Here is a 144,179-nt window from a genome sequence, read left to right as displayed (position 1 = left end):
CTTGCTTTGCAGGTAAACAAGGCCTCGGCCACTATCGAAGGTGATTCTCTTCTTGTCATAAAATGCTTCAAGGTAGTTTGAGGATCCCATGGAACTGCAAAGTGTTGATGGAAGACTGCTGGATGCTTGCTCGTCAATCTTCTACGAGGATCGCATACAATCACACTAAAAGAGAAGAGGATTCCATCATACTAGATCTCCCATGGGAGTTTAATTTTAGGGTAAATTATAGATAGGTATCCTGTACTTTGGGGTAGTGATAAATAGGTATCTTGAACTTTTAATTACAACACCTGAGTACCCTGAATTTTCAAAAATACACTTGGGTCCATCTATTAGTATTCCATCGGTTAACCATTACATAATATCAAAAATACCCTTCTTATATATTTTTGAGATCATTCTACGAAATAAAATCATCACCAAAGAATACTATCGCCAAAAAATTTGAATCTATTATTTGCTCTCCATGTGAGAACGTCACCATGAAGGATATTTTTAACATTATGTAATGTTTAACTGATGGAATACTAACAGACAGATCTAAGTATCTATTTTTAAGAGTTTAGGGTACCTATCTATAAGAGTGTCAATGGACCGGTTTTGGATTGGACCTCGTCCAGTCCAAAATCAATTTGGATGGATTGGATGGACCAACAAGTCATATTGGATTGGACCAATCCGGTCCAAAATATTTATTAGGTTAGATTGGACCTGGTCTATCCATAAAAAATTTATATTAGATTGGATTGGATTAAGCCAATATTTGGTCCATTGATATAAGATAAGAATATATATGTCAATGGACCGGGTTTGGGTTGAAACCAATCTAAATCAAAATGAATTTGAACAGACTGGATGGTCCAGACATTGAATTGGACCAATCCAAATTAGTCCAATACATTCATTGGATTGGATTGGACCTGGTCCATTTATAATGGACTCACATTGGACTGGATCGGATTGAACCAAATCCAGTCCAATTGACACCCCTACCTATCTGTCATTACCCCCAAAGTACAGGTACCTATCTGTAATTTACCCTTAATTTTATTGTTTTTTTAGATGCGGCTGGCAAAGCCCTTCCCTTCTGGTGCTAATTTATCTCCTTTGTATCAAGGAAAAAAAATAGAACAGGTTGCATGCAAACACAACAATCTCCATAGATGCTACTACAGGGTAATGGATGTTTAACACACATTATTTTTACAGTAAACTCGATCGCAGGTTATGATCACCAAAATTTGGCAAAAATCTTTAATAGAACTTTATCAAATAAAACGGAATCAAAGGTTTATAATCATTTAAAAATTCTTGGGTGGCAATAATCAATAACTTGGAGTTGGTACATCCAGATTAATCAAACAATTTCAACTACAGAGCTGCTTGGAGAATACAGGTGCACATTTGCGGCCTAAATCAGACTCAAATGTCCAACACTCATGTTGAGTAATTGCATCATATGATCTAATTGCCATCCGTTAACATCCTCAATTCAGATTATACTATAGTAACACAAAATTACACTGGAAGCAACTGATCCCATAACCATGGATACCTTGTAAAGAGAAATAAGCATCTGCAGAAACCATCAGAATACCACAAGAGGTTGGAAATTAAATGATTGGCTTGCGTTTCCTATCTCCGCATGACACGTTGCCTTTCTCGCTTGCGGAACCGCTCGAGCATGAACTCATCTGTAGCAGCTTGCCTCCGCCCTGCTGAGTCTGCACTAGCAGAATCTGCTGGTTTGGAGCCTGTGCCATTATCCTGCACACCTCTATCCTTGTATAGTTCCGGATGCTCTGCAGGCATTGAATTTATGATTCAAAATTCAAAAACATACAAATAAAACTATGAAAATATAAAATTAAATACCATAAAACTTCTTTGGGTCTACAGGCATCAGGGAGGATGGGACCACGACTTTTGAGAAGAGTCACTAGATCTAAATAGTAAAGATTAGTCTCAGCATTGACTTGCGAACTTTGGTCCCAGAGCATGGTAACCTAAACGTTTTCTAGAGATGTGGCATTCAAGTATTTTCTGGACAAAAGATTAAAATGTCTTATCATATCACATGACCAACAATAATTTCAAAAACAGTAAACAACCTCTCCTAAGTTTTTCTGCATAGTCTTTGCCACGTTGAAAATAATCTGCACTGTAACTTGAAGGGATGCCCAACTCGGTCTTAGTCCGACCAGCAAGCCTTTTATCCTGAAGAAGCTTTTTGGCAGCTTCTGTTTCTTCAATATTTCTCAACTTGTATCTGCAATAGTTAAACAACATGAAGCAAATAATTAAAGTAAATAACCTCTTGAAAGACAAGTGAACCAGAAGAAGCAACCCATAATCATCCACGAAAATAACTTCCTGCTCCTTTTCCTTTTTCCCCCTTTTCCCTTTTTTCCTCTTTTGGGTGAACAAATGGCAGTGACCTCATAACTTCAGTCACAATAACAATGTGAACAAGTAGAATTACAAGCAAGAATAAGGTCACCCATTTTTCCTTTTCAGATGCAACTAGTCATAACATTAAAATCACCAGATACATTCACATTGGTTGATGTTCAGACAGATAAATGGAAACAGAATGTTCCATGTATAACAGAAAAAATAAGTAGGAAATAACATACTCAATGGGGAGTTGCACCTCAGCAATCCCAGTAGTCCATTGAGTGGAACTTTCTTCTGAGTTCCTTCTTTTCACCTAGAATGAAACATGGAAAAAGTTCATAAATGGAAAACTAAAAACAAGGAAAAGGAAAAGGTACTGATAATGGAACACAGTCTGTGTATGTGCATGAATGTTGTGCATAAACATATGTAGATTGTAGAAATAGGGTGGTTAGATGTAACTGTGCCAAGACATAGAATTTAACAACGATGCACAAGGTGCATCCTGCACCCAAAATCAGGACACTAAAGTCAAATGCAATGTGAAAGCCCTTATGATCATATGAACATGAAGCCTGCATATCCCTTTTAAAGACACTGTGCTACCATTCATGTTAGCACCCATCATTAGGGCTGTACACGGGTCGGGTTGGGTCGGTTTACTGGGGTTTTCCCAACCGACCCGACCTGGTCGGGTTACCTGAGGTGGAAACCGAAACCGACCCACTGGTCAGTTTTGCTCCTGTAGTCAAACCTTATTTCTGAAACTTGTCTCACCTTTGGTCCAGTGTCAACCTTACTAACCCCTATTCCACTCAAAAAGCTTTTGTATTCAACAAGACAAAAGACAAAACTGTTTTATAGAAGACAAAAGTTATCAATATTCAATATTCAATAAGACAAAAGTTAGAAGACAAAAGACAAAAGTTATCAATATTCAATAAGACAATAAAATAGAAAGTCAAACTGTTTTATAGAAAGAAGGCTGAAACATTTATATTTAAAGAAACTTTCTAAATTCTAATCTAGGTAAAAGAGGACACCTAATTCTAATTGTAATTGCCTAATGGGTTGCCTATTTGGTGTAAAAGACTAGAAACTAGGATAGTAATTGCCTAATGGGTTGCCTATTTGGTGTAAAAGACTAGAAACTAGGATAGATATAATTTAGTTAAGTAGGAACTAGAAGATAGGGTTGTTCTAGTTCTAGTAGAAAATTAGTTAAGTAGGAAACTAGGAACTACCGAACTAATAGAAGACTAGTTAAGTAGGAAGACTAGTTTGGTACGGTTTCGGGTCGGTTTCGGTTTTTACACAAGAAAACCGAAACCGACCCGATATTTCGGTTTATAAATTTGCCCAACCCGAAACCGACCGGTGCTGATGAAAACCCGGCCGACTCGGGTTGGGTCGGTCTGGGTTGGTCAATTTGGTCGGGTTGGGTCGGTCTGGGTTGGTCAATTTGGTCGGGTTGGGCCTTCTTATGAACAGCCCTACCCATCATCACCACATGACCTACTATTGCTAACCTTGCTTGCTCACTAAAGAGTAAAATAAAATATCAGGACCCTATTAAAAATGTATCACTAAAACTCATCTTTTACGTTTAGATGGAGAAAAAACTCAAATAGAATTGTAGGGCCCACCAACATCTGCCATTAAGCATCACATAATGATTTAGATATCTTTTGATACCGTTCTTAAATTTCAAATAAGGATCTTTTTTAAGAAAAACAAAATTACAAAATCATATGCCAACTCACTTTAAGATGATCTGGAATAATGTATAACTCATCCTCCGCACGCTTTAAATCATTCTCAGCTTGATTGGTTGCATCAATTTTTTTACCCCTTTTCTTTGCCAACTCTTGTTCAACATACTTCAACCTGTTAAATAATGAATAGAGTCAAAAATAGAATCTAAACAACCATCCATAGTTGTCAAGGTGATACCTAGGCAGGCACCTACTTCTACTACTACTTTTATTTTCTTCTTTTCCTATAACAACCACCAATACTTTTTATTTTCTTCTTTTCCTATAACAAAAATAAGGGTTCAGCCCCTATATTTTTTGAATTTTATTTTCCTTCTTCCTTTTCTTCTCATGAATATATTGATTTTCTATACTTTAATATGAAATTTATACTATGAAAATCATGAATAATTATTAAAGAAATATGGTTATGGTACCTAGGGAACTACCCTAGGATCTATATTTTTAACATAAAAAAATCCATCGCCTAGGCGACTAGGCAACAAGGCACCCCCCAGTCGCTTAGCCTCGCCTTGGCACCTTGAAAACTATGCAACCAGCATATCCATCAAAAAAGCAACCTCAACGAGGATGAACATACAAATTATTTTTTCATAGAAAAACTTATAAAAATATTGCTTCCAGAGCATCTCAAGCAGTACTCTCTTAAAATTAGTTCTTGCTTTTCTTTTAGACCAGAAACCTGTCAATGAAACATTTTGTTTCCTTTAAAAAACAAAAAAAAAAATGAAAGAAAATAATCCTTAACTGTCCCTCTATAAAGTCAAGAAGCAATAATAAAAGTGCAAACATCAGAAATGAACAGATATATATCAAACGAATTATGAACATAACCTCTAAATTCTTTCCAGGTAAAATGCTCTTCCTGAACAATAAAGCCACCTTGGGAGACAATGATACATTCGCAATTACTATAATCATGGCCCCCAAGTCAATAACTTGGTCCATTTTCAGTCATTACCATAAAAAGAGACCCTCTAAATTACAACCAGCTGGACACACAAATTGTAATACAACTGAAATGGATCGGGTGATTGAACAATTCAAATTGTCATCTTGCTTCCTTTATATAATGATGAACAGAGCAAAATGGTGGGACAGGATTCATGTAGATGACCCCAAATAGTTGAGATCACATCTGCGCCCCACATGCACATCTCAGCGTGCATTGGGAACATCTCCCAAAGTTGGCAGTGGGAGATGTTCCCAATACACGGTTAGGGTATGCTGTGGGGCATTTGTGGGGCACAGATGTGAATTCCAAATAGTTGGGATTAAGACCAAGTCAAGTTGAATTAGATAGATAAGAAAAATTTTATTGATAACTAAAAAGAACCAAATCCAAGACATCAGACTGAGATACAAGAATGGTAAGGAAGAACAAACAAAGAAAACCCCTGACAAGGGAGATAAAAAAAACAGAAATCATATAATTAGAGCCCCTATATTTATATAAAAGTACCCCAGAGCAAAGAAGGCTAGCTACCCTCCACAGTAAATATGTCAGCAATGGAATTGACAGATGTTGGACAATTTGAAACAAGGAGTTCAGCCTTAATGGCAGTTTACCTCTGTAATAACATGGCTCAATTTCCAAGGATCCATAAAGGGGTCAAGCATCCATCTCATGACAACCTTGGAGCTGCCCACCACCATGAACCCCACAACATCCATAGATTATGACAATCTGTAATATGAAGGAGAGACAGAATCTCCCACCTGAGTCTCCTTTCCAAATAGAGCCTAAATAAGCAATAGCCACCACCCCTCTAGTTCCTAAAAGCCAGTATTGCATGGACTCTCAAAATGGATGAAGCATCTGTGTTAGAGTCAGATACTTAATGGATTCCTGAGGGGCACCTTTACATAACATTTTCCTTTGTGCACTTGCTTATTTGACATAATATTTAATACACAATAAATGCCATTTTTAATAAAAAAAAGTAACAAATATAACTTATAAACCTTTTTTCCATAGGTGTAAAGTGTCAGAATTCAAAAAAAAAAAAAATCTAGGGCATTATAATAGTGATGCTTTTTTGTAGATGTTAACAGTATATGTTACCATGATTCCTTGTCCTTTTGTCTTACCGAGTCAGACTCCTGGAAACACATCAGATTCTGATTTTTGTGTCATGTCCATGCAACACTTCTGAAAATATCTTCAGTACATGAAACTAAAAACTTGTCATGAGAACAACCACCAAAGTTAAGTTTGAATGGGTTCTTCTAGGGGAGGAAGGGGGGAAGTAGGTGCATCCAGGACCTATGATAGGGAAATTTGACAAATTTCCGTTCCCTCCACAAGGAATAATAGAAGCACCTAAAAAACTGTAATTTGCCATGTTAAATTTCATTTGAACTTATTAAGGTTTTGAAAGTGAATGTATTAGTAGGCTGATTATTGAGACAGATTTGAAAACTGTGGTTAAGTGGCTTGGTAAGGGGGAGGGGGTGGCTTACATTTGAGGAATGATTTCAGGAAATTTAAATGGCTGTCACAGGATATGTCAATCCGAGTGAGATGGGTGAGGAGAACTGCTAACAGCTTGGCAGATAGCCTAGCCAAGCAAGGGGTGCATAGAGCACATATGTTTTGGGCTCAAATGTAAATTGTATTGGGACAGCTCCTAAATGTGGTTCTTTCACAACTTCTTGTTGTAATCCTGATTTCTTTAATTTAATGAAATCTTTTTCCGTGTTGCTGATCAAAATAAAAAAGGTTTTGAAAGTGAAGGGACTCTGAAAAAATGACAAGCTTTGACAAAATCAGAAGAAAAAGGAGCATGAACACATGCAAAAATCTTGAGCTTTTTTTTTCTAGAAATTTGGCAAAGATGAGTTTGAAATTTTCCTACATTTGTTTTTGTTTTTGTTTTGTTTCCCCATTTTGTTCTTTTTATCGACCAACTTGTACACAAAAACAGTTTTCTTTTTATCAATTACACAAACAGTTTACCTCCAGGGGAAATAATGATCATTGCCACTATTGGGGATCCAAGCCAAGTATGCCACAGACTAAGCATAAATGTTGTTCATCAAATATCCAATTATCCATGAACTATGCTCATGGAGAAAATTTGTAATCATTCATGGAGAGAGAGAAAGAGAAGAGGAAGATATGATTGAGAGAAAAAGAAAACCTTCTTCTGGCTGCCGCCAGTTCATTATTTATATTAACTTAATATAAAAAGAATGGAAAATACAAGTATGCCCCCGGAGGCACTCCCTAGAAACAAACTAATAAGAAGGAAAGAAAATAACTAATTGACAGCATCTTAAGCGGACAACCCACTAACAGCAACTATAAAATAACAATTAAATAATCCTCACAACACTCCCCCTCAAGTTGGGTTGAATATGTCTATCATGCCCAGCTTGTCACATAACTCATTGTACCGCGAGTATGGAAGCCCTTTTGTGAGGACATCAGCGAGTTGTTCCTTGGAGTTGACATAAGGGATGCACATTTCCCTTTTTTCCAATTTTTCCCTTATGAAGTGTTTGTCCACCTCAATGTGCTTGGTCCTCTCATGTAGGACAGGGTTGCTGGCGATGTTTATGGCTGTCTTGTTGTCACAATAAAGAGACATAGGATTATGAGCAACTCCAAGCTCCCCTAGAAGATTTTTTAGCCAAAGGACTTCAGCCACCCCATGTGCCATAGCTCTATATTCAACTTCAGCACTTAACCTTGCTACCACACTTTGTTTCTTGCTTTTCCAGGTCACTAGGTTTCCTCCCACAATGTGCAATACCCACTCGTGGACTTTCTGTCATCCACGGCACCTGCCCAATCAGCATTTGTAAAGACTTCCACCTTTAGGTGATTATGTTTACTGAATAGTAGACCTGTTCCAGGATACTTTTTCAAGTATCTAAGAACTCTCTCTGCTGCCTCCATGTGTGGTTTCTTAGGAGAGTGCATGAATTGGCTTAGAACCCCAACTGAATAGGCAATGTCTGGATGGGTCATGGACAATTAAATTAGCATTCCCACTAACCTTTGGAACTGTTTCACATCTTTCAAAGGTTCACCATCACAGTCACCCAACTTGTAGTCAACATCCATGGGAGTATCTGCTGGCCTTGCACCTAATTTGCCTATGTCCTGTAATAGATCAAGGATGTATTTCCTTTGAGAAATGAAGATACCCTTTTTTCTAAGCGAGCGACTTCAATTCCAAGGAAATACTTCAGGGGACCTAAATCTTTCACTTCAAATTTAGATGCAAGGAATTGTTTCAATTTTTGTATTTTTGAACTCCAATTTCCTGTAATGATGATATCATCCACATACACTATCAATACAGCAACCTATTCCTGACATCTCTTCACAAAGAGTGTATGATTAGACTGACATTGTTTGAAGCTCACCTGCTGAACTGCCATGTGAAATTTACTGAACCAAGCTCTGGGAGATTGTTTTAAACCATAAAGAGACTTTCTCAGCTTGCACACCTTATTTTCACTTCCCTTGGCATAGAATCTAGGGGGTTGAACCATGTATACTTCCTCCTCTAAATCACCATTCAAAAAAGCATTATTTATGTCCAGTTGATGCAATTCCCAGTCAAAGTTAGCAGCTAATGATAGGAGACCCTAATTGAGTTCACCCTTTGATGCAATTCATAGTCAACCTCATACACTTGAATGTACCCTTTGGCTACTAATCTTGCTTTGTACCTTTTAACTGTTTCGTCTGCCTTGTGTTTAACTGTAAACACCCACTTACACCCCACGGGGTCTTTCCCCTTTAGAAGATCCACCAATTCCCAAGTTTGATTTTTATGAAGAGCATTAATCTCCTCCTTCATGACATCTGTCCATTCAGGGCATTTTAAGGCTTCTGCAACATTTCTGGGAACAGGGATGCAATAAACTGCAGATAGAAAGGCTCGGTATGAGGGGGAAATGTGATCATAGGAGACAAACTGGGTAATGGGATGTTTGGTAGTGCATGACCTGACTCCCTTTCTTTGAGCAATAGGAATGTCAAAGTCATCCACAGTAGGAGTAGGGGTATCAATAGGTGCAACAAGGATTGGACTTACCTCCTGGGAGTCTAATGGGGTCGGTTGCTCAATGTTTGGCTGCTCCACATCTCTATTACATTGCAGATCTCTACGACGTGTACGTTGGAAGAAACGAAAGGGAGCAAGGTCCGGAATAGAAGGAAGAGAGACTTGGCTCTCCCCCTGAGGAGAAGCAGGGAAGAATGGCTCAGACTCAAAGAAAGACACATCCATAGACACAAAAAACTTATGAGTAACGGGATCAAAGCACCGATACCCTTTTTGAGAGGAGGGATACCCCAGAAAGATACAAGGAATGGATCGAAGGTCTAACTTACCTCGAGACGGAGACAAATCATGGACAAAGGCACGACAACCAAAAACTCTCATGAGAATGGAAAATAAAGGGGACTGAGGGAACAACTGATGAGAGGCCATGTAGTTTAGCACTTTGGAGGGCATGCGATTGATGACATAAGCAGCTGCAAGTATAGCATCCATCCAAAACCTTTTTGGAACATTCATGTGTAACATCATCCCGCGAGCTACCTCAATGAGGTGTCTGTTTTTTCTTTCTGCAACACCATTTTGTTGTGGTGTTCTAGCGCATGAGTCCCTATGAATAGATCCGTGAGAGGCAAAGAACTCATTGAGCTCACCATGGAAGTATTCTTTTGCATTATCGAATTGGAAGATCTGTATTTCAACATGGAATTGCGTAAATACCATCCTCTGGAAGTCTTTCACAATCTTTGGAACTTCATCTCTACTACGCATAGGGAATACCCATGTATAGCGAGAGTAGTCATCGATCAATGTGATAAAGTACTTATATCCGCCCTCAAAGATTACAGTAGTAGGCCCCCATACATCAGAATACACAACATGAAAATGAACACTTGATCTTTTATTATTTGAGTGAAAAGTTGTTCTGCATTGTTTGCTCAACTGACACGTTTGACACTGGAACTCTGACACTGAACATGACTTAAATAAAACCGTAAACAAAGACTTTACTATTTCAAAAGAAACATGACCTAACCGACTATGCCACAAAAAAATTTGGCTCTTATTTGACTGACTATGTGACTCTGAGGATAACACCGAGAGACCAGCTTTGTTGTCGAGAATGTAGAGGCCATCCATTAGGATCCCTCTACCAATCGTCCTCCCAGAAGTTAGGTCCTGAAAAACACATGAACGAGGAAAAAAGGTTACACTACAGTTTAAAGAGCTTGTGATACTACTAATTGAAAGCAAATTTATAGAAAGTTGAGGGACATGCAATACACAATTCAGGTTAAGGCCATGGGGAAGAGATATTGATCATTGGCCTGCAATGGAGGAGAATGAGCCATCTACAAGCCTCACTTTATCCCTTCCTGACAAAAGGCTATAAGTCTGAAATAAGTTCGGCTTACCGGTCATGTGGTTAGAGGCCCCTGAGTCAATGATCCAAGGGAAAACCAGTGGGAGTGACATGGAATGCAGAAGTCGTATTACCTGATATAGATGCAAATGAAGTAGGAGTACCAGTGACTGAGCAATCCATCTGTCTCAAAGCCCTACCATATGACTCCAAGTGGTCTCTGAAGGAATTCATTATATCTTCCTTAGGGTCAGAATTATTAAGGTGGTCTCGGGTAGTACCGGCAACCTGAGTATCTTGGGTTGCCACATGTGCTGCATTATGTGTTGTGTTCATCTTCTTCTAACCTTGCCCTTTACCCTGTTCTTGGTTCTTCACTGCCCACTTGGGTTTCCTGTGAATGTCCCAACATGTGTCATGTGTATGCCGTGAGCGTCGACAGTGGGTACAAAACAACTTGTCTTTATCATCAGCCTTCTTGGTGTCACTTTTCTTCCCCATGTTATTACTCATTGCAGCCAAAGCAACTTGTTGCTCCCCCTCAGTTGTAACCATCACACTCTGCTTACTTTCTTCCGATTGAACAAGGGAATATACCTCGTGAACCGACGGCAACTCTTTGCTTCCTAAGATCTGAACTCTCAAGGGTTCATAGGCCGGGTTCAGTCCCAACAAGAAGGCAAACACACGCTGCTGAGGAACCAGCTTCCTGTAGGCCTTAGCATCGTCATCATGTTTCCACTTTATAGCCTGATAGTGATCCAATTCTTTCCATATGGAAGTAAGGGCTGAATAATAGGAAGACAAACTACGATTTCCCTGTTTACAGGTTGAGGATTCAGCTTGCAACTGGTAAACCTTGGCATAATGCCTTTGCTCAGAATAGGTAGTTTTGGCCTGTTCCCAAATCTCACTGCGGTGTTTGCCCATATAAAGTTCTTCACATCAGGTTCCATGGCTACAAGGAGCCAAGACATCACCATATTGTTTTCTTGGTCTCACCTATCATGTTCAACTGTCTCACTCTTGGGTTCTTTCACCCTTCCATTTATATAACCAGCTTTTCCCCTTGCCGTTACATAAAGTTTTACACTTTTAGCCCACTCCAGGTAGTTTAGACCATTTAAAGGGTAATGGGCATGGGAAACATCATGTTTTCACCTCCCATACCAGCTATGATGCGGGTCGGTGTAACCCCCGATGAAGTTGAATCATAGTTTGCCATAGATTACTGCTAAAATCAGTCCAAACCCCACACAACTACACAACTACACAACAGCCACAAACAAAATACCAACCCTCAAGAAATTTACTTCTAGGATGTGGAAAATAAAACAAAAAAACTGCTGAAATCAACTCTGTGATGGTTCAGTCATTAAACCAGCCCGGTAATCAGTCCAACACCAGCCAAGGCAAACATTAGAATAGTATACTATCAGTCTGACTACAGCCCATACAGTCTAACAATCCAGCATCCAAACGAATGTATAGAACCAAGGAATAAGGCATTCACACCATTGGCCAAAAACAAAAAAAACAAGAACACATACCCTATCCAGCACCTGTACGAAGGTGCCAACCAGAAACTGACTTCACAGCATCGAACAGAAAAGAAAGGGAGTCTCTTTCTGCATCGCCCTTCTTCGACTAGGGTTTCCTTAATATTACGACCAAGGAAGAACCCAAAGGAAGAGCCGCAAGTAGTTTGCTAGGGTTTATCTGTTCTCCACATCCAAGAAATCAAAGAAGGAAAAAAGGACGAAGCAGGTTCAAATAAGAGAGACCGAAATTCTTTTATAGCCCAAAACCTTGCTCTGATACCATGTAATCATTCATGGAGATAAAGAGAGAAAGAGAAGAAGAGGAAGATATGATTGAGAGAAAAAGAAAACCTTCTTCTGGCTGCCACCAGTTCATTATTTATATTAACTTAATATAAAAAGAATGGAAATTACAAGTATGCCCCTGGCGGCACTCCCTAGAAACAAACTAATAAGAAGGAAAGAAAATAACTAATTGACAGCATCTTAAGCGGACAACCCACTAACAGCAACTATAAAATAACAATTAAATAATCCTCACAACAAAATTAAAATTAAAACTTGGGACTTTCTGAAATCAACCAAGGTGAATAGCCAAATTAATTTATTAATTACCTGCTAAACTCCATGAACTTGTATTTTCATGATACTTGTTTTTACAGTTCATTGTACACAAACTTCTAATTCTGAAAGAATTTAAGTTATGTGATGAAAGAAATACAGAAACTATTAACAGTCTTAAAAAGGAACACAAAAAGAGAAAGAGAAAAGAATTACATATTTGGATCTTCAACCATAACAGCGGTTTCTTGAGCAAAAGTGTCTTGTAACACCAACTCATCCTTCTCTCCATCTCCTTCATTCTTCTCACTTGATTTTGGAACAATACCAACCTTTTGTATGTTTGGAATTGCAGGGATCCCTGACTTTCTCTCCCTTTGTTTCTGAAGGAATTTCACTTCCTCCAATGTCAATCTGAATACAAGTTATACAGGGAAAAAGATAGCATTGTTAAAAATCTCTATCGGTACAAATAATAAAACAGAAGAGCAAGTTTTCCTATGATTAAAACTTTAACAGTGGTTAAAAGGCACAAGATTTTTCAAGTTCAGTTAATACAAAAAGACTAAACTAAATAACCCATTTTTCTTTCTTTTCCTGTAACTTATATTGCTCAAATAATCCTAGTAACTGAGCAAATCATTGATTTGACCATATAACATTTTGCAAAAAACTAAGAAAAAAATGGAGTAGTTGATAAATCAATGGTCTAGAAGACCTCCTTTCTTCTTCATCTTCTAATTCCACGCTTTCCTCTTCTTCAAGATTTCGTTTTCTGAAATTCTTTTCCCGCATTTGGTTTTCTTGAAACTGATTGACACACAATATATAAGCAATGGTCAATTCAAGCCATGATTAGTTAAATTAACGCATAAGCAATCCATATGCCCAATCAATACTCTTCTCTAGACTGAAGTTCCACTGTATAGTTATCCTTTTAACATGGGTTCTGCTGTATATATCCTTTAGAGTCCAATTATAATTTGCTTTCTAAAAGAAGATCTGTTTCCTGATAGTGATTTTTGGGTACTGTTTAATTTCCAACCTTGTATAAGGTAAAACCCAGTACCGTTTCATATATCTTTTACAAGAATAAAAGGGTACAGTTTGGTAATGATTATATAATACATTTATTTTTTATCTACCTTTGAATGCAAAACTTTATCCATTCAATATCAGATTCACAATTACTTGCACTCAATATTCCACCAAAGAAACTACAAAAAGTACGAAGCAGGGGACATCACATTCTGAAACAATAAGAAGCAGATAGATGAACAACATGTTGGAGATTGAGATGTCAATAACCATTGATCACAAATCAAGAGAAGAAACCAATGTGAATGTCAACACGAGATTCTCATTCTATCTAGAATCTGTGACCCATTTCAGGCCTCTTAGTCTATGTAATAGGCCAACACTTTAGCTAACAGACTTAAGCCAACTCTAGAGAGGATCATTCCAATCACTCAAAGTGTATTTATTCCAAGCAGACCCATAAGTGATAACATCTCCCTTGCTCATGAAATCATGCATATTAAACATACTGAGGCAAAAAAACAAAGGTTCATGGTTATCAAATTAAATATAAGCAAGACTTATAATAGAGTTGAGTGAACGTTTCTGCAATTGACAATGGAAAAGAATGGGATTTAGGAAAAAATGGATTAATTGGGTCGTGACTTGTGTTCACTCAGTCCCATACCAAATCCTCATAAATGGATCTCATTCAAAGAAGACAAGGCCTTAGAGGGGGATTAGCCAAGGGGACCTTTTCCTGTATCTTTTCCTCCTTCTCTCTAATGTATTCTTTGCCATCCCACATAATTTGGTTGAAAGAAAAGTTCTTTTTGACATTAGAATTTGTATAGTGCCCTAGTAAGTTCTTTGCAAATATAGTTACGCATTTTCAAAAGCTGATCCCTAAGAAGCAGATGTGATCTTGGATGCTCAATCTATGAGAAAACTTCAGGTCAGCAAGTGAACTACAGTAAATGCTCACTGCAATGCCCACCTATTTCATGTCCTGTTTTCTAGTCCCAAAAAGAATTTGTGGTAATTTTGTCAAACTCCAAAAAGTTTTGGTGGAGGGACACTGAAGATAAGAAGAAAATTATATGGACTCCTTGGAACCAAATCTGCAAAAACAAGTTAAATGTTGGATTGGGATTTGGGGTCAGAGATCCACAAGCCCTCAATCTTGCTCTCTTAGCAAAGTTGGTTTGGAGACTTTGTAGGGATTCATGTAGCCTGTCACTTATCAAAAAAAAATTCATGTAGCTTGTCGGCCAAAACCTTGAAACTGTGTTAAAACCTTGGAGGTCTACACCGGGAATGAGATTGGGAGACCATCAGTAGCACCAAAAAAAAAGGAAAATCAACTTAATCCTCTAACCTTAAGCACCCCTGACTGTAGACCCCAATTCTTCAAGATAATGCAATGATTTAAATTTAATATGATTATTTATCTTTGCTTGGCGATATAATATGTATAGAAGCATCTAATTCAGAATCAACAATGCAGATTTAATAATTTGTGAACATTAAAAGTTACAAAGTGAACGAAGTAATAACAAATAATCATCAATTATAAGCAAAGTACCGATTTCTCAAGCGTCTGAGGACTTTCAAAACTTTCATTCCACTAGTTGCTTGCATCAAAGCCCAAAAAGGTTAAGTTACACTAAAATATAACCAAGTTTATACAGAGTATAACAATATACCATAACACTGACTGCCCCAAGTAAAGAAAATAAATGGAAGAAAGAAGAAATGACGACCACTGAAGCATAGAGCGAAAACATGGGCAATAGAACCATTTAATTGAACAGAGAAACCTCAACTTTTCTCTAACATGTAACAAGGTGCAACTATGAGTAGGCAAAGAAGGGGAGAGAGAAAGAGAGTTTGAGGATGGGGCGAAGCCCCTTTTTTCGTTTACAAGAAGAAGACAGTCGACGGCCAGTTTTCGTTTCAGATGAAGAAGAAGAATGCGTAAGAAATAAAATACATACCTGATGTGAAAGAGTCTACAGAGGAGTTTCAGTTCAATCTTATTTTGCAGCAAATGGGCTTCAATCCGCAAATGATTTCCAATGAACTATTTCAATGGAGTTTGTTTTTGAATCCAGGTCGGTTTATGTGTCAATCTTCAACTCTTTTAACTTCCGATGATCGAAGTTATTAAAACTCGAAATATTAGGGTTTTGTTTTCTCTACCGAGATGGGACCCAAATTAAAGCGCTTTGGATCGTCTGCGTTTAGACTCTTACAATTTACAAATTCGTGAGCATTCGGTTTTGTTCTATTCAAAATCGAACCGAAACCGATATTTGTCCAAACCAAAACAACCGAACGGAAATTTCTGTTCGATTATTTGATTATTTCAGTTAAAATCGAACTTGCTCGTAAGAATTATAAATAATCGGGTTTGTTTTTTATCAAAATCAAAATAAGTAGGGGTTTTGATTGATCAAATCGTTAAAGCCTTTCCCGTATTATGTTTTAGTATTTCTTACTGTTTAGGTAAGTGCATGGGAATATAAATTTGGGTAAATTTCTTAAACTAATTTTATAGTTTAGCGAATTAATTAAATATATTCTTACTGTTTGAAAATTGACTAACACAACTCTTATTACTTTTTACAATTAACTAATACTTTCCTTACCATTAACATTTCTTAATTTTCCGTTAACAAATAGATAAAAAGACTATTTTACCCTTTAGATATATTTTTGCTTAACAATCATCTCCCTGAGCGGAATTGTTACGCCCGCTCTTTATCTTCCACCACTGTAAAGCCGGTAAACCCCTATTTCCCGTGGCTACAAAACTCTTATTTCTCTCTCTCTCCTTTTTTCCATCGTTATTGGGTTCATGGACAGAGTAGCAGAACATGAAAGCTTCAGCAACCGTGAAATGTTGCGGTGGTCACCGGCTTTCGAAGAATTTCAGCAAGACGAATAGGATAGATCCGTTGCTGCTCTCCGCCGCTTGGTCTGGCCAAAACACACAGGAAAAAGAGAAGGAGTGATGAAACAGAGAAGAGATAATGAAGAAGAGGAGGAGAGAGAGTGATAGAGTGAGAGATTAGCTTCTCTTTCGTCATTAGCAGAATAACACAACTATGAAGACTTGGATCCCGAGAACGAGCCATGGTTAGGATTCTTGCAACAAGAAAACCTCTCATTAGAGATATTTGACAATGGAAAATCTTAAACGAGTGGTTAGAATCTGCGTCTACGTGGACAGTCTTCAATCCCCGTCAATTGCGATAAAACGCTCGACTGCAGCTGCATCTGGGCTTTTCACGGTAGCTACATCTAGCATTGCTAAACACATAATCCCTGTCGATTGCGATAAGACGCTCGACTGCAGCTGCATCCGGGGCTTTTCACGGTAGCTACATCTAGCATTGCTAAACATACAATCCCCATCGATTGCGATAAAACGCTCAACTAGAGCTGCATCCGGGGCTTTTCACAGTAGCTACATCTAGCATTGCTAAACACACAATCCCCATCAATTGCAATAATGGTCTTCCAAATATAGATTTTCTCGTCGTCTGTGAGACTAAAATGGCGACAAGGGTAGACGGTAAAACACTATAACCAAGGAATTTCACGGTAGTTGCATCTGACGGAGACCCAGAGTCCTTGGTGGGGCTCAAGGCTCTATTTGGCAACTATAGCAACTTTGGTGAGCATGTTTTAGGTGTTGTTACCGGTGTAGAGCACGGGAGACGAGCTCTAATAAGAGTAAAGCGCGGATGACGAGCGGCCACTTCTGATAGCCACCGGTAACATGTCACTGAAGACGAGTGGAAAACCAACCCGTAGCTGAAGTCGTGGAAGAGATCCGAGCATAAAACCATCACTGAAGACAAGCGTCGCGCGCGTGGTGCCAGATATGGCAGGGATCTGTGAAGGGCTCGAAGGTGAGGGTGAGCTCTTTGATGCTTGAGATTCGTTGGTGAGATTCGCCGCTGCTCTTTGATGCCTGAGATGATGCTATCGTTTTCAGTTCATCGTCTTCCATCTCATATCAACTATTCATCTACGGAGGGCTCGGATGTCGGCGGATTAACTATTCATCATCTTCCGTTTCGGATCAACTGTTCAATTATCTCTCTCCCCAACAATTAATAAGTTTTTTGGTAAAATTTTGTTTTAAACATTACCCACAGATGGAGATTAACAAGTTGATCAATCTCCATTCGTCTATTGGTTTCTAGCGAAACTCATACTCAAACCACTGTATCTATCGTCTGTCCATAACGGAAAGGTTTTAGGATGGTATTTTAGGAACATATGTGGTATTTGTAGGAATAGAGGTGGGAAGGGTATTTTTGGAATTTTTGATAAATATATTAGTCACGTTAACAAACCTTAACCGTAAGGGTAGAGTTAGTCAATTGTAAAAAACAATAAGGGTAGCGTTAGTCAATTTTCAAACAGTAATGATACATTTAATCAATTAGCTAAAGCATAATAGGTAGTTTAAGAAATTTACCCTATAAATGTTGTATATTTAATTAACATAAAATATGGAGACAAATTACAAAAATAAATTTACAATAAAGAAAGAAGGGAATGGAACTCTCTTTAGTTCTTTTTCGATAACATGAACAACTTCTAATTAATGATCAAATTTGGTGAAGACAAGGGCCATTGGCGTGTTTTTCGTACTTCTTGTAGATTTCCTTGATTTTTGTGCTTCTAAAGATTTGACGTAGATTTCTTCACTCCAGACTTTATGCTTGATCAATTGTGAATGATGTTTTTCCAAGAAAGGTCTTTTTGCAATGGCTTAATCTTCTTGAAAAAATTTGTTCTTCTCTCTTGTTCTTGAAGTAATTAAAATTTGTAAGAATTTATGGTTGCTTGCAATCAAATGTTAGTGTGTATGAACTTCTTGTAATGTGATTGTAAAAAATAAAAAAATGAGCTCTTGCTTCCTAAGCAAACCTATTTATAATTTAAGATTGGGATTGCCCCATTTCTCTAACCAATTCATCTTCTGAGTGGGGTATTAAATTAGGGTTAACTTCCTAAATTCCATTATGTAAGAATTAATGGTCTTGCCAATGCGATCAATCTATGCTCAACTGTACATCACCTACAACCGATTGAAACTTTATAACTGTTAACAATATTTTTAAATAAAAATTTAATGGCTGCCAAAATGAATGGTTGTTTAAGTTTTGACACGGCTTTTCAGTTTTGACCGGGAAGTGTCGACCGGTCTCCGGGCAGATTAGAAGGTGAAGCTCGAGTAGGGCGTGGTGGAATTTCTTCAGGAAGTCGTCAGAGTCAAGCATGAATGAATCGGCCTCGTCGGGAAGTTGAGAGTAGCCCATGGATCGAGCGGCATCGACAAGAACCTTCCATTCGATCTTGGGGAATACGTTCCTTAGAAACTCTACACTAAAATCAACTTCTCCACAAATTTCTCGACCTCAAGACACAGATGGAAACCATTTGTGATGCCTTCGATGTTGCAAGAGAGCATGTTGTGTGCCAAAAGTCTGATTTCTCTCTCGGTCTGTCGACAACGGCCGGAGCTCGGGAGAGGAAAGCCCTACAAAAATAGACGGAAATCGCTGATAGAGGGAGGGAGATAGAGGGAGAGGGGCTTCTGTGACAAAGTACAACTCGTCGTGGTCGGAGTGATCTTCCTGCTTCTCTCCTGAATCCTGATTCAAAATCAAAGCAAAAAACTTGGCAAGGTGGGTGCCCATTGCCCAAAATGCAGGCTCATGCCTTCGCTTTCATCTTCTCTGTTGTCTCTCTCCTGCACTTGTTGTCTGCTTCTAGTGGTGCTCTGCTCCCCAATGACACGGACGCGCTCCTTCAGTTTCGCTCTCAGACCGACGCGCATGGCATCCTCCTCGACAAGAATGGCATAGCTTGCATCTTTGATTTCAGGTTGGCTCTACTTCTGAGCCCAGTTCACGCCATGGTGAGATTGGGAGGGTATAGCACGTCGGAGCAGGGGAGACGAAGAGGCTGTCTCAGAAGGCAAACGTGTACAATTTTGGGGTTTTACTGCCGGAGGTGTTGATGGGGAGGCTCTCGTTGCAGTATCGCTCCCCAATTTGACAACGGGGGGTGGAGGAGCAGGGAGTGGATCTTCCCAAGTGGGTGGTAAAGTTGGTCGTGAGGGATGAGTGGACGGCGGAGGTGTTTGACCCGGAGCTTCTGAGGTACAAGAACATAGAAGAGGAGATGATGGCGATGTTGTACATATGGGTGGCATGCGTGGCAGAGAAAGCGGAGAAGAGGCTGATGATGTCGGAGGTGGCGAAGATGACCGGAGGATATCAAGGTGGAGCAATCCCCTTCCCCCTTAGGTGAGGACCTGAACGAGTCACGCTACTCTCTCTAACCCTCCGTCGCCATAGCGTAACACAACCTCGCCAATTACAAATAATCCAGAAATATTATTAACAATCATAAAGTTTTAATCAGTTGCAGGTCATGGCTGGTTGAACTGACGTGTCAAAATTTTAATGGAATCTCTTTGAATCCAAACGCACCGGATCCGGAATGATCCATGGATGCTGATATTAACTTGGGAGGGCTATTATATAAATTAAGTTCATTTATTTGTTTTAAAAAAATGAACATGTCTGCATATATCCATATTCTTTTATTTTTCATATAAATAACATAATGACCATTTTAACCATAAAAAAGTCGTTATACGAGCAATATTGTCTCATCAAAGTGTTAGCAACTTACCCCTAGATGGGAAAATTAATTGCTCGCATGGGAGATGGGTATCATTTAACTTACCTAGGTAAGTAATAAGTACACAAGGAAAATAAATTTTTCATTAATCCATATAATAATTGAAAAAAAAAAACAAAGAGTATCTCGGTTAATGAAAACCAAAATCCCATTGACCAACTTTCTCCCCTCTCAAAATCCAATAAACAACAGGTACTTAAATATAACACATGGACATAATGAGTTAATAACATATACAAAACACAACATAAACTCTCTGTTGCCTCTTTTATCTATGTCAGATTCTCTCTCTCTCTCTGTGTGTGTCCTATAGTGCATCTTCCTTTCCCGTCGATGGCTGTGAATCAAGGATCAAGATGGGTCTAAAAGGTTACATCTTAAAGATTTCGAGTAGGGATGGAGAAGAAAAACAACCCTTTGAGAATAAATGATTGTTTAGAAAGTTGCAAAAAATCAAAAAAAATAGCAGAAATTAGAGTTCAAGAGGAGAGAAGAAGAAGAAGAAGAAGGTGGCGACAACTTGGGTTCAGAGAGAGGTTTTCTAACATAATCCATTCTCTTACTCCCTTAATTCTATTTCATTAAGTTAAACTTTAATAATTTACAGAGAAGCCCCTAGTTGGGCAAAAATTAAAAAAACATAACATAAGAAAGAATAAAGCCTAAATTAAGGCCCATTCAGCAAAGAACATAAAAGATAAAAAGGATAAATAGCCTATGGGCCATTCGGCTCATCTTCTCTACACTCCCCCTCAAGCTGAGCATAGATGTCAATCATGCCAAGCTTGCCAATATCATGCTAAAGTTTAGCCTTAGGAATGCCCTTGGTGAGGAAATCAACTAACTGTCCTTCAGAGGTGATGAAAGGTAAACACACTTCTCCAGAAGCCACTCTTTCTCGAATGAAGTGTCTGTCAACTTCAATATGCTTAGTTTTGTCATGTTTCACTGGGTTGTGAGCAATGTTGATGGCGGCCTAATTATCATAGTATAAAATCATTGGCTTATCATGCTCAATACCCAATTCCTTCATCAAGGATTTAAGCCACAATAGTTCAGAAACTCCATGAGCCATGGCTCTGTATTCTGCTTCGGCTGAAGATCGAGCAATAACCGATTGTTTCTTGCTTCTCCAAGAGACAATATTATCTGCCACCAAGCTACAGTACCCAGAGGTATATCTTCGGTGATCAATGTTTCTGGCCCAGTCAGCATCTGTGTAGGCTTCAAGGTTCATATGGCCATGCTTAGCAAATAGAATTCCCTTTCCAGGGGAGCCCTTCAAATAACACAGAATCCGCTCTGTTGCTGCCATGTGAGTATCCCTACGAGCATGCATGAACTGACTGATGCAACTGACAGCATATGCAATGTCTGGCCGAGGCATGCATAGATAAAGATGTTTTCCAAGTAGTCTCTATAAAACTCCCTTATCTTCTAACAATATTCCATCTGAAGCAGAGAGTTTATGACTCATATCAATAGGAGTAGCAATTGGTCTAGCACCCATCTTCTCTGTTTCAGAGAGCAAATCAAGAACATACTTTCTCTGAGAGATAAGAATCTCATCCTTGGATCTAGCAACTTATATGCCAACAAAGTATCTCAATTCCCCCAAATCTTTGATCTCAAACTCTGTAAGAATGAAAGATTTGATATCATTAATCCCTGAGACATCATTACTAGTCACAACAATATCATCAACATAAACAATCAGGTAAACGGCCAAGGATCCTCTCCTCTTCACAAAGAGGGTATGATCAGACTGTATCTATACAAAGCCAAAACTAACAAGGGCAGCCCTAAACCTTTCAAACCATGCTCTAGGGGACTGTTTGAGTCCATAAAGAGATTTCTTTAGCCTGTACACATTTCCTTTCATATTTGTTTCAGTCTGAGTGTGTAACCAAAGATAGTAGAACTCTCACATAAGTCATCTTGGCAACAAGGGCAAAGGTCTCCAGATAATCAATCCCATATGTCTGTGTACAGCCTTTTGCAACCAGCCTAGCCTTGTACCTTTCAATGGTGCCATCAGCATGATATTTGATAGTAAAAACCCACTTACAACCTACTGGATCCTTTCCTTCAAACAAATCAACCACTTATCAAGTGCCATTCTTGTGCAAGGCATCAATTTCTGTTCTCATTAGCATCCCTCCATTCTGGAATAGTAAGAGCTTCTGACATAGACCTGGGAATTGGGTTAGAAGCAATAGAAGAAATGTAGGCAAAATATGAAGGAGAAAGCAAACTATAAGAAAGGTGTTTGGAAATGCAATGTGCAGTACACTTCATTTTTCCTTTCCTAATAGAAATTGGGATATCAAGGTCTGGGAAGGATGGCTCCAAAGGGGCTATAACACTACCTGTTGTCTCATCTGTAACTGGAGCGCATGAGGCTCATGTGTTAGAGGGAAAATAATCTGCTCATTTTTGGTTCTCTGTCGTTGGTACAACCTGGGATTAAAAAGAGGGCGAGGAGGTAAAGGAGGAGGAATAGGAACACTTGAAGGATAATGAAGTGACTGATCCTCCTTTGACTCATTTGAAGGAGGAAGAGACTCAGCAAAAGACTCAACTGGGACAGGAAGAGGAAAAGCAAACACCTGTGACAAATCCTCCCCCTTTAGACAATGTCTCTCCAGAGAAAAACCATAAAAAGAAGAAAGCTCATCAAAGGTGACATCCATTGAGACATACCGAGTGCCAGTCTTCATATCAAAACAACAGTAACCCTTCTATGTGGGGGAATAACCAAGGAAGATACACTTATGGGCTTTTTGTTCAAATTTATGTCTTTGGACACTTGGCATATGTACATAACAAATGCAGCCAAAGACACGAAGAGGATTAGGAAAAAGATCATTGTCCGGATGAAGAAAGACTGAAGGAAGACTTAAACCCTAAAACCCTTGATGGCATACAATTTATAAGGTAGGTAGCAGTGAGAACAACATCACCCCAAAATTTTGTAGGAACATGTGAGGCAAATAGAATACTTCTTGTAATTTCAACAATATGTCTATTTTTTTCTTTCAGCAACTCCATTCTGTTATTGGGTCCTAACATAGGAGCTTTGATGAATAACCCCTAAATCAGTGAGATAACAGGTCAGTTTTTTCTCAAAATATTCTTTTGCATTGTCGAATTTGAAAATTTTAATTCTGGTATCAAATTGGGTTATGACAAATTCATGGAATTACCTCACAAATCTGGGAACTTCATCACAGGACTTCATAAAAAATATCCAAGCGAATCGAGAAAAGTCATCAATGAACAAGATAAAATATTTGTAGCCACCCATAGAAGGTAAGTGGTAAGACCCCCACACATCAGAGTGCACAGTATTAAAAGGAGAACAAGATCTTTTATTACTTAGAGGATAACTGTTTCTACAATGTTTTGACAGTTCACAAGACTCACAAGGAAGACTGGACGAACTAATTCCCTTAAACAGTTATGGGAATAAATGACTTAATGCAGAAAAAGAAAGATGACCCAAACAAAAATGACATAACATGACTCGAGTGATGGACTCTGTAGATGTAGACCCAAAAGCAGTTTTTCCAGGTTGTTCATGGCACTATCCAGGAGTATCCAACAGATATATTCCATTCGCCTCACGACCACTCCCAATCACCTTTTGAGACTCCTGATCCTGAAAAATACAATAGGAATGGAAGAAGGTTACACAACAGTTTAATGACTTAGTTAGGCTACTTACAGATAACAAGTTTGAATTTAGTCTGGGTACATGAAGAGTAGAAGGAAGAATCAAAGAATCTGTAGCCTTGATGGTTCCCTTGCTGGAGATAGGGGTAAGAGAGCCATCGGCTAGGGTGATTTTATCACGTCTAAGAAGTAAATCATATGAAACAAACAAAGTAGAAAGGCTGGTCATATGATCAGAAGCACCAGAATCAATAATTCAAGGGATCCTACGATTACCTGAAATGGTTGCATGATTGGCAGAAGCTCGTATACCTGAATGAGCAAATGCAAAAGAGGTTGAATTTCCTAGAGGGTTGGAAGAAGAGGTATCTGCTCACTAGCAGTAGCCGCCATCTATTCAGTTTGGTATCTGTCACTATCTGGACCAACAACAACATTGGCACTCCCTGCCTTTATATTATCAGACTTCTTCTGAAACTGAAGTGGTAAGAGCTCATGATGCAATTTCCAGCACTTGTCTTTAGTGTGTTTTGGCTTTTTATAGTACTCACAGATAATCTCTTTCTTCCCTGAGCTACTTGGAGTCCCTGCAACCCCCTTGGGTTTCACTCCCGTATTAGCAAAGTGATCATTTAGACCAGCCCCTTGGACCTGGACAAATTTTCTGCTTTCTTCACTACTTACCAAGGCATATGGTTGAGACAGTGAGGCACTATCATTGGATAAAATATTTTGCTTTGTAATGTCGTACTCTGAATTTAGCCCTGTCAAAAACTCAAACACCCTGTTTCTCTCAACCAGTTTTTTGTAGGTCTCAGCATCCTTAGTGGTGTCCCAAGCTACAACTTCTATCAAATCTATTTTTTGTCATAAAGACTTCAGTGTTGAGAAATATACAGCTAATGGTTTCTCCCCCTGTCTCAAATTCTTCACATCACTTCTCAACTTGTAAACCTTGGCCACATTTAATTTTTGGGAATATGTTTCAACAATACTATCTCAAATTTCCTTTGTTGAATTCATCCACAAATAGTGTTGACTAATCTGTGGTTGCATTGATTTCACATGCCATCCAATAACAGTATAATTTTATTGTATCCACTTTTCATATGATGGATCATCTTCTGGAGGAGACTTTTTGCTCCCGGAGATAAAACCCCATTTGCCTCTACTACAAATATAATTTTTTTACTGATTGTGACCAAGCCAGATAATTAGTTCCATCCAGCTTGATTGTGGTCACAGCCAATAGAGAGTCTATAGAGGCTCCCAGAACTTGTCCAAATTTAGCAACATGCTTGTTTTCAAAGTTTGAGGACTTCATCTTCTTAAATACTTCAAAAAATGACTTCAAACAACTTTGAATAACAACAAATGAAGATAGAACAAAAACTGTGTTGTGAGCCAACCTCTATGCAGTCGTACCAATAACCTGCGTCACACCCAGAAGCTAGGAGAAACAGAGAAAACTCATCCGCTCCTTGTAGATTTCATAGAACACCAATCCACTTGATTCGATCTTCAAGAAGAAGAATGAGAAGGCCTTCAGTTACTGAGCGCCCAGGTCAAACTCCCTATGGGACCCACAATCGGATTTCTCCAGAAAATTAGGGTTTTGGGCAACACACTTGAATCTGTCAAGAGGATGACAAAACCAGACCCCTTCTCTCCAGAAACCACTAATAACTGGGCTGAAATAGGTTTCTTTAACTATTCATACGATTTAGTTCTCCATACACACTGTGTATGGGAAAAAAATGTGAAAAAAGGGAAAAACGAGCCTGCTCTGATACCAAGAAGAAAAACAAACTTTTGAGAAGAAATAACTGTTTAGAAAGTTGCAAAAATTTAAAAGAAAGTAGCATAAATCAAAGTTCAAGAGGATAAAAGAAGAAGAAGAAGGTGGCGGCAACTTAGGTTCAGAGAGAGAGATTTTCTAACATAATCCCTTCTCTTACTCCCTTAATTTTATTTCATTAAGTTAAACTTTAGTAATTTACAGAGAAGCCCCTAGTTGGGCATAAATCAAAAAGCCCCCATTACAGCAAAGAACATTAAAGATAAAAAGGATAAATAGCCTATGGGCCATTCAGCCCATCTTCTCTACAGATGGCAATTTTCCTCATCCCAGTGGGAACCGACTTCCCCAACCCGATGGAGTCGGGGTTGGGGATTGTTTTGGCAGGGCGGGGACGGGGACAGGGATTAATAAGAATCCCCAATCGAGGTCGGGGTCGGGGATTGAGGTCCCCGCCTTGCCCCGCCCCCGATTATGTATATATATTATTATATTATTTATATTATTATATCAAAACATATTTAAAAAATTATTTATAATTTAAATTTTTTATTTATTTTAAGTAAATTTATTTTTCAAATAAATATTGTTACCTAAAAAATTCAGGGATTCAGGTCCCCACGGGGAACCCATCCCCGTCGGGGATCAGGGGACGGAGATGGGGGTTACTTTTACAATCGGGGTTGAGGACAGGGAATATGATCCCCATCCTGAACCTGCCCGTTGCCATTCCTAGTTTTGAGAAGGTTGTCAAATAGTATTCATATATGGTTCCTCAAGTGGCGACGACAACAACCCCCTCCACCTCTGGTCTCTCTCTGTTCTCCTCTACTACGACTACAACACCATATGCAAAACCCTTGTTGAGACCTTCCTCATTAGCTTCATTGTTATTATGTAGAGAGCAAAATCCTAACAACAACCACCATAAAACTGAAGGCAATTATGCTTCCTCCGGTTCCACCTACCCCACCGGTGAAGGCAACACCACCGCCACCACCACAACCACCACCATTACCAACAAGGGGCTGAAAACCGCAATAGCAAAGGTGAGACGAGTCTAGCCTATTTTCCAAAGGATGTGCTTCAAATCCTCCAAAGCTCTCCATTTCCATGCCTAAGATTGTCGGAACCTTGTGCTTTAGATCGGCTAAGAGAAAGAAAGAGGGGAGATTGAGAGAATGGGAAAAGATGCCGCTGTTGTTAGGAGTTGTAGCAGTGGTGGCATTGATGCAAAGAAGCAAAGGACGAGATAAAGAAGATAGAAGGAGGGAAGGAGAGATAGATAATTAGAGAGAGAGAGAGATTGCGATAGGATAGGAGTTGTAGTGGTGGGGCAGTGCCTTGTATTCGACCGTTGTAGATTTTCCTTCTTTCGTTCAAGATTTCCCAAATAAGCCCTACCTGTATCTGGTCATTCTTTCAAAACTTTTATGGCTAGTTAAAGAAGAACATAACAAAAAGCAAAAACAATCGGGCAAGAAGAAGAGAAGCAATAAACCAGTTGACTAGAAAAACCAGGCGACCCGAGTATGATTACTGTTAACTACCTACACAAGACAGACTTGGGATGCAATCTTTGTCAAATCTTATATATATATATATATATGGAAAGGGGTGGTTTTAAGATTCTTCATTGAAAATTCTCAAATTACAAGAAATAAATATAAGGAATCTTATATATTTTATCTACCACCGGTTTTCAGGTCAATAGTTTGACCATCCGGTTCAAACAGGCAGCCTGTTCTGACAACAAAAATTACAAGCAAAAAATTGAGTGTGTGAGGTCCATTAAGCAGTATCATACATGTTATGTCATTCAAGCGTGTGACTCATACGACCCAAAAGCGGAACCGTTATAGCCACTGATTTTCGGGTCGATGGTTCGACCGTCCAGTTCGAACAAGCGGCCCATTTTGACAATAAAAATTAAAAAAAAATAAAAACACGGCCAAAAACCATTGAACAGGTCGACCACTCGGGTCAATGAGTCGTTGACCAATTCAACTATTTTTGGCCAAGGATCAAGATTGGGATAAAACAGAATCGATTGCCTGGATGGTTCCCAATTAAAAATAAATAAAAAATGGCCAAAAACCATTGACTGGGTTAACGGGTCAATGGGTCGTTGACCAATTCAATGGTTTTTTGCCAGGGACTGGGATTGGGGTAAAATGGAACCGATTGCTTGGACAGTTTTCAGGCCGAAATGTTTGTCCGTTCGGGTCAATGACAGTCTGAAAACCATGTTTTTTTTATGCTTTTGGATTTTCACTATTCAAAGGTTTCTTCTACTGTGGGCTTTATTCAAGTGTGTGCGGTATGTTCCTTTTTTTTTCATTTCTGCTTTTTTTTTTATTTTTTGCGTTTGGTCTTCTTCTTCAATATCCTCCAAAATAGTCTAGGGCTTACCACCATTTTATTTCTTCCCTTTTGTTTTTTCTTTGGGTTTTTTTGTGCAATGGTTTTTTTTTATTTTCTTACAAGACAATCTGCTTTGCCTCTTTCTTTGACTGCATGTATGTTTAGCTCCGTCTCAAAGCGAAACTTTAGACTCGATTTTCTGATTTTTTTTCCTTGGTTTTTCTAGTTTGGTGGATTTACCACCAATTTTTTTCTATGTTTAAGGTCACTTTGGATTTATCTTTCAAGGTTTTGGAATCCCTTGCAATGTCCACCCTCCCCATGACTATGACTACAAAGTTATTTCGCCTAATTATTGACATCTACAAAAAAAATGATCCGAAAACAAAACCATTATCGTCACCGATTTCCAGGTCGATAGTTCGACCGTTCGGTTCGAACAGATGGCCCATTCTAACAACAAAAATTAAAAAAATAAAAATGGCCAAAAAATCGTTGAACGGGTCGACATTCGAGCGCCTAGGTCAATGGGTTGTTGATCGATTCAACGATTTTTGGCCAGGGACCGGGTTTGGGGTAAAGCAGAACATGTTGCCTGGACGGTTCCCGGGCCGAACGGTCCTATTGTCTGGGTCAATTAGGAATTCTCGATGTGAAACAAATGACAACTATGAAGTAGAACTCAAAACTATCACTGTATGATCATGTTCTTTTATATGAGATGCTTTGTTGAAGCAATATTTTAAAAACGAGCACATAATGATCTCTTTTAAGTCTTTATATGAGTTTCAAGGCTTGAGTACTTGTAATTGCAAGTTTCTTATTAAGAAACCATTGTCTTTTGTGATGTAGCAAATATCAATGTTATAATTCCAATCCAACCCCTACAAAGCAGGGGCCCCTCCGCTAGTAATACTCTTATTTGGGTTGAGCATTGTGAGAGGAGGTGAGGAGATGTATAGAATGAAGAAAAACCAAACATGGATGTAGTACGTCAGGAACCATTACAACATTCAGCATTTGTGCACCATTTAAAGGCGAGCTTTGAATGGAAATCCATTCAAAGTTAAAGGTCGCACGAGATGTAGTGATTCATATAGTGTGTACCAAAAAAGGCAATAGCATCGAAGATTATACATAGAAAGGAATGTGGGCTATGTTGTTCTATATCAACTATAAAGACTCGCTCATTCCTCAATACCTCAACAAGATCCTTCAATTGAGACTCCAAACATGAGAACCACTCATTTTTAAATTAAATCCATCAATAACAAAGGTTAACTCAACCCCTCAGATGAGCTTTGGAACCCTGCTTTCAGGCGAGATTTGGTTTTAGGTGAAGGGTAATATTGGGTTTTAAGAAAATTTATAAGTCACACAGTGTTACATATGTACGGATTTTAATGGAAGTTAACGATAAGGGTAAAATTAGTTTAATGTATTTTTCTAGAAAGAAATTGACTTTATGGGCAAAAAATTGTGGGCTTGTGTGAAGGCCCTTAAACACTTTCTCATTTCTCTTTTTTCATAAGAACTAGTAGAATGGCACGTGCGATGCACAGGATATTTGAACCAATGAATGATACCACAACCAGATATAGATCTTATCCAAGTTAGGTGTGGCCACTTGTTTGATTCTTCAATTGTGTTAGTGCCAATCTATTTGATTGTCTTAAAATAAAATCTTATTTCAATTACTTCATCCTAATTGAGTGTGAGTGGTAATGTTAAAGAAAACAAAGCTGACTTAAAACATGATTAAGGATTCCATTATACATATAATGTAATATGTGTATATAAGTACGCAAAAAGCTCTATATTACAAAATTAGCACAATGGCTTAGAGGACTATGGAACCAACCATAATGCTTTTGCCAAATATAAATTAAAATCCAATGACTGATCCTAGTTAGAATGGTGTGGCATAGATTCAGTTCAACTAAAGAGCCTAATAGTAGGGGGGTTTGCTCTCAACTTTCTAGTGTAGGATGTTGAAACCAAACATAGAGGATGCCAAAAGCAAACCAACACGAGGGTTTTGCTCTTAACTTGCAAGTGCAGGATGTTGAAAACAAACAACTTGGATCTTCATGTAGAACAAGCACTAAGTTTTGGTATTTTTATAGTGTCTTTCATTGATGGTTAAAAGAATTAGGTGTTTGAGAACTTACAAATTACAAAACACCAGAAAAATGCTTAGAAGTTACAAATACAAACTTGATTTGGGCAAATGTAAGCCTGCTAAAGACACAAGATTAAACACTGAGTTAAACCCAAAGACGAAAAGTGCTTGAAACTTATAAATCAAAACTTATTAAACCAAAACCCCAATTGCTTAAAATTAATTAAACGGAAATAATTATCAAAGAAACACAATTTTAAACTAAAGCATGATGTGAAATCAAAACTCCTATTGCATTTTCATAACTTGAAAGAGTGAAATAGATAATAAAACTTTGCAATTGTGATAAAGATGATATTGAGTACGATTTTGGCATATATTGCTGTTGAAACTTTTTGAGATGAAATGAAAAGGATTGAATATGATCGAAAATGAAGAGAAAAACACTTGAAACTCCATTATTTCCAAGTATCTAAAAGCTACATTATTTGTATTCACATATCTTTCAATCAACCACCTAGAGGTGTAAAATCGGGCCATGCTAGAAAAATATGACACAACCTGCATGCGACTCGTGCGAAGTGCAGGTCGTGATGTGTCAGCCTGCGGGACGAGTCAGGTCGTGCTTCCCTCTCCTAGGATATTTTGGGGGATCGATTCGGCACAACCCACGTCCCGAGCCCGCACTAGCCCAAGCCATGCCATTCTATAGGTCGTACCTTAGGCCAGGCCAAGTCATGTTTTTTAAAATTTTTGAAAAAATATTGAATATTTTAACATAAATTAAAAAATATATACAAAAATTAAAAAAGATCTTAAAATTTTATTTTATATGAATTTTGATGTATACAATTGTTTATATATGCAATAATATAATAAAATTATATATATTAATACATTATATAATTATTATAATATATATACATATTATATTATTATATATAAAATTTATATGGGTCATACTAGGCCGTGTTGCAAGCTGGGCCATGCCAACATGCGGGCTACAGGCGGCATGGCCCGCTCAATCGTGCTGTGTCAGGCAGGGCCGGCTCAAAGTCATGCCAAACCATATTGGGCCACAGGTGACATGGCCCGATTTACACCTCTACAACTACCCCTTATTGTTGGTTTTTAGGAAAATAAATTAATAAACATAATTACAAGAGTAAAGCATATAAATGATATAATAAATAATAAGGGTAATTTTGAAAATAAAAATCAGAATTTCCATAAAAAACTAATAAACTTTTAAACAATAGAAAATAAATAGAAATAATCATGAGGGGTAATTTTGGAAATTAAAATCAGGAATTTTGATGAATGGGACGATTACCATTCCCATTTTTATTGATGGTCAATAGAATAGATTAGAAGGCACGTAGTACTATAGTAGTTGTTTTTTCAATTAAAAAAAGTGAGAGTTCAAATGAACATTTTCCTTTAAGGCTTTACTCCATTTGCATACAAGGTCCCAGTTTGGGTCAAAAGAGCTTTGACCAATCAAAGCACCTCATGAATTTTGGTGATCACCTCTGTACCTTTTTTAATATTATAGTCAAACCATTTTATCAAAATTATTAGAACTATTTTTTATTTTTTAATCTTTCTTAACCAAACAAAAGATAAATATGAAACTAGGCGGATCAATAAAATGATAATGCATGACATGGCAAGCAATGATATGGACTCATTGGGATTTATCGGCAAGTCCAAGTGTGGACAATCCAAAGTGAAATTCAAGCAACTAACATTATAGTTGATACAAATGATGATACAGATGTTCTATCATTTTTTTTGTTGTTGTTGTTGACATTGAAGATGCTTTTGTTGATATTAAGGTGTAATGTATATAAGTCTAAAATAGAAGCTTACATTTTAGCTTTTGCGTTGTAATTTGTGTTGTGAAATGGCTTTGGCAAAGTATGTTTTTGTAGCATGTTTTTTAGAATAGAAAGCAAGAACATGCATTTAGAATGAATTTCAGGCTCTATTTGGAAAGAGTATAAATACAAATATATAGAGCGCAAAACCTTGTATTTTGTATTATTTTATATATATTTGTACAGTACATATTTTGCTCCTTCCAAACAGAGCCTCAAGAGAAATATACTTATAAGACATGATAATTAGGATGAAAGAAAATTCATCCTCAAAGAAGTACTATGCTTATTACTAATAAAAGACCATGCACATTCTTAATACTAACAAAAGAAATAACAAAAAAAAACTCAAATAAAGACTTGAATGAAAGAGGACTTACAAAGTTTCTTTCTCTATATTTATAGTGGTGGATAATCCATATTCAGGATATAAGAGCGAATAAATTCCTTGTTATTGGAATTTACTATTGATGATCGATAAATTTTACCATTAATTAATGATGGATATAGAGAGGAATCTCCTAATACTACTATCGCCCCAACATGGTTAACTTGTCTCTTCCAGTGGAGCCAAAAAAAAAAAAAAGCTTCATATTAACCATAACTAAATGAACAAACTATAAATATTAGACTATAATTAATGAACAATACTTAGGTTTACACCTCAGTACATTTATAGCTCAAGATAATACTAAAAAGATCAATAGGATGTTAAATCATTGACAAGATAAGTATATAATGTAATATACAAAAATATGTTTTTTATAATTTTAAAAATAACTATATAAAATTATATATTTAAATAAAAAAGTATTATGATATAATTGGATAAAGATTTTAATCAGATTGGATGGAGTTAAACCCAAATCTGATCTGATTACATAAACATTTCATTTGAATCTAATATAATTATATTGGATGTCAGATCAGGCCTCTGATTTTTCAGGTATCATTAACAGACCTAGGGACCAAATCAATTCTTCACATAGCACTCCTCACAATATGTCCCAACAACACATTGATACTTGTGTGTGTAGTGTGTTGTTATTGATGGCATATGTTCCCAATACGTGGTGGAACATGCCACAAGGTCATGTGAGGAGCAAATCTAGATTATAACATGTAGTAGCTTACTAAAATCCACATGTGGTTGGGTGAATTAATGTGTCATGCACTACTTGCTAGCTTTAAAGGCATTACTTAATTCCTCTCATAAAGTCTTGATCAATTTAGGGTATTAATTCCTAATCCTATAATTAAGATATTATTTTTTTCGTGCTTCAATATATTTAAGCTATTTTTCACCAATAAATTATATTAGTTATATATATATTCAATACTTTTAACGATATAAAGTAATTGTTTTTTAAAATTAACAAAAAACATAACCATTATTCAATTCTTCCATCCTTGTGGTGAATAAGCAATTCAATCATCTATGTCAAAATGGGGCAATACATGATGTCATAATTAAATAAAAGCTTTTAAAATAGAGTTAAATAATAAAATGTAAAAAAAGTCGGGCACATATCTAATGCTTTATATTAATCATATTAGAGAAAAATAAGTGTGCTAAATGATAATTATTCTTATTGATGTTGGAATCAAATATAAAATTAAAACCAATAAAAAAATAAAAATTATTTTCATAGTGGCGAGCCAACGATTCAATATTTTGAGTAAAATGTGTCAACCCTTTGTATCATAATTAAATAAAAAATAAAAAAGATAAAAACACTGTAATGATATATACATTTTGTAAAAACTATTTACTAATAAAAAGTTCGTAAAAATATTTATGCACTTATCTATCTTTTATATTAATCATATTAAAGAAAAATAAATGTGACAAATAACATTTGTTTTTTATTGATGTTGAAAATAAAATATAAAGTTTAAAATCAATCAAAAAATTTATTCTTTCTGGTGCTAGGTCAATGGTTCAACCTATTGTGTCATGTGTGTAAACCATTGATCTCATAATTAAATAATAAAAATACAACAAAATGAAAAAAATAAAACATTTGGACACATCTCTTAATACTTTATATTTCATGTTAAAAATTAAACATGATCAACAATAATTGTTTTTAACTTTTTATTAATGATGGAAATAAAATACAAAATTTAACCTTTTAAGTCAAATGTTTGGAGGTAGATAAACAATTCAACCTTTCAAGTCAAATGTATCAACCCATGAAGTCATAGTTAAATAATAAAAATTAAAAAAGATAGAAACTTAAAAATATAGAAATTATGTGAAAAAATATATTTGGGCATATATCTAATATTTTATATTAATTAACCATATTAAAGGAAAATAACCATGGCAAATTAAGAATAAGTGTTTTTATTGATGATAACAATAAAATACAAATTTGAAACCAACCCAAAAAATGACATTGTTTTCATGTTTAGTGGCAAGTAAACAATTCAATCTTTTGGGTCAGATATGTTAATCATCGATGTCATAATTAAATAATAATCAAAATTAAAAAGAAGATAAAAATACACAACAGTATACAAAATGCAAATAAAATTGAATATAACATTTATGCACACCTCTAATATCGTATATTCATCATATGAAACAAAAATATATGTAACAAATAATAATAATTTTTATATACATGAAAATATAAAAAATAGTACAAATTTTGAAAACATATTATTTATTGTCATGATCATTATCATAAAAAAAATCCACACGACATTGCTAGTGGTATGAAAACCTTTTTTACATTTTTCAAGACCACACATTTCCAAGCAAAGAATATAATTTTAACTAAATACACTAGAAACCATCCCTATGAAATGGGGCATATCGTATCGTATATTTGAAAAATAGATACGGGATACACATGAAAATTGAACATTTCGTCTTTTTTCATGCGTATTGGACCCGTATTGGGGGTGTATCAAGGGTGTATCGGGGCATATTGGTAGCATATCGACGAAAAAGATACGACCAATAACTAAAAAAAAATAAATGGGGAAAGCAAGCTTTTGTTCCCCGAAAGAAGCCTTCTTTCACCCCCAAATGACTCTAAAACTCCAAAATTCATTCCTAAAGTGCTAGATTTGCAAAAGTTTGCAAAAACAAGTGTGAATCATGATTTATTTAAAGATTTTTCAAATTTTGAAAAGATATACCAAAATAGGTATTTTTTCCATTCTTTTTTATAATATCTTATGATTTGTTTTTTTTTTCTTGTATGTTTAAATTTATGTTGATATGATGTACGTTTCTTACATTCAAAATCACATTTTTTTGTGTTATCAATAGATTTATGGAAATTTCATGAAGATATTTGGGGAAGATATAAGTTAACAAAAATAATTTGAAAATGTAATTTTTCTCTACCTATAAACACTAAATATGTTTTAGATCCATAGAGCAATTGAAATTTATTCTTGAATATATATATATATATATATATATATATATATATATATATTTTATATTTTTAGAATTAAAAAAAAATAAATAATAAATAATTATATTTTATCATTTGATCACAACAATTGAATATATTATAATTCTATGGATGATCTATCATATCCACTGACCAATTAAAATTTCTTCTTTAATAATTATTTTTTATTTTGTATTTTTATAATTAAAAAAATAAATAATTAATTAATTATATTTTATCATTTGATCACAATGATTGAATATATTATAATTCTATAGATGATCTATCATATCCACAAAGCAATTGGAATTTCTTGTTTAATAACTATTTTTTGAATATATTATATAATGTTTATTTATTTTTTATAATTTTTGGAAATGATTAACAAATAATAAAATAATTATTAATTATGTTTTCACATAGAAGTTGTGCCAATGCAAGTTTTATGGTTTGATAGGAGAGTAGGGTTTTTCTGTCCCATAAAACATTAAAACTTAAGAATTATAATTTATAAATTATCGTTAAGCATAGGATTTTTATTGAAATTATATTTAATTATAATATATTTCTTCATAAAACCATTAAAATATATTAATTTAATGTATATACACCTCATTGAGGCCTTATAGTTAGTGTTGTTGATGTATTTTTATGATTTATTAAAGTATTTATAGTGTTTTCAAGTGTATCTATGCATATCTTAGGTTTTCTCCATACGCATGCATATCCAAGGCGTATTCCAATAAGTCTTTTAAAATTGCATTTCCGATACACTTGGCATTTTCTGATACTTTGAACCTTGGCAACCCCCCTTCCAATTTACGAAATCTACCCTATCTCTTAAAAAATAGTCGTAATAGGTGTTTGGCATCAATGCCGTTGCTTTAGAGATGTTCTCTGAGAATACGGTGCTGTATGCATAAGGGTCTATTGCATCGTTTTCTCAAAAAAATGGCTATTTTTTTTTTGTTTGGCATCGATTTTGCCACATAGGCTGTTTTATGGGAAAACAACATTGGTTTTGTTTGGTGCCAATGTTATATAACCTTTTTTAGCATTTGTCTACATTGTCCAACACCCAAGGGGATGCTACATCATTGCACCGTTGGCAACAACAAGCTATTTTTTTGAAAAAACATTGTATTTGACATTTCTTTAGACCACACTTTACCGATTTTAAAGACATAGTATAGAACAATGCTTTTTTCCGGAAAAAACAATACTAAATAAAATGTCATTTTCTGAAGCACATTATTTTTCCCTAACGTGGCACCGATATAGTGCTGTTTTCTCAAATGCATCGATGTCAAACATCGCCTTAGGGGTGGCAACGAGCCAGCTCTTCACGAGCTACTCGAGCTTGTCTCATGAAAAGCTCGGCTCAGTTCAGTTTCGACCGAGCTTCGAGCCGAGTTCAAGCCCAATTCATAGGCTCGATTAAGAAATGAGCCGAGCTCGAACCTACTAGAGCCTGGCTCATGAGGCTCACGAGCCAACTCGAATATATATACATATATATATAATAAAATTATAGAAAATAATATATATATATATATATATAATAAAAATATTATAATTCTTAATTTTTTAAATATCAAATAAAAAATATTTATATATATATATTTTTATTTTAATAAAACATTTTTTCTTAGAAACCGAGCTAGTTTCGAGCCGAGCTCAAACTTACAAGTTTTTGACTCGAGGTGAGCTCAAGCTTACAAGTTTTTGACTCGAGCCGAGCTCAAGCTTATGAGTTTTTGGCTCGAGCCAAGCTCGAGCTTAAGGTTCTAGCTTGTTCTCAAAATCAAGCTCGAGCCTTATAGAAGAGTCTTGAGCTGAGCTCGAGCCTTGTACTATTTGGCTTGGTTTGGCTCGAATCGACCCCTAGCTTAATGGGCGGATTGGCAGGGGGGACCCAAGGGAGCCATGACTCCTATGGCTCAGAAAATCTTCATAGTAATACACAGTTTTTCATGTAAAATTTCCCTTCTCCCTATTGTCCACCTCAATGGTTGGCCCCCCATATGGGTCATCTATATTTCATTTAGGTTTTGCCCCCCTTATCAAAATTTTTGGCTCCACCCCTGCCAGTTGGCGTATCTTTCCAACAATCATCAACCGTAAACAGCTTTTAGCAATATTCTTGAATACTTGGATTAATCCCCTCGAATTAAGGTGATCCAAGATTTGATCCGATTACAAACCGATATTTTCACTTGAGATGCACATGTTGATTTATCGGATGGACTTCATTTTGGACTATCCAGTCCATCATCTGCCGCATTGTTAGTTCATAGGGAGTTCGGCTTCGGTCAGGGACTTGGGCTAAAGCCTGTTCGAGCATTTTATGTGTAATTTATTTGATGGGAAAATATTTCAAATGGAAGGTTGCAAAAGGCGGTTGGAACTTGGAACGGTATGGGCACGGGCTTGCCCTGACGGAATCCGATCTCGTTCATGGGTTGGAAGCTTGGATGGAAAATGTTTCTATACAAGAGAGTGGGGTGCAGCGTTGTCATTGTCATGGACCGTGAGGTGGGGGACCGGATCTGGATGGCTGATCATACGGCCCTGGAATCTTGACGGTTTCGGTACCTGATCGTTAGTGACTGTGCGGTGTGCCCCAGCGTAAGAATGAACAACGATCACGGAGCAAGTGTATCTGAATTCTGATCTGCAGTAGGACCATTCAACTTGATGCTTCACGCAATACTGTATCATTTCCCTGCCCTTTTGCTATGTATTCTTTCTTTCACTCGCCAAAGTTGCAGAGAAGTAAAAAGCGCGCGAAAAGATTGTTCACGACACCATGCCTGAGCTTCCAGAAGTAGAAGCAGCGAGGAGGGCAGTTGAGGAGAATTGTTTGGGCAAAACGATTAAAAGGTCGATTATTGCAGACGACACCAAGGTTATAGATGGCGTCTCTCCTTCCGACTTCCAAGCGTCTCTCCTTGGCAAGACCATCGTTGCTGCTCGGAGAAAGGGCAAAAACATGTGGCTTGAGCTTGATTCTCCTCCATTTCCTTCATTCCAGTTTGGTGGGTTTTAAGTGTAAACCTTAAAACATACTTTTGGACTGTTCCAGAGCGTTGGCTAGGGTTTAATGAAGAAAATGTTCCGTGGTGTTTCAGGAATGGCGGGTGCTATTTATATTAAGGGAGTAGCAGTTACTAAATACAAGAGGTAAGTGTCTAATAGGCGAAACCGATGTACCAGAAATACTATTTTGTGTTCGCCGGTTTTAAGATTTTGCTCTGTGCCTTACGACCACCAATAGAGATAGAGAGAGGGAGGGAGAGGCGCTGTATCATTTCAAGATAAATATGATTTTCACCTGTCTTTCACAGGCCGTTATTGTGAAGTTTCTAGACATTTGATCTCATTAGTTCTTAGGTACTGCGTGAGGAAACTGAATTATTAATAATTTGTGAAATCATGACAACCCTCAAATGTATTTCTTTGTGGCCCCGGTTCTCTTTTTGATCTCATTAGCAATTTGGTCTCATTAGTTCCCACTAATCACTACCTGAGCCCGGACCTCTTTTGTCCTCAAATGTATATATTTTTGCCATAATGGAATCATGATAAGTCTAACTGGACTGAAAGAGGCAATGGGCAAGACCCATCTGATTGTTTATGATTATGCATAGACATACTTGGATGTGTACCGCCAAAACAATTGCTATAACTTCTACATAGTTATGTTTGATACATAGTATAGCATTTCTGGAACACTTTTCTCTTTTAGGGTGAAACAATTGTAAATAGAAGGAGACTCTAAGGTGGAAGTTGACTGGCTGGCAAACCAAGACACTATTAATTGGACCTATAGAGAAGCTATTCAAAGATTCAAATGGCTAATATCCAATATGACTGTAAGGATTCAGTGGAAAAGGAGGCCAACTAATGTGATAGCTGACTACCTAGCTAAGCAAGGGGTGCATAGGCAGCATTTGTTTTGGGATTAATTGTAATCTGATTGAATCTGTGGCTGCATCTTGTGCCTTTTCTATAGAAGACTCATTGTATTATCTTATGATTTGATTTTAATAAAATTTTCTTCATCTATAAAAAAATGTAAATACATTATGTTGTAGGAGCTTTATTCTTCTGCTTTTAGTTCATCATGAACAACTGACAGAAATCATTGGTTATGCTTGTTTTAATTTTCTCATACTTTTTTTTTCACTCTTGACTATTAGTTGTCACAATGTAGCTCAATGGTTCTAACAGGTCTGCAGTGAGTGATTCCGATGAATGGCCTTCCAAATATTCCAAGTTCTTTATAGAAGTAAGAGTTACTACTATTTCAATGGTTTTTTAAATACCATTAATGTGTATTAATGGCCTCTTTGATGTAAGTTATTACACTTTCATGTAACTATCTTGGTTTGCTTGACAATTGACATGTTAGATTTTAAAGTGACCTATATATGCAAAATAGCTTAAACATTAAAGTGACATCAGTAGGACATTGAAGAGGAGACTCATAAACCAACTTAAATTAGTGTTTTAAAAGTGCAAGGCACAAGGGCCAATTTGCGCCTGAGGCGCAACGTGCAAGGTGAGTACAAAAAAAAAGCTAAAAAATAAAAAAAGTCAGAAAATTCAAAAAAAGCCAAAAAATTAAAAAAAATGCAAAAAATTCAAAAAATATTAAACATAATGTTAATAAAAAATATAAACATAAGTTTTAAAATAAATGTTTTAAAAAACCTATCATCTAAAATTAAAATACATAAACATAACATGTAAAGCGTATTCAAATGAACATTTAAAAATAAAAGCAAACATATAAAGCATTTTCAAGCATGTAAAACCCACAATCACTTTTTCTCCTTAATTGCATTGCTTCAAGTAGCTAATGTGATGTAAAACATATTGCATTCTTGATTCTATGAGTCGCCTTTGTACCACACCCCTCGAGGCAAGCCCGAACAAGTCTATGTTAGGGTCTGAAATTCTTATTTCCCACATAAAAAATAATGGTTTTATAACTTTCATTGCCTTTTAAGAAGATATTTTATTGCAATGAATGAATGAACAACATTAGCAAATGGGGGAAAACAACAAAAAAGCGCAAAAATTTAAAAAGGCGCATGCCTGGGCTGAGGCGCAAGGCGCATCAGGCGCACCAGGCGTGCGCCTTTTGAAAGGGGTGTGCCTAGGACCTGGGCGAGGTGCATACCCCAAAGTGCACCTTGCCTGTGCGCCTAGGCGCGCCTTTTAAATCACTGACTTAAATAACTTAGGAAGCAAGATTTTCAAGGGTGAAAAGGACAAGTGGACCATATGATAATGCCAAAGAAAGATCTGTGCTTTATTACAAGGACTCTCAGATTGACCCACAAGACCTGTTGTATTATACTATTGTTCACCTCCAAACCAGCAACAACATCCAAGATGTAGAGACCATAGACCACACACCCCTTACCAATTGTTCTCCCGTAAGTCAAATCCTGAAAAACATAGAAGTAAAAAAAAGGCCACTGCAGTTCAAAGATCAGGTAATACGACTAACAAATAAAAGGTTGGTAGGGAATCTTGGAACATGATAAACAGAATGAAGGTCAACACCATTTTGTAAAGATATAGTGCCTTGACCAGCAATGATGGTGTCAGAACCATCTGTTAGCCTTACTCTATCTCTACCAAAGAGTAAATGATATACTGAAAACATATTTGGCTTACCAGTCATGTGATTAGTTGTCCCAGAATCAATGATCCAAGGCGTTGAGGATGACGGAGAATCCTTCCATACTCTTCTAGCTGATCACGCAAAGCATTTAGCATTCCCTCCTTAGAGTTAGAACTTGTGGAGATACTCTCTTGAGATGAGGCACTAGAAATAACATTAACCGAACTAGACTTCTTCCCAGGATGTTGTGTGTGATTGCTTCTTTTGGAAATATTGGAAGTTCTTCGGCTTGCCAACAAGATCCAACAGGTCTTTTTGGTATGTTGAAACCTAGCACAATGAGAACACCTCGATTTATCTTTGTCCACTTTAGTCTTCTTCACCATGTCTCCACTCTTCATACTTCTACCACCTCCCTTGGCCAAGAAAACAACCTGTTGCTCCTCCTTTGGAGGGTTCATGGCTATCCCCCTACTTTCCTCAGACTGAACAAGAGGATACACTTCCTGAATGGAGGGGAGCTCCTTATTGCCTTATATCTGAACATGAATGGGCTCATAACTAGTGTTAAGGCTTGATAGGAAAGCAAACACCAGCCATTGATTTACATGTTTTCTATAGTCTTTAGCATCCAACTCATTCCTCCAAGCAATGGTTTGATAATAGTCATCCTTCCACATTGAGGTGTGGGTAGAATGGTACGGGGACAGACTTTTCTCCCCCTGTTTACAAGTGGACGATTCTACTTGAAGCTGATATATATGAGCATAGTGCCTCTGCTCAGAATAAGTAGCCTTAGCCTCCTTTGCTGTATCAGCCCACATGAAGTTTTTCCTCTAACTAGGCTGTATAGAGGTCAAGAGTCAAACATAAAGCAAATAATTGTCTTGGTCCCATTCATTACGTGCTGAACCAGCTTCCTTTGGTTGAGAAACGTCCCCAGATAAATATCCAAGCTTTCCTCCTGAACCAACATACAGTTTAACACTCCTTTTTTTTGATGAATAGAGTTTAACATTCTTTAACCACTCCAAATAATTCAGTCCACTAAGAACAGTAATAGCAACAGGTAGACCCCAACTCTCAGCACCTGACTTAACATATTTTGATTTCCAGACACCTCTGAAACAACTGAGTTTTCAGTAGCCATAGCCCAAAGCAAGCCAAGGAACAGTCACATCAAGAACCACCCACTTACACCAACTAGCAGTACCAAAAAAAGAAGGAAGAGCAGTGCTGTTCCTCTGTTTACAGCCTCAATAAACATTGCCACACCAAATATTTAAGGTACAATACACTTCTAACAACTGTATCACAAGTACTTCTTTCGAGAAGATAGAAACAGCAGTAAAAATCCAACTCCAAACATCACCAGGCCAAAAAAGGAAAGAAACAGCCCCAACAGTTGATCTCACAGACCATACAACTCTGAATGAACAATGTTCTGAGTGAAGGAAGACTTCTTGAACACCCAACGCAACAGATCACCTAATCAGAAATTTTGTAAGAGATCCATACAACTAGGCACAACCTAAAGTCAATTGGATCTCAGACCACACAACAGCGAAAAACTGAGGGCTACCTCTCCACAAACTCAAAACCCCATCACAAGTTAAGAGAGAAACACCCAAATAATCACCTACGACCAAGAGAAAAAAAGAAAAGCAAAAAAAAAAAAACTCCTTACCAGATCAAATCCTTTCCAGATTTGGTAAGTTTCAGTCCTTTCCAGAGAGAACAGAGAAGGAGAAGAGGACGAAAGATCCACTTGAGCCTCAAACTCTTTGAAACCTGCTCTGTTACCATCTAGAATGGAAGAGATAGAAGAGAGGAGAGAAACAGCAGAGAAAAGAAGAGAATATTTGCTAAAAGTTGTCAGTGACGATGCCCTCACTGACTTGCATAATAAAGAGGATTACAAGAGTACCCCTAATTACAACTTAATAGAAAAAGAGACACTAATAACAGTCCTAACACCACCACCAACAACAAATTGACTTGCCTGTATTACTTACTTCTGCCCTTCCTTATTTTTGAGCATCTGCCATGTTGTACTTATTTTTTAGAGTCTGACTATGATACTGAAAAGGCATAATACCTAAAAAATGGATAACCAATCAACTGGTACTGGTACCATAAAAGTGGTAACCAATCAGCTTGTATTCGTTACTGATAAAAAAAAACAACTGGTATTCATCAAAATTCATAGGGGTATTCTGATTGGTTAAAGTTCTACTCTTATGGCATCATATAAATGGGCTTTTCTTTAATTGATTTTCGTAACAAAAGTTCGATATTTTGTTGCCTGCAGCTAGATGATGGTTTAGAGCTCTCCTTCACTGATAAAAGGCGTTTTGCAAAAGTTCGCTTGCTAAAAGATGTATCACTTTTCCCTAAGCATATTTTTCCTCTTCCCCCCCCCCCATGTTTCCACCTTTTTAGACTATGCAGGAATTAGCCTTAGTTTGGATTGGCTGGTCCAACCAGTAAACCTGGGAATGGTCTCCTAGCAGGTCAAATTAGCCCAAGGAACCAGATTCACATTATAATCATGTTGACCTGGTAAACCTGTTTGCTTATCGATTTGATCGATCCTATCCTGGGGGTTGATGCAACTGACATAGGCATATTAGGCTGGTTGAATTAAAACAATTTTGTTTCTACAAATAATTATGCCATAAGGTTTATCAGATTTCCATTGGCCTGATTCCGACCTGTTCCCCCTCCTGGCCTGGTCTTCTGTTCTGATTTACTTTTGGCAAATTTTCCTTAATATTGTGCTGATGATTGTGTTCTTGTAGCCGGCTTCTGTGCCCCCAATATCTGAACTTGGTCCAGATGCATTGTTGGAGCCTATGACAGTGGATGAGTTTGTTGACTCCTTAAGCAAGAAGAAGATTACAATCAAGGCTCTATTGCTTGATCAGGTTAGACATGCTTTGCATGGTTCCAAGGTACTTGTGTGATGCGATGTTGTTCTTGCTAAATAATGCAGAAGCATTTTTAAAAAGTTCCAAGTAGTCGATGTAGGAAGTGTTTTTTGTGGATCCTATTTGCTGTTCTAGGCATTGACAGCTTGAGCTATAGCATGATGTTTTCTTTCAAATCCAAGTGAATAATGCTAATATTTAAACTTGATATTGTTTATTTTCTGGTTGGTGTTATCTTGATAGTTTGCTATTTGTATCTGTTAATTTCTTTTTCCTTTTCTTTAATGAGACCTGACTGAGATCATTGTGTAGTTTTGAATTCTGTTTTCTTTTTTTTTTCCCTATTGACCTTAAGGTTTTGCATTTTTCATCTGCCACATACATCTTCATACAGTAGTACAATACATTTGCTTAAAACAAGTTTGCGAATGAGAAGCAAGGGCAAAGGGGGGCCAATAGGACTCCGTTGTTTTGTGGATTTTTTCTGCTGAAATGTAACCAGAAAAAAAAGGGTTAGGTTATGTGGTAGATGTCAGCTTAAAAAGTGGGATGCTTGTCATGTATGTATATAAACCATTTTTTTTTATTACCATCTAATAAAATTTACATTGCCAATCAAAAAATGAAAAATGAAAAAAATCAAGGACAAAGAAGATAAAGAGACAAAGATACATCATCTCCCAACAGAAAAACCCAAATAAATGCCAAATCAACTAGGACCTGTGAACCCCATACGTAGTAAAGTTTTCTCCATATGACGGGATACCTTACAAGAATTACTTTTAACTGCCTTGTGGGAATTATCTAGGATTACCCAGGACCAATAAAGGAGACTTCTGTCTAGTTCTTAGTGAAAAATGTTTTTCATTCTTATATGATTCTGAATGTTGTTTTGATTTTTCTTTGTGTAAATGATGGTTTTAACTGATCTCCACTTGCAGAGTTACATTTCAGGAATTGGCAATTGGATTGCAGATGAAGTTCTTTATCAGGTCAGTGTAATCTTTCTGTATAGTTGCATCCATTTTTCCTCTTCTTATCAGTAACAAAAAAGATTTTATCAATGTATAGAAATGTTTGTAAAGCAGAGTGCCAAGTACCCCTTCTTAGGCAGCCAGCCTCTGCTAGTTGCGCAATCCATTACATTATATTGACTTTAAGTTACAAGTTTCCACCCAATGATACTATTCACTGATATATCTGATTTCTGTAGATCCCTTGTTTTGCTAGCCATTGGCAAAGTTATTATTTGTATATTATTTTCAATCCATGACTAACTTCTTCGTGTCTATATTTCCAAGACCCTGCATAATTCTTTCTAATCCATCTCAGTAATTACTTGTGAGTTGCCTTCTACCAATAAAAGATTTTATCAATGTATAGAAATGTTTGTACAGCAGAGTGCCAAGTACCCCTTCTTAGGTAGCCAGCCTCTGCTAGTTGCGCAATCCATTACATTATATTGACTTTAAGTTACAAATTTCCACCCAATGATACTATTCGCTGATATATCTGATTTCTGTAGACCCCTTGTTTTGCTAGCCATTGGCAAAGTTATTATTTGTATATTATTTTCAATCCATGACTAACTTATTCGTGTCTATATTTCCAAGACCCTGCATAATTCTTTCTAATCCATCTCAGTAATTACTTGTGAGTTGCCTTCTACCAATATATCTCTGAAACTCAGTGACTGTGCCATCCTTAGGCCATGTTAGTACTCCCATAATTCTGCCAGAACTTAGTTGCCTATGGCAACATCCACCTGCCCTGAGAAAATAGCTAAAATGTTCCTTTCCCAATCTCTAAACACTCTCCCTTCTCCTGAAAGACTTTTTTCCTCCTATTATTTTATTTTTACATTTACAATATTTGTTTTCTGTGGTCCCATTTACATGGAAATTCATTTTCTGTGTAATATCTTTGCTACCTCAAATACTTCACCTAGTTTAATATCTTTTCATACAACTGGATAATCTTGTCAAATATTTTTATGCTATGGGGTTTCTCATTTGCAATATGTAATACAATATTTTAGGCTTTCAAGAAAATGCTTACAATTACAGATTCATTTACGCGGTTAACTGACGACATGACATAATGTAAAAACTGTCTTCATTATCATCATTAAAATTGCCAATGACAATGAAAAAAATTAAAATGGTCAAAGATTTATCATAACAATTTGGTGTCAGCTACATGAATCATTTCGTCCTTTCAACTTGATGCATAACCCATCTCTTATATTAAAGCCTAAGTTTTCAGATCTTTCCTTATTACTTCAACCATGTTATATTTACCCTTACCCCACTTCAACCATGTTATATTTGCCCTTCCCTACATGGTTTGGGCCCTTCTCTTGCATCAAGTAACCTATTCTCCCTAATTGCCATCGTCGGTCTTTGCTATAAATGGCCAAGCATTATTAGTTGTAATCCTCTTGGGCTACCATAAATTGACTCAAATATAGCTTTCATTTTGTCCCTCATTTATCTATCTTAAGGTCCTTGTGCTGGCTTTAGTCATTCTACTGCTGTGCTGTGTGCATTCTAGTTGCAGGTCTACAGTAAAGTAGAATTACCATAAAAGGTCTGAATAGATAGACTGTATGGTGGAGTGGGATTCGTGTAGCCAATTCCAACAGTTGGGATAAGACCTAATTCAATAGCATTAAGTTTTGTTTGACCTGTTTTAGATGAATGATGAGCTATAGCTGTTAGTTTGATCACATCCTTAAGTTATCAAGAAATATAATTTGATAATTTGGCCTATTTTATTTGCATTAGTTTTTTGATCCTTAACTTTATCATTGTATTAACCTAGCTTCCAACATGTTATCAAATCATTAGGGAGCTTTGTTTGTCAGAGAATACCTTTTGTCTTGATGACCTGGTACACATTAGGAGTACTATGCTAGTATGCAGTTTGTATAAGCTTAAATATCCATATGTATGTCATATTTTCTGGGTAGTGAGAACTTCATTAAACAAAGAAGTCTGGTTCCCAACAGCCAGGGTAAATCTCATCAGAGTTTAGTCATTCTGGAGCCATGCCCACAGCAAACCAATCCATTCTACTAATGGTGGAGACCCTTAGCTGTTATGTGAGCGGCAACATTTATAAACCTACTAATAAAAGAAATTTCAGGTTAAACAGAATTCCTAAGTAAATCTACAAAAGTTATTGACCAAGAGACTGTCCTTGACAGGAGCACCAGTGCTTTTATCTTTTGGACTTGAAAGAAAGAGTGCAAGTTAGTTGCTCTCTGGAACAATCTAGATAAGTAGTGGTAATATGGAAGTTCTGCATCTTTTGCTACTAGAGAGATGAGGAGATCCATTGTGGACAGCTTGGCTAGTGGAGTATAGAGGTGTAAGTTCTCCTGAACTGTATTATTTTAGGTGATGTTTGAAATTCTGTCCTGTGGTGTTGGTCCATCCACTTGGAAGCTCCTGGTTTATCTTTATATCTTAAATGTTAGAGGTGTAAGTACTTCTGAGCTGTATTATTTTAGGTGGTGTTTGAAATTCTGTCCTGTGGGGTTGATCCTTCTGCATGGGAGCTCCTGATTATCTTTGCATCTTAAATGTGCTTTTTGCTTCTTGCTGATTCTATAGTTCTGTTACTTACAACTTAGACAGAATCATCCAGAGATGTAGGTATCTAATATTAGATCACTCCTCCCAACCCAATGCTTGACCAAACTGTATCATTAAGCTTTGCTAGTCATCCATTTGAATGGCTGTTCATTCTGGAAACTAGGGCTCTAGCTTCTCTAATATGATGTTGCAATAACGGGGGAACATCTTCCTGGTCATTGAATGAATGTGTACATGGATAACCTTTAATTGCTTCCTTGCAGGCAAGGATTCATCCATTGCAAATTGCTTCCAGCTTGTCAAGGGAGAGCTGCGAATCTTTGCACAAGTGCATCAAAGAGGTAGGCCAGTGTTTCTTATTAGATTGTTCACATGCAGTTGTAGAAATTTCATATGCAGAGCAGGATTTCTATTTGATATTTATAGCAAATATAGAGGACAATACTTGTAGGTCATTCATTATGCGGTAGAAGTTGATGCCGATTGCAGCCACTTTCCAATTGAATGGTTGTTTCACTTTCGCTGGGGGAAAAAGTCTGGAAAAGTAAATGGTAAGATAATTCTGGTATATGTATAATTTTGACAAGTAAATCCATTTATGTTACAGGTAATTGAAAAAGCACTGGAGGTTGGAGCAGATAGTAGTCAGTTTCCTAGTAATTGGATTTTTCATTCCCGCGAAAAGAAACCTGGCAAAGCATTTGTCGATGGTTTGGCTCTTCACTTTGTGTGGTTGTATCAGAAGTGCTAGTTCTTTTATTGTTCTCTTCTCCATGTATCTGCAATTTCTGAACAGTTCTCTCATGATTTGTGGCATTGAGATATCTGATGTCTGATTAGGAATTCTTGGAATTATAGTTCCACTAGATGGAGAGTTAATTATATCTGAAATGACCTTGACACATGAACATTTCAAATTGCTTTCTCTAACCATGAATAATGTTCCAGTTAATTATAGCTGAGATGATTCCTGGTCTTCCAAGAAGTTCTTATTGATCAATTATGTAGCATTTCACTACAAAAATGCAAGAAGATTGATTGGTTAAGTCTTGGAATATGTCACTTTTTTTTTGTTGATTGCCTCATGAATGTAGTTTGTTCATTATTATTTCCACATGTTTCAAGGAGAGTATTAAGTATTTTGAGTTTTCTGTCTGATGGCAGGTAAGAAAATTGATTTCATAACTGCAGGTGGAAGGGTATTTCATTCTAGAACCTTACCTCTATATTTGTCCTTGTACTCAAACCAATTGATTTAGTGAGATAATTCTTGTTCTCAGACAACAGCCTATGTACCTGAGTTACAAAAGCTGACTGGAACCAAATCGGGGAAGGAACCCAATAAACCAAGAAAACAATCTTCCAAGGGATATGAAGATGAAGATGGTGATAAAGAGCCGGTAAATGAGGAAAACACAGGACGAGCCAAAGCAAAGAAAAACCAGAACACAACTAAAGGTGCAGCGAGGAAGTCTCGTGCAAAAAGTAATTCCGAGGAAAATGACAGTGATGAAGATGGAGATGGTGGCAAAGAAGATAAACCAGTCAAGATGGCCAAGAGAAAACAAACAAAGACAGAAGAGGCATCAAAGAAGCTTAAAACCAGTCGGAAAAGCACTCAGTCAAGGAAGGTGAAAAAGTAAGATGCCCTTGTGATAATTATTAAGGTTATTCACTGACCTTTCCATATTTTGTTAGTAGAAATGGAGAGGAGGAAATATTTAGTAACTGGGAATCTGGAATTTTGTCATATAAGTTCAATTTTAGGTCTGGATGATCCCAAATCCTGTATCAGAGAGAAGATTGGCTGGTTGTACAGCTAGTTCACTCGTTGATCCAAAACCCTTAATATAAGTTTCTTTTGGACAGACCATGGCCCAACAGGTCGTATCCTGCACCTGATCATTGTCCAGTATTGCTCCAGTGCCTGATTACAATTTCAGTTATTTCCATATAACGTTGCCAGTCTCTTTTTTATATTAATATATTAGTGTATGTTAGACGTGTATACGTATAATAATCAGAATGGGAGAAACTCATCATTGTTTTTTATAGGCCGAATTTTAGATTTGATTGTCATGAAATTAGCAGCTTCATATTCTTCTTCTGCCCATCGTAGAACAGGCTTAATGGACTCATGATATGGGACCGAAGTCTTAGAAGGGTGAGATTAAGCCCAGGCTCAAAAGGAAAAAAGTGCATTAAGCCCATGCTTCATGGGCCTTTATTTCCCTGTCACAACTCACAATTGGTTTTCTACAAGTCTGTGAATCCAACCAATTTCTTGTGCCTGAAGTGGAGTGGAAGAAAATTTAAATCAAACAAACCATTGAGTTGAGCCCAAGGACCACAAATTTCAGTACATTCCATTAAGCCCAATTAGATGGCTATCGACTCAAGTGGACGTGGACCCCACATGATTTATGCTGCTTTTGTCATGGACTTATCTCCTCTTTTTTTGTAGTTAAAAACTCTGTGTTCATACGAGAATTTTAACTGCAAAAAGGAAAGTCCTTAAAATAAGGAATGCCAAATGCAGACTTAGATTTGGTTCTTTTGTTTGTTTAGATAGATAACCAAATCTTTGATTGAATTCTAAGTATATGCTAAGCAATGGGGTGAATCCTCAAGATTTAGTTTAATGCTTTAGATATTTTGGGGGGGCTTCCGGTTGCAAGTAATTTTGGCTCTTTATAAAATGAGCTGTGGTAGAGAAATCAGAAAAGAATCAGCTGATCCGCAACCGCAAGTAACAGAAGCATGAGCTTTCAGAGGACTCCGATTGTCTAAAGCCTAAAGATCTGAATCTCTATCGCATCTGTATTGAAGGAGAGACACGTATAAGAATAAGATTACTTATCTTCATATAATTATTGCAGACTGCAGAGAGATTCTGCTTGGGTTCCATCACTACTCTAATGTATCCTACATCCCATGTGCAAGCAATCGTGAGGCCCATACCGTTGCGCAATTTGGCAGTAATGTTCTAAGGCTGTGTTTGGTTGCAGTGCAATTCTTGTCTAATTTTGTAAATGGGAGTGCAAAGGTAAAAAATGCAAATTCTTGTTTAATTTTGTTTTGGATTTTATTTTATTTTGCTTCATGTCTTAATTTACTTCATCTGTACTGTAACCAAACAAAATAAGGGCGCGTTTGATAACATTTTTCAAACGTCTAATGTTTGAGAAAAGTTTGCTTTTCAGACACCAGACCCGTTTGATGATGTGTTTGAAAAATGACATGAATTTCGTTTTCAGATCTGAAATTCAAAGCACGTGGTTCGACTCTTAACGCTCTCATACGCGTTTTAGAGCTAGTAAAAAGTCAAAACTATCCCCCCCAACATTTTCGAAATGGCATGATGATGCCCCTGATTACCCCTAAACAAAAAAAAAACCTAGCCCATTTTTGTTTTAGACGCAAAAGAAATCTCTGCTCATGAAGATTGATCCAGGTATGGCTGCAAAACCTTATTTTTTCTCATGTTTGCTTCTTTTTTATCAAATGTTGGATTTCTGATGGTAAATCTTCATTTTTTCAGGGGTTATAGTTGCGCCAGATGCCTAGCGAAGGTATCTTCTTCTTTGAAGGTATCTTTCTTCTTCTTCTTTCCTATTTACAGTTTGATTTGTTTGGTTTGTTTACGTTTAACTATTGAATCTCTTAAGTTTGTTAATAATCATATGCAAACTGCAGATTATTTGATTTGTTTATTGAATCTCTTAACTGTTGAGAAAACATCCATGCTTTGTTTATTGAATCGTTTCGACTCCTCTTCTTTTCCCATGTCCCTATCTAGTAGTGTGGTTATGGACCAACTCAGTCCAATACATTGTTAGTCTTGTAAAATTAAGGAAAAGAAAATACTTTTTTTTTTCTTTTAATCAGTCATAATTTCAGTATAAGAACATTTGGGTTTCTATAATTTGTGTTGTATCTTCTTGCAAGATCAAATTAAGACATTTTGTGTTATTTTTAATTATTAATTATTATTAAGTATTAATTACTTTAATATTTTTTATTAGTCATCAATTATTTTTAATAATTTTAATTGTGTTATTTATTAATTTTTATTCGTATTATTTCAATATTATTTTGAATTTCATAAATTATTTGATATGAAATAGTGCAAGTTGAACTCAAAATTATCAAATAGTCTGTTCTAGGGGTAAAATAGTAAAGTCAAGGAACTTCAAATGCTGAAGGGTTAATCCAACACAAACAACCTTATCTATTCAGAGCCTCTAAAAAGTAGAAAAGCATCATAGCTCTTTTCAGATTTCAGACACTTTTAATATCTTTTTAACTTTTCAGATTTCAGATTTATCAAACGCTACCTAAGCTAAAATTTGAAACAAAAATATGTTAGAATTTACACTCAAATCATTTGCATTGCCATGATTCTGCATCAATACAAATTTGTTTGAATTGCAACCAAACACAACCTAAGGCTCAGTTTTGAAGGAGTACAAATACATACAAAATAATACAAAGTACAAGGCTTTGCCCTCTAAATATTTGTATTTGTATTCCTTCCAAGCTGAGCCTAAAGTTTTCTCATGGTCCATCACTCCTGACGGTTTGTTTTGTTTGCGGTTAGAACTTGGAATGGAATCAAAATCATTTGGAATCAGAATTAGAATAATCTATTCCCATAGCCTATTTGGTTCAAACAGGAATCAAAATTGAAAGCAACTGGACTAAGGGAAGGGTAGGGAATGTCTATTTCCTCAAATAGGAGAATGCCATTCCACTAGGAATGGGAATGAGATTTCGATTCTGCCCAAATAGTTGGGCCATTTCAATTCCTGAGAACCAAACAGGCCCCAAGTTTTTCAGGTCTGTATTTTTGGATGATTTGGTGAATTGAATGAATTGGCCTAAGGGTTTCTTTCAAAAAAAATGTTGTTTCCAATTCTGCCCATAGTTTTATTGTTTGATTGTGACCATATATTTGAATAGGGTTGGATTCATATCGGATCCAGCATTCGATCCAACTTTTCAAAATTCTAAATCCAAAATATTGGGCTCAGATTACCAAATCATCTCCTTAACTTCTTGGTCTCTCATATTATATACATATAACTTAATTTAATCTCTTACATTAAATAATAAAAAATGGGTGTTAACCAAAAATAACAAGCATAGATGAGTAAAAAAATCAGAATACCAAGTCGTATTTAGTACGAGGGGTCATGCCTAGTTAATATCTATATGTATGCAAGGAAGTGCGAGTTCAAACAGCCAATAGGAAGTTATGCCAATGGGCCCTGTGTGCATTTTATCACCAACCCCACTAAGTCACTAACCCATGTTATTTTTGAGAACGAGTAATTCATACTTATATTAAGGTATATAATAAGTAGTGAAAATTCATCGAAATTATAAGGGGTTATCATTGGTTGAACTCTTTTTGGTGCCATAGATTTTCCCTTCCTAAAAAAACAAAAACTTTCAGCAATCAGATACCCCCCTCACATGAACTTTCAATTTTGATGAATTTTGATTGGTTACCGTCTGCCCTAGTATATAAGTGTAAGAGATCTGCACAGGTAAATTATAGCTTTATAGGGCTCATCATTGAAATTCTTTCTAACAGAAATATTAAAATTCCAAAAAAAAAAGATGGAATCATCAAAATTTTCCTCTTCATCTCTCTCTACCTTTTCCCCTTCCCCTTTTTTCTCTTGTCATTTTCCTGTTGCTATCACTTTCTAACCATGGAAGAGTTGCTAGCCTACTCTCTTTCACCTTGACAGCACAATCCATGTCCCTACCCATCCCTTATTCCCTTTAGAAACAAGCCCAGAGGAGACACTAGGAGTAGGTGAAGCTGTCAAAGTGAAATAAACCAAAGTTTCAGCCACACTGATTTGAATTTGAACATGGAATCCATCAATATTTCAAGACTGGCGTCAGTGAGTTCAAAGTAATTTTTATTCTTCCCAAGATTCTCAGGGAAAAAAAGCAAAAGAATACAAACCAGAAGTCAGTTGCCAGTTCTGTAAATGCCAAGCATACGGAAGTGGACAAAGGCATCTGGTTGTCTTTTAATTTATGTGGTTAGGTGATTTAGGGTTTGCATCTGTCCATGACTGACTCTATCCTTGCCAATGTCACCTATGACTTGATGATGGGTGATATTTGGATGTTTGGCAATTAAAAAAAGTGTAAATTATAGACTATTACCTTATACTTTGAGGGGGTGTTCTTTTTTCGGATTTTGAGAAGGGGGAAAGTTGGTTAATATGATTTTCGTTTTCATTGACCAAGAATTCATATTCTTTTTTCAGATTTATGTTGGGATCAGGGAAAGTTTATTTTTCTAGGTATCACTTATTTATATCCATCTCCTAGATGGGTAAATAACTTTCCCACTTAAGGGAAAAGTTGCCAACACTTGAATGAGACAAAAATGTCTTTTCTAATAATGAATTTTTATGGATAAAATGGTTATTACCATATTTGCATGACAAATAAAAGAACATGAATAAATGTACTTACCCGAATAAGTGTTTCCCAGAAAAAATTTGACTAGATAACTGGATAAACAACTTACCGAAAAGTGAACCAGACCTTAGTCATTTCCCTCCAAACTTTCATTTGCAACAAAAATTTATAGAACTTTCAGACTCAATCTACCGTGTACTAAAAACATTTTCCAATGATAAATGTGGGATATATTCGCATGTGGGGGGCGCCTTCTGTGGGGGAGTCCATGCGAATTCCTTGAATTAGGATCAAATGGGTATCCCACGTTTGGTACGTTTCAAATAAACCGGCTCATAGAAAATGAGCACGCCTTTGATATATTTTACGATTTATAGGACTCAAGTTTGAGTCCAACGCCCACCATTAGGATCCCAAGAAGAAGATCGGATCGGGAAGGTACAGACCGTAAACACACTGAATAAAAAGTGGGCTCATTGCAATTGGGATCTGCTATTCACAAAGACACCACCTACTCTTAGGACACCACAGCCACACATCCCCCCACATCTCCCCATAATGATAAGTGTGGATAACATTATCAATGTGCAGTTGTAGTGTTTTGTGGTTAAGTGTGGATAACATTTTCGTAGGTAGAAGATTTTAAGTGTAGTTCAGAGGAATTCGAGTTTTATCCTCACACTGCTTACATCCTTTATAATCGTGTATTGAGAATATTATCTAATGCATAGCTGCAAGGGCTGTGAAGATAAATTTTGTGAGGATGAAATCTGAATATGGCAAAGAAATATTAAGGGGCAAGTGTCAATACACTGATTATGTGCCTACAGTTATCTCCATGACTGGACCTACCAGAACCGGGAGTAGGGCTGTAATAGGATCGGATTCAGCAAAATTGGCATTCGATCGGACTACTAAAAACCTGCATCTGAATCCGATCCGATTTGAAGACCTCTTCAGATTCAAATTCGAATCCTAATATACTCATATTAAATTTGAATTTAATCCGATTCTACTTTAATTTTTAAAATACTAGAAAAAATAAAAATTGAATTACTTTTCAATTTTTATATATAATAAATTAATGTAAATATAACATACTGAATTTATTACATATATAATATACTTTTTATAACTTTAAATATAATTATATAAAATTTATATATTAAAATTAATAAATATTACAATATAATTAGATTTGGATTTAAATCAAATCAGATGGGTCAAAGCCAAATCCAATTCGATTACCTAAATGCATCATCCAAATTTGATAAAATAAAACAGGCATCGAATTTTTGGGTATCATTGCCAAGTCAGGAGTTCACATGTACCGAAAATAGAGAGTGCATTTGCCAATTGCCCATCTCTCTACCTGCCAAAAAAGAATTACCAACCACAATCAAAACAAACAGACCATAGAATAGAATAAAGGACACCACGAATAGAAATTAGCATCCAAAAGAAGCTGCTTAGCAAATTCGCCCTCCCAAAACCCTTTTTTCTGTGCTCCACAAAAGGCATACATGTATTATTATTTTCTTGTTTGGCTGGCTGCTTTTTCTCTCTCTTTCTCTTTTTTTACCTAACAGTGTAAAAGAGCATAGTTAACTTTTTCGAATTCAATGGATTCAGGACATCCACGTGGTGGAATGGTGAGCATGGTGATAATGGCTGGCACTTGCTAGTGCCTGCAAGTGGGCTTTTGATAGTAAAGATTCCAGCACTTGCAGAAAAAGCCCATGGGTCTGTAGCCCAGGAACACCGAGCAACTGAACAAAACAAAAACTATAGTCTGGACTCTAATTAAGCCGTTAAGTTCTTACAGAAATGGCTGAAGAGCTGAATCAAGTCTATTAAAGGCTTAAATCTCTGTTGCCCAAGCATCAATCCAGAGAAGTGACGGCCTAATGGGCTTGCCCTTTGGAATTGTCTGGGCTCTGTGGACGGTGGACACCGAAAAGCAGGCCAATGGGGCCGCTGGCCGCGCATGGAATTGGACCCAGTTCCACTAAAGTTCAAACAAAAGAAACACTGCTGTATGGTTTGGTCAGTACGGCCAAATGGTGCATGATGAATGTCTCTGAGTTGCTTCCGATCGCGGCAGAGTAGTAGATGAAGTTGAATTTTATTACCAACCCAATTCCCAATTCCGGGAATAGAAATGATTATCACCCAAGCAAAAGCACAATGGATTTTCAAATGACTCCCTTGATTTCTGCCCTTTGTGAGTTATTGACTTATTTTGGAGCTTGGAGGTTGTTTGGCTTCAATTTTCATTGCCATTTTGTACATTTTTTTTTTTCATTTTAAAAAATGAGAAAAATGATTAAATGTTTATTGATGTTTTTTAACGATTAGGTGCTATTAGATATCACGTAAGTTAAACAGATAAAAATACATAGATATTGAAGGAAACTTCCCTCGACAGATCCCTTTCACACAAACCAAGGCAACTATTTATTGAATAAACAATTTAACTAAACATTGTTTTAGGAGAAACACCTATGTGGCATTGAATTGGTGTCATTTGTAAAAGCGCCACATTATTTGACACCGGCCAGTAATGGAGTAACTGAGATGGGTGAAGTCTCCTTTCCAATGTTTTCATACTTGGAGCGAAATAGAAACCGATTTCATGCTACCCTAGACCTAGAGTTTTCAATGGGTCGGGTCTATCCAATAGAAGTGAACTGAATTATATTGTTCAGGTTCCAATTTTATGTCCCGATTATAAATGGATTCGGACTGGTCATTAAAGATATCAAATTAATATTAATTCCCAATTAGCCCGATTAATCGATTCGGTTCTAGCTCTGGTTTGTGACTGAGTGTCTGAGTCTACATGGTTGTCATGTCAGTTAGGGGACTGAATCCACCCTGTCCCATACCACACCTGGCCCATTGACAACTCGTAGCTTCATACTTATATTTCACAACTAACACCACTAGATGGGCTAGAAATCATGTACACCAAACCAGACAATCTATCACTAATAAACACAACAGTATTCCATATATATGGGCCCACATAATACCCATACCTTATGCGTATGGAGCCAAACATGGGCGAATCTGAGGACTGAGGACCTCCCATTTAGGAATCATGCATGCATGATAAATGCACATTCAAGTTTTTATCTGGTGAATGCAAGTTTGGTGGGTAGGTGGCATTGTGATTAAACCTAGTTATACTTAGTTATTTACTGCATCAATTATTATATTATTCATTGATAAGGTACTTGCATATGAGATGGCAACAGCTAGACTGGAATAGATTTAGTGCTCCTGATCTCCAATAAATTGGACTAGATTCCCAAACATTCCCATTCAAGTATTGAATTAAAGCTGATTCAAGTATAAGCAGTGATTCCTCAACCAGTTCTCCACTGAATAATAAAGACTTTCAAATACTGCACTAAATTGATTGATTCGAAAGCAAAATAACTCCTATCAGATATCTCTTAAATGAGTTTGGTATAATCAATTGTTGGGAACTTGAAAATGGGATGTAATGTAATGGAGATAGTCAGGGGCGCTGCAGAGGATTTGAATTCACTAAGGTTGTATTTGCTTTGAAGGAAAATGTAGGAAAAAGAAAGGAAAGGAAGGGAAATATGTAAAAAAACGAACCTTGTATAGACTTTCTGCCTTTACCATCTTTTCCCTACCTTTTTCTTTAAACCAAACATAACCTAAATTAAATTTGTTGGACACAAGAAGGAAACCAAAACTTTAATTTGCTAGCCTCTCAATAAAACTACAATTATTCTAATAGATTGGAACGTAAGAGCTGCAACACTGCCTATGCAGCTTTAACAATAATACCCTTTAATGATTCAATTCCAAAATAGGCTCTATTTGGTTGCAATGCAATGTCATTTGCACTGGTACAAATGTATGGGAGCACAAATTCTGATTCACATTTGCTTTTCTCTCTCTCTCTCTCTCTCTCTCTCTTTTACTTCATTTGTATTGTAAACAAACACCCCCTATAATTTACAACCAATCTACTCAATCTACCTTCTGTTTTAAACTGTTCGTGTTGCCATTTATAAATGGTCATGTGACTACTTAAAGTGAGTGAAAAATGTTTAAGGGCATGACGATAGTTATTTATTTCAAAAATACCCCAAATACTTTAAATAGAAAGTATGGCTAATTAAACAAAGTGATTGCCTATGTTTTCTGTTTTTATTTTTCTTTTGATTAAATTTGTTTTAATGGATGTTAAGATCAGAACCATCATTTTCCACTTTCATCTAATGAAAAGTTAATTAAGTAAATAGGTTGCAAACAATATGGGTATTTTAGTAAAATATAAACAATAGATAGACTTTTAGTAAATCTATAAAACTACAGGGGTGTTTTAATAAATGACCCTAAAAAAGAACATTCAAACTCACTTGCAAACTAGGTCAAAAGAAAACTTTCCTCCAGAAAACAGTAAACAGTGTATCCGGGCAAATGGTTTGAACTTGAATTAGGCATTGAAAGTGATGATAGAGAATGGATGATATAACCATGGACCATGGAAACATGCTTTTTATTATTGCTCCTTTCGTTGATGTCTGACTCATCCAAAGCCAAATATAAATGGGAGTTCCACTAATGGAGACTAAAGCTACAAATGGATATTTAAAAATTTCCTTCTCTCATACATAGAAGGCTGTAGCTATTGAGTAGTGGTGGGTTCCATCCTTTAATTTATAGGGCCTCACAAAAGGAGCAATTCTGCTCTAAAAGTTCAATATGATCACATCAAAGCAAAAGCCTCTTGGTCTTATAAGTATGAGATAGGCCCAAGTGGTGCTTAAGTGTATACTTTTTTTTTCTTTGCATTTTTACATACGAAGAACTCGATCTAACATTTTAACCATTTCTGTTTATTTGGAGTGTAATTTTATTTGTACTGATACAAATGTATAAGGTTCTGTTTGAGAAAAAGAGTAGAAATACAAAAAAAATTCAGCACAAATACAAATATATCTACTTCATAAAATGATTGTAATGACAATTTCCTATTTTTGCCAAATGATTTTTAGTTGTAATAGATACAAATATGAATATCTACCTTTAAATGGATACAGACTTTGCTCTTATTTTAAATGCAAACATATTTTGAAATCAGTATTTGATGCCATTTTCAATATACAAATGCATTTTTATCAAACATTGCAACACGGAACTAGAGTGAACTGGCATTTTCATTTTTTCTAAACAAAGCCTAAGGTTCCATTTGAGGAGAGTGCAAATGCGGACAGTGTATATATGCACTCTGATTCAATTTTAGTAATATTTGATAAGAATGAAGTTATATATTAAAAGTGACAGTTTCCACAAATTTCAAGACATGTTTACATAAAATTTTACACTCAAATTGAACAATGTTACAAAAAGATTTTGGGAATTTGTATTTACACCCATTATAACTAAAACTTGTTAGAGAATTATGATTCAGCCTAAGTTCAAAATACATTTGGAATAGGTGTCAATTCAGAATTAATGCCAATTTAAGGGCAGATATAAATGCATAAAATATGAGTTTTTGATCTAGTAAAAGTAAAAAATCTGCATTGAACCTGTCCGTACCAACGGTGAATTTGCATGAATGAGAATGTACTCTACGTATTTATATTTGTACTCTATTTACATATTCCAAAAAGTAGCAAGGATGTAAATGAAATTGCACAGCCACAGCATATAAAGCCCTCGATAAAAGAAACAGTACAAAATCTGACGGTTGTCACCAGTCAATCCAATTGACATTTACCCGAGAAATTACCTTAGTGGGACCCAGTAGATGATGCTTCCAGGTGGCTAGGAATCATGTAGACTGTGGACATTCGTTCGTCATCATGCATATTCTTTTTCCCATTTTTTGTCTTTAAAGAATTATGGGTGGCATTTCTGTAATATGAACGGAAAACGAAGCCTGATTTCTCGAAGAAAATTCAAAATTCTGCTGTGTTTAAACTGTGCCTAGCTGGCAGTTTCCGAAGCAACTGGTCTCTCGACTAGAGCTAAAGACTTCCCGATTCGTACCGAGTTCTGAGTCCTGAGTCCGGACTCCTGATTGACTCCCCACTTGTTCAGTTGTTCTGGTGCAACAGTTTTCATTCAGCGGGACAATCAGTCCATGATTTCGTACATCTATAAGCAAGTTAATTTGGTGTAACTCTAAATCAAGTCAATGAATACGGAACCATAGATACGGAATCATTTGTACGACGTCATTATTTAATAATCTAACGGATAGAAATTTGAAATGTAGTACATTCATACGTAATCAGAGCACTAAATCGTAGACGATGGATTTTAAGTTTTAACTGAGGTAAAAGTATTCATTAGAGTTGGCTCATTGGCTGTGCCGCTGTGGTTAGCGCGCGCGCGCGAGAAGGCCAGAAATTCTCTCTCTCTCTCTCTTAGTTGTGGACTGACTTGTAAAGGGAAGAGAAAAATTGAAGGATGAAAATATAAAAAATGCGAACGATGCCGACGACTCAACCAAACCAAAATCATTCACCTTTCTTTCTTTGATTGTTTGGTCTCAGACCGGGGCAGTGTCCAGAGGGAAGCCTTCTTTCCGTCTCCTCTCATCTGTTTCTCTGTTGATCCAGGTTGAGGTGAGTTTGAGTTCTCTGGTCTCTCTTCGATTCGCTGTTCTTTGATTCGCTTTGGTTACTGAATTGGAACGAATGGGAACGGCTTTTTTTTTCTTTTGGTTGCTCGAATATCGAAGGCACTGTAGATTTTGTGTTCTATGTGTTCTGTTTGATTAGATCTTGACTGGAACTAATGTTGTTTCCGTTGATTATTTGATTTATTTTTGTTCATATGTTTACTCTTGATTAATGTTTTGATTAATGTTTTGTTTATATGATGTGATGGTAGATCAGGATCAGAAGTTTAGTGTCGATTAGGAGCTTTTCTCGTAGTTGTTATTTTTTTTTGGTTTCGAACAATTTATTGTCGTTTTGATCCAGTGATAGGATTGGTAATGCGAATTTTGATTTTGACTTCAGGAATCCATATGAGTTTGTGAGAATTGCAGTTGTTCATTTTACATGCAATGGCTTTCTGAGAATATCTTTGTTTGATTCAATAGCAGTATTCTATGTTTCAAAAGTTACTCTAATCGACGAGATAGATACGTTCCAAATAGAAGTTTGGAATAATTAACTGAATTGGCTGGTGTGGTTATTCCATATTATTCCTATTCACTCTTTAGTTGTATTAATTTCATGGGAACTGTACATTTGGTAAAGAAAATTGCTAGATTGGTTCTAGAAACAATGCTTGTCTGTTCTGTCTTTGTAGAAAACTGATTCGGAGAGAGGATGTCTGGAGGAGGTACGCAGAAGAGCTTGAGGAAAGCTCTAGGAGCCATCAAGGACTCCACAACCGTTGGATTGGCCAAAGTTAACAGTGATTACAAGGTGTGACAAGGGCATATGCTTATGAGAATTGCTGCAGGACTGGATTTTTCTGAGTTTTTAAATGGTATATTTTGAACTTTGCAGGAATTAGACATTGCTATTGTTAAGGCCACAAATCATGTTGAACGCCCTGCAAAAGAAAAACACATAAAGGGTGAGTGAGCACCTCTCTCCTGTTTCAGTTTCCTATGTGGGTTTTCTACCTCAAAATGTGAATGGCTTCTTGTGCCTTGGGATTGATAATCTCCCATTCGTGAAAAATCTTTGTTTGTTTGTACCTTTTCTTAATGTTGATTCTTGTCATTACATTTCACAAGAAGCTACCCCATATTTGGTTTCTATTATTACTTCATATTTTGCTATTGGATGTGTGGACTTCACTAGTTCCTGTTATTGCTCAAGTTTTTATTTTCGTATTTATTTTCTCATAAAAGGATTTTGTTTTCGCTTTCATTATCTCTACAAGAAAACATTGTAACCTCACTGAAGGAGTATTAAAGATAAGTTCTTGAATAATCGTTCTGATGCATGCTGTAACATTGTTAAATCTGATTCTGTGATCCCACTCTATAGGCTCTGTACCAGATTCTGTGTTCCATGGAATTGTTCACTTCTGCTTAGGTTTTTTTTCCATGCATATGAGAAGTAAAGTAACTGACGAGTTAGGATCTATACATTTTTCTTTGTTTTACAGCTATTTTTGCTGCAATTTCAGCGACAAGGCCTAGGGCTGATGTTGCCTACTGCATTCATGCTCTTGCCAGGCGACTTGCCAAGACACATAACTGGGCGGTATGTGAATTGTGGCAATCATATTGTATGCTGGACAAACTAAACATGGAGTGAGAGATGCTTTTAATGCATGTTCTTTTACCCAAAAAAAAAAAAACTGCAAGAAGCATGGGTGATTTACTTTAGAGTTCAACATGCGAAGAATGTTGGACATATGTGGAGAAAGCAATATATTTTTTTTCTCCTGAGATTGATTGTATCTCTTGTAACATCACTTAATGATGTAGCCTTCTGTCTTCTATTCTTCTTTTTTTTTTCTTTCTTCCAAACTAAACAGTTCAAAGATGATAGAACTCGATTAAGATACACAAAATAGAGGAACTGCTGATGGGTAAGTTGGTGTATATCATGAATCATCACCATCAAAGTGAAAAAGATTCTCTGTGTTCATCTAGATAATTTCTGTTCCACCATTCAATTCTGTTCAGGGCTCTTCTTGTGCAATTTGCCTTCAAATCCTTTCTTACTGTCTATCACAACAATGTTTTTGCCCTTATCCTTTTAGAAGCTTGAACCTACAATTCTGGTTAGTGGTTCTGTGCTCAGGATAGGATTCTTTTTATGATCTGATAGGTTAACCCTCTTCACACTAAACAGATACAAATACAGTCAACTCAGCTTGGGTTAAGAAAAACTTTTTTGGCCATTTAGGTCCACACATGGATGCTTGCATATTTGGGTTACTGTGTTATTTTAGTGGACCTGTTTGGTAATATCCAAATATTGTATATTGCGTACAATGATAGAGGTACAAGGGTATAACCTTGAGGTTAGTGTAGCAACCTAATATTATAAATTATGCATAGAAGAGGAAGTAACTGGAAATGCGAAGGATGGGAATATGGAAAAAGAGACAAAACCCTAATCCAGGGGTTGGTATCAGCAACTACGGCAGAGAAGGATAAAATTTCAAAATCTTTTCTTCATACACCATTTTCAAGGAACGGAATTTCTTGACCATTTCTATAGGATACAATGGCCTTCTTGACCATTGTTGTCAAGGTCCTAAATTGAGGTCGCAAGGTGCCAACCAGCTGGTTGGTAAGGTCTCCTGCTGGTTGTAGTGGAAACTTGGGATCGAATCCCGCCTGCACCTGGGTGGGGGGGGGGGATATGGGTCGGGGGATGGGCTACCCCGTTGTCATTGTGTAGCCCTTCAGAAGATATAAAAAAAGGTCCTAAATTGAGGTTGGGTTGATGATAGAGCATCTTACCTCCTAGGTGACTAGGTATGAATATAATTGTTATTCAAAAAATCTTGGTGAGTTAATCTTCGTTCCCTAGTTGGTATGACAAAAGGAAGGTATGAAAACATTAAAGTGCATAAAAGAATTACAAATTAAAAGTAGAATTAAAACAACATCACACAACTTATGAAAAATTAGGGGATGGATACAAAAGGAAGATATAAAGAGAAAGTTTATGTGTATGTTAAATCAAAGAATAGGGGAAAACGGCATATGAAGGGATGCATCCCTTGTTATTTTTGAATGACATTGAAATATAGAAGTTAGAAGGTGTGAATGTTAACTGCATGGAAAAAAGAGAAAAAAGAAGGGTAGAACACTTATTCTGGTCACAGCTAGAAAGACGGGGGTGATTACAGAGGATTTAAAGAAAAAGAACAACTGAAAGAGTAAAGCCACAATGGGATTCCCTGCAAGCAAAAACTGTGAAAGCATGGGAATCCCGCCACGCATTGTGAACATCTCCCCATGAATTTAACATAAATGTATGGGGAATATTCCCGATGTGTGGATGGATGCTATGTGAGCAGAGTTTTTGCTTGCAAGAGATCTGGGCTCAGTAAAGCCCAATTTATAGTCCTCTAAGTTTAGAACTAGCCTTTCACAGTACCCTTTTACACCCCTTCCTTATTTATACAATATGGCATGGTTTGTTGCACTACACCTAAAATTATATCTCCCATATGGAAACACTAAGGCTATGTTTGGATTGTGGGAAGGGAAGGGATAAAAAAGGAATATTCTTGAATGTTTTTTTCCTTCCCACGTTGGGTTTGTGAGATGTTATGAGATGGGATAGGAAATACCTGGGATTGTAGTTCTCAATTTTTTGCAAGTGGGCTACACCATTTTTGTATGAAAAATTGGGAAAGGATTTAGGAAACCCTGACTTACTCTTTGAACAACCCCAAAAAGAAACATTATACAATAATCAAAGAAAATTCAAAATAAAAGAAATAAAAGAAAATGTCTATAGAATTTAGTATGCCCTATTGGAGCTTCCTTGGTTGTTCAAATAGTAAGTCAGGGTTTAGGAAGTCCTGACTTACTCTTTCAGCAACCTCAAAAAGAAACATTATACAAGAAGCAAAGAAAATACAAAATAAAAGAAAATGTCTATAGAATTTAATATGCCCCATTGGAGCTTCCTTGGTTGTCTCTCTTCCCAACATGGACTCATAGAAATCTAAATTATCTAATTGATCAAAAGGCCCATTGACTTCGACCTTTGGAATTGGCCTTGGTTGTCTCACTTCCCAACAGTTTCCAGTGCATACCCTTCTATTTGGGTTAATAATTCTACGTTAAGTAGCATTTGGTAGTATTTTCTTTCAAGGTTCAACATCATGTCTTGAATTAATTATCCTCCAACTCATAAGTGTGTAATTGTAGTCTTAGATCCTTGAGTAAGCTAGCATGTGGCTGTTAAACCTACTCCCCCCCCCCCCCAAAAAAAAAAGGGGAAAAAAGCAAAGTATTTTATATTCCAGCAATTGTTTAAGTTTATAGGCAACATTGTAAGGACAAATATTGTGCTCAACTTACATTGATAATTGTTCTTCTGAAGGTACATTTGCTTAAATCTTTACTTTTAATATCATCTTGCCCATCCTAAACTATAATGCCAACATATCATTGTATGGGTTTTTAATACCTGCGGGTCCATAGAATCTGCTTCAGTTCTTATGTGTAAATGCTACTGCCATATTTTATAGCAGTGAGTGCCCTTCATCCAGCTTGTAGGAATATATGAACATAGGTGCAAATTCATGCATAAATACAGAAGTGAGGATCTATATCTGTTTATTTATCAAAAAAAAAAATTATCCTATCTGTTCAGCTTCCTTGTAATTCACAAATGAATGTTAGAAAGGTGAGTAGCAAGCCACTTTATTAGCAGTGACAGCTTATCATCGTTTTTGAGAACATTCGGCTAAAAGGGAAAGCTTTATGATGGGTATTGATTCTTTATAAAAAAGAGGCGTTGCTGGTGGTAGTTTCCATGTTTCCATGTCTATGCCTATTGTTAGATTTCTATTCATGAGAGAAAAGTTATAGACAAATTATGGAGTGGCTAACATTCTACTAGTGATTAAAGTCTACATAAGAGTGATTAATCCTGATTGGTTTCTTCTGGGGTGGGGTGGGGTGGCGTGGGGTAGGGGGAAGTAAAATAATTCCAGTAGTTACTTATATCCTGTTTAGATCCTCCTAGTCTAAAACTCTAAATTTCTTTTAGAGAACTTCTGTTATCTTACTTTTATTCATATCCCGGAATTGAGAGACTTTGGCATTCTGAGTTGTGTAATAGGATAAATGTTTCTGTTGCTTTTTCTGCAGATTGAATGGGCGTGCCTCTTTATTATATATCCAGTATTACATGGATAACTAAATTATTCTATTGATAACAATGCACTGTATTCACTGTATGTGAGCTAGTGGTTACATCCACATTTTGGAAGTGCATATCTTGTAATTTGGCTGACAAAATGCTTTTGGTATTTAGGTGGCTCTGAAAACATTAATTGTTATACATCGCGCTTTGAGAGAAGTGGATCCCACTTTCCGTGAAGAGCTCATAAATTATGGAAGAAGCAGAAGCCACATGCTCAACATGTCTCATTTTAAGGATGATTCCAGTCCAAATGGTACTCAATTCTTCTGAGATATGCTCTGTATATTTTTTCTAAATGCAAGTAAGTTTGTTAGATGACATTTTTTTTTTGTTGCTCATATGTCCAGCATGGGATTACTCTGCATGGGTCCGCACTTATGCTTTATTCTTAGAGGAGAAGCTGGAATGTTTCCGTGTCTTGAAGTATGATGTTGAGACAGATCACCCTGTAAGAACATTGTTCCATCATGGCCATACATTCTTAATTGTGAACCATTGAAATAATACCTTCCTGAATGAAGTTTACCCAAAATTCAGCAGGCCCAAAAAAAATCAAAGAAAGGAATAATTTTCATTTCAATGTTGACAAAGAATCAATTCCTTTTGTTTTACATACACCAATCTATGTTGCAGAGGAATGGGTGTTTATTTTCACATAAAAATCTACAAAATATAAATACTGAAGTGTCTTCCTAATTTTTTAAAGGTTTGAAACGTGTTATATGGCAGGTTTGTATTAAAAATGATTTTTCTCAAAAATTAGAATTATTCTAATGATTTCCAATGTGATATTCTGGAAAAATGGTTAAAAGAAAACGATCCAAGAATACCTCATTGGGTCATTTGTTAGATCTTATAATTAGGCAAATTTCCAGAAGGACCAGGTGTCTCAATGTGAAGTGCTCCTAAAATATCTCAAAGCTTATTTGAAAGCACAACAGACACTTGAAGCTCATGCTTCATTGATTGTGGCATGAAAAAAATAATATACCTTCAAGAGAGACAAGTGCTTTTTTCACACTTATTCAAACTTACTTCCTATGAAAACCCCAACTAGTGGGTCCAACATCATCTAAATGGTAACTTTTCTGAACAAAACCAACCTACTTATTAATCAAATAGGAATAAAGGAAATGCCTTGATAGTATGTTCAATTGAGCTGAGTGAGTCAAAGACGAGAGATGATATACAATAGCTTACTTGTTTTCCCCTTTTATTTATTTTTTCCTTTTCTGGTTGAAAGGGCAAGAAAAGTCCACAAAATCCGTAGAAAAAGATGGGACACATATTACTGATTTAAAAGACCGTCCAAAAACCCAATAAATAAATAAATAGATGAGTTAATATTCATAGTGATTAAGAAGCAGCAAGGAAGGGAGCTTCATGTCCTGTGACTCCTGTCTCACAATCTATATATGGAGACAAATTTCTCAGACCACCCTCCCTCCCAAACCAAAAATGGTATTCTAATTTTTTTACGATAAATTACAGATTGCCACCCTGTACTTAGGGGGTAGTGACACTTAGCCCCCTGAACTTTGTTTTGCAACAAAGAGCCATCTGAACTTTTGGATTTCAGCACTTAGCCCCTATTTCATTAATGGGGTTGGTAGTGATGCTAAATACTAAGAACAATCTATCAAAATGATGAAAATGGGCATGCTAAAGCACAATTATTTTTTTCGGAATAGGTTACTGTGCTTCCAAACCCTTGCTGAAGAGGAAATAGAGTTCATCCATGCCCGTTTTTATCATTTTGGTAGCTTTTTCTCTCAGTCCATCAAGTCTCAAATGGGCAATTTTGTAATTTTACCTTCACCACCAACCACATTAACAGAATGGGGGTGGGGCGAAGTGTTGAAATCCAAAAGTTCAGGGTGGTAAGTGTCATCACTCCCTAAGTACAGGGTGGCAGTTTATAATTTACCTTATTTTTTATTTGTTACTGAAACTGATTTTTTTTTTTATTATTAAATGTAAATACTTTTCTTTAATGTTTTCTTATGGATGTCTTCCATTTACAAAAGTAGGGTGTGCCCCAGTACCCTTCCGGACCTTAGGAGCCTCAACAAGGGAAGAGGATGACATAGCAACCATGATAAAATGAATGTCTATTTCACTCTTTCTAAGAAAATAACATAATTGCAGAGAAAAAGAAATTGATTATTCTTTAATTTGGTAAAAGTGAATAGATTGCTACTTAGAGGCCATTACTTGGTGAAATGGTAAAATCTTGGGCTGGCAAGCATGAGAATGCAGGTTTGAGTTTGGGAGAAGCCACTTTGTGTAAAAGAGTCAAGTGTTAGGACCATATCCAGCCTACCCCTCCCAAGACCCCAGGTAGCTGGGACCAACTTTGGGTACTGACCTTGTCTGCTACCTAGTGAGGGTAGGGTTCACTACTCTCTCTCTCTCTCTCTCTCTCTCCAAGAATTGTGTTGCTAGAATGGACTTTGTTATTGGAATCATCATTCGCCCCTTGTCAGGGGCTTGTGGTTAGGATGAAAGTTTCTTTACCTTGGGCTTACCCACTCAAGGAGGCCAAGCCTTGCTGCATCATGCACCTTATTTAGTCATAGATGTGTCTCAAGATCCTCTAAGCTCTGGCTTACTCAAATTCTTTGAGTTCCAAACTCACATTATTTGGGGAAGTAGATGATTAATTCATGCACTTATTGTCTTGCATTTTGTTATCTTTGGTGCTGGTTAAGTTTTGGCTGTAGTACATCAATTTTATGTGGGAAATGGGTTGTGTTTATCATCCTTGCAAATAATTTGTTATGATGCTGACAGAGAACCAAGGACCTGGACACTGTTGAATTGCTTGAGCAATTGCCTGCTTTGCAACAGCTTCTTAATCGTGTACTTGGTTGTCAGGTAAATCTTTACAATTCACTTTTCATACTGAATGCGTTTACATCTATGGTTCCCAGGTATGAGTGCTGACATGGATGTGGATATAGTATAGGAAACAGGGATGCAACTTCATATCCTAAGATCCCAATCATGGATAGACTATGGTTAATCCCATTTACTATATTAATATATAGTTTTTGAAGCTAAGTGTCATTTCTCTGTACTTATATCTTGTCAAATTTAATTAAATTCTTTTATATGCATATCTTTTATGTTGTGATTTTTTCATAGCATCTTACATACTTAAAAAGTGAATCCTATAAAATATACTCTAAAAAGTGTCCATGTTGTATAAATATTCTATGGGATGTGTATCATGTCCAAGACCAGTATACTAGCCTACTATGCATGTATGAGTATCTGGGTATCATAGGTTTCATCCCACTTAGAAGTGCTTGGCTTTTATTTGCAGACTATGTTGCTTCTTTACAAGATATTTCAAACTGTAAATGTTTCTATACTTGGACTTCTTTTTCATATGGAAATATTTTTCATCTTGGAACTTATATGCAGCCCCAAGGAGCAGCAGTTTATAATTTTGTCATTCAGTTAGCAGTTTCAATGGTGAGTAAATTTTCTAGATTCTTTGCTTCCTTCTGTTAGCTTGGCTTAAATAACTTGCTAATTACATTTTTATGTCTTGTTTATTTTTCCATCTCAATAGGTTGCTTCAGAGAGCATTAAGATTTACCATGCTATTAGTGATGGCACAGTTAATTTGGTTGACAAGGTATGATTATTATTCTTCTCCATGAATGAACAGTTTGGTTATTTTGTAAATCAACTATAAATGAAAATTTTGATCATGACAGTTCTTTGAGATGCAACGACATGATGCTGTTAAGGCTCTTGATATATACAGGAGGGCAGGACAGCAGGTATATGTTCTTCATATATTAATTGTTCTTACAGTTATATTGCAACAAGAACATCCTATACTCATAAACCTTGCTAGTAGGGAGAATTTCCACATCTATTGCATTACTTCCCTCCTTGCATTGCTTCGTGTCTATCAGGCAGAGAGACTATCAGAGTTCTATGAAATATGCAAGAGCCTTGATCTTGGGCGTGGAGAAAGGTTCATTAAGATCGAGCAGGTATTTCGCTCTCTATTGAGGCCTTCTATTGATGGGTTTTACTTTCCTTGTATCTATTAACTGTTTTTATCTTTTTCTCTTTAATCGTTATCAACTCAACATGTTTCATAGTTGCTTCATTGTAAATAATGCAGCCGCCTGCATCATTTATAACAGCCATGGAAGAATACGTGAAAGAAGCCCCCCGAGTTTCCACAGTTCGCAAAGATCAGGTATGAAATTTCTCTTGGTAAATATGAATAGAAATAATTTCATTCGAATGGGTAGAGAATGGAAACAACTTCCATAAATGATGAATGCCATTAAATTCAGTACCAGGAATCACAATAAACGCTTTACATTTGTTTATGGATTCACCCTCTCCATTTGGCTTGTCAATAGTGATGAACTGATGATAGTGTTTCTCATGCTGTCAGAGGGAAAAGAAATGTTCTCAATATAATATGACATGTGTGCTTTCCTTGGGTTTGTTTCTTTTTCCCCGAAATTGAGTAAATAAGGTGAACCTGTGGAATTGTTTTAAGCCACTTCCTATTATATCTTTCGGATCTCCGTGGCTACAAACAAAATCTAACACACAGGAACTTTGTTGAATATCACTTTGCAGAAGATTGACATTAGAACTACATGGTGTTTTCATGCCATTTGCTATAAAAAAGTGCAATGTGCAGACAAACTAGATACAATGAGTATGGACCATATCAAGGCAATGCAGACTGTCCCCCCCAAACTTGGATATGATCCTATTGTTTCTCTTCTCCCTGTCTCTTTCTGTCTCTCATATGCTACACATTTCTATGATTAGGAAGAAAATCTTTTGGAGAAAATTGTCTTTTTTATTGCACAAAAAATGGAACCTTTTTTTATTTACTTTAAACTCACCATATCTTGTTTATTCTTTTTTCTCATGTAAGGTTGTTGATAAAATTGATGCTCCAAAGGTGGTATTGGCTATAGAATATAAGAAGGCCCCTGAGGTGCAGGAGGAACGTCCACCATCCCCACCAAAACCTGAACCAGGGAAAGTTGAAGCTCCTGTTTCTGAACCACCAGATCTGTTGGTATTTTTTTTCAACCTGCTTTCTGCACTGCATTCAACCTGATCCTGTTTTAAAATTTGGGGTTTTAACTGGAATCTCCTGGAGTCTCTCTATGAATATTGCTTACTTGGTTAATAGGGTTTGAATGATCCCATCCCTGAAGCATCAGAACTGGATCAGAAAAATGCTCTGGCTCTGGCTATTGTTCCAGTTGGTAAGTTGTTCATTAACATAACTAGTAGAATTAGTTGGCTGGCTCTTGTTGTGAAGGGTTTCTTCTCTGATTCTTGTTTTGTATATAATCAATCCCCTCTCAGCATTGGAACAATAGAGAAACAAACTGAACTTGAATAGTTGATGTAGGATGTGAATTCAATACTTTTTTTTTAGGTTGGTGAATTCAACACTTTAGGTAATTAGATCATAAAGAACATGAACCGTGTAAATTGCCCTTGCTTTTTTAATAGACAAACTTTGTTTTCCAATGTTAAAGGTAAAAGGACACAATTGTCAAGTTGTCTATTACATCTGGGTCAAGTATCCATAATAATGGAGTCTTTATTATCTTGCTTTGAAATTGGGTTCAATTTCCAGTTGAATTATGGAGTTTTGAACGATTGGAAAGTTTTGTCTCATGATATTTGTGGTGGTTGTTGCAGCTGATTCATCAACAACTATCCCTTCTGCTGCCCCTAATCCTATGAATGGAACTACAGGCTGGGAATTGGCACTTGTAACTGCCCCAAGTTCAAATGAAAGTGCTACAGCTGCAAGCAAACTGGTATCATTCCTATGTTCTGTATTTTGTTCCTATAACAAGTTTCTTATTGGACTATTCACCATTCTACTGTTACCCTGGATCTTAGTAGCAAGATGTAGTTCCTCTACAATATACCCAAGATCCCAAGTGATGTCCTCTTGGTGTTTAAACATAATACCATTTTCCACAGAAGCAAGAATGCTCTATACTAGGTTGGTGATGAGTTTCTTTAGGATAGGTGACAAAGTCATTATGATATGAGATGCTTTGTTTACCTGTCAGACAGATCAGACATGATGAGGATGGTTGGGACCTACCTCTTTATCTGCTTCACACAGTAGTTGTATTCATCATTGATGGTCCAACTAGGGAGACCTAGTACAAAAGTGGAGCTGATTGGGTGTAGGACCAACTTCTCTTCATAGTGTTTATGTACAGGGATAAGTCAATTGGATGTTTAGGCCATCTAATTTTATTTTATCTCTATCCCAAGAGTTGCCGTTATTAGGAAACAGACTTACTGGAATCCCGAGAATCCCCATGCATCTGTCCAAGAAAAGAAAAAAATGTGTTTTTTTCCCATCCTCAAAGTAGTGTTTATGGCGTATGAATCTAAAAAAAAAATAGTGTTAGCTTTTGGGGTAACACTCCCTAATCCCTCCCCCAAACGACCAAAGCACATCCAAAACCACATCCCCCCCCCACCCCCCCCCCCCCAAAAAAAAAAAAAAAAAAGAATACACATAAAAAATGATGTTCCATCAGTTTTGTACTAATGTTTTAACTTGCTAAAAAGGCTGGAGGGCTGGACAAACTTACGTTGGACAGCTTATATGATGATGCAATTAGACGAGCTAACCAAACTGCCAGCTACAATCCGTGGGAGCCAATGCCAATGACGGGACCCATAATGCAACAACCAGCGCATGATCCATTCTTTGCCTCCAATGCCGTGTCTGCACCACCCTCCGTTCAGATTTCAGCAATGGCCCAGCAACGGCAGGCTTTCATGTTGCAACAACAACAACAACAGATGATGATGATGGGCCCACAACAGCAACAGCCTTTAAATCCTTTTGGTAATCCATATGGAGGAGCTGGGGTCCACCCATATGGTTCTGGTGTGCCTGTGCAAACCTACAATCCCTATACCGGCCTTATTTAGAACTGTTGAGTGGCTAGTGTTGTTTTCTGGTAACACGAGCATGGGATGGTGAATGACGACAGGTGAGAGTGAGACGATTATGTAACATATGTATGTGTAGTTCCTAGAATGGGATTGTTGTCTGGTTATTAGCCAGGGGGAGAGAGTTTTGGCTATTGCCTTATTGATTATTCTATGAGAAAATAGTTCCTAATAATGTTTCCAAGATTATGTAACCTGCATTTCTTTCTTAATGATTAAGCAGGAAGCTCAATTCTTTTCTTTGTTGAGAATTTGGTTTTCATTTTTCACAGCCAATGATTTGCTGACACCCCCCCCCCCCCCCAAAAAAAAAAAAGGAAAAAAGGAAAAGCGCTGAAGATTTGTACTCGTGTGATTGTCTTATATATGAATGAATGATGGATTTGTCTTTGATTGTAAATAGACGAGAAAAGATTCAAGACTGTACAGAAAATTACTGCCTCTACATTAGCAAGAAAGAGCTCTTGAAATGAATGGTGCTGGTTTGTTGCAAGGGGAAGATCACTTAACCCTGGATTCCCGGTCTCATATGCTAATCGACAGACCGACACGTGTTCACTGATTGAACGTGCTCCTCATGTGAGGGGGAGCTTATTAAATTGCCATCGTTAAAACTTCAGAGCCCTCTCTCTCTTTTGGCTAAATAACCGATTATGGTTCTAACTTCTAAGCTTTTAATCAATGGTATTAAGTTAAAATAGTTTTTTTCCTTGGTAGAAACAGGAGGAGTTACAACTTACACATAACGGGGTAGCTCGGCCCCCAGCATCCGCTCTACAAATGGAAACTAAATCAACAGGGATGTCAAGCGGGCAGAAATGGATGGGAGTGTTGCGAGAATAGATTTTCCGATCAGCCCAGTCCGTAGCTTTGTTGGCTTCACGAAACATGTGGCGATAAGAGATCCCGAATAGAGTTCCTGTTGATACAAGAAATGATCAAGAGGGAATCACCCTCAATAGTAATAGGGGAGTTGGCAAAGTTTAGCGCCATATTGTGGGCTTCCTAAGCCACTCAAGCTTCAAAAAAGTTACTGATGGTGATTCCCATATAATAAGCCTTAACCTCGAGGACTTCATTATAGTTGTTTCTGGCCACGCAGGCAATAACACACGTACCCTCACCAATGCGAGAAGCGTCAAAATTTATCTTGATCCCCTCCCCTTTTGGTGAGGTGAATTTTTCTCCAGGTAAAGTTTCTATCTTGCGTACTGCCTAACCCAAGGCTCTGTTGGATCTCCATGAATAGACTCAAGGCACGATCAAGAGCAATTGGAGAGGGGAAATAGATCTATCATTAAAGAGCTTATATTCCTGTTTTCCAGAGAAACCACAGGAGAATAGCACATTTTCCCTTTTGACGGTTCATGGAATTTTTAGTCTCCGAGTCAAGAGAGCACCACCAGTCTACAACTTTTTGATGGTTATTATTTGGATAGGATACATTTTGACTTGCAACCATCCAAACATGTTTCACATAGATGCAATTTTGAAAATGTGATCTGCATTTTCCTCTTTCCTACATATCGAGCAAGAACCATCAATGGGAAATCCTTTCTAAGCAAGGCTTTTGCTTGGCTTAATCTTCAGGGGTAACACGAGGCCCCAGATTTTGCTGAGCCATAGGTTTGGCTCTCTTAAACCCCTTGAGGTGAGGTTGGCTTTGGTATAGGCCAACCTATCCGTAAACTTTCCTCTAGGATCAAGCCTCCAAATCAATTTATCAGCCATGGGGCTTGAGGGGAGAAGGATTGTTTTGATTTTTTGCCATACCTCCAAGGGAACTAATTCCTGAATTCTAAATTCTCTCAAAGTCGATCATCTCAGCAACTTTGAGATTTTTATTTGGGTTGTTCTTCAGTTCTTGTTTATGACCTCTTAAAGGGGGTGGTATCAGCTCAATTATCTTCCCAAAAATTTACTGTATTTCCATTACCGATCCTTCGACCCGTACCTCTTTTGAGAAGATGTCTCGACTAAATAACACCCCTCCAAGCCCAAGATATGTTTTTGGTAGTCTTGGAGTTCCAGAAATCTTCTTTTTTAAGGTATTTATTTGAAACCACTTTCATCCACGAGTTATTTTGATCATTAATAACTTTCCACGCAAGCTTGCTAGTTTAGCCTCATTGACCCACAGGAGGTATTTTAGACTACTATGACCACCCCATCTCTTGGGGTGCTGCCGGGTGCATACTAGATCTATCTCAACTAATTAGGTGAATGGACTTCCTTTCATTATTGTTTTTCCAAAGGAAGTTTCTCTTCATCTTATTTAAATCATTTAGAGGCTCCATTCGCTTTTCGGTAAATTATTTATCCAGGTAAATACACTTACCCAAATAAGTGTTTTCCAGGAAAGAGTTATTTAGGTAAGTGCATTTACTCATGTTCTTTTATTTTTCATGTAAATAAGGAAATGACCATTTTAGTCAAAAAAATTCATTATTACAAGGGGCATTTATGTCCCATTCAAGTGTTGACAACTTTCCCCCAGGGTGGGAAAGTTATTTACTCGCATAGGAGATGGGTATCACTTACTTAGGAAATAAACTTTTCTTAATCCCTACATAAATCTGAAAATAGAACATGAGATTCTTAATCAATAGGAATCAAAATTCCATTGACCAACTTTCCATCTTCTCAAAATCCAAAAAAAGAACACCCCCATAGTGTTTCTTGAAATTTCGAAAGACCTCATGATGAATTGGAGCATCATGCTCATGGTGGCGTTAATCATAATAATACAACTAGCTAGAGAAAGGGTGTTTTTCTTCCATTCGGACAACTTCTGGCTTATTTTATCCTTTAACTCTTTAAAAGGTCCTTGGGTGACACGACCGTTAATGAGGGGGGCACCCAAGTAGGAATGTGAGGACCCCCCTAATAAGCTGAAACCCAGTTTGGCTTCTAGGACAAGAGGCCTTGAGATCCACCTTTTTTGTCAAAGTACACACAACACAAAAACATGTGGAGAGAGCGGATCACCTTGTTTGATGCTTCTCGTAGGGTAAATGGTTGTCGAAGGGGTGCCATTAATTAGAATCTTATAGTAAGCTGATTTGATGCAAGTCATGACCCATTCAATATACTTTTTATGGAAGTCAAAACTTTGTGAAGACTTTCTCAATAAAATCCCACTCAGCTATAATTCTCAAGTTGTCTTTTTTTTTTGATAGAGTGAAAAAACTCATGGGCAATAAAAATTGATGCTGCCATTAATTTGTCTATTTGGAATAAAAACATTATGATAAAGGCGATATAATTGAATCAAGGAAAGACTTGATTCTATTCACCAGAATTTTTGAAATTATTTTGTAAATAACATTGTACAAAATGATTGGTCTATAATTATTAATAGACTCGGGGTTCTTAATACATGTTTCGTCTAAGGCATCTTCCCATGTGGTAGGGCTGTTCATAAGAAGGCCCAACCTGACCAAACCGATCAATCTGGACCGATCCAACCCGAGTCGGTTGGGTTTTCATCAGCATCGGTCGGTTTCGGGTTGTACAAATTCATAAACCGATGGTTTGGGTCGGTTTTGGTTTTTTTGTGTGAAAACCGAAACTGACTCGAACCGAACCAACTTAGTTCCTACTTAACTAAAAACTGAAATATCTGAAAATATATATTCCAATATCTATATCTAAAAAATATATATTATGAAATATGTCAGATATATATTTATAAAAAATATATATTCCAATATATTTGTATATATATTTTTATTTATATATATATATTTTTTTTTAAACTACATATTTCAGTTTTAAATATATTTCCAGAAAACTAGGTGGCCATGGGGGGCATGGATGAAAAACCTCAGTAAACCAATCAGGTCGATTTTGCTTAACACTAGGTCGATTTCGGTTTCCATCTCAGGTAATTCGACCAGGTCAAATTGGTTGGAAAAACCTCAATAAACCGACCCAACCCAACCCGTAAACAGCCCTATCATGTGGTGAAAATTCCAAACTGGAGCCTTTCTCCGGGAAAGGAGAACTAGGGATAGGGTAGGTCATCAAAACTCGGAAGCCCAAATGACCGACCCATTTAAGATCAATGGATGGTATCTTAAAAAAAAAAGGTAAAAACTAGAAAGAAATATCAAAATGGCATTGTATTCAAAGATTATTCTCACAGAATTCAGCTCAAAACAACTCAATTAAACAAGAAATAAGAGTAATACGCCTACATGACACAGTCACATGGACATGGTGGAATGCCTCGGAGAAACACTGCCATAAATGATTTATTGGAGTATTACAAGTCGGGAAAAATTGGAATGGACCCATTTGCAAAGTTCAGCTTGCATAGCTTTACAATGATCTATTAGCTAAGTCTCAATTCTCAAAGTTGAAGTCACTTTGTACAATTTTTATTTTCTTGAATAAATAAAGATTAAAAGGAAGCCCAAATAGAGAGCAATTCATAGCAGCAGAAGTAGTTGAAGTTGAACCGAATGACTTACAGTTTTACTTTCGGTGGATAAACCAATTAGATAGTAAAACATTATAATAGGGTACAGTAATCAACCCGATTTCAGCTTCAGCCAATAAGAAGCTTACAATTTCCTTTAGTAACTTGAGATAAAAACAACAAGCCATTCAGTTCAGCTGTTAACAATTTCTGTAAAGCTTTGAGATCTTGCCTTCTTCTGTCAAATTCACTTCCATGCTCTCAAATTACTCTGTTCTCTCTACTCTGTTTTTTTGGGTAACTCTCAATAAACTAGGGTTCTGGTCTGGATTAAAAGACGAGGATGACCTTGATCCATCAACCTCATGAAATGTAGAGAGAGAGAGAGGTCAAGGGCTTCTCGTTTACTGGCCTCCTCCGTTGATCGGTTGATGTAATTCTATCAAGTTTAAGGAATTTTTTTAGTCAAAGGGTTTCTCGTTTACCGGCCTCTCTATATAAAAACAAAATGAAAAATCGAAAGAAAAAAAATCTCATCTCATCATTCTCAGAAAAAGAGATGAACTAAAAAGGAAGAAAGAGAAAAACAATAGGAAAAGGGCGGCCTAAACAGTGCCCTTGTTCGATTCGACCTTGTCGTGTTCTCTCTCTCTCTCTCTCTCTCTCTATTTCTTCTCTTTCTCGGTCTCTCTGAAGCTCCGTAGCCTCGAGGATGTCTTGGCTTTCAATTTCACTCCCAAATCCCTTCAAATCGCAGGAATCGGATGAAGAGGATGCAGTAAATAAAGAAGAAAAGGTTGCAGGAGAAGAAGAAGAGAGCTCTTCTCATGTCGGGGGAGTGAAAGAGGACTTATCAGAGCTTGGCAAAACCATTGGCCGACAGCTATGGGGTGTGGCGTCCTTCCTCGCTCCTCCGCCAGTTACCGACTCTTCCTCCGACGCCGCTGAATCCTCCGATTCTTCTTCCCAGACGTTTCTTGGCATTCGTAATGATTTTGCAGAGATCAGTGGTAGCTTCAGATCGGGGCTTTCTCTGCTGTCTACCAATAAGGCTGTTAATGAGATCTCTAAGTTAGCCTCGAATCTGTTACAGCTTAAGGAAGATGAAGAGGGCGGAGATGGAGATGAGTCTTCTGGGGAGGATCATGGGGGTGGTGATGGTGATGGCATTGTTGGGGTTACGGATGAGGTTTTGGAGTTCGCTCAAGAGATGTCCATGAGACCAGAATTCTGGGTTGATTTCCCGTTGTCGATCAGTAACGGTAATCAAATTATGCCCTGTTTGTTCTTTTACGGAATTCAGTCAGCAATTGCTTTTATGCCGGTTCAGTTATGCGTTTTTTGCAGTTTTAATTAGTGGGTTCTTTATTTATTATCGGTGTCATTATTACTAGCTAAATATTAAGATTTCTGAGAATTGAGATATTGAAACTTTGATTTTCCTTGTTAAAAATGGTTTCTTGATGAGCCCGTAAAGTGACTCTTTTGGTTTGTTGATGTTTGTCATGTTTTGTGAAATCCTACTAAAAATATTTTTAACATTTCAAATCGTAAAACCCACAGTCTTTGTCTATTTTAGCTGTACTTAATGTTGGAGCCACCCTTTATGTTTGTATAGTTAAATATACTATCCAATAATTTTATTGAGAAGTGGACTCAACTGCAGAGGTTTTTTTGTTTTTCTGGATAGTACTCATCTGCAGAGTTTTGGAACCTAAATTGTGCTTCTGCTGCTGTAGGGAGAATGAAAGAGGTTAAGAATGTTATCATTCTCTGCCTATTTGGGTCGAGGAGGGCTTATGTATTGTCTGTCTCTGCTTTAAGTGCTTGGAAGGTCAAATTTCAGCCAGCCCATCAAGGGTTCCAGACTACCAATATGGGTTTTAGGGCTCTTAACCAACGATATGACTCTTAATAGAGAGGAATAGTGAACCACAATTTATGTATCGGACCATAAAAAGTTGGATAAGTATTATAAATATTGAAAGAATAGATAGAAAGTTACTAACACTTTTAGTAAGGCTAATATTTCACTTCATTAAATGCCTATCCCTGTCAGGGCATTGCAGATCTGAGCATTTTTTTTCTATCAACAATATTAACTACTCTATCGCACTAACCTGTAACCATGATCATGTTGGTTAGCAATTAAATTATTTACCACCCAAGACATTTAAATATGTAATATAACTAGTACTTTTCTCACTTATTGCTTCCCTGTTGGAGAGAAGGCTTGACCAGAAAATAATAATGTAATGTTTTAAAACTTTGAACTCTCATTTCATTGTTATAACCTCCATTAGGGTTCCATCATACACCTCACTTTTCATTGTTATTTCTCACTCGATCATGAGGTTTCTTAAAGAAAGCTCAAAAAGGTAGTGTAGATCAACTATCAAGAACCTTAAATTACTTACCATAATACCATCAGTGAGTGGATATGGCAGTTTCCTGTACAACTTATCCCACACAAAAGTGAGATAAGACAGTGCTCATTGATCCAGGATCATGCATGCCAGCCTAGTTGCTTTAGATATCTAATTAACAAACGATTGACTTGCATTGATACCAAGGCAAGGCCGCATTTTACACCTGCTAAATCCCAGATTTTAGATTAACTTCCTATGTTTCCCATTATGTGGGTAATCTCCTTTTGAAAACAAAAATATAAATGGAAATAAAAACAAAACAATCTGGGAAACCTTCTTCCATTGAATATATTATGTTTATTAACCTAAAGTTTGTAATTGGGTTTGAGATTTTAAAAAATTTCTATGTTTTATGCTATTCCTGCATACTTGCATTGAGTGGAAAGCCAGGAAACGTGATACTTAATTTTTTTTTGATGAATAACCATCAACTTTACTAATTATAAACATTTTTTTTTTGATAAATGAGTGGTATTTTATTAAGCATAGAATAGAAAAAGTGTACAATCAGCCTAAAAGGAAGCATGAGATGTTACCTCCCCAGCTTCCCTTAGAGCAAAGCAATTAAGCACATTATAGCCTGAATTACAATTATAAGGTAGCCCAAAACAGATCATCTGGCTTCTCTATTCAAACTTCAAAGTTTGTCTAATTTTGTTGCACTAGGTTCTGTAACTTGATGTTAGGATATTAAACCCTTTCTAAGTATAGAATTCCATGTTCATACTGACATAAAAGTAGGACTTTGTATTCTTGATGTAGGACAAAAATGGTCAAAGTTCTAGTTTTTGGGAATTGCTTATTATTTAGTAATTTAGATCTTGATTTGAGGGGTTAAAAAAACTCGTGTATTTAACATATTTCATCGGAAAAGTTCCAGTAATCTATTTGAATTCTTATATTAGACCAGATGTGAAACACATAAATTCATAATTTTAACAATTTAAGGAGGTTACTGGTAGCCTGATGGCCACCTACATCAGTATTTCTTGAGTTGTTTTTTTTTTTCTTTTTTTTTCACATGTTAGTATCATTGTGATCTAACATGAGATAAATTGTATCAACAATAATGGGTTAGAATCATTGTGATCATGGGTAAGATACTATTGGGATTAGACTATTGAAATGAAAACTGTTAGGATTATATTTTTGTTGCTATCCTTTTGCATTATCCATTTAAACTACTCATTAGAGATTTTATAATAGTGCCAATTTTTCTTTCTATTGTCCATTTTCTTTGTATTATAATAACTATAATTATATTTTAGTCAGCATCTAACTTTGGATAACCATACAGATGTTAAACTACATATAGTTTCTATTGCAAGAAGTCATAATGTTCGGCAATTAACAATCATATGCTTTATGAACTTATGCTACATGTGTATTTTTCTCACAGTGAATCTAGCACTACTTTCTTTTTGATTGGTAGTGAATCTTGTAGAACTTTGTTCTGTATTTTTCTTGGCTATCAAGCTTAAATACTTTGACGAAATGTGCCACTTGTTATTTTGTTGATGTACTTATAAATTTGACATGTACTCTGGCAGATTTCAATATGTCTGATATTCAAAGAGAGCATGCTTCAACTGTTGAACACTTCACACCAAGCTTGGCAGCTCTTAGGACTAGGCTTTGCCCAAGTCATATGAATGAGGGCCACTTTTGGATGATCTATTTCATTATGTTGTACCCAAGGATCAATGAGGATGACCGCAGACTTCTATCAACAGCCCAGGCAAGACTTCTCTGGTCATACATTTTTTTTTTCTATTGCAGTTGGCAAGTATTTTGTATAGATGACTGTAATTGGGTGCTATGTTGTGTTAGAAAGTTCATTTTAGTGCCCACTTCATGTTCGACTCTTTCTACACCCATGTCCATGCATGTCATGTCTAGGTATTATAGGTTGGCATGTATATTATAACAAAAAAATGGAAGAAATTGTACTGCAAATCTATGAACTTGAAAAATCATTATCTTTGCATGTCTATTGTTGTCTTTATTTATTTATTTATTTAATTATTTTTTTGGGGGGGAGCTGGTTGTTGTTGTGCAAGTATGTTTATGTACCATATATTGTAGAATAGGTGTATATCCAAAGACTGCAGCTGGACACAATTAGCTTTAATTGTATTGCCAGATACCACTTTGTCTTATATTTTCTATAGATGGAACACTCTATAGTCTATTAACAGTTGCTTTTATTCAATAAGTCCAGTGGAAACTAGGATCAGTATGAGCTTATATTAGAAAATACAGATCATGGTTGCAATGAGAGAACTATGGATGTATCCATTTAACTTCTCTATAGTAACCACTTTTTCTTCTTATTAATGGCACATAAACAGGGTGTCTGTGTGTGTGTTGTTTGTGAGGCAATGATTTCAAGGGATACCCTTGTTTATATCATGAATTAATGATAAAGATAACAACAGATGGGCAACACATGTATTTTGAAAGGCTTCTCTTTTGTTACTCCACTGTCCTATCAAAATAGATGTGGAGTCTTTTGTTACTGGACCTAGACCTTTCAGATTTGAAAACATGTGGCATTCATCCGGATTTTGTGAATAAAATGGAGTGGTGGAGTGCATGAATTGGTACAAATTGAAGGAGGAGGAAGAGTTTTCTAACCAAACTAGAGGTAGAAGAGGAGGTGATTACCGATCAGGATGAAATTGCCAAGAAGTTTGTGGACCACTTCAAATCCATCTTTAGAAGGCCTTTGGATGAGAGACCAATAGTGGAAGGGGTGGATTGGCCAAGGTTTGCTGAGGAAAAGGCTAGGTGGTTAGAAAGGAATTTTTAGGAAGAAGAGATTAAACAAGCAGTTCTTTTAATGGACTGAGCTAAGGCTCCGGGCCCAGATGGTTTCACAATGGATTTCTATCAAGATTGTTGGGAGATAATAAAAGATGATTTGTGTGATGTCTTTAAGGAGTTTGCAAATAAGCACATAGTAAGACGTGGAGTTAATGCTACTTTTTTGGCTCTAATACCTAAGAAGCTTGATGCTAGCCACCCAAAAGATTTTAGGCCAATTAGTTTGGTGACAAGTATTTACATAATCTTGGTTAAAGTGTTCTCTTTGAGGATTAAAGAAGTTCTTCCCTCTATCATCAGCCAAGCCCAAGGGACTTTTATTTGAGGGCGACAAATAATTGAGCAAATCTTGATTGCTAATGAATGTATGCAGGAGATGAGAAGGTTTGGAAAAAGAGGTTTTGTTTGTAAATTGGATCTTGAAAAGGCCCCTTTCAGAGGTGTTGAGGAATTGTGGGTTTGGAGAGAGGTGTTGTAGATGGATGTTTGGGTGTGTTAGTACCTGCCACTACTCAATCTTGGTTAATGGAGTGGTGAATGATTTCTTTCTAGCTTGTAAGGGTGTTAGGCAAGGAGACCCACTTTCGACCTTTCCTTTTTACCCTAGTAACTGATGTTCTTAGTAGAATCATCACTAAGGTGGTAAGGCTGATAGGGAAGATATTATGAAGGGTTGGAGGTCAAGTAGAAATCGAAGCCCATTCATCCATCTTCAGTTTGCAGATGACTTGATGAATTTCTATGATGGGGGTGCTAGCGAGAAGATAGCACATTTAAAGGAGTTGATTAGAGGATTTGTGAGAATTTCCAATTTGAAAATAAATTTGGAAAAGAGTTGTATAGCGGGTTACGGGTATCAATTTGACGAATAGGGAGGTCGAGACTATTATAGAGTGTCTTGAGTGTTTTATCTCTTTCTTAGGGATTCCGTTAGGGCAAACTCTAGGGAGAGTAGGTTTTGGACTCTAGTGATAGAAAATCTTGAGAGAAGAGACTAGCCTCGTGGAAGAAGAACTACATTTCCTTGGGTGGTGGGATCGCCTTGATAAGAGCTATTTTGGTGAACATACCTACTTATTTTCTGTCTGTCTTTAGGATACCACCTAGGGAAGCAAAGAAGCTAGAGATACTAATGAAAGATTTCCTTTGGGAACTGGGACAAGGAAAAAAGGACCATTTGTTGAAGTGGGAAGTTGTTTGTAGAAACAAAGAGGAGGGTGGGTGGTTTGGGATTAGGAAAGGTGGTTAAGAAAAATCAAGCTTTATTGGGGAAGTGGTTGTGATGGTGGTCTTTGGAGAGAGAGAGAGAGAGAGAGGCTATGGCATGAAGTGGTAGGAAGTATTTATGGGAGTTCAAAGAATGGATGCGGGCTACTTTGGCAACTTCATGGAAAGCCATTCATAGTGTTCTTCCTCAGTTCCTCAGGTATGTCAGGAACTGTATCATGGGAAAGTGAACACCTTAGATAATCTACAAAAGAGAAGACCCTTCCTTTGTATCTCACCCAACTGGTGTATTGTTTGTAGAGTTCATGGGGAGGATTATTACCATTTACTACTGTCATGTCCTTTTTTTGCAAAATTACAGGCTTGGTTTTTTTAGTTATTTGGGTGTAGGTGGAACATGCCAGCAGAAGTAAGCATGATCTTTAGCCCTTCTACCTTCATTTGGAAAAAAAAGAGGGAGACTTATTTGGAGATGTGCTAGAGCAGGCTTGATGTGGACAATTTGGGAAGAAAGGAGTGCTAAAGTATTCCAAGAGAAAGAGAGGAGTAGCCAAGATTTAAAGGATTGTGTGTTGAATCAAGCAATCCATTGGTTAAAGACCATGGAACTCAAGGAGTGCAATTTGCAAATCAACTGGGTGTAGGGCAGCTATATGGCCCTACAAGAATGAAATCAACTGGGTGTAGGGCAGCTATTGAAGGGGATTCAAAGGTGGTAGTGAGGTGGTTGAAGAACCCTGAGGATACTATATGGCCCTACAAGAATGAAATAAAAAAACTTAAGTGGTTGACAAGGATTATGTCTGTTCTTATACAATTGGTGGGGAGATCAGCAAATGCTTTCGCTAGCTAAGAAAGGGACAAATATGGAAGTCTTGTTTTGGGCTCAGCTGTAATGCATGTTTTCTTCTTTCTAGTTTCCTTGTAATCAGTTGGGAGAGGCTGCAGGTCTCACCTCTCCAAGGGCTGTTGTATGAGTTTAAAGTTCTGTATTAAGTTCTGAAGTAATAAAGTTTTTCTTTATTCATCCAAAAAAGGCTTCTCTTTTTTTCCCCCTTTCCCTTCAATATACTCCTTGTGTACCTTTTCTATTTTCTCTTTATTACATTATAATACAAGTAAGTATCATGATTTAAAAAAAACATGTACATTGGAGCTCACAGCTGCATAGTTCTCTTTTAAATACTAAATTGGAAAAAATGTTATGGAAGGGGGAAAAAGAGTAACATCAGTCCAAGACATATGCCATCTCATTCTTTTTGGTTGTGTGATTCCACAGGTGACATAAGGTGATGCAATTCCTCTCTTATTTCTTCCTAGAATTGGTCCAGTTCCACCTATAAGTCCCTTTCTACTTATTTTTGATAATTGAAATTTAATTCATTAATCAAAAGATGGATCTGTTGCAAATAAGCCCAGAGAGAGGCTCGAGGTGCAGCCTTACTCTTATGAAAAAATATTAGAACTACATGGAAAACCAAGTAACCGCTAGTAGAGAGATAATACACAATTATAAAGCTGCCCAAAACAGAGAATCCTTGTTAACCCCTTGTTTTGCAAGACAATCAACCATCTCATTAGCCGATCTTCTTACCCATTGGATCCTCACTATCATATTCCTTATTAACCAAACCACCTAATTAAGAAGATCTCTTAAGCCCCGGACAGTCCCTTCCTACTTTTGTTAGCATCTGTTTCTGTTCCTGGTTCTCTTTCTCTCTCTCTCTCTCTCTCTCTCACACACACACACACACACACACACACACGTACATACATACATAGATACGCGCACACACACAATTTGTTAACTCCTTGGGGCCGGATATACGAATCATTTTTTCTCCATAAAGGGTTCTCTTTATGGGTAAATGACCAAAATAGGAATAGAAGGCAAGAAAAGCATATCCTTTGGGGGGTGGAATGTGAGTGTTTGGTGGTGGTGGTGGTGGTGACATAAGGTGATGCAATTCCCCTCTTATTTCTTCCTAAAGTTGGTCCGGTTCCACCTATAAGTCCCTTTCTACTTATTTTTGATAATTGAAATTTAATTCATTAATCAAAAGATGGATCTGTTGCAAATAAGCCCAGAGAGAGGCTCGAGGTGCAGCCTTACTCTTATGAAAAAATATTAGAACTACATGAAAACCAAGTAACCACTAGTAGAGAGATAATACACAATTTTAAAGCTGCCCAAAACAGAGAATCCTTGTTAACCCCTTGTTTTGCAAGACAATCAACCATCTCATTAGCCGATCTTCTTACCCATTGGATCCTCACTATCATATTCCTTGTTAACCAAACCACCTTATTAAGAAGATCTCTTAAGCCCCAGACAGTCCCTTCCTACTTTTGTTAGCATCTGTTTCTGTTCCTGGTTCTCTCTCTCTCTCTCTCACACACACACACATGTACATACATACATAGATACACACACACACACACACAATTTGTTAACTCCTTGGGGCCGGATATATGAATCCTTTTTCTCCATAAAGGGTTCTCTTTATGGGTAAATGACCAAAATAGGAATAGAAGGCAAGAAAAGCATATCCTTTGGGGGGTGGAATGTGAGTGTTTGGTGGTGGTGGGCAGGGGGGGGGGGCTTTCATTCATACTCCTGGATGAGCAAATTCTCAGTAGATGGTTTGGTTTTCTGGATACCCCCTTTCTTTCTTGATCAATGGAGATGGATAGACAGCTATCTTAACCATCTTATGCCCATAGAGGATAGAAGAATATGACCATTTGGTTTTCTGGATACCCCCTTTCTTTCTTGATCAATGGAGATGGATAGACAGCTATCTTAACCATCTTATGCCCATAGAGGATAGAAGAATATGACCATGATACCTGGTTACCTGTACAAGGGTTCCATATTGTATTGGATCCTGGATCCTTCAATTTTCATTTTTCAGTATAACTTGCATTTTGATAGTTGATACCTTGTTCATCTGTGTGGGTAAACATGGATTTCCCATGGCTCATGTTTTCTCCATGCTCCACTTTGCATAAGTAGTTAGTTAACATGGTCTTGTTGTTGATATTTTGAATGATCCTTTTTTACAGAGTCAGATGTATATCCAAATACTTTTTTCATTTTTAAGAACCCTTTTTTGATGGTTCATTAACTCAAATCCTTCATTAATACAACAATAATAACAACATTTTTTTAAGGGGGTTGTTGTTATGAGGGGTGGGCTGGATATTGGCCTCATGTCTGGTGGTTTAGCACCAAGTGGCTGCTCTCAAACTCAAACCCATTTTTTCATGCTTATCAGTCAAAATTTCCCCATCACACCTGTTGAGTTTTGGGTTGATATAACATGTTTTTTATTTACATAGCATAGTTAGGGAGTTTTGGGCCTTAGGTCCATTAGTTTATGTTATAAGTTAAGAGTGTTTTTAAGTTCTCACAAGTAGCCAACTTACTAAGGGTATACTTGTCTTTGTATTCTCTTTTATTTATGAGTATATAATCTAATGAAAGGGGCGACTAGACCTAATTTTGAGATTTTTATATCAAAACCGGTTGTCCAAACTTTTTTACTTGGTATCAGAGCAAGTTTAAAGATTTCTTGAGCTGCTCCATCATGTAGCCCTAGATCGACTGACTGCATGATAAGGTAAAGGGCTGATCGAAGACTTTAGGTAAGCCCAATTTTTGAATTTTTTGGTGGAATTGCAATCCCTTGTAACTGGTCTAGGGTTTTACACCAAAATCAGGAAGAACTAGAGAAAGGGGGAGAGTCCTGTTTTAGTAGGACACTTGAATTTTGACCTATGAAGTGGCGCTCTAGGGTTCCTTGACGTTTTCTGAAGTGGGTGGTTCAAGTCCTAGCCATTTTGGAGGTCTGGAGGGAGCAACAACCTCTTCTCTCTCTTCTCCCACTCCCACGAAAAAAAGGGAATCTTTGAAGGGAAGGGCTTCTAGGGTTTCAAGAGGGTGTTTGAGGTTTCTAAAGGAGATAAATACCTTTCTTTTCATCTCAAATTGATTTCCTAATCTATTTTGAGAGTTATGGAGGGCTGTGGAGTTGAAAACAAATTTATAGGAGAAATGAGATCCGGGGGAGGAGATGTTGGAGACTTCTTTGGGGCCGGAACCATCACTATAGTCAAGTTGGATGCAAATGGGTTTATACAGTGAAGTGCAAGGCTGATGGGAGTATAGAAAGGTACAAGGTGAGGTTGGTTGCAAAAGGGTATACTCAAACTTATGGCATAAATTACTTGGTAACTTTTGCACTAGTGGCAAAGATGAGTTCAGTTTGGATTCTTCTATCACTAGCAGCTACATACTCTTGGCCACTCTTCCAACTTGATGTGAAGAATGCCTTTCTCAATGGGGACTTGTAGGAGGAGGTGTATATGGACCTTCCAGCTGGCTTTTACAATAATGTGGAAAAAGGAAAGGTATGTGGGTTAAAGAAGTCTCTATATGGTTTAAAACAATCACCCAGAGCTTGGTTTGACAGGCTTAGAAGTTTATTAGTTGTATTTGGCTATACTCAAACTCAATCTGATCATACTCTTTTTGTGAAGAGGAGGGGATCGTTGGTGTCAGGTTTGATAGTGTATGTGGATGACATTGTAGTCATAGGAAATGATTTGAGTGAGATTGGTACCTTGAAGAAGAATCTACACAAAGAGTTTGAGATTAAGGATCTTGGGGAGCTGAAGTACTTTCTGGGCATTGAAGTGGCAAGGTCCAAGCATGGGATCTTCATCTCATAGAGGAAGTATGTTCTAGATCTACTACAGGAGACAGGAAAACTTGGGGCAAGGGTAGTTGATAAACCTATTGGCTAGAACCACAAGATAAGTGCTTTAGAGGGTTAACTAGTGAAGGATGTTGGAAAATATCAGAGGTTTGTGGGGCAGTTGCTATACTTATGTATGACACGACTAGACATCTCTTATGCAGTGAGCGTGGTGAGTCAATACATGCATGCCCCACGAGTTCAGCATTGGGAGGCTATCGACAGGATACTTTCCTATTTAAAGGGACACCCAGGTAGAGGCATATTATTTGCTAACCATGGGTAGTTGAAGTTAGAGGCTTACACAGATGCTGATTGGGCAGGGTGTTTAGATGACAGGACATCTACATTAGGAGTAGTTTGTACTCTTGTTGGAGGTAATTTAGTTTCATGAAAGAGTAAGAAACAGATAGTTGTGACAAGGTCAAGTGTAGAAGCTGAATACAGAGCCACGACACATGGTGTTTTAGAGCTCATCTGGATCCATTCCTTGTTAGGGGAGATTGGAGTTGAGGCTGAAAAACTTATGATGCTATATTGTGACAATCAAGCAGCAATTAACATTGCCCACAACCCAGTTCAGCATGATAGGACGAAGCATATAGAAGTGGATAGACACTTTATAAGGAAAGGGTGACATCCGGAGAAGTTTGCTGTTTCCTTGTCATATGTTGCATTTGACTTGTAGCTTGCTGATGTTCTTACAAAAGGAGTTACAAGAAACAAGCTGGAGCATGATCTACGCAAGTTGGTAGTGTGTGACATTTATTCCCAACTTGAGGGGGAGTGTTGAGTTTTGGGCTGATATAACATGTTTTTTATTTACATAGCATCATTGTTTTCAAAACCGGACCGGATGGCCGGACTGGAAAAACTGGAAACCGGTCACTTGACCGGTTCTGTTTTCCTCCAAAACCATTGATTTTGGTCAGCAAACCGCTGAACCGGCCGGTTAACCGTTCGAACGGTTTTGACCGTTTTCCAATTTTTTAAATTTTTTTATTTTTTTTGTCAAAACGGGCCGGCCATTCGGGTTGAACGGTCTGACTGTTTGAACCGGTAACTGGACCCCTAACCGGTTCGTTTTTAAAACCATGTATAGCATAGTTAGGGAGTTATTGGGCCTTAGGCCCATTAGTTTATGTTTTAAGTTAAGAGTGTTTTTAAGTTCTCACAAGTGGCTGACTTACTAAGGGCATACTTGTCTTTGTACTCTCTTTTATTTATGAGTATATAATCTAATGAAAGGGGCGGCCAGACCTAATTTTGAGCTTCTCCCGTTCTCTTCTATATCTCCTCTCTCTTTCTCAGCTGAAACCTTTTCTTCTCTTTCTTTTCTTCTTTCTTTTACAGTTTTTATATCAAAACAGGTTGTCCAAACTTTTCTGCTACACCAATAAAAGCTCGTTTAATTTTTTTACATAATTTTTTTATTTTCCTTGCTTTTTTATTTAGGATGTGCACATGAATGTTTCACTGTTATGTCATAAATAAATATCTCAAGTTTTTCTACTTGTAGATTGTGGAAACAAGAGAGAGGCTATTGCAGGAGCTTCAGGCTAGGAAGAATACACAATTAGAAAACCCAAAAAATGATGATTCTCATGTAGAGGTGAGTAATGAGGGTTGTACCATCCAAGAAGAGAACAACGAAGTTCAGGAAAAGGAGTCTCTGGCTGAGACTGCAAATGCAGCACTCCAGGTAGACACTGATGAACAGGAGAATGTTGAACAATGGTTAGAAGAAGATGATGGAACAGGCACTTCTGTTGATGCCCCGAAACAGCTTGGAAATGAGGAAGATGTCTCTTTCAGTGATCTAGAGGATGATGATGATGACAATGATGTTCCTAGAAGACAACCCAGTTCAAGTTCGATACAGGTTGTGGGAGCTTCTTCCCCAAAAAGCTCAAGTGAATGGATTCAACTGAATGATAATTCTGGCACTCAGGGTAGCAGGAAAAATGCAGTCCGACTAACTTCCCATGAGAAAGATTCAGAAGGTGAATCCAGTGACTGGCTTAATGTTGATGATTTTGATTGAGTCAGTACTGGGACAGCTTCTGTTGCCAAGTTTATGTAAAGTTCTATGCCGTGAAACTACCTTTCAATATGCAAAATAAACCCCTGCTTTTAAATTAATAATCAATAGATATCCACGTTATCAATCACCATTGTTACTGTGATGGGTCTCACCATCGTTGTCCTTTGCCACATCTGTTTATTGTGTGTATATTTTGATCCTCTGGTCGTCATGGCTGAAACATGAAGCCTGAAAGGAAATTGCCATTGTTTGATGAACACTCCATGAGATATATAAATGTAGATAATTTGCTACTGATGGTTGTCTTGACTTCTCTGTTTCTTTTTCCTCTTTCTGGCCCTCATGTATGTTACTTGATTTTGCTGTCTTATCATAGGTGAAAACATTTGACCAATCAATTGATTTTACCAGAAAGAGAATTGATTCCAGGAACTTCCAAATAAGCATTTCATCGGTTTGGCAATGTTAACATTTAGAGTTAGAATCATATGATGCTTTTTCCTTGGTACATAATTTTTTTTTTTTTTTTTTCTGAACTGTTTTTCTCATTGGCATGACAAATGTAATTGATTTGATTTTAAACAAGTATGGGGGTGTTTCTCCAATGTGAACATTTTTTGAGTTCCAAAAATAAAGGTCCCATACCTGCACCTGCTTCGAAATAACGCAGAACCTTCCAAAACAAAGGTTCCAAAAACAAAAGCAGAAAAAAAAAGACATGTTTTTTTTGTTTTTGTAGTGTATTTCTTGTTTCCAAAGCTGAACAGAAAGTGTTCTTGAATTTCTGCTTTCAAAAACATACTTTCCTCTAGTGGTTTGGTTGACATTATTTGCTAAGCATGCAATATTATGCATCTCTGATGGAGCTTCTACTTGAATGAATTTAGTTCACCTTTGTTTCTATTTTGGTATTTGTATTTATTTTTGGATCTAATCCATTTAAATGTGGGTTGGGAATGGGGTGTCTAGGGCTGCATGTCGGGCTGGGTTAGGTCGGGTTGAGGCCAACCCTAAGTTCTAAACCCCAACCCTAACCTTAACCCAACCCGACCTTCAACCCGACCAACCCAACCCTAACCCTAACCCTAATTAAATTCCTTCAACACTAACCCAACCCAATCCAACCCGAAGTCAATTTCAGGTTGAGCCCAATCCAACGTTCTTCCCATCCTTTAAAACCTTATAGAATTTTTCGATTTTAGATCTCAACTCAATTTTTACTACATAGATTAATCCTATGTTTCATTAGTATTTGTTTGTTAATGTTATTTTTTTTGTTCTTTTAGTACAAAATTCAGAAAAACAAGTGTTAGAAATGACTATAGTTTATTATGAGTTATGACTTACGATAGATCTTTCTTGGGCGGCAAATAACATAGAGGGGATGAAGAATAAAATTTTCAAAAAACATAAAATAATATTATTAAGGTTTTAGTCTTTCTGATTAGGATTAAGTGAAGTGATTATCTTAAAAGAAATACATGATACTATGTGGTGGGGACTATACAAATATCATGCATCTAAACAAGTCAATGTATGTTATATATTACATATAACATATATTTATATATGACATGTACTATAGAGTCGGGTTCGGGTTGGGTCGGATTGGCTAAGGGGTCAACCCTAATCTAACCCGAAATAATATCGGGTTTATAAATTTCAACCCTAACCCTAACTCGAACATCAACCCAACCCAACTTTTTTGGATTGGGTTAGGGTTGGGTTCGGGCCAACCTGGCCCAAGTTGCAGCCTTAGGGGTGTCCCTGGAAATTTTGGTGTCTGTACTACTCACTAAATAGTAGCTCATATTAAAGGTGCCACTTGGTAAGGTGTTTGGCTGATTTGGGGGGGGGGGTATGAGTTTGGGGGATGGGGAAAAATGCTCATCAATATTTTTCTTGGTTTCGAAGACAAGGATATTTTTATGAATTAAATTGAAAAAATGTTTTCACCTTTTTTCTGAAAAAAGAAACACGCATCCATGAATGCATTTTTGCTTTTTACTGCTGATATTGCATTTTTCAGAAGCATGAACATTCAGGTGGAGAACACCCCTAAATTAGGCAACTTTAACTCATACCTGTTCTGTTCTGTTGTGGTTCATTTACAAACCTGCACAAGAGAGACAAGCTTGAATCTGGTGAAGACTCCCTTGATTACTTTGGATTCAATGCCCATCTTCTCAACTCCCTTACAACGTAGAAATGGTAATCCAGCTTTTCTGGAATGAAACTTTTTTTGTTAACTCTGCACAGAACTAAACGATATAAAGTCAAAGGAAGATAAAATAATCAATTCAAATATATATACAATTCCTACAACAACGTCCTTGAGCCTTCCTAGCTGAACAGTTAAAAGTTAAAACTCTCACCTAACCGCATCCCATGACAGTAAATTTATATCTAACAAGGCTAGCACACTAAATGCAAATACATTAAGCATGTTTATTTAATTATGTACAAGCCAGGTGATAGAAAACCATTGATGGACACAAATGGGTTTCACGGTTCTCCAACCAGACATGCTTCTCACATAACAATATACACAGATACCACCATAAATGCCAAGACACTGCTGATTTATTTATGTACACAATTACTTAATAGATGATGATGAAGTTATTGGGTACTAATCAACTACATATATACAGCAAGCAATCTGGTCGATGTACAGCTTAATTTCACTTAATGGGAATAAAATTTTGAGAGAACCGTTCAAGCTGGGATTTAAGCATGTCTCCAAAAGATAGACGATTTTGGGGTCTCTCAGGTGAGCCTGGCCTGTGAGTTTCATTCTTCACTTCCAAAGCTAGTGATTCCATCTCTCTTTTCAACGACTCAACAAGCTCCATGTCCACCTCATTGCCGTAGATATCTCGCACATAGAACGCATTCACGGCCTTCTCTCCCTGCGTCTCTACGTCTGCTCGAACAACAGCAAGCCCGTACTCGCGCAGCACCCGCGTTATGTCAGAGAGCAACCCAACTCTGTTGTTTGCGCATAACTCCAGCCGGACTCCCTGCTCAAATCACTGAATACGTAAATTTCATCTCATTAAGCTTAATTATTGGTTAATGAGATGCTCACTCACACTCACCTCACAGACCCTACGCTCTATGGCTGCTTCTAAGCATTTTATGACTCGTTTCTTCTCGCTCTCTGTGTTCAGGGCGTACCCATCAACGTGCCGGATATAGTATTCCTGTAAATTGGCAATGGAAGAATATAATGCTACAGAGATTTGGTGTAAAACATGATCACTAACAGAAGGAAATGAATGAAAGGAAAGGGATTATATTTATACATACTTGAGGATTTGCTGGCGCAAACATACCTGAAATGCAGAATCTCCATGAGAAGATATGGAAGCATGGAAAATCACGTACTGCATGTCAGTAAGCGTGCATACCGTATCGAACATGAGTTTCGGTCGGTCCCTAGTCTCCACTGTCACAACCGAATACCCCTTCTCATCACATCTCTCTATCGTCACGACGGTCTTCTTCCCTTCTTCCTCACCTTCGGTGGAATAGGGGGACGATGACAAGCTCGAATTCCCCGGTGGCCCATCAAAGTCCCGGCCGGCTAACATGAGCTGGTGCAACCGACGCTCCACATTGGTTGTTGTTGGGGTTGCACCATCTCCTCCTCCGGGAAGACCCGCTGTCTTCACTCCTTGTTCTTCATTAGCCCCGGAGCTGTTGGTGGTGGCAGCGAGGACGGTGGAGAGATGATCTTCAATGGTAGCCAGCCGGCCAGGGTCGTCAATCCGGCTATCGGTGGACTCGTCGGAGATTAAAGCCACACAGGCCAGGCGCTCGTTGTGACTCCAGGCATGGGCCTCCACGACATTGCACCCCAGGTCGGTCAGGGCTGCAGATATCTCAGAGAAGAGACCAGGCCGATCGGTCCCTGTCAACTCTATGGCCGTGTGCTCAGTGGATGTGTCGCTCCCTGCTGCTGTGGCTTCTGCTGCTTCTGCACCATTCTGCACCTGGCTCCGGCTGGAGCCAGCGGAATCCTTCATTGAACCTATGGCCTGCATGGTTTGGAATGGGGTTGGGGGGTATTATTATCAAACCTGAGACCAATCACGTAGGAATATTGTTGCCACAGGAGGGGTTGTGGAGTAGGGGGTTCTCATCATGTTATATATGATCAAGTGAACCGACCATCGACCCATCCACGTGTCGCCATGTGTACAAACCATGATCTTTTTTTTATAGACCCGGTTTATGGTGTAGAAGACTAGGATACCTGTTGGATGTGGTCTATGACATTTTGATCCGTGAGTTTGCTCCCGTGCTCATCTGTGACGTGAAACACTGCAAATGCAAGGAAAAAGAAAGGTGTTTTATGGATCATAACTATCATCTATATGCACATGGTTCAGGTTTTATGATTGGTTATATGGATGGGTCCGAGTCAAAATCCAAATGGGGCCCATCAAATTCAAAGGGTGGGGCCACTTACCATCCATGAACCATCCAGCATCTGAGGAAATGTAGCTTTTGGAGATGTGTAGATTCATGTCTGTCAATGCTTGCACCACTTGCAAGAGGAGGCCCTGTTTGTTCACGCTGTCTACCTGAAACAATAATTTCACCCTTAACAACATGCTTAGTGATTTCACAACAAAGAACTCTCCCTCTCTCTCTCTCTCTCTCTCTCTCTCACCTTGACAACAGTGCAATCTTCACAGCTTTCATTATCGATGCAAACCTGGCAACTGCATGAACACAAAACTCACTGTCAGCAGGTGATGATTCAAGTTTGTTCACCTAAAACCTAAACAAAATGGCTACAAATTTATAGTATGGTTCTCTGGGTCCATTAATATGGGATATATATTGATAATGCCACAAACAAAAGACTGGGAGACGTCCAAAATCACCCCATCTTTGACTAAATCAAATCTGACCCACAATAATCCATTGGACCTATAGCTAGCTAATCAAACGGGATTTCCTACTCACTTTTCCTACCTACCGTGTATGAAAATTCAGCCAAAAATTCAGGTGTGAGAGTCTCAAAACTCTTAACCCCTCAATTAAACCACGTTTTAAACACAGACACGCAAAGTTTGTATACAAAACACATTTGCTAACAGTGTCCCTCGGATACATCTCCGGAGATATAGTGGTCATCTTCGTTAAACTAAGAGTCAACCCAAATAAATTAACAACAATCTGGCCAACGGACAAGGTTTTTGGCTGGTTGGCTTAACATCACGATCAGATGGGGAAATGTCCACCGATTGATCAGTAGACGAGTTAGGTGGTCATCATCGTTAACCAAAGAATTACGTAACCCAGGTGGGTCCCATCAGAGGGTGGGTTGTGGATAGTGGACACAGGCGTGCAGGTGCAGAGATGGTGGAGATGGTGGCTGATGGTATGTGAAGGCTGAAACAAATTAAGGCTGACGCAGACAGCAACTGACCTGGGGCCATGTATCCTCTCCGTAAGGTTCTCAAATTCAGGATCAAAATAAGGCCAGCACACTTTCTCCATTCTGCAAAACAACAACATTTCATGTTACTAAAGAAGAAATCAAACCACCAACTTCAGAAGCATTGGAAGTTTGCTGGAACAAACACCATTCAAAAGTTAGAACCGAAAACAAAGATGAAATATCAGAAAAAATCCTACCATTACAAGAATTAATATATCAACCAAAAGAGATAGAGATGATAAAGAAGAGAGCTTGTGGCCAAGATGATGAATGTATTGTATTGTATGGGGTACCTGTACCTACCTGCCAGCGTTCACAACCAACCCAACAATGTCGAGAGATGGAAACCAAGAAGAGGTGGAAGGAGTACGTTGAAGAAGAAGAGTTGGTTGGTGGGTTTTTCTTGCTCCCCAGGAGTGATGTATGGAGGGGAATAAATTTTGGGGTTTTGTGATTCTAAATTTATAAGAAACAACTCGTCACATGGCAAAGGATTTAGTTTGACAAAATCAGAGGAGAATACTCAATAAGATACGTATACGTGTCGAGTCAAACGCTAATTATAAGCCACAATTCCGTCATCCTCTAGTTGGTCAGATCCTCAGATATCCCTTCCATCTTACCTGAAAAGCTGAATCTCTCTCTCTCTCTCTCTCTCTTCATGGCTTTATTCCAAACCATGTTTTGAGATGACAAGTTTGATGGAAGTCTACCTGAAATTCCGAAATCTTAGGTGCATGTGTTGGAGTAGAGAGTCCGAAATTTTATCCTAACCTGAGAGCTTGGCTGGAATTTAGAAATTTCCAGGGAAAATTACTCATACGTACGCAGCAAGTGATGTGAGTTCCAAGTTTTGCTGGTGGTGTTGGTGCTAGCTTTTCTCTGTTAGGAAATTTCTGCTCACCACAGATTCCGTTTAATATACTTCTGTGCCCAGAATAGATAAGAAGAAGAAGATAGAGAGAAACGTGCTCAAAGGATTGAACTGCAGAAAAAGGATGACACGAATATGATCAACATATATCAACCACATTAACCAGGTCAGACTAGTGGAAGAGGATAAGGGCCTCAGCTTCCTCCTGCGCTCTCTCTCTCTTTCTCGTCTGTGGGAACAACTTGATGACAGTGGGCGAGGATTTTGGTTATACGCGTAATCATTATCTGGAAGACTTTTTCTTCAATCCGACAATAAACCCGTTTTGGGGTTCATGTAAATCTGGATTATGTTACTCCAGTTTTCAGGAGAACATTGAAAGATTGTCGATTGACTAAAATGATCTGGCTTCAAGCCTTCAATCGTTATCTTCAGGAACTCAGTTGCTTAAGGAGGGAGGGTTACATATTTACATGTTTCCAAAACAGGGAAGACCCAGCATCTTTGGCCCCCCGTCTCTCCAGCTCTCTCTGTGTGTAATGTGTGTAGGGTTGACTCAGCCCTTTGTAAACCCAACATCTCAACTTTGACAGGTTGGATTTGGTTGGGGATTTTCCAACTGGGCCCAGAATCGTCCAGGTTTCCGGGTAGATTTTTCTTTTCTTTTGTTAATCGTTTCGAGACTTGCATCCTTCAACCTTATCAGACTTCCAAAGTTGTCCGTTTATCTCAATTGTGATTTAATGTGTTGCGCGGAAACTTATGAACAAGAAAAACTACTGAGAAAGAGAAAATAAAATAAAATAAAACCGTAAAGCAAAGCAATTGTAATCAGATATAGTTACGTAGCTCAGTTTATATCCTATGCTTTCAGGCGTTAGAGAAAGAAATAATCCCTTAAAAAAACATAGCAGAGATTACACTAATAACGCTCACAGCCTTCCTAGCTTACCAATCCTTTTTCCCAATAAACCCGAAACTCCTCTCTGTATCTCACACATACACCCGTGTACACTCTTTCTTGGTGTTCAAGAATAAGGCCATAAGGGTGCAATTGAGCGAAGCCAAGCTGAACTTCCAGTTCCAGTTCGAGTTCGAGTTTATGTTCAGTTCGAACTCTATTTCCTGATTGGAGTTTGATTAAAATTCTATTTCCAGGTTCGAGCTTGGTTCGATTTAATATTTGATGAGTTCGACTCGAAAGCTCGAAAATAAATATATTTTTGTATTTTATAATTATATATATGATATATTTTTTATAATTTATAGTATATTCTTATATATTACATATAGAATATAAAAATATACTTTTATAATATATATTGCAAACTATTTTTTATGTTCTACAATGTATGTATGTGTTACTAGCTTCTGAGCCAAACTTTTTATTGGCCAACTTCAAATAACTAATAGCTTACCTCAAGATTCCAATTGAAATTGATTAGAATTGAATTCAAATTGAGCCTAATCGAATTCAAACTTTAAACTATTTGATTAGAGATTGGTTCAAATGCAGCCCTACTGAAGATACAAGATTACTTCCTGTCAAGATACAAATGGTATTTATATGAGAAACCCCAAATTGGGTCAGTTCTCACTAAACCAGGAAAGGTACAATTTGCAAATTCCTATTGCGAGTCCCATTTGTGATTCCGAAATAACCTGTAATTTTATATGACCTGCAATTCCAGATGACTTGCCATTTCCGGATAACCTTCAATTCTGGATGAACAAATATCCCACATATCTACAAAGTGAGATATGTTCAAATTCAAGGCACCGACATAACAGACTGTTGGATGGTCTTTTTTTTTTAATCTATCTAAATTATATTACTCCACTCTCTCTCATATTTAGAACCAAGGATTAAGTATACACCCGATACTAGATACACATGCATGATTGGAAGGATCCAGTTGTGCTTATTGGCCTGATATGTCACGGTATTGGTGTGTATCGTATAGTATTGGCCGATATGGTCTGATATCAGCGATATGAAGGTGTATCAATGATGCATCAAACAACACATTATAACAATTGGAGGCTGATTGGAAGACACCAATGCCCAACAATTAAATGTGTCATTAACCACTAATCCAACACTCATTTTATGATAGTAAATGAAATACATTAACTATGCACTTTAATGTCCACAACCAATTCAAATAAATAACATATAATAACACATTATATTCAATCACCCCAACTATAAATTAAAAAGAATAATATTTTATAAATTAATAGAACAAATAATCTATCAAATCCACATTTATATCAAAAAGTGATTTTTAATCTCAAGAAATTTATAAAAATAAAAATATTAAAAATAAAATAATTATTTTAGTACTTAAAAATTATAAATTTGTACATGGTATGTATCTTAAAAATTTTATAAATTATTAATTAATATTTTAATTTATATTAAATAACAATATACTTATTATTTAAAAAATAAAAATATTATTTACAAATTATTTGAAAATATAATATAAATTGAATCTATTAAATCCACTAATATACTTTTATATCCAAAAATTGATAATTTAAAGAAATAAAAATAATAATAATTGAATAATTATTTTAGTAATTAAAAATTATGAATTTACATATGATATGTATCTCCAAAGTTTTAATAGATTTGATATATCTTATGATTATATATTTTTGTAAATTATTAATTGATGTTTTAATTTACATTTTATATTAACATATTTATTGTTTACAAAAATAAAAATATTATTTACCAAACATTTGAGAATTAAATTTTTGGTTGACCTTTTTGTTAATGCTAAAAATTAAAAAAAGATAAATATAAAATAATTGATATAATAATTCAAATATAATATTTTCATATGTTTTTTCCTTGGACTTTAATAGAAAATAAAATAATAATGGTTGTGTATTAATTTGTAAAAGTCTAAATAATATATACCTTGGGTTCTTGATTAATGTATTGCCAATAAAGTTGTATTATATATATGCATCCTACTATAATAATTGTAATGTATGCATTTATATATACCATTAAAATATACATCTCCAATGTATTTATACACTATTTGTGGTTATTTTGACATTAAATTTAGTGGTATTAATATACTTATGAAATTTGTATGCATTTTCCTAGCGGTATCCAAGTGTTTTCATATTTTTTGTTTGTATCCATGTATTTCGAAGGCGTATTTGTACCCATATCCAAGCTGTCCAATACGATACCTAATACCGATACTTTAATCCTTGTTGGTGGGGGGTGATTTGACCAACCAACCACGAAGAGACATGTGGCAAACCCAAACCATCTGGTGACACCTTGGCACCGCGTGGAGCAGGTCGATTAGATCTGAGATGACCTAAATTGGCTTGTCTAGCTTACATCTCGACCTAGAGAGGATAGTAGATTGCCCCCCAACAGGGTGGCACACACCACCTTGGGAGAGCTAGCCAACGATCTCGGAGGTTAGCTTGTCCCCAACTTGGGGTAGTATCCCTTTTGGTCCCAAGTTAGGCAGCGACACGTTACCTACCCAGTATGGACGACCCTAGCTCTCGCATGACTCAGAGAGACTGGATGAGGATCACTACTGGCATGGGATGAACGCATCCCGAAGATAGTGAACTGATAAGGTCAGTGTGCCCGGATATCCCGGACACAAAACTCGAACCCCAACGCCTATAAAAGGACCTTAACACTTCTTCACAAGGTATGCGGAATCTATGCAAATTACTCACCTTTTGCTCTCAAGCTCTTTGCTATTCTCATCACTGACTTAAGCATTGGAGTGCCCAGCCTGAGATCAGCACCCCGGGTATTCTGATTCTTCCTTTCTTGTAGTTCGGTAGACCAACCTCATCAGCCCATCTGTCCAAGCTGTCTTCGAATAGGAAGATTGGAAAATTCCTGCTACAACACTTGTCTAGAACCACTTTTAGGTTCTTTTGAGAAAATTCATTATCTAATATTGTCAATTTTATTATTTGTCATGTTTTTGACTGTTCGGTACAATATTACTAGCCTTACGATTGATTTATTAAATTTTCCTTGTCCTATCAAATATTTTAGAATATGCTAATCCAAGTTGCATCCTAATGTAAGAATTCAAGGTGTAAGATCAATGTGTACAAACTCTAGAAACAATGCCAAATAATTGTAAATGTAAATTTTCAACCAAGAATCTAAAAAAAGACATGAAAATGTCCAAAATAGCCATTCAATTGCTTTGACCAAAATATTTATTTTCTAAGTTTTCTTAAAATAAAATTGCTATCCAAAATCATTCCAATCTCTTTTTTGAAATTAATTTATTTTTTTTTTAAATTTGCCCTTTATATCAATGCAAAACTACAACTTTAAATTCTTTTTTTTTGTTTTAATAAAGTTTATGTTATTTTTTTTCTATAGAACCAGCCTGAATGGTCACCATATGGGTATTTTAGACATTATCATGCTTCCTTTTTTGAAGAATCTAATAGAGGGGGTCTACTTGCAACTGTGTAAAAAAAATTCCAGGAGATGATTACAATTACCAAACTTCAGGGAAAGTTTTAGCAATATCCCAAAACTTCTGAGGAGGTTTCAGCTACCCTTTGTAAAATAATGGGTCACAGGTTGACCGAAACTGGAATCATGATTATAATGGGTCTTTCCTCCCGAATCAATCAGTCTCTGACATTCCGAGATTCGCTATCTTCTCAAAAGCTTTTGCCATTTTGTTAGGCCTTCGCTTGGCCAGAGCCAGAGGATTGGGTTGCGCTTTGTTTCTGCTAAAAGTGATAATCAAAGTCTTACCCAAGCATTTCAATTTAAAGATTCCTGAGACTCACTTTAATGTCTTACCCAAGCATTTCAACCAACTAAAGGTTGAGGGGACAGGGTAACGCAACCAATAACGATAGGTGGGATGGGTATCAATTCTCCTTACGATGTGATCAAAATCAAATCATTCAGGATCTTCATTTTCAGAGCATGTGTAGCTGTAAAATTAACAAGGAGAGTTTTGCCTAATGCCCCCAAAAGTATTGGATGTGCAATTGTTCTTTTTTTTTTAAGAAATGAACTTAATTCGACCATAAATGAGAAACAAGAAATAGAAACAAGTTCCAGGCCAGTTTAGGACATCAAATTCTTAAAAATTCTAAACATGCTTTTTCTTATATAAAAAAAAAGATGAAGTAAATCAATGCGGCATTTGCAACCGTAGAACCTCTGGAATCCCATGTTCTTGCGTTTGGTTATTACAAACTATCATTTTCTCCTTTACTCTTGAATCCTATGCATTTTCTTTACTCTTATTTATTTGACAGATGATCCGACCCAATGGCCCTACCAGTTCAAATGCCAACAGATGACAACTCAAGAAGGAAAACCCCAAATGAAAAATCATAAGAATGACAAAATCCTTCATATTGAAATTTTTACTAAACTAACTGATTTAACAGAGGCCAACCAGATGAATGTCGATCCTTGTCACTTACAAAGAATTACAGGAGACTCTGGTCCTCAACTTAGCTTGGGTTGAACCAGGGTCCAACTGCACCATTTATGTGCCCATTGCTGTGGATCCCAACGCCATTTGGAATGAGTGAAGGAGGCAGTCCAACCGCCATAGGTGCTGGTGCTGTAGGGTATAATCCATGAGAATGGGGCAGGGCATGGGGACTCACAAGAGGACTGCCACCAGCACTTTCTTTTCGCTGCTGGAGTCCATGGATCTGCCGGAGCCCTTCTTCATGGATACGGGATAGAGTCTCCAGCTCCTTCATTGACAGAGCTTCCAAGCCAACACCATAGAGAGGAGCATGTCTTGACATTTCCTCCTGAAGTGAAGCCTCAAGAGTATGGATATATTGCTGCATAACAATGACAGAGCACACAGTTCAACACATTATCATATTTACGAGTTAAATCAGAAAAGAAGATATCTCACTTTTTGCATAAAAAACCCAAGGTCATTCTGAAACTTCAATTAATGTTCATATTAGAACAAAGTTCAAAGTTCACACTTCACAATTAAGATGATGAAGATTAGCTCAAAGTTCAAAATTAAGATGACACATTTGTCAACAAATGTGTAGGAAATCTTACATCAAAGCCCTAGATAATGCATACTCAACCAGTGCTGCATGGACTCTCCTAAGTTCCTAAATGGACAAGTGTCTGTGTTAGACATGTGCCAGACTCCAACACTAAATGGACACTTGAAGCCTTGAAGGACACTTCTATATGACATTTTTCTTTTTTTTTCCCCCTTGCTTATTTGACATAAATGTACACAATAAATGTCATTTTTCATATAAAATGTTTTTGAGTAATAAAGATTATCTTTTAGACCTTTTTCTATAAGTTTATAATGTTGAAATTCAACAAAATATGGACTATTTTAATAGTATATGCTTTTCTACAGACATGTCCATGAGTCTTTGTTTCTTTGTCTTGCCAAGTCAGAATCCCAGCTACATCCTACATGTTGGATTCAGATTTCCGTGTACCTGTCCACATAACATTGCTAAGAACCATATCATTCCCCTGTAAATTGCAGGCAAGGAAAGTTGAGGTTTCCAGGGAAATAGAATAAAATCTTTCGATTTTGGGGCTATAGTTGCAATATAGACCAAAACATTACACATTTCACATTTTTTTTGCTGGGCAACACCACACACTCGTGAGTGCCCATGACATCAGGAATGAGTAGATTAAAGGAGTAGCAATTGGTTCAGTTGGCTGCAGTTTGAAGACCAACTGACCCACTAACCAGCCATACTCATTTGTACAGATGGCCTAATGGGTTGCAATCTAACCTAACCCAACCACATTAAGGGGGTGGGGGATTTGGGGGCACACTACCCGACCCAATACACACCTAAGCTCAACCCATATACAACCTGACAAGTAGATGAGTCAATTTAGATGTGTTGAGGGTCACTAAAGTGTGTTATGTGATCAGTTAGAATATTGCAATCACTAGATAAAAGTCAAAAGCCTACAACCCAAATGTATGTAAAAACAATATATGAGATGGAACCTGCCAAGTAGATGAATCAATTTCAATGGGTTATAAGAGGGTCACCAGAGTAGGTTATGTAGATCAGGTTGGAAATTGCCGTCCCTAGATAAAAGTCAAAAGCCTACAAGCCAAATGTAATAAATAATATATGAGATGGAACATGCCAACCTAGATGAGCCAATGTCAGTGGGTTATAAGAGGGTCACTAGAGTGGGTTATGAAGATCAGGTCAGAAATTACCATCCCTAGATAAAAATCAAAAGCCTACAAACCAAATGTAAAAACAATATATGAAAAGGAACACAAAGGTCCAATTACCAATTGAAAGTCCTACTAGGTTTGCAACATACAGAATGTTCAGAATTAAAGCCTTAGGCTACAATCAATAAAAAAACAAATTACAAAGCCACATGGATATAAATAAAATAAAGAAACAAATCTCCTCAAATAATAACTGGATATGATTTAGGTAGGGTTGTAATCAGATTGAACCATCTACATCCGCACTCAATCCGATATCAAACATAATTATATCTATCCATCTATCTATCTACCTACACACACAATTATACTACATATATATGTAAAATAATACTTTTTTATTGGACTCAATTTTTAATCTGATTGACTAGGGTTGAATCCCATCAGATCTGATTATTAATTGGATGCAAGTTTTAACATCCAGAACCAGGATAATTGGATTAGGACTCGAATTGGGTATTAGATTTTCAGAGTCTGTTGACAGACCTAGATTTAGGTACATATGCGAGGAGAAACCACTATCTATTACATACAAGTTTTTTTTTTTTTTTTTTGATAAATCTATTACATACAAGTTATTTTGCATCTAACAATCCCCATTTACAATGAGCATAGGCTTTCAAAGTCCAAATTATAATAACTATATTTGTTAACAATAGTCACACCAAAGTCGATCAGGTATATAATTGCCAGTTGGCTAAACTGACAACCATATGCAAGTTCTATTACATAAGAGTTATTTCACATCTAACCATCCCTATTTACAAAGTCTAGGCTTTTAATGTCCAAAATGTAACTATATTAGTAAAGTGGGATAAGGTGATAGAAAAGCATTCACGGGCTGATGAACAATGGTTGGGAAGCAAAGATAGCCTCCACATCTTCCTCAAGCTCTCCGTGGAAAGCAATACAAGAGGTATATCCTATTCCTATCTTTTTTTATCTCATCAGATTCGACATGGGTTGTGGTTCTAGGGTACTTTTTTGGAAGTTCTTTGGTTGGGTGATACTCCTTTTGCTCCCTTTTACTGTTCTTTATTCAGTTTCTAACTACAAGTTACAACCCATTTCAAATTTCTTCACCTTTTCTCACTCTTGATTGAGTTGGAATTTTGGTTTCAGAAGGGGTTTGAGGGATAATGAATGTTAGTCTCTTATTTGTTTGCTTGATGCCCTTAAGTCTGCTTTCTTGGTTCAATCTTTGGAGGACACTAGAGTATGGTCTGATCTTTCTGATGGCACCTTTACCTGTGCTTCTTTCTTCAATACCCTTGTACAAACTCCTATTGGGCCATTGGGGATGAGAATTTCCCGATGAAAGAGGTTTGGAGCAAGCCCATTCCACCAAAAATTCAAGTTCTATGTTGGGAGGTGTTTCTTGGGAAGGTGAACACCTGTGACATGCTTCAAAAAAGGAGGCCAAATAAATGCCTCTCCCCTCATATGTTCACTCTTTGCTGTGCAGATGGTGAATCCCTACCCCATTTATTGATCCATTGGCCTTTTGTGTTTTTTTTTTTGTTTGGAAATCCTTTTGCTCTCTCTTTAGTTGCAGGTGGAGTACTCCCTAGGATGTAGACAGCCTCTTTGATCCAAACTTTCTAAGGCAGCCAACAAAAAGAGGAAGGGTTATGTTGAAATCAGTAAGGGCAGTGATGGTGTGGAAATATGGGAGGAAAGGAATGCAAGAATATTCAATGAGAAGTATAGGTGAAAAGAAGATCTAGTGGAGGCCATAAAGATAAATATTGCACATTGGGTGAAATCACTCCAGGTCTTTCAAAATTTCTCAATTTCTGATATAGTAAGAGCATGGAATGAAGTGGCACACATTACTGAGAAGAAAGAAAGAAAGGTGATGGAGTGGAAGCCCCCAGGTCCCAACAAGATTAACCTGAACTTTGATGGGCACTCTATAGGAAACCTGAGTATGGCAGGCATTGGTGGTGTGATTAGAGACTCCTCAAGCAAAGCATTGGCTATGTACTCAGGACCTTTAAGGGAAGGTGATTCTTTAAAAGCTGAACTATTAGCTCTGCTATAAGTGTTAAAACTTGCCAAGCAAGCAGGTCTTAAGAACTTGGAGATAGAAGGGGACTGAAAAATAGTGATATGTCGGACCAATTCAAGTGGTAATGTTACTTGGATCCATAGACATCCGTTAAGGGAGATAGTAACCATAGCAAGGGAACTTAATGCCACGCTCACATGGATCAGGGGAATTGCACCGGCAATGGCCAACTTTCTAGCCAAACAGGGAGTTCAAAGGCAGCAGATTTTTTTGGGATTTATTGTAACAATTTCTGGTGCAATGTCTGCTTTCTAATTGCTGTAATTCTGTATTTAATTCTCTTAATTGAATAAAATTCTCATTTTGCTGATCAAAAAAAAAAAAATAAAAAAAATAGTCACACTCGCAACAAACTTGATTGTGTATGTAGCTGCCCAATGGTTAGATTTGATAGCTTCAAATCAAACAAAGCAATACCTGGCAAGTTTGTAATTTTGCTTCCATCCCATCAATATATGCTTCACATCGAGCAACCTGTTCTTCCTTCTCTCTCTTTTCTCCTTCAGTTTGTCCAACTGTTTGAGTCAACCTTCGGACCTCATCCTCGAGTGACTGTCGAACTTCTTCTCTAGTTACGGTCTCTGTGGCATAACGTTTCAATTCTTCATCAAATCTTTTCCGTGCTGCTTCTGCACTCTTCAACCTTTCAGCAAGAGCATTTTTCTCCTTCACCACTCTCTGTAACATAGAAGATTGTATTCAGTAATGACATGAATTCAATCGACAGTAAAATGGCAGGAATCTAGAATTAATAGCTACGCAGTAGAATTAAGTCATTTACCAGGGAAACTAACAGCAAAAGTTCATAAACATAATCTACAATAGATAACTGAATGCTGATTAAAAAAACATCTGGAACAAATAAGCCACCAATCATATCATTTTAAGGAAAAAGAGCCAAAGATGACTAAATATTAAATATAAATTATGTAGAATTTGCTACAGTAAATGATGAGCAGAGTGATAATTTTCCACTGAATTGATGTGAAATGCAGTATAGATTCCAAGGTACAAAGTAATTAGTTTTAATTGGTGTAATCTGCAAGATTCTGCTCAAAACTCATGTTTTTCCTGTCTAATGAGAAGGCAACAATTTCAAATTTAAAGAGCAAATTAGGCCCTATCAACAAAACAAAATGGAAAAACAGGACCAATGTAACTGATCGCATATAGTTGGGACAAAGCTTATATGATGATGATGATGATGATTTTCTCACCATTGAGCAAGTCAGAGGGAATGGGAAAATGGATAGATGGGTAGTGTCGTAGTAAATAAATTGAGATTAAGAAGATGAAAACAAGCACGAGGCCCAAGGTCGATGTTTATTTTTTATCAGCAAAGCCAATGGGTTGTTACAGTCAATATATCTTCTTTACTTTCTGTTCAAGGCTCTTCTAATGGACTTCCTTTAATTTTTTCTTTTTTAATCAATAACACTTATGGACTTTCTTTAATTCATGAGAACTAAATAGTGAGGTCACTCTGTTTAGCATAGAGTGCTTGGCAATATTGCATCAGGTAGCCTCTGCCGGTCATCTCAAACATTCAGTGCTAGACACAAGAACTGAGGCCATTCCAAAGATCAAAGTACAAAGTCAATCTCTTCACCTTCCCAAAATTCAAGTATATTTCTAAACATTGATCCGACTTCAACTTAACTAAGCCTTAACCCAACTATCTATTCAAACCCTATATCAGCATTTCACCCTATCAAGGGTCATATCTTCTACTAAATTGAGAGTTCTCAGCTCTTTCCCTAGTACTTCAGCCCATTTCATGTTGAGCTTCCCCTAGCTCCTTTAAAACCTGAATTCACATTAGTTTAATCCTATGGTCCAACCTAATTATCAAATAAATAAATAAACCCTTTTCACCTACATTAACCACCTACCAAATTCCAATTGGAGTTGTTTTCGAGAAAAGATAACTGGATTCATTAAACCGAAAAGAGTACACGAGGAGATGTACAATGCAGAAGATAAAGAAGACACACTTCAGTTACAAGGGAAGGGTATTATCACCGTAAAGATTTTCCCTGTTAATCCCATACTTTGCAAGGCTATCTGCAATTCTGCTCTGCTCTCTTGGAAGCCAGGTGAGTTTTACATCCATGAGGCTCAATAAATCTCTAGCCATGGCCAGGTGTGAGCCAACCTCCAAGGACCACCATCCTTCTCCCTTAACCATTTGATTGTATTCACAGAATCACCTTCATTAGTTACACTCATAAGGCCCAAGCCTTTAGTAATTCAAATATCCATAAGAATTGCCATCACCTCAGCCTTTGTAGAGTTAGCTGTCCCAATTGGGCCACTGAAGATCCAGCAAACAGTACCATCCTTCCCCCGATCACACTTCCAATATTAGCATCACTTAGATTTCCTAAAGCACTGCCATCAAAGTTTAACTTCACTACCCTCTCTTGAGTAGAAGAAGAAAACAGGAGGACAAATTGGAGTTATTGCTAGCACTATCCACATTTTGTTTAGCTTGATTCGTCATTTGTGAAACGAGGTAGGTAGTTAGGTGCCTTTCTTAGTAGAGTGATTGGATCAAGTTAATTTTGAAATCGTATAACTGTTAATGGGCATGAAGCCATTAACATTAACCACCTTCCAAACACAAACCCTCTGTCACCAGTAGTATTGCCCACTTAAAGGAGAAAGGGTATGGAGTTATACACAAGCTTCTTCTACTGGAGAATTCCCTCATAAATCTTTCAGGTGACAATTTTTGCTTGTTACTAACCTACCTCATTCCATGCCATATTTTCTTGAGGAAAGAGAGCCATTTTTATGGTCTTGCATCAAAACAGGTGAGTATAAGAAGATATACAAGTCTATACCAAAAAAATATATATGGAAGGCAGCCATCCTCAAAATTTAGTTAAGGAATGCACTGTAATCATACTAAAAAGCCCTCTGAATCCCTGATTTAGGGAACTCATCAGTTTTTGCAATTTGTTCTGTCAGAATCCATCTCAAATGGGCTGAAATGATCTCCATTAGACCTGGCAATTGGGTTGGGTGGGTCGGGTTTGGGTCAGGAATCAGGATGAATTTCAGGTTGAGTTGGCAAATGCTAGACCCTAACCCTAAATGTTCAGGTTAGGATTGACCCACGGGTCAATTCGGGTCATCCCTAAAAATAAAAGAAATCTTATAAAATAAAGAAAAAATACATGAAAATGTCAAAATTAAAGGAATTAACCTTAAAATCCCAAACATAAAATAAAAAAATTTGAACATTCTACAATTCAAAGAGTAAATGATAGAGTAAAGACTAAATAGTAAAAATGAGAGAGAAAGCTTCTAAGAATGCATAAATAGTCCCAATTAGACCTAACAATCGGGTCAGTGGGTTGACCCATGACCCAACCCAACCCGGGTCGGGTTGGGTCTGATCATTCTCAAATTCAGGTGGCTAAATATGAGACCCTAACCCTGTTTTTTCGGGTTGAGTTGGTCGGGTTCGCAGGTTGGGTCAACTTTTTGCCAGGTCTAATCTCCATGTTTTGCTTACCTCATTGAGAAAATAAGCTAGTCCGCATGGCACCATGCAAACCATTCTGCCTCACCTTGTTTGAAGGTCATGTTATATGGCAATGGAGTTAGAACAACTGCTGCTTGACAAGCTCAACTCCTGTAAGTAATGCCATAAGCTTTGCTTAGCATTTTTTTAAGCTTTGTTTAGCATTCCATGCCAAAATTTCCAACCTATCAATTCTTTACAACAAAGATAAGGGACTTGGGAAAAGTTGGCCTTGAAAAAATGAATGTCAACAAAAAGGGCATTCCAGTGCACGAGGCTCCCACCAATGCGGCTGTGAGAGGGAGAGATGCAGCCTCACCCCTGCAGATACACAGAGGCTGTTTCCAAGATTTGAACCCTGGTCACCCTCAATGACTGTTAACAATGACAAGAAAAAATAATAGACCTCACCCACATTCCCAATCCATAATTTCAAGGATAAAAACACTAACGCTCCATCTATTTCATTAATAAAGTTTCTTGTTATTGATCAAAAAAAAAAGAAACACTTGTAACCTAGCCTTTTGCTTCACACTTCTAGTCACACATTGAACTAGGCATAATCACAAAGAACAAATTTTACTACTGGCATAAGAAAACCACTAAAGCCCAAACTCTAATCCCATTTCCAACTAATTCTGTTCCAGGACTTCCCTTCCCATACAATAGCCATAGAAGCCTCAAATCAGAAAGCATATCAAACACCTCTAGTACGGGGAATATTCTCTCTGATAAGTCCCAGAACCAAAACTAATCCTCTCATTATGGTCACAAAAAAGTGGCCACCAGGCCCACCACAATCTAAGGGCCCTGCTCTACTTAGGGATACTGGGCTTACAGTGACATGGCCCCCATCTCTTTCACCAATTTGGTGGCAGAATGAAATATCAATATGGAACCCAATAAATAAAAGAATCTTAATAGAGTTGTAGAACTCATGATTTGCAATTTATCCTAAGTTTTTCAGTATTTCAAACAATGTTTCCCATTTAATGGGATTCAGAAATAGCTATTAGTTGTGGGCATCGGTCTTACAATGTTTTGGAGAGAAAAGCTGTTCCCCATATCAGTTCTGTCATTGTTCTGTGGTTGATATGTAAAGAGGCTAAGTAAAAGGAGCAAGCCAGTAAGGTAATCTGTTCTGCATTAATATGGGCTATATCTAGAGAAAGGAATGCGTGAATCTTTGAGAATGAAGCAAGTCCAGAAAATGCAGTACAAAGGAGATTGAAGGGCACCCTCTGGCACATAAATAGTGATCCAAAAGCCCTTTCAGGGAGTTCCTTACAATTCTTTTCTTTTTCTTTTACTTTTTATTGATATAGATACTCTTTTTGTGAACAACAAAAGTAATTAATACCGACTATTGTAAATTCCCAATGTAAAGTACTTTGATGTACATGTGCTTATATTTTTGACCAAAAGGAATATAATAAAATACTTTGATAAAAAAAATACAATAAAATACTTCTTCAAAAGAAAACAAAAGAAAGAAATAGCTACCTAGAACTATCTAAAGTGCAACAAAGATCGGAAAGATCAGAGGCAATTCTAATATTTCAATATATCAATATTATGATAAAACATCACAGAAAAAAAAAATGATATTTTAAACTATAACAATGCCAAATTTTCACAAAAAAAAAATTAGAGATATTATAACAGAAGCCATCTGCATGGTTATATGTGATATGTCATGTATCCTAAGCAGACAAAACAGGATATTTCTGTTTTTGTATCCAGTTGAACTCGTTAATTAGTTATTTTAGTGGACCCTTTTGACATGTAACAGCACGCCAAGTTTTACTAATGATAGAACAAGTTAGCTGTACAAATGGATCTCATACAACTTACAAACCATAGACCTAGCTGACCTACTCAATCTATGCTGTAGTTTAAAGATTTGCAACCCCCCCCCCCAGCCCTGGTTCACCCAAAATAGACTTTCCCTTGATACCCCTGACCTTGCTAGAGAATCAGCAATGATGTTTTTTTTTTTTAATGAATAGAATCGGCAATGATGTTTAATTATATTGGCACACACCTGAACAAGCAGTTCAGATTGAAAGCCAGTGCTCTTGCATGTCTTAGCAAAAATCAAAAGGCCCATTACACCTTACCATTTTTTTTTATAAGTCATTATATGTCACCATATTTCAACCAGTTTATCACCACTTGGCAGTTCCCCTCAACTTCAACTTCTGTGCAGTCAATCCTGATACTTCCCATAATCTTTAACCACACCCTATACCTTAAACACCAATTAATAAGCAATCAAACTACATTGGTGCCTAGTAAATGTAGTGATAGTTTGATGTATAATGCATGTGGTGACTAATGTTCAGGGGTACTCCCAATTCAATATCAATGAAAGAATCTGTCACTACTGAACCACAAAAAATCATGCAAAATCATTTCAAAGTTGAATTCTCAAAGAAACGATAGATTTTATATTATGTTCCAAAAGCACTCAATACCAAAAATTTATTAACTTGAAACCTGCAGAAAATTTCTTGAAACTTCAAGGGGTATAGTTTACCTTCAACTCATCACGTTTCCGAGATTTTAACTGTGAAAGTTGTGTCTCTGCTTCATGAAGACGATCCTGAAGAGCTTTTTTCTCAGCCAAGAGCTTTGCAACTTCATCATCTCGTTCTGCACGAAGCCATTCAAGTTGGCTCTCAACATCTTGTATCTGTTCAGAAAGCTCCTTCCTTTCCCGTGCAAAGCGGTCCATTTCGGCTTTCATCTCAGCCTGCAATTTTTATCAAAAACACTACCTTTATTAACCTCCATGAGACCAGCAACATATGATGGCATTTTATCATCCATATAACCTGTCCAGACAAGAAATCAGGTACCTTGAGACGGTTAGTGGTTGCCTCAGATTCACTAAGCCTCTGTGATAGGATAGCTTTCTCTTTACTCATATTGGAAAGCTCAGTTTGTCTTGCCTCACGAGCACGAATATTTTCATCTTCACTAGCACATAACTGATGCCAGAGAGCTGCACGATCAACATTGGCAAGTTCAGCAACTTCCCGTAGCATGCTCAGAACTGGCTTGACAATCCCTTGTTCTTCACGGACCAAGAAAACCAAAATATCCAGATCTAAATCTACTTCACGACAATTATCTGTACTGCTGGTAGCATGGTCAACAAGTCCTTTCAACATCCTCCCACGATAACCCTCATCAGCATAAAATTTAAATAATATAGCATATAGCATCCTCACAAATCCTTGCACTCTGGGGTCTCTAGAGAGAGCCATTGTTTCAGCAAGACCAAGAACAGAAGCAAAATCATCTTCTTGGCTCTGCAATGATTCATCAGTTTTTCCCTCCACAACAGTGTCTTTGTGTAAAAAATTCTCAGCCATGGATCTTGAATTAATACCAGCTCTTTGAGCATGGCGCCTTTCCAAGACAATGGCTACTGATTGATCCACAATGGCTCCTCGAGCTACAGCTCTTTCAAAAACTTGGGATGCCTCAACAGCAATACATGGTATGGATAACATCTCTATTAGAATATAGATATCAGAAAAACAACGGCCCAAACATAGAACCTGCTCATCTACTGCATGCAACTTTTCAGCAGTGAGTCTGTTTTCATCATACATGAAAAGCCCACAAGGTGTTGTCAAGCAATTGCCATCAAGCTCACTGTCAGAGTCAATATCTCTCAACATTGCTTCAGCAACATCAACCCAGCCATTCACAGTTTTGGTTAAAACATCCAGGACACAATATGAAACTTCAGCCCCTAAACTTTTAAGCTGGGTGCGAATAGCTCTTACCTACAAGAACAAAATAAGTTTAAAACATAGGAAGGCAGAACATTTAGAATGATAGTATGATACCTTATAAAACAATTCAAAAGGAAACATCCAATTAAAGATTACTGAGGTGTCTGCATTCATACAGCTTGAGGAATATGCTGACACTGGGATGCTGCTTTCAGTATAAAACTAATAGTTGCTGCAAGTGGTTCATCATTTGAATCTGTCAATAGTCTGAAAGCTTGAAATAGGACACGTTCCCACACTTCACTACCAAACTCCAATTGACTAAGAGCTCCCAAAACCTGAAAGGACAAAAAAAAAGAATTTGCAATTGATCTACAGAGGCAGCAAAAAACTAAAACTGACTAAAAAACAAGAGACATAAAATAAATAATATGAGATCAAGAATGATATTGCTAAATGTTTATAGTCCATATTACAATAACTTAACATCACATCCCAAAAAGGACAACAGGACAATAAAAAAATAATACTCACAGGCAATCGGAGTGCAGGTTCAGCATCTGGCTTTTGAAGTCGATCTAGAAGTGCACAAGCGGCAAGTGGATGCTCTGAATGGTCAACCAATTTGGGCACCAAGGCAACAAGATCCGGTTGCAGATGTTTAGGAGCTTTATCCAATACAAGAGCAATCTTTTGTGCAGACTGAGGCCTTCTCCTAGGCTCCGGACAACCTTGTGGAACAGCACCATCAAGGGCTCTCAATGAATTAACAATTAATCCCAAAAGCTCTTCTGACTGTTCTGGCCACTTTGTCTGAAAAGAAATTTGCTCAACCTGTTAAGTACATGTAATTTTTGCTCATAAACCATGTATTGACAGCATCTCAGAGTGGAACTAGAACAAAATGATTTTATTATACCCATCTGATGCATTTGAGAGTACAAATTCACCATAAGAAATGAAGCCAATTCAGGTTGCAGAGAAAGAAACGAGATTAATTCAGGATTTCAAGGAATAAACTCATTTCCTTCCCTTCTAACAACAGGAAACAACCATTTTGGATGAGGGCATTGTGGTTATATCTTTTATGCCAAGAGATGGAGAGAAGAAAAATAAAAGCATTTCATTTCCCAAGGCATCCAAACAGTTAAACTAAAAAAAGTGTACCTTGGGAGATCGGATGAAACCATTGTCCACAGAAAGACCTCCTGCAGTTGTCTCTGGAGGAGAAATAGGCTCCCCAGGAACTGCCTTTTCAGGCATGTTATTTTTATTCATATCCGAACTTTGTACAGCATATGTATTAGTACTTTCTGCCCCGGAATCCAGTCTCTCATTTAGAGGGGATTGTACAAATTCTGCAACCCCATTTTCTGTACCAGATTCCAGTGGACTGATGGCTCCATTGTTATCTGGAGAAAGTTTTGAGCTTGTATCAGAAGAATCATCACCGGATCTTCCTTCTGAAGGTTGGCAGCACTCAACCATTATATCTAAAAGTAAGTCAATGATAGCCTGCTGCAAGACTTTAACTCCCATTAACAAATTCATCAGACTGGGGGAAGATTCATCGGTTCGTGTGACCTCCTTCTTCCCGTCGTTACTACTAAGTTTGGTTGGGAGAAGCAAGCGCTTTACTTTAGCTGGGTCATCAAGATAAACACGAAGCCCAGTAAGAAAACCAGCTATTGCACCTGCATCCATCAGAAGCTTTTCCCTTAAAGTAACCTGTGGCTGTGAAGGATTATCTCCATAAGTAAGGTGAAATCCAGCTCTTGCAAGAAGGTTCCTGAATATGTCTTCTTCATCTCCGCTTATCCCTTCACTGTCCTCGGAATCAATAAGTTCATCAGGATCTGTTGACAATGCATCCTGATCATCCTCAGAAGCCAAAACCTACCAAGCAAAAAACAAATGTTGAGCGTGGGAACCATAGATGTAGTCAAAGTTATGCTGAAAAAGAGAATATATGCACGAGGAATACACATTCAGTTTTATAGGGCCAACACCCATGTTTGTTCCCACTACCAGGGTCTTGGGAGGGGTGGCTATATATGGACTGACCTTTGGCACTTTTTTTTTTTGCATGAAGTGGCCACTCTCTCAAACTCGTGCTCACAATTGTCAGCCTGAGATTTTACCATTGCACCAAGCAATGACCCCTATTGCATTCAGTTTTATTCCACAACAATTTAAACTAGATCACCAATGCCCTAGGTTCGAAGGGCTACAACTAGTCCAGACAACAGGCATGCACAATTCCCTTTAGCCTAGGCAACTAGGTGCCCATCTAGGTGTTCCCCACACAATTTTTGGATTAAAAAAAAATTGATAATTATAGCTTGTTTCCCTAGTTGTTCTGACCTGCCTCATTCTTCAAGTTTAAGTAGCAATAAGAAAACAAGCAAAGGGTTTTTATTGTTTTTAGATTAGTAAGAAACTAAGAATATTTCTATTTGTATAAATCGGGAAATGGAAAATTAGAAGAAACAAGCAAAGGGTTGGAGCCCCTGTTAAATTGAATGAGAGAGAGAGAGAGAGGATGGGTTAGTGATGCAGCTGCAGTGCAGGGCTAGAATAAGCTGATACAGGATAGAACCACTCTTGTTCCAACCCTCAATATCTACAGATAGAGCTTGCCATGGTTTAAAATGTCCCTAATTTCCCTAATATTTCCACGACGTATTTTCATTCCATGGGTAGCGATACGAAATTTTACTGGAATCAACATTTCCCCAATGAACACTACCAGACCTACGTGGAGTACAAGAGAGAGTATCCACCACATATTTCCATTTTCACTTCCATGGGTAGCAACATGAAATTTTACTAGAATTGACATATTCCCTAATGAACACTACCAGTACTATGTGGAGTACAAGAGATAGCGTTATAACATAAGTTGGAGACAATATTGTAGATATGTGAAGTAACAGGCTATTGTCCACCTAACTTACATGATTACAACTTTGAGCTAGCTCAATATTCATTTCAAACATGAAGTTAAATAATAGTTTTTGTTTCTGTAGTAGATTATTTGGTTGATTTATCACAACCATTTACATTTCCTATGAGTTTAAATTTTGCTTTAGCTAATTCTATCATGAAGTTCTAAAGCTTAAGGTTTACAGGGCAACTTCAAAACATATTCTTTTGTCTATAACCATAGTTTCTTAGTTTTGTTTCATAATTTGGAACAAGATAATAAATTTAAAAGATGTGCCTATGCTTCTTTTGTCATTTCATAAAATATCATTCTATAGTTTGCATATTTTACAATCTTTCCACCATGTCTATAATTTTTACAATATTTCTGACATGTTTCTTATATTAGGATGACCGACATTTCCACCAACATCGACATTTTAAACCTTGGAGCTTGCAGGCTACTACCAGATGTGTTGTAACCTGAGAAATAAGTATAGAGAGAGGAAAATAGTACACAGAGCGAGCGAGCGAGCGAGAGAGAGAGAGAGAGAGAGAGAGAGAGAGAGAGAGACCCTAAGGAACCACACTAGGGTTTGTAGGAATCACTCTATAATCTATACAACAAAGTAGTAAAATAACTCTAGAGAAACCTTCATTACCTTCATAAGGAAGATATTACAACTATTTATAGAGTGAGTTGTGTAGCCCCAAATACTGTTCATTTGAAATACCGAATTCTACTCCCTATGTTGTGAAACAAGAAACTCAATTGCTCTCCACCTACTAAAGCAATTAAACTGAAAACTTAAAGATAAACCCTACTAAACTATAAGAACAGGATACCATGGATTAGGCTCATATAGAACTGGTCAAAATGACAAAAATTCCCCTGACCAGAGCAGTCCAATTCCCAAGAATCTTTCCCACAACAAATCATAACCTGTTTGTTGGCCTTCTTCCTACAAAAATAGGTCTTATAAGGCCTAGACTGATCCCCATCAATTAGGTAGCCAGTTGGCAGCCTAAGTTGGGGTTTCTTTGTGTCAGACTTTGTACATGAATTCATTCATTTATATAATCAATAAAATTAATAAAAAAATGAAGTAGAAGAAGAGAGGTTTTTTATTATCATTTACAGGTATGTAACATTTTATGTCAGTTTAGGTAGCAGGATTACGTTAATCAGATCTATTCTAGTTAACTTTCTGTCAGTTTTCAAGGCCCTTGGAAGTTTGATTCAGAGGTTGGAGAAGATGATGATGGGTTTCTAGTGGGAGCCAGGGGAAGGTAAGAAAGAAGGATCATAGGGTTAAATGGGATTTTGTGTAAAAATAAGAGGTTTGATGGACTTGGCATCGAGAATATTCAGAAATAGAGTTTTTGGGATTTTGGTTATCCTTACCAACTTTGTCTTGGGATTTTGGTTTCCGTAGAGGATTAAGGGATGAGGAAATTGAGTGTTTGTCTACTCTTCTATTTCTCCTTGATAAGGTTTGGTTGGACCCCTCGAAACCTGATAAAAGGATTTGGGCCATTCACCCCAAAGGGTCTTTTTCTTGTGGTTCCTTTTTCAAGTTCCTCTGCCAATCTCCCTCTCATCAGAATTTCCCTTTCAAAGAAGTCTGGTGTAGGCCGGTCCCCCCCAAGGTTATGGCTTTGTGTTGGGAAGCGTGGCATGGTAAAGTAAACACGATGGACAACCTACAAAAGAGAAGACCCGTCCTTTGTATTTCACCAAACTGGTGCATTCTTTGCAGATCTCATGGTGAGGATTGTAATCATCTAGTTTTATCTTGTAGTGTCACTGCAGAGCTCTGGGCTTGGCTTCTATCTTTGTTTGGGTCTAGTTGGGATATGCCAGCAGAAGTAAGCACAATCTTTAACCCTTCTTTCTTCTCTTGGCCCCATAAGAGGAAGGAAAATGTGGAGATGCTCACAAGCAGCATTGTTATGGAAAGTATGGGAAGAAAGGAATGCCAGAATCTTCCAAGAAAAAGGAAGAAGCAGTCAAACCTTAAAGGACTGCATTTTGTCCAGGTCTTTACATTGGTTAAAGACTCTAGAATTATTTAACCATTTTACTTTTGCTGATTGTTGGAAGGATTGGAAGTTGGTAGCAAGTTGTTCCTCCTACAAGGGAAGGGCAGTGACTAGCTGGGTCCCTCCTCCTCTTGGTTCTTTGAAGCTGAATTTTGATGGGAGTAGCCAGGGTAACCCAGGTCCCTCTGGGATGGGAGGTGTACTGAGGAATGAGGCTGGAGAGGTTGTCTTAATCTACTCTGGCCCTTTAGGAGCTGGGAACTCTATCTGGGCAGAACTGCTATCTGCAATACAAGGAATACTTCTTGCAAAAGAAGTGGGCGTGGAGCAGCTTCTGATTGAAGGAGACTCTAAGACAGTGGTGGACTGGTTAAATAATCCAGAGGATGTCACTTGGGGCTACAAAAATGAGTTAAAGAAATTCAAATGGCTGACAAGAAATATGTCTATAACAGTACAATGGGTTGGTTGATCAGCTAATGCTTTTTTTGATGTCTTGGCAAAACAAGGGATAAATAGGGAAACATTGTTCTGGGCACAACTGTAACTATTGTTTTAATTTCAACATTCATGTTTTCTCTGTTGTAGTTTGTGTATTTGCTGTTTGGAGAGCCTGCTCCTCACGCCTCTAAGGGGATCTTCTTGTATCTATTCATTATTTTAATGGAATTGATGTTATTTATCAAATATATATATATATATATATATATTCAAAAGAGAAAAGAGGCTCCATTGAGGAAATGGCTATGGAGATTGCCCCTAGATAGGGGCAAGTTGGGGACTGAAGTGGTGCTCAGCACACATGGGCTTCCGGCAAATGGTTGGGACATTGGACTCTTGACAAGGGCAAAACCGAGCCTCTCCTTGGAAGGCCATTCATGATATCTAACCATCTTCCTCCAGTATGTCAGGTACGACCCTTGTTCTGGGGAACACATTAAATTTTGGGAACCTATCTGAGTTGGGAACTCCCCTCTTAAGGAGCAATTCTGATGGAGTTGTTGATAATAACAGAACTATGAATGGCCCATTTAGGCCCATTAAACAAGTGTATACCTGGGGACCTCGCCAGATGGGGTAACCGGCATCTATAAATAGCCCATGGAATAATGAGAAAGGCATCAATACCAGAATTGATGAGAAAGGCATCAACGGCAACCTGCGAGAAAGGCATCAAGCCATTTTCAGAATCTCTCTCTCAGGAGGCAAAGTCTCCCTCAAAGAAGACTCCTGTGGTGAGCATGATCTCAACGATGATGTCATAGTGTGAGAAGATGAATGCATCATCAAACAACAAAGAAAATGGTGACGAGAGTTCCGGTCAAGACAATGCTCACCAATTCGGTGGAAATAATCACCGGTAGGTCAGAGTGGACTTCCCTGCTTTCAGTGGACAAGATCCTCTTTCTTAGGTCTACAGAGCAGAGCGATACTTTGATATCCAGAAGATCGCGAGCCAGCAGAGAGTGTTGATCGCTTCGGTGTACCTAGAAGGAGAGGCAATCAACTGGTTTCAGTGGTATAAATGATCTCATCCTCAGATGACATGGAAAGAATTTTCGGAAGCCCTCTATGTCCGTTTTGGACTATTGTCTTTCAAAAAATTCGATGAAGCTCTGCCAAAGCTGCAACAAGTAGGCACTGTGTGGGGAATACCAGATTGCATTTGAGCGATTGGAAATGAGAGTGTATGGCTGGCCGGAGAACACGCTCATAGGATGCTTCATTGGCGGTCTCCGAGACGAGATAAGGTTAGAGGTTAAGGCTGTGCAACCTACCACCATGTCTGCAGCCATTGGACTGGCTAGACTCCACGAGGACAGGCTAAATAGCTTGAGGAAAATAAACCAAGACGTAGGACCGATCTTGAAGACTCCACCTAGTCGTCCTAAAGGTCTGACCGCCAAAGCAATGGCAGCACCAACTCAAACCATTCCCCTGAAAAAGCTCTCATGGTCGGAAATGCATGCCCACAGGGAGCGAGGACTTTGCTACAACTACGACGAGAAATTCTTCCCTAGACACAAGTGTAAGCGACATCAGGTGTTCACCTTACAAATCTATCCTGAGGGAGACTATGAAGACGACTGGGCCAACGACAAGGATGAACTGAGCCAATTAGGGGAACTGGGAGTGCCAGCCATTTCCTTACAAGCTCTAACGGGGACACATTCAGCCCAGACAATGCAGGTGATGGGCCAGCTTATGGGCCAATGGATCACAGTGTTAATCGACAGTGGCAGTACACTGAATTTCATTACCATTGTGCTGGCTAGGCAGTTAGGACTAGCGATTGAACCGACCGTCCTGTTCTCCGTCCATGTAGCTGATGGTAACTATATCTGGTGCAACGGAGTATACGAAGGGCTCAAGTTACAGATGCAACGATGTGAATTCTGAGTGGATTTGTATCCGTTGGAATTTTGTGGGGCTGGTGTGGTGTTTGGGATTCAATGGTTAAAAGAGCTGGGGCCGGCAACATGTGATTGGGACCACCTCACAATGGATTTCTAGAGCCAAGGCAAGCAGTCACCTTAAAGGCTGGGAACCCGAGCCGATACAACAAGAGAAGTTAAACCTTATTCTAAAGGTGAGAACTGGTGCAAAGGGAGCTATACTAACGAGCCTAGGCGTGAATCAGCCAGGCCCAACCTTGTCCAGGAACGATATTGAAACTATTTCTGAAACACAGGAAACAGAACTGCAGCTACTGCTCACTGATTACTCATATGTTTTCCAAGAACCCTCTGGCTTACCGCCAGTGCGGTTGCATGACCATCGGATTCCAATCAAACCGGGTGTTGTGCCTGCTAATGTGCGACCTTATCAGTATCTGCATTGCCAGAAAACAGAAATAGAAAAATTGTTGAAGGAACTTAGGGAGAAAGGCATGATACAGCTTAGTAACAGTCCATATTCAGCACATGTCCCCTTGGTTAAGAAGAAAGACAGCACGTGGCGTTTTTGCATTGACTAACGTGCCCTAAATAAAATTACAGTCCGGGATTAGTTTCCGATACCTGTAATTGTTGAACTGCTGGATGAGCTTGGCATGGCTAAGATATTCTCCAAATTAGATTTACGAGCAGGGTGCCATCGAATTAGAGTACATGCTCAAGACGTCTATAAGACGGCATTTAGGGCGCACAAGGGCCACTATGAATTTTTGGTGATGCCTTTCGGCCTCACTAATGCCCCGTCTACTTTTCAGTCCTTAATGAATGAGATCTTTCGTCCGTATTTGCAGCATTTTATTCTGGTGTTTTTTTATGACATTTTAGTTTACAGCACAGATTGGAAATCTCACATGCAACATTTGCGCTTCACCTTTGACATTCTTAGAGCCAATCAGTTGTATGCGAAAAGGTCAAAATGTGATTTTGGACAGACGCAAATCTACTATTTGGGACACATTGTCACAGCAGGCACAATCAGAGCTGATCCAGACAAGATAAATTGTATGTTGCAGTGGCCCAAGCCCACAACTGTCAAGGATCTTAGGGATTTTTTGGGCCTTACTGGGTATTACAGGCGGTTCATTAGGGGGTACGGAACTATGATGGCCCCACTAACAGACTTGCTCAAGAAGAATGCTTTCCATTGGTCAGAAGAAGCGGAGAATGCCTTCACGACACTGAAGATGGCCCTTACGACCCCCCTCCATCTTGTCCCGACCAGATTTTTCTAAACCGTTTGTAGTAGAATCGGATGCATCGGGAAAGGGCATAGGGGCAGTATTGTTACAAGACGAAAAGCCCATTGCCTATTCCAGCAAGGTTCTTTCACCACTGGCCCAGGGTAAGTCCACGTATGAAAAGGAGTTAACGGTTGTTGTTTTGGCTGTGAAAAAGTGGAGGGAGTACTTGTTGGGTCGAGCTTTTACCATTCTCTCCGATCAAAGAAGCTAAAGATATCTAATAGAACAACCTGCTCTGAATGAGGTACAGCAAAAGTGGCTATAGAAGTTGTTGGGCTTTGACTTCACAATAGAGAACAAAACAGATCCGTCCAATCTGGTTGCAGATGCTTTGTCAAGGCAACATGAGTGCTATCAGATGGTAGCTTCTAAGCTCACTTATCCATTTATGACTCAGATGGGGAACAAGTCCCACCTGGTTTCTCCCTTTGTGATGAAATTCTGATGCACATGGACAGAATGGTGTCGCCAGATAACTCAACCCACATTCCGACCCTCTTGGAGCGAGCTTTTTCATGCTTCTCCAGTAGTGGGGCATTCAGGCATCCTACAAACCTATCGTAGGGTATCCTCTCATTTTTATTGGATGGGAATGAAGAGACAGATTCGGGAGTATGTTGCCACGTGTACGATATGTCAACAGCATAAATATGACAATCAGTCCCCGGCTGGGCTGTTACAGCCCATACCGCTCCCGGAACAAGTGTGGGATGAGGTAACTATGGATTTCATTACTGGTCTACCTCCTTCCGGTGGGAAGACAACCATTGTTGTTTTTGTGGATCGGCTGTCCAAGTATGCACATTTTGCACCACTATCCCATCCATACACTGCAGCACAAGTGGCCAAAATTTTTGTCCAGGAGGTCTCCCGTTTACACGGCATGCCCAAGACAATTATCTCTGATCAGGACTCAGCTTTCATGAGCCGTTTCTGGTCTGAATACTTCTGGGTGCAAGGAACAAAACTCCACCATTCCACCAGCTATCATCCACAATCCAACGGACAGACAGAGGTGGTGAATCGTTCCCTTGACACCTACCTTCGGTGCTTTACTAGTGATTACCCCAGTTAGTGGGTCAAGTGGCTTCTGTGGGCAGAATACTGGTATAACACTTCTTGTCATGTTTCAATTATGAGAAGGGATCCACGGCTGTGGCTGAAGTAGATACACATCTAACTAGCAGTGATGCAGTCCTTAAGGACTTAAAGGCTAACTTGCTAAAGGCTCAACAACAAATGAAGGCCCACTATGATAAGAAACATCGAGATGTTCAGTTTAAGGTAGGACACTGGGTTTATTTGAAGCTAAGGCCCTACAGGCAGAGTAGCTTGGCTAAACGATCCTCCCAAAAGTTGGCACCCAGATTTTATGGTCCATTCCGTGTTATAGCAGTGGTGGGTAAGGTGGCTTACAAGTTAGACCTCCCTAGCTCTTCCAAGATACACCCCACATTTAATGTGTCTCTATTGAAGAAACATTTAGGGTCAGTTCCTTCGGTTTCAGCTTGCTGATTTCAGGTGGATCCAAGATGGCAATAAGTTGGTTCAACAAGCCTTGGTGGTCTGGAAACACCTCCCACCTGAAGACGCCACCTGGGAAGACTACTAGTTGCGGGGACCTCGCAAGATGGCCCAAGCCATTTTCAGAATCTCCCTCCCTCCCTCCCCCCTCTCTTCTCTCCCTCCCTCCTTCCCTCCCTCCCTCCCACCTGAAGACACCACCTGGGAAGACTACTAGTTGCGGGGACCTCCAAGATGGCCCAAGCCATTTTCAGAATCTCCTCCCCCCCCCCTAGGTGTGTATTGTGCAAAGCCAATGGTGAGACTTGCTTCTGTCCTTTTGTTTTATGTTTTTGGGAATGGTTCTTCTCCTTGTTTCGGTGTAGGTGGAATCCCCCGGCTGATGTGTGAAGCTTATTTGACCCTTCCTTCTTTGGTGAGCAAAAGAAAAGGGGAAGGAGTATGTGGCAAATTACAATTAGAGTGGTCCTTTGGTAGCAATCTTTGGATTCATTTTCTACTAGTTCTGTGAGTGACATCATCTCAAACTGGAAGGAAGTGGCAAATTCTGCCCCAATGAAGAATATCAGTTTTCCTTCTTGGTCTCCACCAGAAAGAGGATTTGTTAAGCTCAACTTTGATGGAAGCAGCTTGGGTAACCCAAGCTTGTCAAGAATTGGAGGAGTGTTCAGGGATGAAGAGGGGAAAATTTAGGCTTTTGTATTCTGGCCCAATTGAAGGAGTAAAGAGGGTGAAATCTCTGAACATTGAAAAATTCTATAGAGCTTTAACTTTTTTTTTGAAAGTAACAAAAAAGAAAATTTTATTAAATAGAAAAGAACCACAGGTCACAGCATGGTGTAGAGATTACACCACCAGTTGTTACAGAGATGTATTCCAAATTACATTCTTGAATCTCAAGTGCACTCCAAAAGGAGGACTCAAAATCTGACAAAGAAATTCGAGCAAAACCCGGAAGGATGAGCACCCAAGCTGAAACAGTCCTTCCAATGGACCCCACCACCTTCTGTAGCTCACACTGACTGCACTCGAATACTCTTCTGTTTCTTTCTCTCCAAATTGACCAACAGACAGCTAAAGGAATACAGCTCCACACAATTCTGGCTTTTTTGCTTCCCTTGTAGGATGGCCATTTGGAGAACATTTCAGCCGGAGACTCAGGAAGGAAAAGATGCAAGCCAAACAGATCTGAATAATAACTCCAGCACATCTCAGCCACTGAGCACAAGAAGAACAAATGAAGTACTGTTTCCTCACTTTCTCTGCAGTCTGCACATATGGCATATGTTTGCCATGTGGAAGCCTCTTGGCTTCAAATGGTCAGTGGTGAGAACACTATCCATAGCCACCAACCACGCAAATGCCTCCACCCTAGGTGGAACAGGATTACCCCACACACCCCTATCTCTTTCCCCATCTGGTTTTAATCAGAGCTACATAGAAGGATTTCACCGTGAACTTCCCATTCTTACATTCCTTCCAAATTTATTATTTCCCAACAATCCTAATAAAAAGCTTTTTTAAGTATTTTATTTCTTTTAGAATTTAGATTAGCATATTCTTGTATATTAAGGTTTTATTTTATTTTTCAAAATCGGTGCCTCACATCATTCAAGGGCATGCCTTGCATTGTGTCTCAATCTTCAGTAATGAACTCAAACAACCTAAGCTAAAGCATGAATGTCTTCCCAAGTCCAGCTCTTGGTAACACCAAATCAAAGGCAGCTATAGCAAATGCCATTCTATTTTCAATCCATATCATAATTCTAGACCTTAAAACAACTAGTCACCACATTCCACAAGACACTGAGATTAGAGTATTTAATGCAATTGGAGAGAAGGATAGAACAAAAAGTACCACATTGATATCAACCCTAGAACCTAGAATTGATTAGGTCATCAACCTCAACAAGTAGGCAAAACTTTTTGAGGAACAACTACTCCTTTATGTACAAGTATCATTTTCTTTCTCTTGGAAGATACCCTATTCCCTATATTCCTTTGGCTATTCCTTTATGTAGAAGTAGCATTTTCTTTCTCTAGGCAGATATCCTATATTCCTATGGCTAAACCAGAAACCAAATCTCAAGGTTTTACCACAGAGGCATGCCTTCAAAAGTTGTATCAGTGTTTATTGTAACAACTTTACATCCAAGCAAAAATGAAGTTCTAATTATTGATACATTGTAAACTACAAAAATTACATAGATGGTATGACTCTGCCATATCATAAACAAAAAGTACATAAATGAAATTGGTAGTACAGGTTGACTCACCTCCAGGTCTGAAAACTCAAACCAAGGGCAACAATCAATGATCTCGCAAACAAAAACAACTGTATCACGTACAAGAAATCCTGCATCTGCTTCCAGCATATCAGAAACCTTCATGAATTGGAGGACGGAATTATTCCATGTTTTCGTACAAATAGAGGACTCTTTCCACACAGTTTTAGCAGGATTCTTCTGATTCACCACTGCCATCCTGTATCTGACCCAAAAATTCTTATCAGGATCACTTCCAACTGATTGATCACTCTCCAGATATATACATATGGTGTCAAAAGACTCGTAAACACCTGCATCATGACCAGTCAACATGAAAGCAACAACTTGGGATAAGAAAGTCATTGAATAAAACATCTACAACTGCATTTTTTTGAAGGAAATGAACAATAAGCAAATAACATCCACATACCAATCCGAAGTTCACATCCACCAGCTTGAAAAAATTTGCTAAAGATTTTTCGGGTTTCCATTATTTCTTTGAAGGACAAGAAGTTCTCCACCTTCCATGTAAATGACCCTATTTTTCCAGCTCCATCAATTTGAGTACCTGCATTACTAGACTCCATATCTTGATCAGTGAAATCCTGCATTATAGATGTCTCCTTCAAGATAAGAACCTCTGCCGAGAACACAACAGTATCCTGAACAAGAAACCCAGAATCCTGATCAAAGAGACTAGTAAGCGTGATAAACTCACGCCAGCCCCAGTCCTTTGCAGCCTTGGAGTACCGGTTCTGAGACTCCTTTGTAACAGACTTCTCCTCCATCCTCTGGTTCACAACTGACAACCTATGACTCACAAAACAACTCCAATCGCTGGCAGTGTTTCGAGAATCCGTAACTTCAAGAAATACAGAAAGGTGGCATGGTGGCTGAGACTGTCCTGGTGCCATCAAGTAGAAATTCCATCAGTTCTCTTTCAGTTTCAAGGTCTAATGAAGTGGTAAAATAGCTTTTAGTATACAGGCATAAGCATGTCAGCCTCATTTACAATCAACTAAATGACCATAGGGGCTAATCATTCTGAATAATCTAAAAATGAAAGATGGATAAAAGTCATAAAACAAAGACTCCTGCAGAATAGCTACATTAGTAGGGAAAAACTGAAAAAGTCATAAAACAATCCTGAATGCCCGCTGGTCTTACCCCTGGGATAGACAATGAGGCGACAATCCCGATTACCAATCTGAAATCTCCTGCTCTTGACACACAGTCCCGTGATCTTCCTCTTCTTCAAAAGGTCTTTCAGCCTCGTGAAGTTATCAATCCTCCAAGTGAACTTCCCCATATGCCCATCAGACTTCCTTGCCCCACCACCACTCCTCCCTCCAAGCAACCCCCCATTCTTGGAGAAGCTACTAGATTCCTTAATCACGTGGAACGAAGCACTGAAAACAGCAGTATCATCGACAAGAAACCCTGTATCCGATCCAATAAAGTCCGACATCTTCATGTAATCATTCCACCCAAGACTGGTGTTATCCCCACTCTTGTTATCAGCTGCAAACCGCCCATAAGAGTCCCTGTGCATGTGATTAAACCCAGGTTTCTGGTTCAATACTGACATTCGGAACAAACACCAGCAGCTCCGGTCGGAAATCACCGACTTCTCGGTGTCCTTACTCTCCAAACACATTGACATATACTCAACCCCATTTACTGAGCTCTGATAAACACTAATCCGAAGATTGCATTCGCCGGCAGGGAAAACAGGGCTCATTATCTTCTGCGTCTTGATCATCTCCTTGAACAAGCTAAAGTTATGAACCTTCCAAGTGAACTTCCCACTCAAAACATCCGCTATGGGACTTGCAATGACGACGGAGGAAGATGAAGAGGACGAAGACTGTAACTCATTGTTATCTCGAGAGAAGGATATTGATTCATTCAAGACCAGAATATCGGCAGTGATGAGAACAGAGTCGTTATTGAAGAGGAACCCAGCTTTGGGATCGAGAATTGTGGAAGAAGGGGTGAAGTCGCACCAGCCGTGCGATTTCTTCTTGCTGGAAAACCGATGCCAGGAGTCTCTCTGGATGGACTTGGACTCGTCGACGTGATTCACGATGGAGAGGCGGTAGCTGGCGAAACAGTCCCATTTCGACGACGATGAGCCGCGAGGATCCATGATTTGGAGATAGATTGAGAAGTAGCCTGGAAGGGCTTGGGAGTCACCTTTGGGGTAGATGAGGAGGCGACAGTCGTAACCACCCACCTCGAAGTACCGGCTCCAGAGTGCCCTAGCTTTCACCCTTGGAAAATTGGCGACCGTCCACCGGCAGACGGCCGAGTGATCCCCCCGTCGTTCGACGGTTACCGATTCCTGTCCACCACCCTCTCTGGACCCCACCGGCTCTTCCGCCGCGGTTATCGATACCGACACAGTCGTCTTCTCCGATGCCATCGATGATGACGATGAAACCGCCGCAGGGTGTTGTGGTGGGTCGGAGACAGAAGAGATGGACGGTGATTGAGACGATGACGATGCTATTTCCGATACGCTCGGCTTCATCGTGAATAGAGAGAGGAGAGAGGTGGGGGCAGGCACCGTTTCTGTTTTCGTTCTCTATTCTTTGTTTTATGGTTTTTTCTATCTATCTCTGGTTCTGAATTCTGATTGATATTTCCCTCGGTATTAGACTCTAGCGCGAGAAAGAGAGAAAGAGTGTTTTATCAAGTTTATGCTGTTGCGTGAGAAAGAGAGAGGAGAGAGAGAAGATGTGTGGTGATGTAGGGAGAGGGCATATGGGGATTTACAGGGGCTCGAGCTCAGAATAATTTTTGGCTTCTTTAGGTCTACAATTACATGATGAAGACGGGATTCGATCCCAAGTCTCCGCTGTAATCAGCCAGAGACCTTTACCGATTGAGCCAGCTGGCAACTTACTAGGGCAGGATAGTTAAGCTGCGCACTCAGCCACTCACGTCACGACTCTATATGATGATCTAGCGCATACGATTCTAACTATCTAACGTAGGATAAATCGGATCTACCGTTTGATCTATTGACTAGCCTCTGCTTCGATGTCCCTAAATTTGCCACGTAGGTCGAATGGGGAGATGGGTGGGGTGTTTGAGTTTCTCTGTTGGTGGCGTTTCTGGGGATTATGTTATGATTACATGCATCAAGCATGTCGCACTCGCACATTCATGCATCATGGATGGATGAGTTGGACGAGGAGAGAGGTGAGAGGTTGGTAGTACCGTTGGTAGTTCGGCTCCTGCAATCCTCAGAAGGCACGTGGAAGTTGGGGGAGCATTGATCTGATCCATCTAATCTAATAAGAATAAGGGATGATGCAATTACAGTCTAGTTAACTGTTAATCGGTACGGATGGTGCTGTAGATGGTGCAGGCTTTGACCGTCCGATCAAATAGGCAGATGTTCTTCCATCCATCCGAGGGATGGCGATTGGTGAAGCAGCACCAGATTCGTGTTTGTACGGTGAGATGGCTCTGATACTTCACCTGATGGGTCCCATTCCTTCCTTTGCTTTGAGTTTGACCATTTGATTTGAACCCTCCAAAGTCCAAACAAACAAAAAGGGGTAAAAGTCGAAGCAAAAATGAATCAGAATTTGCATTCGAATCATTTGACACCCATGCTTTTGCACCAATACAAAGGCATGAACTAACAATAAAAGCATACTGGGTCCATGGGGGACTAGAAAAAGAAAGCAAAAATGGGTTGTGGTCTTGTGGTGGTGGTGATCCATGAGTCCATGGGACCCATTGAAGCAATGGGTAATGGGTCCAATCCACCATGTCTCTCCGTCACACATGATAGCATGAATATTGTAGACCAGGCCAGGGCCCATTCTCTTGGGTGGATTTCATCTTTGGATGTTGGGAAGCAAGAGGTATAATGATTATTTGAATCAATCAATAGCAGGAACAAGGAGGATCCTTCTTGCCATCTCTGGCTAGGAAATGAAACAAATAAACCTATGTGGATTTACATCTTGAATACAGAGTTTCTTGTGCACTACCCATTGCCACCTTCTAAGAAAGGATCAATATAAGCAGAGAAATAGCCTTTGAATATGATATGGCTTGCTAATTTTATCATCAGCAGCAGCATCTAAGCCTTGTTCAAATTATGGGGGTGCTCGATACAAATTTGTACGAGAGAGATTTTTCTTCCCAAAACGTTTTGAATTGATCGATACAAATTGCTATCCATACTACATTCTAAAATGCAGTTGCCCACACCAAATCCCTTGTATTACTTCCAAACCTTTTTAGAATTTGTGATTTTTTCACTTTTTAAAAATAAGAAATTAAATATGGGGTTATTTAAGCACACCCACAACTGATTCAGTTAAGAAACTGAATGTAACATGGGCACCTTTTTAACACCAGCCCATGCTTCGCATCGGGTCTCTTCTAGTTTCTGCCTAAAATGTAGAATTTGATGTTTCTCACATACATGCATTTTTTTCTAGTTGAAATGGCACTCATGTATGATGGCAACACATTTTTCACAAATTTGTATTGATCAACCCAAAATGTAATGGCAATGTTACACCACTATACCAAACACCCCCTATATATATTATATATGGAATTGGCATAATGAAAGTTATTAGCAAAAGTTTGTGCTAGGTACCAACATGATGCAATTTAAAGATGAAGACAAATTCACATTGGCAGAGATAGTATGGCTTGCCAATTTAAAGATGACAAATGTGTTAGGTTAAGAAAGTTGCAAGAAGTTTGTCCAAGTGAGGTGGTAAGATTAATAGTTTTTTCCACTACAAATACTAAGAGGGGCACCACAACACGCATGCAAATAAAACCCAACCTAAATTTAAGAAATTGAGGAGCTTTTTTTTTTAATTACATCCTTTAATGGTTCAAATTGAATTAAATGCAGATTTCATGAAGTTGGGGAAAAGACAAAAAAGTTCTTAAGAAATTCCATAAAGTTCTTTTGGCTTATTTATTTGCATTCGAAATCTAGATCAAATGCAAATTTTGACTTAGTTCAATTTCACTTAGGCTAAGTTTGAAAAGGGTACAATTACAAATATGTATAATACAAATACATACAAAATAATAGAAACTATAAGGTTTTGAACTCTATATATTTGTATTTGTACTCTTTCCAAACCATAAGCCTTATGTTTATTTGTTGTTATGATTTGCATTCTTACCTGATGCAAAATTTGCACTTTTATCTCATTTGCATTCATTAGATATTCAAACTTTACATCTATGTGTGCCACCTTCCTCTATCTTAAGTCTCTCTTATATAAAGTGGGGACCATAACAATTTTCGTCCTACCTTACTTGCCCATCACAACATTTTATTGCTCTCGAGCAAACAAGCGAAACGTTAAATGGGAAGCAAAAGTAAACTAGACTATACACTCAGGTGGTGTTTTGGCAATGCTGAAACAGGGTTTGATATTTTCAAAGGTTATATGTTGTTTGTGTTGACATTTGAGACATACCTTTCAAAATGATTATAAGTTTGATTTTGGTAAGAAGGTGGTCCATGGTAGAAGGCGATCAAACGTGTTGTAAATAGCTCATAATGGTTAACATGCCCTCTTTTTTCAACTATAAAAAATAAAATAAAACATGGCCTCCTTTTTCTTAATATTATAAAGGCTCTATTGCCTAGTGTTGATGCTTGGGATGGACGAGGACAACATTGTCAATTTACTCCTAAGCCAAGGTCTTTGAGGTGTCCGAGGTCTGAGGTGATTGAGGACTAGTAGGTCGATCCTACAAAAAGGAGAACGTCAGAGGCCCTGGGTGAGAACCCGAGGTGGGGACTTTGATAGTCAAATTAGTAATAGGAGAGGTTAAGGTGGATGAGGTCTGAGAGGTAAGCACCCAGACGAGGCCACAAGAGATCTCAAGTGCTAGCTAGAGAGCTTAAGTTTCGATCATTTTACCTTGGGGGTTCATCTCCTATTTATACTTGAGGCCACCAAGTGACTCTGTGCTATTGGCTCCGCAAAGCCCACCGAGCTCCATTGCATGCATGCCCTGATTGGGTCTGCTCTGAACTATGTCACCCGCCACGTGTAGGCCCACAGTAGGATGAGACCATGCGTGCCTACATCACCTACTTACTTTAACCCAAGAGGGGGTGAATTAGGTTCTAAAGCATTTTGCCCGAATACAAACCTGGTGAAATGGAAGGTAGTGTCTACAATGCAGTGTGATATAATTAATGAAGTAAATAAACAAGTAAAGTTAATCAACTACAATAAAGTAAATTACAAAGAGATTTATAGAGGTTCAGTCAAATCCAAGTCCATTTATTCTCTTTAGGCAACCTCCTAGGAATTTCTACTAAAGTAGCTGAATTTCTAAGTGCCAACAAAACCTTACAACAGTTGGGCTTCTAACTGTCAACCAACCTTAACAATTAGGCTTGTGGGTGCTAACCAGACCTTTGATGGTGTTCATACTTAAACACAATAGTATAATAAGATGATAAACAATAAAGGACAAATATTGTAAATGCATCTTGTTAAGCTAATGAAACTAATTTAGAGTATGTACTGATGCTATAGGCTCAGTCACTTGAAGAGATTTAGGAAATCTCAGTGAAAAACAAATAATCTCAAAATCTACACAAAGTATTTAAACACAAAAATCTTTTCTTTTCTAAAACACTCCTGCACAAAATGCTCTCTTTTCACTTTGCTAATTTTCACAATTCAAGATCTTAAGCTTTTTAGTTCAAAGTCATTGATCTATAATGCTTGAGAGCATAATGACTGTTATAGATCAATTGGAAATGAATTAAACCAAACTTATAAATGTTTAAAGCAAATTCCCAACAAGATTGGAATTTTACCAGAAGTGGAAAGAATCGTCAAACTTGAACCTTCAAACGATAAGTTTTTTTGTCAAATAGTCGATTATCATGACCCAGTAGTTAACTATTATGCACATAGAGGAATTTCTTTTCATTGGTAGTCAATTGTTTCTTCATGATAGTCAATTACTAATAAATACTTGATCTCGGCTATGAGACATAATTGACTATAACTTATTGGTGGTCAACCATTGAGCAATGTCAATATGACACAAGCCTTAGCTATCAAAGGTAACAACTATACCTTCATGGACAATTGACTATCGGGTGACAACAATCTCTATTATCATGTATGGTCAATTAATGATAATTCTCAACTTTAAAAACTGAAAATTTATGACTTTAGAGGTCTAGGAGTCAACTCCTTGGGTTTTCAAACTTAGATTTTTCACTTTTGAGTCTACGAAAGGGTCTAAGAACACTCGAGAATTAAACTTAATTCTAGCTATTGGTCTCTAAGATTAAGTTAACCAATTTAGGTCTATGGCTAACCCATAGTGTGCATCTTTTGCAAATGATTACATTAAGTCCTAAGGAATGAGATACAATATAAAGCATGGAGCTTGCTGCTTTTTCCTTTGAGCTCTTGATAGCATTCCATCTTCCTTGGAGTGACTGGATGATAGACAATTGCCCAAATGCATTTCATCCAATTTGATTCTTTATAGTAGATTGTCAAATATTTTAACTCATTGCACACATAACATCATTTCAATTACTCTCAATGAATTTATTATCACCAAAATATATAAGGTCAATAGCTTTGGAAAAAGAAAAAACAGATTTACTATTTTTAAATATATCAAACTTGTAAAAACTAAAAAGAGCTTTCCTACTTTTTAGTATTAATCCATTTACACTAGTGCAAATGGATTTCATATTGCAAACAAATTGAACGTATGGAATTCCCTCTATTTATGTTTCTCTCTTATTTTCTAATAAACTAAACACATTGTAAAGGCTGCTGGTGTTAAAACTTTGGGATGTGATAAGAAAGGGTGTTTGTCAAACCACAATAGCTTTTTTAGCTTCATTCTATTCTTTAAGGATGAATCCAAACATGAAGACTAACCACTATCAGTGTTATCACTGATGGCCATCTTAAAATAATCTAAAGCTTTATTGTCCCATTTAATAAGACACCTCTATAGCTAAGACCTACCTATATAGTTTACACCCCCCTTTACTTTGTAACCACTTTAATTAATGCACAAACCATATGTATATTTGTTTGGGAATGGTTTTTTATTTCAAAAAGACTGGTAAAAGGGGTCTCATATCACCCTTTTATAAACAAAACGTAGAGTTGTAAAGTGGATAGGGGTGGCCACGAGTAAATCTGTTCGAGCTCAGTTCATGAAAAGCTTAGTTTGGTTCGGTTTAAACTGAGCTTTGAGTCGAATTCAAGCTTAAAATACGGGCTTGTTTGTTAATCGAGTCGAGTTTGAGCTTAACACAGCTCAGCTCATAAGGCTCGTGAGCTTAGTCAAGTATATGTATATATGGTGTCACCTTGGCTCAGCTATTGAAGGAGATCTCAGTTACTGAGGGAGACCTCAATTCGGCACCTCGGCAACCAAGGGAGACCTCGGCTCGACACCTCAGCAAGTAAGGGAGACCTCGGCTCGGCACCTCATTAGCTGAGGGAGACCTCGGCAACTGAGGGAGACCTCGGCTCAACACCTCATCTGCTAGGGAGACCTGCAATCAAAGGCAGCCAAACTCGAACTTCCGAGCTTTTAACTCGAGCCAGCTTGAGCTCAAGTCTCTAATTTGAACCGAGCTCAAACATGATAATTTATGACCAAGCCGAGCTATATTTAGCTCAACTCGGCTCCAAATCCACGCCTAGCCGACACAACCCAACACAACTCAGGTTGTGCCTGACATGACTCGTTCACTGTAGCAAGTGGATCATGCCAAACCCTATGTCGTGCTAGGATTGGGTTTTGAGGCCTATAGACCGACATGATACAGCAGAAAAAAGTGGGTTAGCCCAGCACATCCAGGATGGTGGCTCAACACAACCGATATTAATATATATTAATGCATGTATGTATATAAATTTTTATTTTCAACTTTATTATACTATTTTATTCCAATTTTATTGTAATTTTCTCAGTTTCTTGTCTATCTTGTTAATTTATTTTCATTTTTTCATTTTTTTTCAATTTTTTTAAAACAAATTGTGCCTCCCGTGGCCTAGCACGGCATGGGCCCGCTTGGGCTCAATGTGTGGGTCGTGTTGGTTTTCCCTTTTGAGGGATTTCGGGCTAGGCAGGCATGACTTGCCAAGGCTTGTGTGCCAACATGACACGACTTGCTATAGTGCAGGCAGGCCGTAAAATTGGGTTGTGGCAGCCCGGTCTGGCCCATAGTACACCTCTAACAAAACCCTTCCCACATTATTTTATTCTGAAAATAAAACCAAAAAAAAAATACCAGGGAAAAACAAAAGGACAAATTAAATAAAAAGCAAAGAAAAGATAACAGAAATAAAGTGCAATATATAATAAAAGAAAAATTATTATATTGTCTATTTTATTTTATTTATATTTTCTGTTATTTCCTTTTTTTTAATTATCTTGGTCTAACAAACATTAGGGTAAAAATATCATTTTATACTTCCATCGAAGAGAACCAACAAAATAAATAAAATGGTTGCAAAGTGGAGGGATTTTTAAGTAATATGCGAACTAAAGAGCAGGTCTTAGTAATTACATGAAACCATAGGAGATGTCTTGGTAAATAACCCAAGTTTTTTTTTTTTTTTTTTTACTGCACTGTTACAAGAACCTCTATAAAAAGCTCTATGTCAACCAAAAGAGACAATTAAGCATGACAAGCAGTTCAAATCAGACCAACTTAAGATCGGCTTTAGTGCTTACAAGACCATGTTCACACCACTCGCACATTCTCTTACAACAGTCTGCAACAGACTGTGCAAACAGTGTGAATATCGTCTTGTGATGACCAAATCTGATTTCTTTTTCCCCTTCCTCTCTCTCACATGCACACAGATAAGAGTGTCAAAGGGCCGGTTTTGGATTAGACCCCATCTAGTCCAAAATCAATTTGGATGAATTGGTTGGACCAATAAGATATATTGGATTGGACCAATTCAGTCCAAAATATTTATTAGATTGATTTGGACCTGGTCCATCTGTAATAAATTTATATGGATCAAGCCAACATCTAGTCCATTGATATAAGATAAAAATATATTATATGTGTATCAGTGGATCGGGTTTGGGTTGAAACCAATCTAAATTAAAATGAATTTGAACAGATTGGACGGTCCAGACATTGAATTGAACGGATCCAAATTGATCTAAAACATTCATTGGATTGAATTGGACCTAATCCATTTATAATGGACTCACATTGGACTGGATTGGATTGGACCAAATCCGGTCCAACTGACACCCCTACACATATATATAATATAAATGTAGCAACAAGTAAACTGATGAAGGGCCTTCAAAGCTATGCCAATCAGCTTGCCCTGACTGGAACAAGAAATCAGATTTGGTGCTCACAAATTTGTGCCATTCTCACAGCTCTTTTCAGCCGTACATTAAAAACATCTCCCATGAAAGATATAAGCATGGAGATGTTTCCGATGCACGGCTGAAAAGTGCTGAATCCGTCGTCCTGCAACAAACACTTTGGGGCCCTGCCCCGGCCACAAAACAGGCTTGGTAAATCCAAAGAGACTAACAAACTCAGCATTTATTTCTTCTGCTTTCCCTTGAGATTTTTCTATTTCTGACTCCATCATGAGTTTGCTGTTCTGCTTAAATAAATACCAACTACAGAGCACTTGTGATGGCAAATGCTGCAACATCTCTGTTGCAGGCAGCTATAGCCGTGCCCCCTGAAGTTATTCAGAGGTTGCAACATCACTTTCCACTGTCCACAAATTGTAACAAATTATGAGAAACACAGCAAATGGAGATGTTTAGCAGATTTCAGACACCACTCCCAAAAGGTCAATGATGTCTCCAGCTGTACTATGCATCCTTTCAAGTTTAACCTTTTTATGAAGTTGTGAGACTTCAGTTCAACAGATCCATGAGGAACTCTTTCAGTAAGTTATTTATCCGGATAAATGTAGTTATCTGCATAAGTTTTTTCTAGGAAATATTTACCCGAGTAAGTGTATTTATCCATGTTCTTTTATTTCTCATATAAATAAGGCAATGACCATTTTAGCCATAAAAATTCATTATTAAAAGGGGCGTTTTTGTCCTATTCAAGTGTTAGCAACTTCCCCCTAGGTGGGAAAGTTATTTACCTACATAGGAGATGGGTAAGTGATACCCAGGAAAGTAAACTTTCCCTGCTCCTTGCATAAATCTGAAAAAAGAACGTGGGATTCTTGGTCAATGGGAACCAAAATCCCATTGACCAACTTTCCTCCCTCTCAAAATCCTGAAAAAGAACACCCCCTAAAAAATCTACTTATTCAACAGATAGCCATTTTATAGGGTTTCCTCTGTGGTCAATGATCTGGACTGGCCATATTAATCCTCCACATGGATGTAGAAGGAGGTCAATTAGAAAAACCCCAACTCTTTCCAGTTTTATATGGACATGCATGACTATCATCCTTAGGTATGGGTTGGGCTGAAATTGAGAGAATCCCGATACTTCCCACATCCAGTTGGGCCCAAACCTAACTGGGTTTTGCCGACTGCCTTGGAATTGGGATCTGCTCCTCACATAGGGCGTCTCACCACAATCTCACAGGCACATCCCACTATGCATTGAGAATATCTCCCGTACTTATGTATTATTATTAACAGGAGATGTTCCCAATGCATGGTGGGATGTGTCTGTGAGGTCGGTGTGAGGCGCCATGAGTGAGGAGCAGTTTCGATCCCACTGCCTTTGTATCAGACCTGGCAAGGGGCAGTTCTTCAATCTTCATTCTAAGTTCAACCCACAATTTGGGCCTTGGGATGCAACTCAAATATCAATTTCTGAACTTGATAGAAGGAAAAAAGGGCCTCTCACTTCTGCTTATGTTTAGTACCAAGGTTTTTAAAACTGACCCGGATAACGAACCAGTTAGGGGTCCAGTTCCCGGGTTAAATGGTCTGACCATTCGTTTGAACTGAACAGTTGGCCTGTTCTAACAAAAAAATAAAAATTTAAAAAATGGTCAAAACCGTTGAGCGCTTCAAACTGTTCAATCGCCCGGGTCAGCGATTTATTGACTAAATCAACATTTTTTTTGGCAAAAATCTGGTTTCGGTGAAAAACAGAACCAATCACCTGACCGACTCCCAGTTTTTCCGGTCCAGACCGTCTGATTGGATCCGGTTTTGACAACCATGTTTATTACTTTATTTTATGATTCCATGAAACTATAAATTTTTCAAAAGAAAAGACAATTGTTTCAAACTGAAAAATACCCAAAACATCTATATTTCCAAGCCTAGGAATGATATATATCAACCAAAACAAGCTGCACTTGCTTCATCGTTTTTATTCAAAATAAATGCAGACCATCATCAGTTTCAGTACATTTATGTCTGAGTGGAGATGCTCTTCTGGGTTCTGGGTAGACAATTCTTTCGGGTTCTTCATCCACACCTTCAAACGCGTTAGATTTGTGGCCCTCTGTCAAAATTTATTCTTCACTGAGCAAGAAACCAATAACCAATTAAAGAACGGCGATTTTAATTTTCCATATATAGAAAAACACCAGTGACAATTGGCAATCAACGACAGACAAGACAAAATCATCGACATTGTCAAATGTCAACCCAATCCTAAAATCTGAAATTCTAACTCCATCCCCATTGCAGATTTCCGAATCTCATGCAAATCTATAAACATTCAAAATGTCAAATACCCCCTATACATTAATGTCCGCTGGCTGAACTGACATTAATTCCAAACTGAGATCACATCCACCCCCACATGCACATCTCAGTAACATCTCCCACAGTTGTCAGTGGGGGATTTTCCCAATACATCGTTGGGATATGCTGTGGAGCGCCCTCAGTGGGGTGCAAATGTGAATTGGGGCACTCCATTATACCATTACCCATAGGTAAATTAAAACCAACGGGGGCCCTATAGATTACACTGATGGGACCCATTTTGACAAGAAAATTTCATTTGTGCTACATACAATTGTACACTGACGGGACCCAATACCAATTCATGGTGGATATTAAAACAGTGGTACGTGGCCTTGTTACCTTGTTATCCGAGTTCACATCTATCCCCATAGAACGCCCCACATGTACATCTCAGATGTTTTTAAATGTGCTGTTGGACTGAAAATTAATTCATTTGCCAATTAGAAAGAATAAATTTGATCGATCAACTGCAATTCCTCTATCAATCTCAAGACCATTGCTCGCTTAATTGTGATCCAGTGCTCCAGTCTAGCCTACTGAATGCATTGAATTCTCAGAAGGACAAACAGAATGCACCGACAGAACTGTATCTGGGATAATTGAACGTGAGATCTCTACTGTCTTGAAACAAAACAACCATGAAACCATGGATCATGAATCGCTAACAACTGAAAATCTAAAAGAAACATGCTAAAAATACTAATACAACAGTGCTGTTTCACATGGAACTGAATTCTTACGCCTTCTAACAATATCCTTAGGTTGTGTTTGAATTGATAGTAAAGAAGAAGAATAAGAAGGAAAGAGAGTCTCTCTTTCTCTTTCTGTCAAAACAAACATACTCACTTATTGCGTTCTTGAATTAAAAAAAAAAAAAGAAAACGTAAAGGGAGTGCATTTTGTTACAGTCCTAAAAGCTAAATGGCTTGGCTTTATGCATTCCAACAGTTTTTAAGGCTTTTGGTGTATAGATCAAAGATGTAACATGGTTTCTTAGATTATCTATTCAAAATAAAAATGGATAAACAATATAAGAAGATATTATAAAGGGCTACACTATTCTAAACAAAGAACTTTTGAAATATTAGAAATTAAAATAATGGATGATCCCATTTGAAATTACAATCTCTTCCAGAATCATTAACCATTTGTAATCACCTGCAACAACTACAGCTTTTCCCCCAAGTCCAAATCCCCAATCTCCATTATGATGCAAGAATCATAGTGGAATTACATTTATATGCTTCATGTTGTATTAGTAGAGTGTTTTCAACCCATTGTTGACCTATACAGAGAGATTGGTGATCCGGTCATGATTCTTGTTCCGGTCAAGTAGTCAACATGTTATCCACCATTTTATAAAAAAAAAAAAATGTTGACTTGATCAATGACCTGTCAGTCTGTATGGTTTACTGGTTAGATTCCACTTTTTATTGTTTGAACATCTTAAATGATGATGATGATGATATCATTGATTGACTCATTGATCCAAATGGTTAAACTGATGACCTATGCACCCAGAGGCACAAATTTTTTTTATGACATGACACCTGGCACCAAGTCTCAAGCAAGTATTACAATGCTACAAACATGTTTCCACCGAACGAAAATGAAGATTTGCTTACTTGTATATCTTCTCAATTTGTTAATTTGAAGTTTTGAATGTATTAAGGGTGAAAAAAAAAAGACTAGACAATATGAGTTCAAGTAAGAGAATGAAAAAAAATTAGGGAGAATGGCGGTTCAGCCTAGGGTCAGAATTTTTAGGCCCAAAGTACAATTGGGGTGGGTGCCAGTTCGGAATTGATGTCAATTCACAGGCATGCATTGATGTATAGAATTGGGGGTTTTGACATTTTGAATGTTTATAGCTCTGCAGTGGAATTCAGAAATTTGCATTGGGCCTGTTTGTACTTCTCAAAAAAAAAATCTATCAAGATAGATACACACACACACAAAAAAAAAAGATTTATAGTCTTAACATCTACAACTCTATATGATGTTGCGCGATCCGGTCACTCCTACCTGGCACTCACGTGGCTTCTGAAAGATACCTAAGAAGAAGAAGAATCACAGGGGGAGTTACCCGGCGGGGTCACTCCGATGATTAAGTCAATACTCGGTAGGAGAAGCAAGGAGAAGATGAAGGCTAAGAGTGTAGATAGCGCAAGTATTGAGGATGAAGATAATTCAGATCATACCTGTTCTCCTTGATACTAAACCCTTATATCAAAAATTGGTTGTCCTTGGCTCCTTGGCCCCTAACAGGGCGGGTATAACCACCACTGTCAACCTGCCATAGCCGTTACTGGCAGGGCTGAGGTGGCACGCGCGGGGCCGTCACCGCAGGGTACGTGCCTGTCAGGTGTAAGACACCCTCTAAAGGTGGCAGGCACGACGCTGCCTGACGGGGGACATGACTGTTGTCACCAGATTTGTCGGGTACGACGGTCGGGCAGGAGGTCTTCCTGCGATATGCCGGACTATCCTTTCGCGAGTTACCCTATGTTGGGCTATCTTATAAGCGGCAAACTGCCTGTGGCAAGCTAAGCCGAGCTGTCTGGCCCGGGGTGTTTTCACCTCGGGTGTTTATAGGCGAATTGGTGTGTTCCTGTCTAGGGGTGACCCGAGGTCCATTGGGAGGAGCTTGGGTATTAGGAAAGGTCAGGGGACCTCGAGCTCGGAGGCAGTTCGGGGTGCCTTAGCCCTGGGAAGGGAATGTTGGCCAGGCGGCTCATTCGCGAGCTAAAGTTGCCTCAGGGTATTCCTTCAAAGGGGGCTCGGGGAACCCGGAGCTCGCGTCGTGACGAGCTTCTTTTGTTGTGGTCTACGATACAGCGAGCTGCCTTATCGGCCCGGCACTAGGCTATAATGCTGAACTGTTGCTCGTGCTGAGTCAGTGTCCACGTATCACTGTTTCATAGGTCAGGTCAAACCGTCCTCCATCACTATATATTAGACTTCAGTACTTCACCTCTATCAATTTTTAATAAAATTTTCGTAGAAGTTTTGGTAGTAATAAATAGATAAATACTTTTACGATTTAACTATAATTTGAGTAGTTAACATACAACAAAAGCACTTGATATTCGATCAACACATTCCAAGCCTTTTGCAAAGAAGTGTCAATAAAAGGTCCTTTTAGTGTTCAAATCGAGATCACCATGAATAACTTCAATTTTACTAGGCTTAACATCCTCTTCAAGTATCAGTAAAAGGTCCTTAACCGTTCAAATCGAGATCATCATGAACAACTCCAATTTTACTAGGCTTATGATCCTCCTCTGAATTTCTGTTTGATTTCCAGTACTCAAGAAATAATACCACCAAAACTTTTCCCAGGGTTAGTGTTTCTAAATACCAAACAAGAGCCGCAGACTAAACACAAACACAAACAGAATCTTGTTCTTCTGCTTTTTTCATAATGTGAAACGTGGAAGTGATCTCTAACTTTTTTTTTTTTTCTCCTCCTTTTTTCAGCCCAGTTTTGCAAGGATGCATGGCTAGAAAAAAGATCGAGTTGTCTACGGGTTTTATTAGGGCTATGAAATATAGGCAGTTTTTTAATATCCTTTGTATCATCGTCATCATCATCATCATCATCTAGCCCCTTCACTTTGCAATAAATCACAGATTATTAGAGGCAAAAGACGATGCAAACTTTTGCATCAAAATCTTAGTAACTTGGACTCAGTTTGGAAGGAGTACAAATCATGGTTTTTAAAACCGGCCCGATGACCGAATCAGTCAGGGATCCAGTTATCGAGTCGAACGGTCTGACTGTTCGAACCGAACGCTCGACCCGTTTTGATAGAAAAATAAAAAATAAATAAATAACGGTCATAACCGTTCGAATGGTTAACTACCTAGTTCAGCGGTTCGCTAACCAAAATCAACGATTTTGGGGGAAATCCGGTTTTTGGGGAAAACAGAACCGGTCAAGTGACTGGTTCTCAATTTTTCTGGTCTAGTTCGGTTTTGAAAACCATAGTACAAATGCAAATTTGTAGAGTGCAAAACCTTGTATTTTGTATGTATTTGCATTGTACATATTTATATTTGTACTTCCAAATTGAGCCTTGAAGACTGTTTAGTTAAGATGCGTCTATTTGCACGTTTTTCCACGCGAAGACAAGTTGAAAAAAGGCAAAAAACTCTATTTGAAGCTTTCCATAAATAGCCAAAAATGAATTTCCCTCATCTTTTCAGAGCTATGGCTTTCAACAGCTAGATCTTTTCCCAACCAGATGGGAAAAGACTAAAGCGTGGGCTGTCGAGCTTCTAAAAAGCCGACAGCCCGCACGAAAAGATATGCCAAACGGGACTAAAAATTTTTGATCCTATCTTTCCTTTTTTTTTTCACTTGATTATTAATTCTAGAATAAAGAATGAAAATGAACAAAACCAGATGTCAAATCATTCTATGCAGTCTAAAATTACTATGCATTTCCTGAAAAATTAGCATTTTTGTGTACCATTATTTTACCAGACAACAGATTCTTCCCAAAACCGATCATAGCAAATTTTTATTAAGATGATTTTTTTTTCAACCATATCTGGATTAATCTGGTCAAATTCGAAAACCATATTCCGTATATATTGCAAATAGTTAGTTTGACCTTTTTTCTAGTAGGATACAACAGATCCCGTCTCTATTCGCGTAACCTGATCTTTGTTCACAGCGAGAGATGATTTTGTTAACCAAGGTGTAAACTAGTATCACCCATAGAAGTAAATTTATACCGCAGTGGTTACTGGTTACAGTCCAAGAGAGACCTCTGATCGACTGATCCTCCATATTTTGAAAACCCATCTGAATGCCGAACCATTTACCTTAGCAGTTGCCTTCCAAAACCATAAGAATAGGACCTGAAAGAATAGGAAAAATATAAAGAGAAAAGGAAAATTGAATAATAGAATACATTGAATATCCAAAATAGATAAGCTTTCGGCATTTTGAATACACATTTTTATTGATGAGATGTTTCCAGGCTGAACGGATTCTGAATAAGGGTTAATGTTCCCAACATCAGTAGTTGACGTTCTGCTTACACCGGCTGGGAGCATTCAGTAAGAAATGACAAAGTCATCTGTTTAAGCATGCTCATGGTTCCTTCTTGGCCGATGTCAGAAGAACTTCAGTTGCTCCCCTGGTTGCAAACTTGCGATGCACGTT

The 144,179-nt window shown here is 37.8% G+C and overlaps 6 protein-coding genes and 1 long non-coding RNA gene across 17 annotated transcripts; 4 read left to right on the top strand and 3 right to left on the bottom strand.

The window, feature by feature from the left end:
* Positions 1–1,293: 1,293 nt before the first annotated feature.
* On the bottom strand, positions 1,294–20,238 carry LOC104592514 (integrator complex subunit-like protein). Of its 4 annotated transcripts, none has more exons than XM_010251928.3 (7): positions 15,676–16,137; positions 13,380–13,471; positions 12,878–13,075; positions 4,164–4,287; positions 2,640–2,713; positions 2,115–2,272; positions 1,294–1,805 (listed from the first exon to the last, which is right to left on the bottom strand). In XM_010251928.3, the coding sequence occupies exons 2-7, from the start codon at positions 13,454–13,456 to the stop codon at positions 1,639–1,641; spliced, it is 798 nt and encodes a 265-aa protein (XP_010250230.1). In that variant the 5' UTR covers positions 13,457–13,471; positions 15,676–16,137; the 3' UTR covers positions 1,294–1,638. The 4 variants fall into 4 exon arrangements, with proteins under 4 accessions (XP_010250230.1, XP_088749443.1, XP_088749440.1 ...); XM_088893317.1 differs by lacking the exon at positions 15,676–16,137 and adding an exon at positions 15,264–15,288; XM_088893314.1 differs by lacking the exons at positions 1,294–1,805; positions 2,115–2,272; positions 2,640–2,713; positions 4,164–4,287; positions 13,380–13,471 and adding an exon at positions 4,294–10,375 and having other exon boundaries at positions 15,676–20,238.
* Positions 20,239–38,121: 17,883 nt separating this feature from the next.
* On the top strand, positions 38,122–49,919 carry MMH-1 (MUTM homolog-1). Of its 2 annotated transcripts, none has more exons than XM_010251925.3 (10): positions 38,122–38,706; positions 38,800–38,851; positions 39,902–39,959; positions 43,618–43,686; positions 44,108–44,233; positions 45,178–45,228; positions 48,099–48,176; positions 48,287–48,386; positions 49,000–49,034; positions 49,116–49,919. In XM_010251925.3, exons 1-10 carry the CDS (start codon positions 38,478–38,480, stop codon positions 49,476–49,478), a joined length of 1,161 nt encoding a protein of 386 aa, XP_010250227.1. In that variant the 5' UTR covers positions 38,122–38,477; the 3' UTR covers positions 49,479–49,919. The 2 variants fall into 2 exon arrangements, with proteins under 2 accessions (XP_010250227.1, XP_010250226.1); XM_010251924.3 differs by lacking the exon at positions 48,287–48,386 and adding an exon at positions 48,443–48,545 and having other exon boundaries at positions 38,135–38,706.
* A 970-nt stretch (positions 49,920–50,889) lies between these two features.
* LOC148789651 (uncharacterized) lies at positions 50,890–56,522 on the top strand. Its single transcript, XR_016079795.1, has 3 exons — positions 50,890–51,289; positions 51,377–51,425; positions 55,918–56,522. It is a non-coding gene; the product is annotated as an uncharacterized LOC148789651 (long non-coding RNA).
* Positions 56,523–60,641: 4,119 nt separating this feature from the next.
* Positions 60,642–73,405, top strand: LOC104592512 (putative clathrin assembly protein At5g35200). The gene is made up of 16 exons (XM_010251923.3): positions 60,642–60,908; positions 61,603–61,721; positions 61,806–61,875; positions 62,416–62,513; positions 66,267–66,408; positions 66,503–66,603; positions 68,949–69,032; positions 69,585–69,635; positions 69,736–69,801; positions 69,884–69,949; positions 70,088–70,168; positions 70,303–70,380; positions 71,083–71,229; positions 71,347–71,422; positions 71,868–71,989; positions 72,765–73,405. Exons 2-16 carry the CDS (start codon positions 61,623–61,625, stop codon positions 73,131–73,133), a joined length of 1,650 nt encoding a protein of 549 aa, XP_010250225.1. The 5' UTR covers positions 60,642–60,908; positions 61,603–61,622; the 3' UTR covers positions 73,134–73,405.
* Positions 73,406–78,071: 4,666 nt separating this feature from the next.
* On the top strand, positions 78,072–91,158 carry LOC104592511 (uncharacterized). The gene is made up of 3 exons (XM_088892791.1): positions 78,072–78,839; positions 81,557–81,744; positions 90,339–91,158. The coding sequence occupies exons 1-3, from the start codon at positions 78,290–78,292 to the stop codon at positions 90,861–90,863; spliced, it is 1,263 nt and encodes a 420-aa protein (XP_088748917.1). The 5' UTR covers positions 78,072–78,289; the 3' UTR covers positions 90,864–91,158.
* Positions 91,159–93,297: 2,139 nt separating this feature from the next.
* On the bottom strand, positions 93,298–97,428 carry LOC104592510 (ACT-like superfamily protein). 5 transcript variants are annotated; one of them, XM_010251918.2, is made up of 8 exons: positions 97,096–97,428; positions 96,310–96,381; positions 95,545–95,596; positions 95,341–95,455; positions 95,125–95,192; positions 94,202–94,906; positions 93,965–94,069; positions 93,298–93,886 (listed from the first exon to the last, which is right to left on the bottom strand). In XM_010251918.2, the coding sequence occupies exons 1-8, from the start codon at positions 97,140–97,142 to the stop codon at positions 93,548–93,550; spliced, it is 1,503 nt and encodes a 500-aa protein (XP_010250220.1). In that variant the 5' UTR covers positions 97,143–97,428; the 3' UTR covers positions 93,298–93,547. The 5 variants fall into 5 exon arrangements, with proteins under 5 accessions (XP_010250220.1, XP_010250221.1, XP_088748915.1 ...); XM_010251919.3 differs by lacking the exon at positions 97,096–97,428 and adding an exon at positions 96,625–96,759; XM_088892789.1 differs by lacking the exon at positions 97,096–97,428 and adding an exon at positions 96,615–96,757.
* A 4,887-nt stretch (positions 97,429–102,315) lies between these two features.
* Positions 102,316–128,936, bottom strand: LOC104592509 (uncharacterized). Of its 3 annotated transcripts, none has more exons than XM_010251916.3 (10): positions 127,433–128,936; positions 126,696–127,169; positions 126,275–126,576; positions 114,977–115,705; positions 114,344–114,643; positions 113,986–114,147; positions 112,922–113,860; positions 112,600–112,815; positions 106,946–107,206; positions 102,316–103,042 (listed from the first exon to the last, which is right to left on the bottom strand). In XM_010251916.3, exons 1-10 carry the CDS (start codon positions 128,796–128,798, stop codon positions 102,698–102,700), a joined length of 5,094 nt encoding a protein of 1,697 aa, XP_010250218.1. In that variant the 5' UTR covers positions 128,799–128,936; the 3' UTR covers positions 102,316–102,697. The 3 variants fall into 3 exon arrangements, with proteins under 3 accessions (XP_010250218.1, XP_010250219.1, XP_088749765.1); XM_010251917.3 differs by having other exon boundaries at positions 114,344–114,622; XM_088893639.1 differs by having other exon boundaries at positions 126,696–127,164; positions 127,433–127,572.
* Between the last annotated feature and the right edge of the window lie 15,243 nt (positions 128,937–144,179).

This window comes from Nelumbo nucifera, chromosome 8 (genome assembly GCF_055504915.1).
Source record: "Nelumbo nucifera cultivar China Antique chromosome 8, China Antique-T2T, whole genome shotgun sequence".
NCBI classification, from domain to species: domain Eukaryota; kingdom Viridiplantae; phylum Streptophyta; class Magnoliopsida; order Proteales; family Nelumbonaceae; genus Nelumbo; species Nelumbo nucifera.
This window is presented reverse-complemented; position numbering and strand designations above follow the sequence as displayed.

What these genes read in the sequence shown, in the direction of transcription:
- LOC104592514 (XM_088893314.1), bottom strand. Translation starts at nt 10,336, where the DNA reads ATGGATGGCCTCTACATTCTCGACAACAAAGCTGGTCTCTCGGTGTTA.
- MMH-1 (XM_010251924.3), top strand. Translation starts at nt 38,478, where the DNA reads ATGCCTGAGCTTCCAGAAGTAGAAGCAGCGAGGAGGGCAGTTGAGGAG. An exon ending in ATTCCAAGTTCTTTATAGAA is followed by an intron (nt 39,960 to 43,617) that starts GTAAGAGTTACT and finishes TGTTGCCTGCAG; the next exon opens with CTAGATGATGGTTTAGAGCT. An exon ending in AGGCTCTATTGCTTGATCAG is followed by an intron (nt 44,234 to 45,177) that starts GTTAGACATGCT and finishes CTCCACTTGCAG; the next exon opens with AGTTACATTTCAGGAATTGG.
- LOC104592512 (XM_010251923.3), top strand. Translation starts at nt 61,623, where the DNA reads ATGTCTGGAGGAGGTACGCAGAAGAGCTTGAGGAAAGCTCTAGGAGCC. An exon ending in CAGTTAATTTGGTTGACAAG is followed by an intron (nt 69,802 to 69,883) that starts GTATGATTATTA and finishes TGATCATGACAG; the next exon opens with TTCTTTGAGATGCAACGACA. An exon ending in CTGAACCACCAGATCTGTTG is followed by an intron (nt 71,230 to 71,346) that starts GTATTTTTTTTC and finishes CTTGGTTAATAG; the next exon opens with GGTTTGAATGATCCCATCCC.
- LOC104592511 (XM_088892791.1), top strand. Translation starts at nt 78,290, where the DNA reads ATGTCTTGGCTTTCAATTTCACTCCCAAATCCCTTCAAATCGCAGGAA. An exon ending in CCCGTTGTCGATCAGTAACG is followed by an intron (nt 78,840 to 81,556) that starts GTAATCAAATTA and finishes GTACTCTGGCAG; the next exon opens with ATTTCAATATGTCTGATATT. An exon ending in GACTTCTATCAACAGCCCAG is followed by an intron (nt 81,745 to 90,338) that starts GCAAGACTTCTC and finishes TTCTACTTGTAG; the next exon opens with ATTGTGGAAACAAGAGAGAG.
- LOC104592510 (XM_088892788.1), bottom strand. Translation starts at nt 96,014, where the DNA reads ATGACCACTATATCTCCGGAGATGTATCCGAGGGACACTGTTAGCAAA. An exon ending in AAGATTGCACTGTTGTCAAG is followed by an intron (nt 95,456 to 95,544) that starts GTGAGAGAGAGA and finishes TTATTGTTTCAG; the next exon opens with GTAGACAGCGTGAACAAACA. An exon ending in TCATAGACCACATCCAACAG is followed by an intron (nt 94,907 to 95,124) that starts GTATCCTAGTCT and finishes CAAACCATGCAG; the next exon opens with GCCATAGGTTCAATGAAGGA.
- LOC104592509 (XM_010251916.3), bottom strand. Translation starts at nt 128,798, where the DNA reads ATGAAGCCGAGCGTATCGGAAATAGCATCGTCATCGTCTCAATCACCG. An exon ending in AACCTGCACTCCGATTGCCT is followed by an intron (nt 114,148 to 114,343) that starts GTGAGTATTATT and finishes TTGTCCTTTCAG; the next exon opens with GTTTTGGGAGCTCTTAGTCA. An exon ending in CAAAATTACAAACTTGCCAG is followed by an intron (nt 103,043 to 106,945) that starts GTATTGCTTTGT and finishes ATTGTTATGCAG; the next exon opens with CAATATATCCATACTCTTGA.